The sequence below is a fragment of the Muscardinus avellanarius genome (genome assembly GCF_963383645.1).
Source record: "Muscardinus avellanarius genome assembly, chromosome: 16".
Classification (NCBI taxonomy): Eukaryota; Metazoa; Chordata; class Mammalia; order Rodentia; family Gliridae; genus Muscardinus; species Muscardinus avellanarius.
This window is the reverse complement of record NC_137802.1, coordinates 24,802,689-24,939,688: the sequence shown is the minus strand read 5'-3', so window position 1 is coordinate 24,939,688 and position 137,000 is coordinate 24,802,689. Positions and strand designations below refer to the sequence as shown.

Here is a 137,000-nt window from a genome sequence, read left to right as displayed (position 1 = left end):
CAACCCAGGACGCAGCTTGTGAGGCTCTGAAGGACTGTGCTTCCAGCCCCTTCCCAATTCTTTAGTGGAATTAATAACGAACCCAAAAGATACTTGTTGAAGAAGCCAGGTGTTGTGGTGCATGTTTGTAATCAAAGTACTTGGGAGGTTGAGACAAGAAGATCACAGGTTCGTGGTCAGCCTTAGCAGCCTTGTGAGGCCCTCCAAGGTTGAGGGTGGGTGAGACCCTGTTTCAAAACATAAATATAGGGCTGGGGGTGTAGCTCAGAGGTAAAATCCCCTGAGAAATCTCCGGTAGCACACACACACCCCCCAAAGTAAGATGCCTATTGAAGAGTAAAGTCTGATACAAAAGGAGATTCCACTTGATAGCAGAGGTCTTTGAGCTCTGGTTGAAATACTAAGTAGCACTGGAGAATAGTATCTGCATACTTTTGCTACCTCATGGTCTGGCATACTTTGTAAATCAAGACTTATATGCACTTTTTTTATGGTTGTGTGTGTGTGTGTTACCAGGGATTGAACCCAAGGGCATTCTGCCCCAGAGCTACATCCTCAGCCCTATTTTAAAAAAAAAATTATATATCTTGCTAAATTGCTAAGGATGGCCGCAAACCTGCAATCCTCATGTCTTAGTCTCTCAAGTACTAGGAATACAGGAGTGTACCACCACACCGCGCTATTACATGGAATAACTAATAAATAACTTTTTTTTTTTTTTTTTTGTGGTACTGGGGTTTCTGGAAACCCTTCTACCTCCGGGTTACACTCCCAGACCTATTTTTATACTTTTTTATTTGGAAACAATCTCTTAAACCAGACCGGCTGGCTTCAAACCTGCACTATCCTCCTGTCTCAGCCTCCCAAGCGTGGGGATTACAAGCGAGCGCGACCATGCCCAGATATTAATAACTTTAACAAGGTCATCTAAGTCATAGATGGAGTAGAAACTAGAACTCCTATCCCCAGATTACTTCTGTACTCTTATTCTACACACAAACACAAATCACCTGCTGAAAAAGATCTGCGTAGGTACCATTGATCAGAGAATTTTAAGCCTGCTGAGAAATTATTAGCCCAGAGCAGGAGGCCTGGTTGTTGATTAAACAGGCGCCTCTGGCTGGTGTCAGGTACCTGGGCCGCAGCCAGTGAGTGTACCGCGCAGGGGAGCTCCATTAAACCCCAGTCGGGGAGCCTGGCTCAGTACACACAGGACTTAGAAGACAAATAGCTCATGTTTGCTTATGGAGATTTAAGGAATAATAACATTCTAGTGTTGCAGGGAGACTTCGATTTATTTACTATTCAGAGGCAAGTTGGAAAGAATTATTTGTTCAATCCCACTGCTGATAAACACTAGGGCATGGTGTGACAGGCTGAACAGACAAGAGATTTTTTTCTTTGTGGTAGTACTGGGAATTGAACTCAGAAGCCTTCTACCTCTGAGCTATACCACCAGTCCTGTTTTGTTTTGTTTTTAATTTTGAAATGGTCTTGCAATCTTGGCATGGTGTCACACACCTGTAATCCCAGTACTTGGGAGTCTGAAGCAGGCGGAGTGTAGGTTTGGGGACAGCCTTAGCAAGTAGTGAGATGCATCAAGTGAGAGCCTGTTTTAATAAGTTTTATTAAAAATAAGTTGGGTGTGGTGGCACATGTTTGTAATCCCAGCATTTGGGAGGCTAAGACCAGAGATCGCCTCAGCTACTCAGTGAGGCCCTTTGCAACTCAGTGAGACCCTGTTTCAAAATAAAGAATAAGCTGGGCTGGTGGTGCACGCTTGTAATCCCAGTACTTGGGAGGCTGAGACAGGACGATCTTACAGGTTCAAAGCCAGCCCCAGCTACTTAGTGAGGCTCTCAGCAACTTTAGTTTCCAAATAAAACAGAAAATAGGTCTGGGAGTACAGCCCAGAGTTAGAAAGTCCCTGGGTTTCACTCCCAATACCACAAAAAATAAAGAAGAAAGAAAGAAAAAAATAAAAAGAAAGAAATAGAAAAAAAAATAGGGCTGGGGGTATAGCTTATAGATAGAGTGCCCCTGGGTTCCATCCCCAGTACCGCAAAAAAAAAAAAAAAAAAAAAAAAAATTAAAGCTGGGCATGGTGGCACACGCTTGTAATGCCAGCATTTGGGAGACCAAGACAGGAGGTTTGTAGTTCTCGGACAACCTTAGCTGCTACTTAGGCCCTCTGCCCACTCAGTGAGACCCTGTATCAAAATAAAGAATAAAAAGCCGGGTGTGGTGGCACATGCTTGTAATCCCAGTATTTGGGAGGCAGAGTCCTGAGGATTGCAGTTCATGTGGACAGCCTCAGCTATTTAGCGAGGCCCTTCACAACAGTGAGACCGAGTTTCAAAAACTAAAATGACTTTAAAATAGGGCTGAGGCCGGGCGTGGTGGCGCACGCTTGTAATCCCCGCGCTTGGGAGGCAGAGACAGGAGGATCGCGCAGGTTCGAAGCCAGCCCCGCGCGCTGGCTTAGGAGACCCTGTTTCCAAGTAAAAAAAATGTAAAAATAGGTATGGGAGTGTAGCCCGGAGGTAGAAGGGCTTCCAGGAACCCCAGTACCACCAAAAAAAATAATAATAAATAAATAAATAAATAAAAAATAAAAAAAATAGGGCTGGGAGTGTAGTGCAGAGATGCAATGCTCCTGGGTTACATCCATAGACCAGAAAATAAATAAATTAAATAAATAAATAAATAAATAAATAAATAAATAAATAAGGCTGGAACTGGGCATAGTGGCACATGCTTGTAATCCAAGTACTTGGAAGGCTGAGACAGGAGGATCGCACAGGTTCAAAGCCAGCCTCAGCTACTTAGTGAGGCTCTCAGCAACTTAGACCCTCTTTCCAAATAAAATATAAAATAGGTCTAAGAGTATAGCCTGAAGTTGAAAGCCATTGGGTTCCATTCCAGTACCACAAAAAGAAAAGAAGAGAAGGCTGGAGGTGTAGCTCAGAGGTGGAATGCCCCTGAGTTTTATTTCCAGTACCTCAAAAGAATAAATAAATAATGCTGGGCGTGGTGGCGCACGCTTGTAATCCCCGCGCTTGGGAGGCGGAGACAGGAGGATCGTGCAGGTTCGAAGCCAGCCGCGCTGGCGTAAGAGACCCTGTTTCAAAAATATAAAATAGGTCTGGGAGTGTAGCCCGGAGGTAGAAGGGCTTCCAGGAACCCCAGTACCACCGGAAAAAAAAAAAAAAAGAATAAATAAATAAATAAAAATTAAAGCCGGGTGTGGTGGCACACGCTTGTAATCCCAGCATTTGGGAGGCTAAGATAGGAGGATCTTGGTTCAAGGACAGCCTCAGCTACTTAGTGAGGACCTTTACAACTCAGTGAGACCCTGTTTCAGAATAAAGAATAAAAAATAGGGGTGGGAAGCCAGGCCTGGTGGTGCACGCTTGTAATCCCAGGATTTGAGAGGCTGAGACAGGAGGATCGTGGTTTGCGGACAGCCTCAGCTACTTAGTGAGGCCCTCTGCAACTCAGTGAGACCCGGTTTCAAAATAAAAAATAAAAAATAGAGCTGGGTGTGGTGGCGCATGCTTGTAATCCCCTCGCTTGGGAGGCGGAGACAGGAGGATCGCGCTGGTTCGGAGCCAGCCACACTGGTTTAAGTAGAGACCCTGTTTCAAAAATAAAGTATAAAATAGGGCTGGGAGTATAGCCCGGAGGTAGAAGGGTTTCCAGGAACCCCAGTACCACCAAAAAAATAAAAAATAAAAATAAAAAATAGGGCAAGGGGTGTAGCTAGGAGGTCTGAATGCCCCTGGGTTCAATCCCCAGACCCGCAACAACAACCACAACAAAAATAGGGTTGCGGGTGTAGATCAAAGGTAGAACATCCCTGGATTCCATTGCCAGGACCATGAAAAATAAAATAAAATAAATTATAAATAAATAAAAATAAGCCGGGCGTGATGGCACATGCTTGTAATCCCAGCACTTAAGAGGCTGAGACAGGAGGATCACACAGGTTTGAAGCCAGCCTCAGCTACTAAGTGAGGCTCTCAGCAACTTAGTGAGACCCTGTTTCCAAATAAAGTACGAGCCAGGCGTGGTGGCGCACGCTTGTAATCCCAGCATTTGGGAGGCTGAGAACGAAGGATCATGGTTCATGGACAGCCTCAGCTACTTAGTGAAGCCCTCTGCAACTCAGTGAGACCTGGTTTCAAACTAAAGAATAAAAAATAGGGCAGGGGGTGTAGCTCAGAAGTCAAATGCCCCTGGGTTCCATCCCCAGACCTGCAAAAAAAAAAAACAAAAACCAAACAAACAAAGTATAACATAGGTCTGGGAATATAGCCTGGAGGTCTAAGCCCCTGGGTTCCACCCCCAGTACCATAAATACATACATACATACATACATACATACATACATACATAAAAGATAGGTATGGTAGCACACACTTGTAGTTCCAGTACTAGAGAGGCTGACACGGGAGTACTGCAGCGCCAGACTCAGCTACTTAGTGAGGTCCTCTGCAACTCATTGAGACCCTGTTTCAAAATAAAGAATAAAAAAATGAGACTGGGGATGTAGCTTGGTGGTAGAATGCCCCTAGGTTCAATCCTCAGTACAACAAAAAAATAAAATAAACTAGGCGTGTTGGCGCAGGCTTGTAATTTTATTTTATTTTATTTTATTATTTATTTATTTATGTGTGTGTGTGTGTGTGTGTGTGTGTGTGTGTGTGTGTGTGTGTGGTACTTCCGTGCTACACTCCCAGACCTAATTTATACTTTTTTTTTTTTTAAACAGGGTCTCTTAAACTAGCACAGCTGGCTTCGAACCTGCACGATCCTCCTGTCTCTGCCTCCCAAGTGCAGGGATTACAAGCGTGCGCCACCACGCCTGGCTTGCAGGCTTGTAATTTTAATATTTGGGAGGCTGTGATTAGAGGCATACAACACAACATTTAGCTTTTGTTTGTTTGTTTTTGTTTTTGCTGTACTGAGGATGGAACCCAGGGACGTTCTACCTCTGAGCTACACCCCCAGCCCTATTTTAATCTTTATTTGAAATAAGGTCTCACTGAACTGCAGAGGACCACACTTAAGTAACTGAGGCTGTCCGCAAACCGTGATCCTCAATCCTCCAGTCTCAGCCTCCCGAATGCTGGGATTACAAGTGTGCGCCACCACCCCAGCCCCAGTCCTATTTTTTTTCTTTATTTTGAAACAGGGTTATTAAGTAGCTGAGGCTGCCCTTGAACATGTGATCCTCCTGTTTTATCCTCCCAAGTACTGTGATTACAAGCCTGAGCCTAGGGGTGTTAAACTTCTGAGCTGTGCCCCCAACCCTTTTTATTTTATTTATTTATTTATTTATTTATTTATTTATTTATTTATTTGCTTGCTTGCAGTACTTGGGGTGGAACCCAGGACATTCTCTGAGCCACAACCCTAGCCCTATACTTTGTTTTGAAACAGGTTCTCACTGAGTTACAGAGGGCCCCACTAAGTAACTGATTGAGGCTGTCTGCAAATTGTGATTCCCCCGTCTCAGCCTTCCAATGCTGGGATTACAAGTGTGTGCCCTATGCCCAGCTCTTTTTTTTTTTTTTTGCAGGTCTGAGGATGGAACCCAGGGGCATTCTACCTCTGAGCTACACTCTCAGCCCAATTTTTTATTCTTTATTTTGAAACAGGGTCTCACTGAGTTGCAGAGGGCCTCACTAAGTAGCTGAGGCTGTCCACGAACCGCGATCCTCCGGTCTCAGCCTTCCAAATGCTGGGATTACAAGTGTGCACCACATCTGGCTTTTTTTTTTTTTTTTTTTTTTTTTTTTTTTTTTTTTTTTTTTTGCGGGCCTGGGGATGGAACCCAGGGGCATTTGACCTCCAAGCCACACCCCCTGCCCTATTTTTATTCTTAATTTTGAAACTGGTCTCACTAAGTTGCGGAGGGCCTCACTAAGTGAGGAGGTAGAAAGGAAATAGGCAGATAGGGAAAAGGTCTCAGTAGAAAAAAGTTAATTTCCTGAGTTTCCTGAGGGGTGACAAATACCTGAAATTCCAAAGGCTCAGAGATAAGAAGGCCAGAGCTTCACAAAGCCATCTGTTTACTAATCAACAAACCTACCCAGCAAGTCTGGCATTCCTGAAAGGAGACCCTTCAAAGGACTTGCAAATGCCCTATGCAAATCCTGAGAGCTGCTTCCCAGAATTCCCAAAGTCACCCTAACCAAAAGAGGACTTACAAGCGGTGGGCAATGGTCCTTGGGGATTGGCAAATGGGGGGGATCAGCAAAAGAGGGAAAATCCCTCTTGGGACCCCCTCCCCTTTTGGGGAGCTGTTCTCTCTCTCGCAGGTCGTGTTGGCCCTGAGAGAAGGCAGAGTGCATCTAAGGGCACGTGGCTCGGGCGACTCTCGAGTAGTGACCTGAAGGCCTCTGTTGGACATCAAGGCTGACCAGGCCCCTAGGGGTGACCTGTACCTCTTTTCTGGCAGATCGCGTGGACTCTGGGAGAAAGTAGTTTGTAATTGATGGTACTTGGCTCGGGTGACACTGGGGTAGTGACCTGAAGACAACTACTGGACAACAGAGACCCGACAGCCCCTTTGGGGTGTTCGGCCACTTTTCTCTATTCCCTTCTGGCAGATCGTGCAGACTCTGGAAGAAAGCAGCCTGCACCTGAAGGCAATTCGGCTTGGGCTACTCTCAAGTATTGTCCTGAAGGCAGCTGCTGGACCCCGAGTTCCAGTCCCTTTGGGGTGTTCAGCCACCCTTTCCCCCATTCCCTGCTGCTTCCAATAAACCTTTTACTCCCCTTCCTGAGGTCTGCAGGTGTCATTCTTCGCTCACTGTAGACAAGAACCCGGTAAGGAAACGTCGAGTTCCTTCTTAGGAAACTCCGTTTCATCTTGAGGAAACGCCGGGTTTCCTCTCAAGAAACCCCCGTTTCATAAGTAACTGAGGCTGTCCGCAAACCGCGATCCTCTGGTCTCAGCCTCCCAAATGCTGGGATTTCAAGCGTGTCCACCACGTCCGGCCCTGGCTTTTATTTTTTATTTTGAAACAGTCTCAGGGGCTCACTTAAGTTGTGAGGCTGGCCTTGAACCTATGATTCTCCTGTCTCACCCTCCCAAATATTGAGATTACAGGTCTCACCACCACCCCTGGCTGAGAGAATTATTTTCTATATGCTTATGTCTTTCATTGTTTGTTTATTTTTTTATTTTTTATTTTTATTTTTGGGTGGTACTGGGAATGGAACCCTTCTGCCTCCAGGCTATACTCCCAGACCTATTTTTATATATTTTTTTAATTTGGAAACAGGGTCTCTTAAGCCAGTGATGCTGACTTTGAACCTGTTTAATCCTCCTGTCTCCACCTCCCAAGCGTGGGGATTACAAGCGTGTGCCATCATGCCCAGCAGTCTTTCATTGTTTAAATGAAATGACATTTTACCTTCAAATTTTTGTTTATTTATTTATATCAGTACTGGGGTTGGAACTGAAAGGCATTCTACCTCCAAGCTTCACTCCCAGCCCTTTTTTTTTTTTTTAACGGTACTGGAAGTGGAATCCAGGATCCAGGGGTATTCTACCTCTGAGCTACACCCTCAGCCCTATTTTATTCTTTATTTGAAATAAGGTCTCACTGAGCTGCAGAGGGCCTCACTAAGTAGCTGAGGCTGTCCATGAACTATGATCCTCCTGTCTTAGCCTCCCAAATGCTGGGTTTACAAGTATGCGCCACCATACCTGGCTTCCCAGCTCTATTTTTAATTTTTTTTTTTTTTTTTTTTTTTTTTTGGTGGTACTGGGGATGGAACCCTTCTCTGGGCTACACTCCCAAACCTATTTTATATTTTTATTTGGAAACAGGGTCTCTTAAGCCAGCACAGCTGGCTTCGAACTGGCGCGATCCTCCTGTCTTCACCTCCCAAGCGCAGGGATTACAAGTGTGCGCCACCACGCCCGGCCCTCGTGTCCATCTTAAGTGCGATGAGTAGTCCAGCCTGAGATCCTTGTGTGTGGAATTGCCACTCATCTGAGACATTCATTTTGTTTCTGTGCGCCGAGGACAGCCTCCCTGCCCCACTCTGTTCCAGGGTCGAACCTCAAGCCTTCTGAACTGCAGTCATTGCAAACTGTGTTAACTAGTGAAAACTATTTATTTTTTCTTTTTTTTCTCTCTCTCTCTCTTTTTTTTTTTTTTTTTGGCGGTATTGGGGTTCCTGGAAGCCCTTCTATCTCCGGGCGACACTCCCAGACCTATTTTATATTTTTTATTTGGAAACAGGGTCTCTTAAGCCAGAGAGACTGGCTCCGAACCAGCGCGATCCTCCTGTCTCCGCCTCCCAAGCGCGGGGATTACAAGTGTGCACCACCACACCTGGCTTAGTGAAAACTATTTCTGATGTCATCCTTTGTGGCTTGACTGTAGATTCACAAATCCTCCATGTTGTCATTGTTTCAAAGTTCACCCAAGTGGCCAGATATATCATCTGCTTATTTAAGCAGGAGGAGGAATCCATGGTAAAGTTTATTTCTTTTTCTTTTTCTTTTTCTTTTTTTGCAGTACTGGGGAAGGAACCCAGGGGCATTCAACCTCCAAGCTACAACCCTGCCCTATTTTTTATTCTTTATTTTGAAACTGGGTCTCACTGAGTTGCAGAAGGCCTAAGTAGCTGAGGCTGTCCATGAACCGTGATCCTCCAGTGTCAGCCTCCGCTGGGATTACAAGTGTGCGCCACCATGCCCAGCTCCTATTTTTTAATTTTAGTATTTATTTATTTATTTATGCGGGTCTGGGGTTGGAACCAAGGGACATTCGACCTCTGAGCTACACCCCCTACCCTATTTTTTATTCTTTGTTTTATTTTTATTTTTGGTGGTATTGGGGTTCCTGGAAGCCCTTCTACCTCTGGGATACACTCCCACGGGCTACACTCCCAGACCTATTTTTTTTTTTTTACTTTTTTTTATGTGGAAACAGGGTCTCTTAAGCCAGTGAGGCCGGCTCCGAACCAGTGCGATCCTCCTGTCTCCACCTCCCAAGCACGGGATTACAAGCGTGCGCCACCATGCCCGGCCATTATTCTTTGTTTTAAAACAAGGTCTCACTGAGTTGCGGAGTGCCTCACTAAGTAGCTGAGGCTGTCCGCGAACCGCAATCCTCATGTCTCAGCCTCCTGAATGCTGGGATTACAAGCGTGCGCCACCAAACTTGGCTTTTATTTTTTTATTTTGAGACAGCATCTCACTGAGTTACAAAGGGCCTCACTAAGTAGCTGAGGCTGTCCACAAACCTGAATCCTCCTGTCTCAGCCTCCCAAATGCTGGGATTACAAGTGTGTGCCACCATACCCAGCTTATGGTGAAGTTCCATTTCTTTGTTTTTGTTTTTTGTTTTGGTAGTGCTGGGGGTGGATCCCAGAGGCTTTCTACTTCTGGGCTATACTCCCAGACCCATTTTCTATTTTATTTGGAAACAGGGTCTCACTAAGTTGCTGAGAGCCTCACTAAGTAGCTGAGGCTGGCTTCAAACCTCCATGTTTCTCCTGTCTCAGCCTCCCAAACGCAGGGATTACAAGCGTGCGCCACCATGCCCGGCTTGAAGTTCCATTTTTAAGGGAAAACACCTTGGCATTTCTAAGTGTGTCCGATTGACGAGGGATCTTGTGGTTTGAGAGGGGACCAGAGGAGCGGGGTGGTTTTAAGGGCACATATGAAGCACAGAAGACGTTTCCTGTTGAGACCTCTTTCCTGACAACACTGAAGCTTTAGAAAGAAGATCTTCATTTAAAACATATGAAGTCGCCGGGCGTGGTGGCGCACGCTTGTAATCCCAGCATTTGGGAGGCCGAGACAGGAGGATATGGGTTCGCAGCCAGCCTCAGGTACTTAGGCCCTTTGCAACTCAGTGAGACCCTGTTTCGAAATTAAAAAAAAAAAAAAAAAAATAGGGCTGGGAGTGTAGCTCAGAGGTAGAATGTCCCCGAGTTCTATCCCCACTACTGCAAAGTAAAAAATAAAAATATGTAAAAAAGATGAAGTCTGGTGCTTTGTTTTCCATACCATTGTCTCCAGCCAAGCCACTCTGGAAACCTATATGCAGGTATATGAATACTATTCATGAGAACTGAGTTGAGGCTTAGCACAGTCTTATCAGAGACGAGAACTTAGAACTGAAAGAGACCCTCACAAGCAGCTGTCTGCTTCTTCTATTCTGACCCCCATTACTACAAAAAAAATATAAAGGATGCCGGGCGTGGTGGCACACGCTTGTAATCCCCATGCTTGGGAGGCAGAGACAGGAGGATGGCGCAGGTTCGAAGCCAGCCTCGCTGGCTTAAGAGACCTTGTTTCCAAATAAAAATATAAAATATAGGTGTCTGGGAGTGTACCCCGGAGGTAGAAGGGTTTCCAGGAACCCCAATACCACACACACAAAAAAAGTTCAGCCAGACGTGGTGGACCATGCCTGTAATCCCAGAACTTGGGAGGCTAAAGCAGGAGAATCAGAGTCAAGAACAGTCTCATCAAGTAGTGATCCTCATCAACATAGTGGGACCCTGGTTTTGTTTGTTTGTTTTGGTGGTACTGGGGGTGGGGCCCAGGCTTTCTACCTTTGGCTCCCAGCCCTATTTTTTAATTTTATTTGGAAACAGGTTCTCACTAAGTTGCTGAGAGCCTCACTCAGTAGCTGAGGCTGGCTTTTTTTTTGGTGGTACTGGGGGTGGAACCCAGAGGCTTTCTACTTCTGGGCTATACTCCCAGACCCATTTTATATTTGGAAACAGGGTCTCACTAAGTTGCTGGGAGCCTCACTAAGTAGCTGAGGCTGGCTTCGAACCTGTGCGATCCTCCTGTCTCAGCTTCCCAAGCGTGGAGATTACAAGGGTGCGCCATAATGCCCAGCTGTTTCTTTTCTTTCTTTCTTTTTTTTTTTTTTTTTTTTTTTGTGGGTCTGGGGATGGAACCCAGGGGCATTCGACCTCCGAGCTACATCCCTTGCCCTATTTTTATCTATCCTTTTTTCCTTCCTTCCTTCCTTCCTTCCTTCCTTTTTTTGTAGTTATGGGAGTGGAAACCAGGGGCTTTTCTACCTCCGGGCTATACTCCCAGACCTAATTTATATTTTGTTCGGAAACAGGGTCTAAGTTGTGGAGAGCCTCACCAAATAGCTGAGGCTGGCTTCGAACCTGCGGGACCCTCCTGTCTCAGCCTCTGAAATGCTGGGATTACAAGTGTGTGCGACACCATACCTGAACTTCTGCCATTAGTCTTCCAGCAGTGATGGCCAGGTAAGAGAGAACAGCTTCCTGGAATACTCAATGAGCCTATTTAGTGTGGAGGAGATATGTTTTAGGATGCAGGTCATTGGGACTCAGGGTCCAAGGGAATTAATGAACCTGACCTAGAGTTGTTCTGTTGTCCCTCTAAGAACTTTAAGACTAACTACAAGCCGGTCATGATGGCCTACTCCAGTATTTGAGAGGCTGAGAACAGAAAATCACAGGTTCCAGGCCACCAGCCTCATAACAAGGCTCTCAGGTAATGGGTTTAATCCCTAGTACCACGCACAAAAAAGAATTCTATGAGTCTAGAGAAACTCAGATTTTTTACTTTAAGGAATCGTGTGTGTGTGTGTGTGTGTGTGTGTGTGTGTGTGCGCACACGCATGCACTACTGGAGATTGAATCCAAGGGCATTCTACCTGAGCCACACCTCCAGCTCTATTGTTTGTTTTTTTTTTTGTGGGGGTACTGGGGATGGAATCTAGGGGCTTTTCTACCTCCTGGCTACACTCCCCGACTTATTTTTTATTTGGAAACAGAGTATCACTAAGTTGCTGAAAGCCTGACTAACTAGCTGAGGCTGACTTCCAACCTGTGTGATCCTCCTGTCTCAGCCTCCCAAGTGCTGGGATTACAAGCATGCGCCACCACACCTGGCTCTATTTTATTCTTTTAATTTTGAAACAGGGCTTTACTAAAAGGCTGCAATCCTCCCTTCTCAGCCTCCCAAGTACTGGGATTACAAGCATGTGCCACCACTCCTGACTGACTCAGTCCTATTTTTATTTCATTTTTAAAAGGGCATCACTTAGTTGGGCATGGTGGCACACACTTGTAATCCCAGCATTCGGGAGGCTGGGACAGGAGGATTGCGGTTTGAGGACAGCCTCACCTACTCAGTGAGGCCCTTTGCAACTCAGCGAGACCCTGTTTCAAAATGAAGAATAAAAAATAGGGCTGGGGGTGTAGCTCAGAGGTAGAATGCCCCTGGGTTCCATCCCCAGTACCGCAAAACGAAACAATTAAAAGGTATCACTAAATGCTGAGGACCTGAATAAATCACTGAGGCTGACCTGAAAGATGTGATCTTCCTGTCTCAGTCTTCCAAGTGCTGGGATTATAGGTATGGGCTAAACATAGCTCTTCTATTTTTATTTATTTTGGGCTGTACTGGGGATTGAACCTGGAGCTTTCTGTGTGCTAGGCAAATGCTGTAAGTCAGTGGTCAAAAACCCCTGGATTCAATCCCCAGCAACACACACACGAGCACACACACCGCTGGGCAGCCTCCCATTCAGCAGTCAATTCTGAGTGATCCAGGGGCATATAGGACGTCAGGACCCGAATTAACTGACACGCCCACTGCACAGGGAGGAGGGGTGGCAGCCAGATGTCAGGAGTTCTCCATTCCTAGCACTGACACCGAAGCGTGGCTCACCAGCAATAGAATGGCTTCTTGAGATTTCAGTTCCTTTTTATTTCTCCTGCTCAGAAATGGTGAACTGATGTGAGAGGAGGGGGAGGGAGGAAAGAAGGAGAGGAGGAAGGAGATGATGTTTTCACAACTGGATAATGTGCCATGGACAATCAGGTATTGTATTTCAGTTTAAATTCTTCGAGTTAGTTTCTTCTGATTTAATATAAAAGAATATGAATGGAGCAAGATTATCCAAACCTGAAATCAGGACCCCAGGTGTATCTCATACACCTTGGAACGTGGCTTTCCATAGAAACGTCTCTGTTGTTATTGATTTTGCAGTAGTGGAGACTGAACCCAGGGTCACTCTACCTGAACTACATCCCCAGCCCTTTTTATTTTTGCTTATTTTTATTTATGTATTTAATTTTTTGATACTGGAAATCAAACCCAGGGGCATTTTACCTCCGAGCCCCACACCCAGCCCTATTTTTTTTTTTTTTTTTTTTTGCAGGTCTGGGATGAAACCCAGGGGCATTTGACCTCTAAGCTACACCCCCAGCCCTATTTTTTATTCTTCATTTTTGAAACAGGGTCTAAGTTGCAAAGGGCCTCACTAAGTAGCTGCGGCTGTCCGTGAACTGCGATCCTCTGGTCTCAGCCTCCCAAATGCTGGGATTACAAGCTTGTGCCACCATGCCCGGCTCCTATTATTTTGAAACAGGGTCTCACTGAGTTGTGGAGGGCCTGAGTGAGTGAGGCTGCCTGCAAATCTATGGTCCTCCTGTTTCAGCCTCCTAAGTGCTGGGATTACAAGCGTGAGCCACCAGCCAGGCTTATTTTTTGTTTTGAAACAAGGTCTTGCTGGGTTGCTGAAAGTCTTGCTAAATTGCTGAGGTTAGTCTCAAAAGTGCTATTCTCAGAAGCCGGCTAGGTGGGTGGCACATGCATTTGGGAGGCTGAAACAGGAGTGTTGCAGTTTGCAGACAGCCTCAACTACTTAGTGAAGCCCTCTGCAACTCCGTGAGGCCCTGTTTCAAAATAAAGAATAAAAAATAGGGCTGGGCGTGTAGCTCAGAGGTAGAATGCCCTTGGGTTCCACTCCCAGTACTACAAAAATAAAATAAAATAAAATAAAAACTAGGGCTGGGCGGGGCATGGTGGCGCACATTTGTAATCCCAGCACTTGGGAGGCTGAGACAGGAGGATCGCACAAGTTTGAAGCCAGCCTCAGCTACTTAGTGAGGCTCTCAGCAATTTAGTGAGACCCTGTTTCCAAATAAAGTATAAAATAGGTCTGGGAGTGTAGCCTGGAGGTAAAAAAGCCTCCAGGTTCCACAGAGAGGAAGAAAGGAAGAAAGGAAAGAAAGGAAAGAAAGGAAAGAAAGGAAAGAAAGGAAGAAAGAAAGGGCGGTATAGCTCAGAGGTAAATGCCCCTGGGTTCCATCCCCAGTACCACACATAAAAAAGGGTACTGTCTTTCTCATTTACAAATTAAAATAGAACTTGTGGGCTAGGGTCTCTGGCTCAGTGATAGAGCATTTGCCTAGCATGTGTGAAGTCCTAGATTCAATCTCCAGCACTGCAAAAAAAAATTAACATAAAATAAAACTTCAGGGCAAAGCTTTTGAATCTTGACAATACATGGAGTCAGATTTCCTATAGTCGAAAATAAAGTTTAATGGCCTAATCCAAACCAGGATGTGCAGCTCAATCCATGTGCTACCCCTTATTTTACTCCTCATAAAACCAAGGACCCATGTGGTCACCCAGTGGCTACATCAGCGAGCTTCCCTGCCTCTTCATGGATGGCCTCTGAACCACTGAGCAGACAAAGCGCACGCATGTGAAAGGTTCCTAAATCTCGGCTCGAGTGGGCCTCCTCTGGTCCCAGATGTCTCCTGCTTCTGGAAAAGGAACAGCTACTAGCATCTAGAAAGGGAGTAACCAACTAGAAATCCTCAGCTCTGAGGTCTGTGCTTTTCACTGGCTTACAGAAAGCCCGCATCTCAGAACAATGGTTGCTTTGGAGGAATCCCTGGAAAAAGGGCGGGGGAGCAGCAAGGGTGCCCGGGGGTCTGGCTACTTTTTTTTCTTTTTCTGTTATTGGGGCTTGAAGCCAGAGGCATTCTACCTCTGAGCTATACCCCCAGCCCTATTTTATTATTTTATTTTGCAATAGGGTCTCACTAAGTAGCTGAGGCTAGCTGCAAACTTGGCAGTCCTCCTGCCTCAGCCTCCCAAGTACTGGGATTACGAGTGTGAGCCACCATGCCCAGTGAGTCTGGGTTCTTAAACCCTGATCTAGCAGAGCCCTTCGGCCAGAGGGGGCCGAGCACTTCCTACTGCTCCAAGGGTATTTTGGGCCTGGGGTCCTAGGCTGGATCCCAATGCACCCCTATTCCCAGCAGAGACTGGCCGAGTAGCCAGGGACGACACCCTAGTTCTGCCCTCACCAAGCCCGTCTGGACACAGCACTTCCTGCCTCTGCCGCCTTCTCAGACACAGGCCAACCAACAAAGCGGCGGTCTGGTAGCTACTTCCACTGCTGCTTATGCAAAAAGACAGAGCAGAGCCACAACCACACAGCACAGGAGGGAAAGGGGACAAGACACAACATCCTGTCCTTGCGACACCAAGTGGCTCCAGCTCAAGTACCAGAGTCAGGGAACTGATTATTCATGTGAGACGGAGCCTCCCGGCGACACATACCAACCCATCTTCCCAGGCGTCATGGCCAGGAAGAGAGCAGAGTCCATGGACTTTAAGAGGTGCTACTCTTTAGCGGGTGACAGGAGGGCCACGAAGAGCAGGAATGTCTCACAGGGCCTGGGCAGGAACTCTACTCAGGGTGCGATCGCAGGCTGGCTGCAAGGTCCACCCCTGTCCACAGACCAGTTCAGAGAAGAAAGGCAGAATCCCGTGCAGAGCTGGTGCTCCCACCCCGCCGGAGTCCTCACTGTCCTCCGCCATACCCAACTCTGTTCTTCTTGCAGGACCCGGGCTTCTTCGTCAGGTCTCACCTGGTGTACGATCGCTTCCAGCTGAAGGTCCCCTCAAGACTGGAGGAGGAAGAGCCCTCCCGCCTCTGCAGGGCCCCCCCGCGACGCCGGCCCCCCAGGAACGAAGCCCGGCGCCTGCTTAGGCCCTTCATCCTCTCTTCCGTTCGGAAGAACTCAGTCAAGGCCCGGAAGGACTCCAAGATGACCTCGTGGCTCCAGGCCGGCAAGGGGTCCTGGCGCAGGAAGCCGCAGTGGCCTCCGTGGCGGCTGAGCAGCAGGAAGAAGTAAGGGTTGCTGTGGAAGAGCTCGGCGGGCAGGGTGTGCTCAGGGGGCCCGCACACAGGGTCGTCGGCGCTGCAGATGCACAGCACGGGCACGGCCGCCTCGTCCACGTCCCGGAGCGGGTCGTTGCGGTCCCAGTAGGTGTCCCAGCTGATGGGGAGACTCTTGGTGTGGCAGAAGAGGGTCTCCTCAAACTCTCGCAGGGAACGGCTCCCGAACAGCTTGCTGGTGTCCACGGTGTCTTCCAGGGCCGTGGCATACCTGGCAGCAGAAATGAAATGAAATGGGGATGGTGGAGCCAGGCGTGGTGGCGCACGCTTGTAATCCCAGCATTCCGGAGGCTGAGACCAGAGGATGGCGGTTCATGGACAGCCTCAGCTACTCAGTGAGGCCCTCTGCAACTAAGTGAGACCCTGTTTCAAAAAATAAAAAAGACTGAATAGGACTGGGGGTGTACCTTGGAGGTACAATGCCCCTGGGCTCCATCCCCAATACCACAAAAAATAAAAGAAAGAATATACATCACACAAAATGGATGTATCAAAAATGAATGTCGGGCATGGTGGCGCACGCTTGTAATCCCAGCATTCAGGAGGCTGAGACCAGAGGATCTAGTTCACAGCCAGCCTCAGTTACTTAGTGAGGCCCTCTGCAACTCAGTGAGACCCTGTTTCAAAATAAAGAATAAAAAATAGGGCAGGAGGTGTAGCTCGGAGGTCGAATGCCCTGGGTTCTATTCCCAGACCCGAAAAAGAAAGAAAGAAAGAAAGGAAGGAAGAAAGAAAAAGAAAAACAAGGATGGTGGGAGAGAAGAATGGGACACCAATTGAAAGCGAAATCTGCAAAGGCTGGGCATGGTCTTGCAATCCCAGCATTCGGAGGTGGAGACTGGAGGATAGCAGTTAGAGGACAGCCTCAGATAGTGAGGCCCCTTGCAACTCAGTGAGACCCTGTTTCAAAAAATAAATAATAAACTCAGAGGTAGAATGCCCTGGGTTCCATCCCCACTACTACAAAAAAGTCATATAAAAAAAAAAAAAAGCGGAAGCCGGGCGTGGTGGCGCACGCTTGTAATCCCTGCGCTTGGGAGGCTGAGACAGGAGGATCGCGCAGGTTCAAAGCCAGCCTCAGCTACTTAGTAAGATCCTGTTTCCAAATAAAATATAAAATAGGTCTGGGAGTGTAGCCCGGAGGTAGAAGGCCTCTGTGTTCCATCCCCAGTACCACCAAAAAAAAAAAAAAGCGGAATTTGCAGAGGAGCAGCCTGCAGCTCTGGGCTGCATTGTGCTTGCTTACTTATTTATTGTATGTTTGCTTGTTTTGTGGTACTGGGGATTGAACCCAGACGCATTCTACCTTTGCATCATACCTCCAGCCCTATTTTATTTATTTATTTGCAGTACTGGGGGTTGAACCCAAGGGCATTCTATCTCCAAACTACACTCTCAGCCCTACTTTTTATTTTTTATTTGGTACTAGGGATAGAACTCAGGGGCATTGTACCCCCGAGCTATACTCCAGCCCTATTATTTAATTATGTATTTATTTATGAGGGTCTGGAGATGGAACCCTGGGGCATTAAACCTCTGAACTACACTCCCTGCCCTATTTTTTATTCTTTATTTTGAAACAGGGTCTCGCTAAGTTGCGGAGGGCCTCACTAAGTAGCTGAGGCTGTCCGCAAACCATGGTCCTCCTGTCTCAGACTCCCAAATGCTGGGATTACAAGCGTGCACCACCACACCCGGCTAAATTTTAGCAGACAGCCTCCGGTATTTAGTGAGGCCCTTTGCAACTCAGTGAGCCCCGGTTTCAAAATAAAGAATAAAAAAAAAAAAAAGAAATAGGGCTGTGGGTGTAGCTTGCAGGTAGAATGCCCTTGGGTTCCACCACTCCCAGTACCACACACACACAAAAAAATCCATTTTGGTGGTACATGCCTATAATCCCAGTTACAAATATTCAAAGCAGTACTTTGAGCTCCATTCTAACCCTATTTTATTTTTTTATTTGTAAACAGTGTCTCAGAAAGTTACTAAGAGCCTCACTAAGTAGCTGAGGCTGGCTTTGAACCTGTGATCCACCTGTCTCAGCCTCCCAAGTGCTGGGATTACAAGCGAGTGCCACCACGCCCAGCTCGGGGCAGCATTTGACTTTGCCACTGCTGATTTATAAAGACAGCTTTTCTCCTAACTTTAACTTCTGGCCCTCTCCAGGGAACCTCCTGTACCACTCCTGGAAGCTCTCTCCAGCTTAGACTGTCCAAATCAGCATGTGACATCCCTCCCCCAGCTCATCCCAGTTTTACACATTAGTTGTTTTTATATTTTCATGCTAACATGCCATCATGATGATGACCTGGTTCATCTGGAACAGGTATTCCTAGAGATGGCTGAGTGGCAAAGAAAGTAGGAATGTATTTACTGGGTCAAACTGAGGCCTGAGAGCAACCACTTTGGGCAACAGGGATACTATTGCCTTTTTTTTTTTTTTTTTTGGTGGTACTGGGGATGGAACCCAGGGGCCTTCTACCTCCAGGCTACACTCCCATACCTATTTTATATTTTATTTGGAATTTGGAGACAGGGTCTCTTAAACCAGCCGAGGCTGGCTTCGAACCTGCTCGATCCTCCTGTCTCAGCCTCCCAAGCAAGGGGATTACAAGCGTGCGCCACCACGCCCGGCATACTATTGCTTTTTCCAGCTCCTGGAGGGAGGGAGGGATTTCCTAACAAGGAGGCAGGATAGGCAGTGAAGTCCTCTGAGTGAATTAATCTACCCTCACCAGTTGAATTTAGACATGTGTCTGACGCAAACATTGAAAGACACTTGCCTCATGTTTTTGTTTGTTTGTTTTGTGGTACTGGGGATGGAACCCAGGGGCATTCGACCTCCAAGCTACACCCCAACCTTATTCTTTTGTTCTTTATTTTGAAACAGGTTCTGAGTTGCAGAGGGCCTCACTAAGCAGCTGAGGCTAGCTGCAAACCTGGATCCTCCTGTCTCAGCTTCCCAAGTACAGGGATTACAAGCATGCACCACCACCCCCAGCTATGTGTTTTCAATCTAAAAAATCAAGCTGGCCAAGCAAATAAAGTATAAAATAGGTCTGGGAGTATAGCCTGGAGGTAGAAAAGCCCCTGGGTTCCACCCCAGTACCACAAAATAAAATAAAATAAGATAAAATAATAAAGCTAGGTGTGGTGGCGCATACTGTTATCCCAGCATTTGGGAGGCTGAGACCGGAGGACTGCAGTTTACGGACAGCCTCAGCTACTTAGTGAGGCCCTCTGCAACTCAGTGAGACCCTGTTTCAAAATAAAGAATAAAAAATTGAGCCGGGCATGGTGGTGCACGCTTGTAATCCCAGTATTTGGGAGACTGAGACCTGGAGGATCGAAGTTCACGGACAGCCTCAGCTACTTAGTGGGCCCTCTACAACTCAGTGAGACCCGGTTTCTTTTATTTATTTATTTTTTGTGTGGGCCTGGGGATGGAACCCAGTGGCATTTGACCTCCAAGCTACACCCCCTGCCTAATTTTTTATTCTTTATTTTGAAACCGGGTCTCACTGAGTTGCGGATGGCCTCACTAAGTAGCTGACGCTGTCCATGAACTGTGATCCTCCATTCTCAGCCTCCCAAATGCTGGGATTGCAAACGTGCGCCACCATGCCCGGCGACCCGGTTTCAAAATAAAGAATAAAAAATAGGGCAGGGAGTGTAGCTCAGAGGTCGAATGCCCCTGGGGGTTCAAAAAAAAAAGAATAAGCCAGGCATAGTGGCGCACGCTTGTAATCCTCATGCTTGGGAAGCAGAGACAGGAGGATCGTGCAGGTTTGAAGCCAGCCTCGCTGGCTTAAGAGACCCTGTTTCCAAATAAAAAATATAAAAATAGGACTGGGAGTGTAGCCTGTAGGTAGAAGGGTTTCCAGGAACCCCAGTACCACCAAAAAAAAAAAAAAAAAACCCACAAAAGAATAAGCCCGGCGTGGTGGTGCACACGTGTACACTTGTAATCCCAGCGCTTGGGAGGCTGAGACAGGAGGATCGTGCAGGTTCAAAGCCAGCCTCAGCTACTTAGTGAGGCTCTCAGCAATTTAGTGAGACCCTATTTCCAAATAAAATATAAAATAGGTCTGGGAGTATAGCCCGGAGGTAGAAAAGCCCCTGGGTTCCACCCCCAAGTGCCACAAAAACAAACAAAAAAAAGGAATAAAAAATGGGGCTGGGAGTGTAGCTTGGAGGTTAAATGTCCCTGGGTTCAATCCCCAGTGTTGCAAAAATAAGTAAGTAAGTAAGTAAGTAAGTAAGTAAGGAAAGAAAGAAAGAAAAGCAGTTCCTAAAAGCAGAGCCTTCCTCTGCACCTCCCTTACCCTGCCCTCCAAGTGGTGCCCAGGGCTGGCCGTGGGGATGGTAATTTTGGAGTAGATACTGTGGCAATTAAGCTGGATGAGAGCACATCGCCCCTGCACTGCGCCAGCCCTCTGGGTTGCCATGGCAGCCTTTCAGCTGCTGTTTAGCTCAGGGTTTGACCTTCTCAAAATAGGAGGCAAAATGGGGAGAGGAAGACTAGCAATTGCCACCACCACTCGCTGGACACCTACTCAGTGCCAGCCCTTCAGTCTTCTTTTTTTAATTTAATTATTGTAATCACCTTGGGGAGGTGATTATTTAACTCCATTCAACTGAAGGGAGAAATGAGTCTCAAAGGGGTAAGCTAAGCTTATGAAAATTCAGGATTTGAACCTAAACAAATCTGACCCCATATTATAGGTCTTTAAAAAAAATTTTTTTTTTTTTGCAGTACTGGGGATGGAACCCAGGGGTATTCTATCTCTGAGCTAAACCCCTAGTCCTCTTTTTTACTCTTTATTTTGAAACAGGGTCTCATAGGGAGGGCCTTACTTAGTAGCTGAGGTTGTCTGTGAACCCAGATCTTCCTGTCTCAGCCTCCCAAATGCTGGGATTACAAGTGTGCGCCACCATGCCGGCTAACAGGTCTTTTTGTTACACTACCCTGTTACCATAATGCCTTTTTTTTTTTTCTTTCTTTGGTACTGGAGATGGAACTCAGGGGCATTCTATCTTTGAGCTATACCCTCAGCCCCATTTTACTATCTTTATTATTTTTAATTTTGAAACAGGGTCTTGCTAAATTGCTGAGGACCTGAGATCCTCTTGTCTCAGCTTCCCAGGTACTGAGATTACAGGGATGTGCCAACATGACTGGCTGCTGTAATGCCTTTGACCTCATTCTGCCATCTTTTGGGAAAGGCTGAGAATGTCACTCAGAACTCAGTGTGAAAGTCTCATCTGTCACCTTGCTGATAAATCGTTCTCCTTTTGGAAAACATTTTTAAATCTGTCTAAGTGGGGTTTTTTTCAATTTAAATTTTTTTTTAGGGCCTGGGGGTGGAACCCAGGGGCATTCCACCTCTGAGCTACACCTCCGGCCCTGTATTTTATTATTATTTATTATTTGAAATAGGGTCTCACTAAATTGCAGAGGGCCTCACTTAGTAGCTGAGGCTGTCCGCAAACCTCAATCCTCTGGTCTCAGCCTCATGAATGCTCACATTTCAAGGGTTCACCATCACGCCCAGCTTCAATTTTACTTTCATTTTTATTTATTTTTCGTAGGTCTGGGGATGAAACCCAGGGGCATTCGACCTCCAAGCTACACCCCCTGCCCTGTTTTGTATTTTTATTTTGAAACAGGGTCTCACTAAATTGCTAAGGCTGTCTGCGAACCGCGATCCTCGTCTCGGCCCGGCTCCAGCTTCAATTTTAAACGAAACGTTGAGTATATAGCTGGGACATTTGTCAAGGCTAAAGAATCTTAAAAAATCAAATGCTGCCATATATATATTTTTTTTACCTCTGTCGCCTCCTGGTTCAGAGACTGTAAGTAAACATCCTGGTCATAAGTCACAGCTGGCTCCAGAGCCCCCTTTGCTGACCTGTGGATCTCTGCACTAATGGTAGGTGTGAGGTGCGCCTTTGCTGCAGGCAGGTGCTTAGTTGCTAGGACACCTGGGGCCCGGGAGAGGCGATGGGGCCCAGAGCAGAAGCCGGCTCTGTCAGCGATGCTGAGGCCGTCCGTGGCCTTGAAATCTGCTTTCCTGGGTCGGTCTGGCCTACGGGGTTTGGGTGGCTTTGGAAAATGTGAGAACCGAGTCCGAACCGGGCCACGCCTGTTCGTTTCCCCGCCGGCTCCTGCCCCGTCCCCTCCCGCTGCGCCCCGGGCCCCCACTGCACACCCACCTGCTGAGGGCGATCTTCTGCTGCAGCAGGAAGCCGCGCTCGTAGGGCCAGGGCAGGCCGGCCTCGAACCACTCGCGGCAGCGCAGCACCGGCGAGATGCAGGCGGCGCCCGTCACGTAGCTGGAGGAGCCGCACTCCCCCAGGTAGGACAGCAGCAGCGCGGAGCCCGAGCCCTCGCTCACGGCGAACAGCGGCGCCGCGGGGTGTCGGAAGCGGATGTAGGTGACGGCCTCCTTGAGATCCGACGGGTCCCCGAAAGGCTGGAGCCGGGGGCTGGCCAGCGGGCAGCCGTGGTGGCCGCGGCGGTGGAAGATGACCGGGTAGTAGCCGCGCTCCAGGGCGAGCAGGCAGAGCCCCAGCACGTTGCGCGTGAGGCGCCCCCACGCATTGGGGACCACCAGCAGCACCGCGGGCGGCCCCGCGCTGGCGGCCCGGCGGCCCCGCGGGCCCGGGCCCACCACCCAGTCCAGGGCCACCAGCCCGTCGTCCGCCAGCTGCAGGTACTCGCGAGCCAGCTCGTGCCCGGGCCCGGCGGGCAGGACGAAGTGGCGCAGGGTCTGCAGGTGGGGCCCCGACAGCCAGGGCCGCGGGCCGGGCTGCAGCGCCGCCGAGCGGCGCAGGGCGCGCAGCAGGCACTGGGCCAGCGCCGACGGCTTGCACACCAGGCTGCAGCCGCCGGGCAGCGCCTCGCGCCGGCCGCCCAGCGCGCCCGCCGGGCCCCCGGCCGCCGCCTCCCGCCCCGCTCCGACGGCCCGGGCGCGCCGCAGGCGGGGGGCGAGCAGCCCGAGCAGGGCGAGCGCGGCCAGGAGCAGCGCGAGGGCGGCGCCCCAGGGCGGCATGGCGAGCGGGCCGCGCCGAGCACCCCGGGTCCCGCCGCCGCCGCCCGCCCCGCCCCCGCCCTTTGTACCGCGCTGGCCGCGGCGCCCTCGCCCCGCCGCCCCGCCCAGTCCGCGGCGGGCAGGGGCCGGGGTCCCGGGGCCGTCGCAGAGAAGCCGCAGCTGGAAGCGCCGCCGCGGGCGCGGTGTAGACTGCCGGCCGCCCCCGCGGCGTCTGGCACCGCCGCCCCCGCCGTCGCCGCGCCCCCTGACCTCGGTGTTGTCCCTGCCCCGAGGGCTCCCGCGCTGCGCAATACACCGAGGGCCAGGGCCCGGGCGGCCGCGATCCCGGCCAGGGGTCGGCGGCGGGGACTGCTCCTCCCCCGCCGCCTCCTGCGCGCTGCCCCGCGACCCCGGGGAGGGCTCAACTCCGCGCCCCTGGAAGAGCCCCCGCCCAGGGCAAACAGCTCGAGGCCCCCAGAATAAGTTGAGGAGGGAGGGCGCCTGCACCCTGCCCGGGGCGGGGGCAGGGGAGACCGGATTTCTTCACCGACTCAACATTTGGCAATTCCTGGAGGGGCGCGGCCCTCGGAAGGCCCTGGGGGGGCCGCTCGCGAGCGCGCCCGCTCTGGTGCGAAGTTCAGGCTCCACATCTCACCCCCGCGCTCCGCCCGGCCCCCGGAACCCCGAAGCGCCCCGGGCGGGGAGGCCGGCCAGGACGCCCCCACCTCGGGGGCCGGAGTCCCTCAGGCCACCTTTGGCCCGCGCCGGGGGAGGCGCACGGTGGACAGCGAGCCCGCTGAGCCCGGGAGAGGGGTCTGAGACCCCGGGGCTCCTGGGGCTCGGGCTGGAAATGGAGCTCTGGAGCCCAGGCCCTGCCCCTCGCAGCTCGGACTTCGCGACTCCGGCCCTTTTCTAGTTGCGAATCACAGTGTTTGGCGGGTTTTCCAGTAAGGCGTGCGAGTCGCTCCGCCTGGGCCACCCGAGTCACGGGGATCCTAGCTCCCGCCTCTCCCCGCTCCAGGATCCCACCCGGACATGGCTGCGCTCGCTGCGCGGCTCTGCAGGCGGCGCGGACGCGGGCCGAGCTGCGGGCCAGGACGCGAGGCTCGGCCGCCGCTCGCGCTCAACTTTTCCGGCCTCGGGCGCAGTGCGCGTGCGCAGAGCGGGCTGCCGGGCGGGGCGGGGCGGGGCGGGGCGGGGGCGGCGGCCGGGGGCGACGTGGGCGCGCGGGGGCGCGGGCAGGCTGGCGGCGCGCGGTCGCTGCCCCCGCTGGGATGGCGCCTCCTCCGCCTTTGCCCCAGTTGCTGCTCCTGGCCGCCCCGGCGGGGCTCCTGGGGCTCAGCGAGGTAAGGCGCCGCTGCGGCCCGGGATCTCAGAGCGTTTTGCCAGAAGTTCGTCCTGGCCGGGGTGGCGCCGGGAGAGGACTAGGCGGCCCCCACGCCGCGCCGGGCGAGGACAGGCCCTGCTGAGGCCAACGCCCGGCCCTGCCTTGGCCCCACAGGTGGTGACCGAGCCGGAGGAGGCGGCGGGGGCCCGCTGTCCCGAGGGCGTCTGGCCTCTGCCCCCACCGGTAGGCGCCCTGGCGGGCCGAGGGAGAGGCGCGTGTGCCGGGGTGGCCCCCTCCACGATCACTCTAGGGGGACCTCTGCCGGTTCCTGTCTTCAGTCACCAACTTCTCCATCCCAGCCGGGGCCTGCTTTCCTCCCTCCCTCCCCCACCCGCGGAGTCCCAGCCGCTCCACGCTCTTCCATTTCCCCACGTGTAGGTGTTACCAAGAGTGACCCACACCCCGGTGAGGCCGGAGCAGGTAAGTACATGCAGGGCCTGCCCTTGGTGTCTGCTGCTGAGGGCCTCGCAGGCTTCACACTCCTGCTCCGATTCCTTACCACTTCCTGCAGAAAGAGGCCGGGCTTCCAGCTCCCCATCCCAGGACATGCGGAGAGTGAGCCACGGCCTCGGGCCTCTGAAAACTACCCTCCCCCAGGTCCCCTGTGTCTGCGGCCGGGAGGTCTCCTGACGTTCTGAGCGCCTTTTCCGTGGGAGAAGGCAGCAGTGCTGTTGCTACCTGTGAGCAGCAGTGGATAGCGTGACAGCGCTTTCACCGTTCAGAACCCATCAGCAGCTCCCTCTTTCTCCTTTGTCTTGGTCACGCTGCCCTGCTTGACTTCTCAGGCCTTAGTTAAATTAGCTTCATTGATCTCTCCATAGCTAGGCTCTCTCCCATCACCTTGCCTTTGTTCTTTATTCCCCATACCTGGCCTGGCCTTTTGGTACTGGATTAAACCCAGGGATTGAACCTCTGAGTTATAGTCTCAGCCTATTTTTTAATTTTAATTGGAAACGGTCTCATTAAGTTGTGGAGGGCTTCACTAAGTAACTGAGGCTGGCCATAAACCTGTGATCCTCCCATCTCAGGCTCCCAAGTTACTGGGATTACAGGCATGTGCCACTGCGCCCGCTGAGTCAGCTTTTCCTCCTCCCCTGAATTCCCGCTGTGTTCATGACCTGTCTCTTAAAATTTAACGACCATTTTGAATTTTATTAGTTTGCGTTTTCATTTGCATCCATTGTTTCCCTGAGGTGCATATACATTCCCTGCAAGCAGAGTCTAGGGGTTCATTTGGCATCTCCTATAGCACCTAGCAGTGCCGAGCACCAGTTAACTCAATAATGACTGATGAAGTCCTTCCCTCCTGAGATTGTTCACCAGCTGTCTGCCTGTCTTTGTATATTGTGTTTGGACACTCTTGTGAGTTTTACTATAAATTGGATCAATATACAAAAGATTTGGTCTTCATTTGGAGAATGCTCACAGTCTAGATTGGGGATCTGTAGAGTCATCATTGCAGATGTAGAGAAATATAGCCAAAGAGTGTGGTCTAAAGCTGGGCGTGGTGATGCATCCCTGTAATCCCAGTACTTGGGAGGCTGAGACAGGAAGATTGCAGGTCTGCAGCCGGCCTCAGCTACTTTGTAAGGGCTGGGGGTGTAGCTCAGAGGTAGAATACCCCTGAGATCAATCCCTAGTACAAAACAAACAAAAACCAGACAGTGTGCTCTGAGTCTAACAGGGTCACCCAGGCATGCTGTCTTAGGAACGCAGAGGCTCGGCTTTGAGTGGTGGCACCGGATGGAGAGGAATGGTAAAAGAAACACTCAGACGAGAGGGAGTTAAAATCGGGACCCTTTGCCCTTTCCTGGGCACTGAAAGTGGAAGGGCCATCTGACGGTCATGGGCCTCCCTTGGTAGTGGTCCCCATGACAGGAGAACTTGTGGTTCTCTGGGGGTTCTGGGCCTGGCTTAACTTGTCTGTGCCTTTCCTCCAGGCTGAGGCTGTGGCCTTCCTCTACCACCCCTGTGTCCACCCCTGGCTGAAGCTCCAGCTTGCCCTCTTGGCCCACCTGTGTGTGCCTACTCCCACACTCGCCCCCGATGCCAGCCTCACTCAGGACCGGGTACGTGGTTGAGGAAAGGAGGCTGGTGCTGGCAGAAGGGTGCAGCCTCACGTGCAGGGAGAGGGAACTCCAGGGGCATGTCCTCTTGTTTGCTCCCACTTCTGTCTTAGCACTGACAGTTTCCTTTTTCATAGCCGCTGGTGCTGACAGCATGGGGGATGGCCCTGGAGATGGCATGGGTGGAGCCAGCCTGGGCTGCCCACTGGCTAAAGAAGAGAGGACGGAGGAAGCAGAGGAAGAAAGTATGGTTCTACTCAAACACTCTTTCTGGGCCCATTCCCTCAGTGCCAACCCCCAGCAGGCGGCTGAAAAGGAGAGGATGTGTGCAGGGTGCTAGGCCCAGGACTGGTTTGTGGTGGTCTGAGCAGGGCAGGCCTGACCACTGTCTCTTCTCCCTTTAGGCACTGGCATTGGCCTTTGCTCTGCGGAGCTGGAGGCCTCCCGGGGCAGAGGCGACATCTAGAGGGCCGAGGCAGCCCATCCCCAGTGGTGCCAAGAGGAGGGGGCTGCGGGCTGCCCTTGGTCTTCAGTCCACTCCCTCAGGTCCGAGGGTTCCCTCTGCTTCCCCATGGAGTTTAATGGCTGGGCAGCCCATTTTGGGAATGCAGGACAAATGGGGTAATGTCCCATCTGTACCCGCTGGCCCCTTGCTGTCTGGGCAACCTGGAGGCAATGCCAGCTCCAAGACTGAGGTTCAGATATCCAAAGGGCAGGGCAGCCCAGGGGGGTGTGCCTGCCCTAGCGCGGCGGCTCCCCCAGCCCCTCGCGCCGCCGCGCCTCCCGGGGCCGCCCGGGGCCCCACCCCGCGCACAGAGGAGGCCGCCTGGGCCGCCATGGCCCTGACCTTCCTGCTAGTGCTGCTCACTCTAGCCACGCTCTGCACGCGACTACACCGAAACTTCCGTCGGGGCGAGAGCATCTACTGGGGGCCCACGGCGGACAGCCAGGACACCGTGGCTGGTGAGAAGTTGCCTCCCAGCCCACCGCTCATCCCACCTGGCGCGCCTGCCCCAATGGCTTCCCTGCCCCTGACCCGGAACCCCTGCCCGTAGCTGTGTTGAAGCGCAGGCTGCTGATGCCCCCGCGCCGATTCCAGCGCTCCCGCCGGAGACCCCTACTCCCGCCCGCGCCGGACAGTGGCCCAGATGGGGACAGTTCCGATTGACCGGCCCCAGCGCTGCGGCTGTGGCCGTCGGGCTCCTCCTCCCGCTGGGCGGCCGCGACCTCTGCCACGTGGCCGAGCGCAGGGGCGCCCCCTGGCGGCAGACGGAGTGGCTTTGCCCGCGCGCTGCGGAGACTCCCCCCACCCAGGTGTTGGTGGGAGGGGGCGGCCAAGGAGAAATTTTTTTTCTCTCCCTTGCCCAAACTCCCAATTACTAATTAAATTATTTTACTAGAGCCCTGAGGTGAATCTGCATCTGTCACAGACACAACTGGCCCTAGGCCATCTTGGCTGTTTCTAAAATAGGGTGGGAAGCCGGGTGTGGTGGCACACTCTTACAGTCCCGGCATTCAAGGGGCCGAGACAGGAGGATCGCGGTTCACGGACAGCCTCAGCTGCTTAGTGTGGCCCTTTGCAACTCAGTGGGACCTTGTTTCAAAATAAGGAATAAAAAATAGGGCTGGGGTTAGCTCAGAGGTAGAATGCCCCTGGGTACCATCCCCAGTACCGCAGGAAAAAAAAGAAAGAAAGAAAAAGAGGCCACCTGGCCTTTTAGAAGTGTATGAGATGGTAGTGTCGGCTACACATCATTCTGAGCTCCTTTCCCAAAGTATATTTCCCACACAGTAGCTTCCTAGTAGGGAGGCCTCCATCTACTCCACGTGCCTCCAGGTTGGCCTCTCCCTCTGGTCTGCCCAATTCCAGCTCCAACCCCAAGCATCAGACAAGGTACATGGTCACTTATTTATTCTTGATACAAATGTACATGACACACATCTTGACAGTCAGCCTACCCATTACTGCATGGGTAGGCCTGGCCCCTGGGAGAGGCTGTGGGGAAGTCACCTCTCCAGTCTTCCTGGGCTGCAGCCAGGTCTCCGCCTCCAGGAAGCAGGACACCAGGGTGCAGGAGTGAGGGTGGGCACTGGCCTCGCAGAGGTTACAGGGAGGGGCTCTCAGCTCCACAGCCACCAGCTGAGTCCGGGACCCCGGGGAGCCAGCCCCAGGCTCAGGTGCTCAGTCCTCTGGCCTGCCAGCACTTTCCCCTCCCCACAGGGAGGGGAAGAGATGGAGGGGTGTGGTTTTCCTTTTAAGTCTGTAGAGTGTGATTGGAGGCAGCAATGAGAGGAGGTGGTGGCTGGACCACAGTTGGAGACCTGGGGCAACTCTGGTCCCGCCATCCCTCAAAGCTCCAGACAGGCCAGGCCTCAGGAACGGCACTGCCGCCCACATGCTCACAGGCACGCAGGGGCACTCAGTCACCACAAAGTTAAAATTAAGAGGTGGGAGGAGAGAGAGAAAAAAAGATCTTCCAGTGTTTGCTGCTGGGGACCCCAGCACTCGGGTTGGGGCCGTTTGGCATTAAAGGAAAGCAGCAAGGGGGCTGGTGGCTACGGGGCAGAGACATCCACAGAGGTTACGTACAAAGGAGGGGTGCCCCCACTCAGCCCCCAGTAGGGCTCAGCTGGCTCATGGGGTGGGGTGCAAGTAGGGGAGCTGCCCCACGTGGAGTGTCCCCGTCCAACCCTTTGCTGAGGGTGCCCTGGAGGGCAAGGGCTGGGAGTGATGCCTGTAGACCCCTGTGTGAAAGGAGGAAGGGATGCTATGTACAGGGGAGGTGCATGGAATGTGGGGGACAGAAGCTCCTGCCACCCACCTCCCCATGGTGGGGCTCCGGGGCACCAGGGTGCCTGGCTGCCAGGGGAGGTTGGCAGCACTAAGGGCACTTTGCCAGTGGCTCTGTTGGGGTGGGTTAGTGTCTAGAGTGGCCCAGCTCCCATGAGGTCCCAGGGTGTGGTGAGGGCGGGAGAGTGGTCACTGTTTCTTCTCTCGGGTGGTAATAGTGACCAGTTGCTTGGCGGCCTTGGCGATGTCATAGGCGCACTGGATCACCTGCTGAGTCAGCAACTGGAAGTCCACAGGGGCGCCAGGCTCTGGGGGCACTGTCTTCCGGCACTCACTCTGTAGCCGGTAGGCGCTGGCGTTGAGCAGCCGCAGCGAGCTGCGCACGGGCTCCAGGGCTGGCCTCTGAGAGGGAGGGAGGCGGGCCTTGGACTTCTAGGCCATGGGTCTCAACAGTGGCCCAGAGTATGTATGTTTCCACCAAGCAACGGTAGGGTTTTCTACACCTGCCCCCACCAAAGCCCTCCCACTCTGCTTCTCCCTGGCCCCTATACCTTGGGGAAGAGAGAGGCCATCTCGGTCACAGCCAAATGGATCTTCTCTGAGCAGGGCACGAAGCTGCCAACGGAAAGGAGAGGGCTCTCAAGGAAGGGTCCCAGGGACAAAGGAACTGGGCCCCTCCCCTGCTCCTAGGTGCCTGTGCCCACCCCTTACCTGTCATGCTTGAACTCCTGGGCAGCTCGCAACAGCTCCTGGATGTTCTTGGTGACCTGCTCCGTCTTCAGGATGACATCCTCGGTGCTGGGGAGCCCAGGGTCAAGGTCTCCGTCCAAGCTTTCAAGCTCGGGGTGGAGATCATCCTCCTTGCCCAGTTCTAGGAACCGCTTCCCTTCCAGCCTGAGCCCAGGTTTGGAGAGGAGAGGCCGTTCAGCCACAGGCCGCTGGCCTGTGCCCCCAGCACACACCTGGGCCCTCCCTGCTGGGCTCCACGTACGGGCAGGGCTGGGTGCAGACCCAAGGGCGACTCACCCAAGTAGCGGGTCCCCACTCTGTGTGTTCTCATAGTCACTGTCGGCGCCGCTGCCATGGCGGGAAAGCTTGCTCTGGAGGTTGCAGGGAAGGGTGATGGTGAGTGTGTATACCTGAACCCCCAGAGCCGAATCCCCCGTCTCCCACTGTCCCCAGGCATGGGTGATGACGTTACCGCGTGGCGGCCTCCTTCCTGGGAGCAGGACAGCAGTGGGGAAGAGGGAGTGAAGGGCACGGCAGAGGCAGACACCCCCTTCCGGATCTGAAACCGAGAGCAGGGCTGGACTCAGTCTCTTCCCAGCTCCAGCTCACCCACGCTGCATCGCCCGACACCCACCGGAGCTCAGAACGTGGCCACAGCGGACCTCGCCACCTTTCCCAGGTCCTGCTTACCCGGTAGAGACCAGCAGGGACATGCACTGAATAGATGGCATCATCCTCTAGCTCCTGGGGGTGGGAGTACAGTGGGTATCACCATGGGTCTGCGGCACCCTGTCCCTGTCTCCCCAACCCGTGGCCCACAGGCAACTCACAGTGCTGTGGAAAGGCTGAAGCCGCGTGGTGAGCTCGTCCCCAGGAGCACTCCCGAAGGGCTTCAGGGCAGAGCCTGGCTCGTACATGGAGAAGGCCTGGCGGTCCCTCCGGTGGGCGCTCCCACCAGGCGCCATGGCAGTGTGCTCTGCCCGTTCGCTGGGGAGTGGGGGTGTGGGCGCAGGCCCTGGCGGCTGCCGGAGCTGCAGGTTCTCTGCCTGTAGCTTGTGGATCTAGGAGTGAATGCAGTGGTATCCAACTCTGGGCAGGTGACCCTGCACCTTTAGGAGAGACCCCCTTCTGGAGGGCCCAGAGCCCTCCCACAGAGGCCACAGCCTCACCTCCCTCTGCAGCCTCCGGAGCTCATCACTCAAGCTGCTGTTGACCTTCATGAGCTGCTGCACTTTAGCCTCAGAGGTGGCCAGGGCCTTCTTGAGCTCCAGGTACTCCTGCAGGGTCACTGCCCCATCCGACAGGTCTGAGGAGTCCATACTCTGCAGAGACAGAAGCTGGTCAGCACAGAGGTGGCGCGTGCTCGAGAAGTGTTTGTAAGGCCCTGGACTCTAAGTCAGAGCTGGCCTGAAAGGAGCAGGCAGGATGGGACGAGGGGCAGACCCGGGCGCGGTTGTTCCGAGGGGCTCCGGCGTTGCGCAGAGGCTCCTGGTCCGCGTCCTCGTCGGAGGCCACACTGTCGTAGTCGTGCTGGTCGTCGAGGTCACTCTGGCTCCGTGCGGACAGATCGAGGTTGTCTGAGGACAGAGCACCTGTCACCAGGCTTGCTCATCATGCCCCAATGCAAAAAGAAAGGAAGCCACTGGGGACGGAGGAGACTGGCAGGCACCCACTGCCCGTGGCCTGCGCGTGCCCTTTCACCTGTAGGGCTGCTCAGGCTCTTTCCTTGCTGCCTCCGCTTGGCCTCGCTGAGGATGTCGATGATCAAGGTGGCAAATTCTCGGGCATTAAAGCGGGCCAACTTCTGCCGCCCCTGCGAGGCAGAAAGAGCCAGGCCAGCATGAGGATGAGGGGAGCCCTGATGGTTGACCCACGGGTGGGGACAAAGCAGCAAGGCGACATCCTACCTTCCGACCTAGTCACAGCTAAAAACTTGCCAGTGTCTAGCTTGACTTCACCTGCCAGTCAGCAGCACAGCTGCCCCTGAGGCCCGAACACCAAGGACTCAAAAGAATAGCCTTGTCCCTGCTCCCAAATCCCAGGGCCAGCCAAACCCGGAGGAAGGCCTTGGTAAGGGTGGACAGCGGAGCTGGGCCCCAGTCCATAGCAGGCCGAGGAAGGATGGGGTGTCCAGGAAGGGAGAGGACCGCCCAGCCCCTCGGGGCTGCTCACCTGGTTCCGTGTAGCTGAGTATTCAGGGTTGACTGGCAGGAAGGGCACAGCACTGCGCTCTGTCACCAGGGTGCTGTGGTTCTGGGTGGCCAGCCACACTGTGCAGGAGGGACAGGAGCGGAGAAGTGCTGAGCACTGAGCCCCTCCCCACACCCTCAAATGGTGTCCAACCCAGAGTCTTCACGCACAGAAAGGCAGGGTGAGTCAGGGTGGTTGGCGAGCAGAACAAGGCCCATCCCACCAGGCAGATCCAGGGTTTGGGCTGGAATCTGGCTGAGGCCAGGAAGGAGTGATGCAGGGGGAGGAACAGGGCTGGGGAGACAGCCAGAAAGAAGATGAGCCCCATTTCGAGGATGGGGATGGGAAGAGGCTGGATGCCTCCAAATCAGCACATCTGGGGCCAGCTGGGGTCTGGGGGACTACCAGGAGGCTTACCACTGGCAGGAGTTCACCACCAGGCCTCTGAGCTGCTCAAACTCCAGCCCCCCATGCATCCCTCAGTCCCACCTAAAGGGCCAGAGCCCCAGACCAGATCCTGCCCCTTCCCAGCAGGCCTCAGCCCAAGGCCCCTGGTGCCCGCTCCCTACTCACCAGCATCATTTTCTCTTCGATCCACCTCATCATACACGTCCATGGCAAGTTCCTCAAAAAGCCGGTTGCTGAGCTGGAGGCAGAGAGGGGACCCGGGTTTGTCAAACCAGACGGCCTCAGTGCCAGCAAGGCCCGCTCACCAGGATACTGTGACAGGAATGGTCAAGCCTCTGTGCAGCCCAAATCAACATCCTCAGAGTTAGAAAATGGGGAGGAGGCTCTCTTTGCAAGCTCCAAAATAAATAAATAAATAAATAAATAAATAAATAAATAAATAGGACAGAGGAAGGCCAGGCCAGTTTATTCCTCATATGTCAGAGGCAGAAATAAGGCCCTGGGAGCCCTAACACTTTGGAGGGCAGAGCCAGGGTCAAAGACAAGAGCACAGGGATGTGGCGGAGAGGAGACTGGTAAGGCTGGTGAGGGCAGGTCAGAGGAAGGGGGGGCAACAGCACGGGGTGGGGGCAGACTGGGGACAGCCCTAAGTATTACAGGCCTGTCTCAGCAGACTCACCGCTTGCAGCTTCTTCTTGGCAGCTTTGGCCAGCTCTGACAGATCAAGGCTGCAGATGAAGGAGGAAGAAGCGCAGAGGCCACACTTGAGAAGAAGCCAGGCTCTGCAGTGACCTCCCAACATGCAGGGATCCCCAGAAGACAAGACCCTCACATCACACTCCCGCCCGACCCAGCCTCCAAGCCTGTGGCCCTGCAGGCACGGTATACCTCTGAGACATGCACTTTTGCCGAGATCTACATCCAGAGGAAGGCAGCGGAGGGAAGAACAGGACAGAGGCAGCAATTACCCAGGAGCAGGGCAGAGCACGCCTCTTTGCATCAGGCTCAGACCCGTTTCCACACACACCAGACCCAGAGTATGATAGGGAACCCGTCTGTCCCCGATTTGCTCTTTCCGTGACCCGTTCATTCACTGTTAGGTACTGGGAGCCACTGAAGTCACCCTCAAGCTTTTCAGTTCTGTCATCATTTCCTCTTGCCTGGGCCTCCGCAACACTCTCTCAATCCATCTCCTGCTTCAAGTCTTGCCCCCAGAATCCTTTCTCTACCCAGCAGCCGTGGTGGGTTTTGTTTTGTGGTCCTGGAGTGTTCTACATCCTGGCTGTACCTCCAAACATTTTTTTCCTTTTTATTTTTTGTGGTACTGGGGTTTTGCCCAAGTGGCATTCTACCTCTGAGCTATACTCCTACCCTTTTTTTAAAAAAAGTTTTTGAAACAAGGTCTTGCTAAATTGCGGAGGCTGGTCTTGAATCTGTGATCCTCCCATCTCAGCCTCTCAAATATTGGGATTACAGGCAGGCACCACCACATCTAGCCCCCCAGCCACTTTATTATTTAGTTATTTATTTTGGTGGTATTGGGGTTCCTGGAAACCCTTCTATCTCCAGGCTACACTCCCAGACATATTTTTATGTTTTTTTTAAATTTGGAAACAGGGTCTCTGAAGCCAGCGTGGCTGGCTTTGAACCTGCGCGATCCTCCTGTCTTGCCTCCTGAGTGCGGGGATTACAAGCGTGCACCACCACGCCCAGCCAGCCATTTTATTTTGAGACAGGGCTTGGTAAATTACTGAGGCTGGCCTCAAAGTTGTGATCCTCTCTCAGACTCCAGAGTAGCTGGGATTACAGAAGTGTACCACTATACTCGACTAGGGTAATCTTTTTGCCACATCTGGCTACATTACCTCTCCCCATCCTGCCTTAAAACATTTCAGTAGTAACAGGTACATATGGCACATTTCAACCATACTTCATTAAAAACCTCACTTAAAAAAAATTTGCTGAGTCGGCATAGTGGTGGATGCTTGTAATCCCAGTACTTGGGAGGCTGAGACAGGAGGATCATGGTTCACAGACGGCCACAGCTACTTAGTGAGGCCTTTTATAACTTAATGAGACCTTGTTTCAAAATAAAGAATAAAGCTGGTCATGGGGATGCATACTTGTAATCCCAGTATTTGGGAGGTGGAGACAGGAGGATCTCGGAGGTTTAAAGCCAAACTAAACTACTTAGGCTCTCAGCAACTTAGTGAGACCCTGTTTCAAAATATAGACTAAAAAATAGGTCTGGGAGTATGGCTAGGAGGTAGAATGCCCCTGAGTTCCATTCCTAGTATGGCAAAAAAACAAAAACAAAAACAAACAAAAAAAATCCTAAACACTTTATATGTATTACCTTATTTAATTCTCTCAACAGTCCTGAAAAGGGCAGATCACCCCATTTGCAGGTGAGATGACCAAGACTCAGAGGTTAGACAGTTCGTCTCAAGCTATAGTCAGTAAGCAACAGAGCCGACTCCACACACCCTTGCCTGCCACACTGCCCCTGGGGTGGCCACAGCTCTTCCTGAGGTTCACAGGGCTGGTCGCTCCTAACTCTTTCTAGTCTTTTCCTACCTCTCACAGTATGCTCTAGTCACAAGAGCTGCCTGCTGTACCCCTGTCCTGCTCCCTGTTTAGTCTCAGCTCCAGCTCTGCAAGGACAGGGCTGAGTTACCCCTGTGCCCCAGTGCAGCAGCTGGCTCTGAGGAAGGGCTCGGTCAACAGTTCACTGGGTGTACATTCACATGTAGGTATGCTTACTACACACACACACACACACACACACACACACACACACACCCCAGACAGAATCAGACTGGAGAAGCAGGGTGAAGTCTCAGAGTCTTAGAACAGAGGTTGGGTTTAGGGATTTGAGCTGCCAGGCCTGGCTATCCCGCCTGTCCACACAGGCCCTTGGGGAGCCTCATCCCCCAGATCCAGGCCAGGCAGCCTGGTATGAAGATGTGGTTATCTGAGAGCCACCAGGTGGCGCCAGCACCCATCTTGTGGGCTGGGTGAATGGCTCTGGTGTCTTCCACTGCTTGGATTTTGGGGGCCTCTCAAGCAGAAATGTCCCATTCACATCCTGCCTAGGCCTGTGCCCAGTATGGGAGCATAGCAGAGGCCTGGCCAACAGTCCCGCAGTCAGCCAGCTGCCGGGAGCATACCTTTTTACTAGAGCGCTGGCTTTGTCTAAGGCTATAAGGCACGTCAGAGCCCTTTACCTGCCCAGCTAGGGCTTTTCCTAGCTCCCACCCCCGTGCGTGACAGTCCTGGGCTCAGCTGCACTACCGTGCGCTAACATTTCTTACCTCCTTGGGGAGTAAGGACTGGGATGTATCTGTGCTTCCAGCCCCTGGGGGTGGGGTCCCTGGCCCCTGGGGCCTAGGGAAGGAGAGAGGTGAGACTCTGGGTTTGGGTACCCATGTGGCATCCAACAGTCTCTGGGAAGGGGCATCAGGTGGGCACTCACCTGTCAGCCATCTGTGGGATGATGTAATGCCCATTCTTGTGATCTGAACAAAAATAAAAATGCCAAGTCACTGATGCTGGGTGGCCACAGCATCTGTGAGCCCACCTCACTGCCATGAGTAGGGCTTAGCACTCAGAAAGTGTCAGGGGAAAGAGAGGAGGGCAGGCCACCCCAAGAGAACTGGGAGCTGACTGGAAGTTAGACCCACCCCCACCCCCTGGCCCCAACGTGCAGCAGCCCAGAGCCTGCGGCAATTTTGCAGGAGCCAGTTGCCTAGCAACACTGTTCCCTAGTTGGCTTTGTCACTATGGCACCTGCTGCTGGGGTGTGTCCCAGTCCCACCTGCCTGGCCCAGCCAGACCCGCTCTGTGCTCTGCTCACCCGGCTTGCGTCCACAGAGGTAGAAGGCCAACCGGTCAGTGAGCTCATACTGGCACTCCACTAGCCTTTCCGCCAGTTCATGGTGCCCCGCCTGCCTGTGGGGAGGGGCGTGGCTCAGCCCTGAGGCACCAGCCCAACCTCCACCCCCAAGTCTCCCTTCAGGCGATCCTCACCTGGCGTAGTCAATGGGTGTTCGGCCATTGACATCAGGGGAGCCAGGGTCGGCCCCATACACCACCAGGAGCTCAGCCTGCAGTGTCTGCCCTGCCTTGGCAGCCACATGCAGAGGTGTGGTGCCCTTCTCTGGATGGAAGAAGTTGGCTTGGGCACCCAGGGACAGCAGGCGCAGACATGTCTCTAAGTTGCCTGTCCGCACACTTGAGTGCAGTTGCTGTAAGGAGCAGAGTCTGCAATAAATACTTGTGCAGAAGGAGCAACTCCTATCCCAAGCTCTACCTGGGATGTCTACCAGCTCCAAGAGGCCCAGCCAAAACAGAGACAGAGGGCTTCCCACTAGGAGTTAATACCAATCAATCATAGCTGCTGCCCATGTGCTATGGGCTCTGCTTGAAACAGATATTGCCGATGAGGTAGATGTTATCACTTTTGTCTTTGTCACCCAGAGCCTGTCAGAGCAATCTCACCCCCTCACCATAGCCACTGTTCTCCTCTGACTTGCTGCCTTAGGGGCCTAGGGCTCAGTGGTGATGGAGGGGCCTCCAGGTCTGGGAAAAGGAGAGAGGTCTACCCATCCATTGTGGGGCCCCTCAAACCTTGCTGAGGTCTTTGGCGGTGACCCCATCATCGTCCCGGCAGGGAAGCTTGTGCACAAATGCCAGCATCTGGTACTTGGCCCTGATAAACTCTGACTTGATGGGGCTGCAAAGGGCACACAGGAGGCAAGGGGTCAGGGCTGGAGAAGCTGGTGCCCCCGTCACCTTTCGGGCCCCTGTTCCGGTATGCACAGTCCTGCCCCCTGCAGCCCCACTCACTGGACTTTGTCTTGGGGGCTGGCTTTGCGCCGGCCGCTCTGCACTTGCGCGGGGTCCAGCAGGGAATGCTCCCAGATGGAGTTGGCCCCGTTGCTGGCAAGTGTGTGCACCATCTGCAGGGAAGAGATGCCAAGCGAGAGTGCCTACTGAGTGCCAGGCACTGGGGAAACATGTCCCGAGAGCCTGTCGTAGCTGGAAACAGTGCCGAGGGGCCCACTGTGTGCCTGGCATTGCATGTCCACCCAGTCAGCTACCCGAAGGTGTGGGTCCTGTTTAGGTGGGTATGCCCAGGTTCAGAGAGGTCAAGTGGCTTGCTCAGTGCCACTTGCCCAAGCTAGTAAGTAGCAGCTGGACTGAGAGCTTCCTTCCTTTCTGCATAAGGTGAGCGGATGGGTGGACAGGGTCAGGATCAGGTGCTGCCCCTGAAAACTTTAGATTCTGGAAGGTGTGCTTGTGAGTATGGGGGAAATACTCCCAAGCCAGACTCAGCACCCTGTCTGTGGGAAGAACCACCCAGCCCAGCCCCATACCTGCAGCAGCGTGGGTGGCCAGGCGCTATGGCGGAGGTGCTTGACAATGGAGATGTGGCGCCCCAGGCTCCGGTGCACACTGCAACACTCGTCACACACCAGCACGCCCCTGCTGATGGATGCCCAGCCGGGGTCTGGGGGAGGGCAAGGGTCAGCGGGAGGCGGGCCAAAGGCAAGACCGCAGCAGAGCATCTACTCTGTCCTCAAAAGCCCAGACAGCAGGCCCAGGTTACCCATGAAGGATTTCCCTCAGGGCTCACAAGCGGGGGGGGGGGGGGGGGGGGGGGCTGACAGAGCCACGCCCTGTCCCTCCTCCTCTGGGGACATGTGGTCCCCAAGGCCCATTCAGTGGGCACAGTTTCCTGTTCTGCAGCCATCGCTACACGTCTCACCGCCTTTCCCTAGGGAGCAAGGCTGTTGTCCCAGCTTTCCCACAGGGAGGCTATAGGAATACCCTTGCCATGTGGCCCTGACCTCACGTGCCAGACAGTCCAGGACAGCCCTGCTGCTCCAGGGCCGTGCCATCTCTCTCCCACACCCAGGCTTCAGAGGGAACCTGCCTGACAGAGTGCACCCTCCACGGGCTCCTGCCCACCCTCGTGCTGGCTGGCAGGTGAGAGGCCCTTTCAGGCCTGAGTCTCCTGCCACCGTCACTGTGAACTGGAGCCCCTCCTAGAGAGGACGGACAGTGCAAAGGCACCAATCTTGTCTGCGCACCCACACACAGGTATAGGTGTAGATGATACCTTTTAAACTGCCATGAAAGGAAGGAAATGAGATGCTGCTTTACAAATGAGGATACAGGGCCTCAGAGAGGTCTGGGGCTTGCTCAAGGTCACACAGCTAATGAGAAGAATTTCTGGGATGTAGACCCATGCACTTGGATGCTATGGACCAGGACAGGGCTACACACTTAGTGCTGCCCTCTGTCCCTGCAGCCCCAGATGGGCATGAGCCCTGGGAGCCACTCTCTACTCCTTGGGAGAAGTGGACTTTGAAAACACAACGGGGGGCCCCACCAGGACTGGGTAGGAGGTGCCAGGGTCCTTCTGAAGGGCAAGGGAGATGCCACCCATCACAGGCCCCTTGGGAGAGGGGGAGGAGACAACTGCATATAATCTGGCTGTGGAAAGGTCATGGGGGAGAAAGCAGCCATTGTGTGCTGCCCAAGAGGGGGCAGGGAGCCATTCTCCCAGGATACTCTGTTCTGCTCAGGCCCCTGTCCTCCCTCAGGGAGCCCTGTCCTGAGCCGGAGGCAGGGGGAATGGGGGTCCAGCTCTCTGCTTGCCCCATGGTGTTCAGGGTGCCCAGCTGTGCCCCCCACAAGAGTGATAGGCTTGGGACGATGGGAGCAATTGACAAGGCGATTGTCAGGCTCTTCCTCCACCCACGGGCTCCCATAGAAGTTCCCAGGAGAATTTTGAGCAGACTGAGTCAGGGGCATGAGCTCTGCCCACAGCCAGTGTCCCCTAATAAAAAATGGAAAGAGCAAGTGAAAAAGAGGCCAGTCTTTGGGTCTAGGCTTCCCTAGGGACCCCAAAAAGGAGGGCAATGAGAGGATACACAATGTGGGTGCCATGTGCCTTCCTAGGGGGCTGATTCCAGGGGTTCCTGAGGATGGGCCCAGCCATCATCTACACCAAGAGGGGGAGCCCCAGGGTTTACCCACACAGCGAGGCATCCTAGGCATGGAAAGTTCCCTCCCCCCACTCCAAAACAACACTGGGTCAGGGGTCTGCCCGCTGGTCACCTCCCGCAGCCAGGCAGGAAGCGGGAAATGATGCAGCCTAGATTCCTCCTGTTGAAATGGTGGGGTTTCCTGTAAGTGGGGAACCGCCCAGGCCAGGATCATAAATGGGCTGCCAGGAGGCCTCCACCCCAGCCTTGCTGCCTTACTGGAGATCTAGGAGTGGAAAGGTTGGCTAGTTATCCAGGGCCAGTGGCTGTAGAGCCCTGAGTTGTGGAAAGACCCGAGAGCAAGCCCCTAAATATGTCAGTGTTCAGGAGACTGGGACCTGAGGAATGTGGTCCCCAGCTTTGCTTGGCATTCTCTACCAGTCTGAGGGGTCTTCCCTCTCCTCTGTGGTGACCTGAAACTGGAGGGGCAGGCAGGGGACACTGTCCTGTGTGGACCACAATGGTGTCAGCTCAGTTTCTGCATGATGCATATGCAAAGTCGGCCCTATTTTTTTTTTTTTTTGTGGTACTAGAGATGGAACCCAGGGGCATTGTACCTCCGAGCTACACTCCCCACCCTATTTTTTAGTCTTTATTTTTTGAAACAGGGTCTCACTGAGTTGTGAAGGGCCTCGCTAAGTAGCTGAGGCTGTTGGCGAACAATGATCTTCCAGTCTCTGCCTCCGGAATGCTGGAATTACAAGTGTGCGCCACCACGCCCAGCCTTTATTCTTTTTTTTTTTTTGGTGGGTCTGGGGACGAAACCCAGGGGCATTTGACTTCCGAGCTACATCCCCTGCCCTATTTTTTATTCTTTATTTTGAAACCAGGTCTCGTTGAGTTGCAGAGCGCCTCACTAAGTAGCTGAGGCTGTCCGCGAACTGTGATCCTTCAGTCTCAGCCTCCCAAATGCTGGGATTACAAGTGTGCACCACCACTCTTGGCTCAAGTCTGCCCTGACTATTCCACCTACTCCATCTGCCCAAGTGGCCTTGGGTTTACCCAAGCAGGATCCCTAAACCCCACCTAGGCCAGTTCCTAAGTAAAAGGGCCAGGAAGAGTATCTAAAGTCAAACGGTTAAGCCAGGGGTGGTGGCGCACGCTTGTAATCCCAGCATTCGGGAGGCTGAGACCTGGAGAAACACGGTTTGTGGACAGCCTCAGCTACTTAGTGAGTGAGACCCAGTTTCAAAATAAAGAATTAAAACTAGGGCAGGGGGTGTAGCTCAGAGGTCAAATGCCCCTGGGTTCCATCCCCAGACCCACACACACAAAAAAAAAGTCAAATGGTTACTATAATTTAAGGAATCTTTGTTCCTAAGAAGCTCCTTGGAGAAAAAAAAAAAAAAAAAAAAACTTGGAGCAGAAGGACAAAGAATGTCAAGATTAGGTGAGTGGCAGCTTCCTTCTGGCTCCAGAGTGAGTCTGGTGTGGATAGACAACAGAAGAGGTTGTTTCCCCACCCCTGTGGTACTGGAGATTGAACCCAGTGGCATTCTATCTCCAAACTACACCCTTAGCCCCTATTTTTATTTTTTGTTTTGAAACAAGGTCTCACTAGATTGCTGAGAGTCTTGCTACATTGCTCAGGCTGTTCCTGAAACTGCAATCTTCCTGTCTTAGCTTCCCAGGTACTGGGATTACAGGCATGTGCCACCGTGCCCAATCAGGAGAGACCCTTAAGAAAATGGTAACTAAACCGGCTGTGGTGGCGCACGCTTGTAATCCCAGCATTTGGGAGGCTGAGATAGGAGGATCCGGGTTTGTGGCCAGGTGAGACCCTGTTTCCAAATAAAATATAAAAAGTAGGCTAGGGGTGGAGTTCGTAGGTAGAATGCCCCTGGGTTCCACCCCCAGTACCACAAAAAAAAAAAAAAAAAAAAAAAAAAGAAAGAAAGAAAGAAAGAAAAGAAAGAAGAAAGAAAGAGAGGGGTAACTAGTGCTAACCTTTTGGGGGAGGGGCCTCTTCTAAGGTGAATCAATGCCACCACCCAAAGACACTGACCAGTGGCCTCTAGAGCCATTAGATCTGCATAGAAAGACAAGCCTCAGTCTCCCTCTCCTGAGCTAAAGGACAGATCCTCAGGTACCTCATCAAGGTGCCATCTGTGTCCCATGCATCCTCAGACAGAGAGAAGTCAGAATGGTGGTTACCTTTGGGGGTATGGATTGTGGGTTCACAAGGAAACCCATTAGAGTGATGAAAAATGTTCTACACTCAAGCACAGTGCTGGTTTCACACACAGGTGAAAATCCACAGAATGAACACTAAGGCACAGGCACATGGCTGTATGTAAGTTAAACCTCGATAATCCAAAGAAGACGGCACAGTGGCACATGTCTATAGTCCCAGTATTTGGGGGGCTAGGACAGCTGGATCTCAGGTTTGAAGCTGGCCCTGGCAATTTAAGGAGGCTCTCAGCAACTTATTGAGGCCTTGTTTCCAAATAAAAATTTAAAAATAGGGCTGGGGGTGTAGCTCAGAGATAGAATGCCCCTGGGATCAATCCCCAGCATCACTGAAGAACAAGAGAAACCCACCATTTGCCCTACCTCAAGGGCAAAGACATGACTGAGCGTGCAGGTTGCCCTGTCACACGTTTCCAGCTAGTGGCACGCTCACCCACAGAACAGGCATCTTGAAGTCTTTGCTCTTGTGCCTGGGGCTGCCAAAGTAGAAAGGTTGATGTGGAGGTCCATGGGGTGAGAAGTAAGTGCTTGAGAGTCCGGACAGGGAGCTCAGGACCGAGGTCATGTGGCAGGAAGGGTAGAAGGGGAAACAATATTCTCCAGGGCACCCTGACTCCTGCTCCTCTCCTCTCAAGGCAGGCAAGGGCATAGATGGCACCTGATGAAGTAGCACAACTGCCACAGCAGCCATGCCATCCAGCTCCCTTGCAACATACACTTGCCCCCGAGTGCATGGGGCCCTTTGAGCATAAACTGCATCTCACCGCTCACCTCCATCATCCTCCAAATTAACAAACTACAAAAAGTCCACAATGCCACCCCAGGGCTGAGAATGCAGGGTTCCTACCCCAGAGAGAAACCTGTGACTCTGGGTTGGAGGCATGCACCAAGGGGGTTGGCACTGGGTCTGAACTCCAGACTGCTGTGTATTCTTACGCCTCTTTTGCCCAAATGCTATAGGCTCAGGTTGGGAATGCCACTTCTGCCAGGGCCAGTGTGGTAGGGTGGGGGTATGGGGTATTCTTGACAAGCATCAAAACACTGGCAAGAGAAGTGCCTGCCATGTGGCAGACACCACACAAGGTGCTAGGGTGGGATGATGAGTAAGACTCTGTCAACACCCTGCCCACCTCACCATCTTCCTGACTTGCATTCTGGATCTGAGGAAAGGGAGGTACCCAGGGCATGAATGCCTGGTCAGGCGGAGAACGGGTACAGGAGGTGGACTGTCCAACACACCTGACACACATCATTCTTCCTTGAGCCCGTTGGGCAGCCAGAGGCACCAGCGAGATATTCACAGGGACTGCAGAAAGGACCATTGCTTTGCTAATGCTACCCTACAAGCCACTGCCCCAGAATCAGGAGCACAGATTCAGAGATGGGAAATCCTCAAAATCCATTTCTATTCCAACTTCTTTGCCTCACAGTTAAGGACACTGAGGCCCAGAGTGAGGAAAGAGCAAATTGGAGATAAAGGCAACATTAAAACGCAGGCTTCCCTGATGCGGTACCTGCTTAGCACCCCCCTCCAAGAGGTGCAGCACAGCTTGGGACACCAAGGGAAGGCAGGGTCTCCTATCCATCCCAGACTAGATCAGGGTTGGGGATATGGAGTCAAAATTTGCAGATAACTAAGCCTGAGGACACCCACCCCAGGGTAGTTCCTCCAGGGCCCTCCAAACCATTGAGAGGAGGCCTCAGGGTCAATAACTACTCATGATGAAATATCTTGTGCTCATACTTTTGCCAGAAATCTACAGCTCCCAAATACTCTACCTTGGAGCGCAAGAACTACCAGGCTGAGGGCCTCAACCTGTTAGGGCCTGGAGCTTTCCAAGAAGTGGCTGGAAGTTATGGACACACAAACAAGCACCCCAAAGTCTCGCATGTAAATATGCCACAGCCCTCTCTGGAGTTCACAGGCTCCCGAAGCCTGTCCAGGGAGACAGCTCCTTTTCTAAACAGAGGATGCTCAAGAGCCAGAGCTTCCTTTTCCAGCCCCACCACTGTGTCTTCCCACATCAGAAGGGAGCAGTCTCTTGGGTCATTGCCCCTCACTTCCTTAGCAAATCAGAGGGAGGGGGTTCACATCAGCCAAGATCTAATTCTGCTGGGAAGGAGAGGGAAAATATCCCATAAGTACTGCCAGGTAGTGACTCCTTGCTACTGCTCTCTACCCTATGTTGGCCAAACTGGACTAAGGGGCTAGGAACAGTCCGTGCCCAGGCTGGGGGCAATGCCAAGCCCACCTTCCCAAGGAGGCCTTACTGGGAACAGGAAAAGCCAATCTCAGCTGTTCTCAGTTACCGGCAGGTGGGGATTCTTCCGGGGAGGATGCCCAGGCTCGGACTGGCACTGAACACCAGGCCCTACAAGGAGCTCCAATCTTGGGAACCAGGAACGGGGGTCCTAGGAGCAGCCGCCCCTCAGCGCTCCTGAGGAAACGACATCGAGCCCCGGGGTCATCTGCCCCTTGCATGCAGACCAGGCGAGCAGCAGGTGCAAGACGCGGGGGTGGCACCGAGATGACACAAAACCAGACTCGCGCCCACCTCCCCAGCCCTGCCGGCCTCGCCGCGGCCCTCCGGCCTCCCGGGCTGACGCTTCCGTTCGGATACCGCGATGGAGGTGGGGAGGCAGCTCTGCCCGCCTCCCTCGGGCGGAGGGGTGGGAGGCGGCCGGGGACGTCCTTCCTCGCCCGTCCCCGGGCTCCACAGAGCCGGGCGGCAGGCCCGCCAAGGACGCGGCCCGCAGCGGCCCTCGGCCGCGCCCGCCCCCCGCCGCCCCCGCGGCCCGCTTACCCGGGGCGCTGCAGTCCGCACACACCTCCGCTCGCGGCCCCTTCCGGGACATCCTCAGCGGCGACGCGGCCGCAGCCCTCTGGGCCAGCGTGGGGCCGGGCGGCGGCCCGGGCGGCGGGGCCCTGCGGCCCGCTCGGCTCCGGCTCGGCTCCGCGCCCAACCGCCCGCCGCTGGCCCGCGCCCCCCGCCGCCGCGCGCCCTCCGCGCCCTCCGCCCGCCGCCCGCTCTCCCCGCCCCCTGCGCGGCGCGGCCGCTCCTGCAGGAAGCGGCGCAGGCCCCGCCCACAGGGGGAGGGGCCCGCCGGCCGCGCCGCCGCCGGCCGCGCCCCCGAGGAAGGAAGCCGCGCGCGGGCGGCGGGGGGCGGGGCGCTTAAAGGGGCCGCGCGGCCGCGGCCCGGCCCGACGCTGGGCCTCCCGCCCCGGCCCCGGCTCCGGCGCTCCCGGGCCTGCAGGCCAAGTGAGTTACCCTCCCGGCCCGCTCCCCTTCACTCTCGGCCTGGGGGTTGGTCCTGGGGATCGGTGGCCCAGGGACGGTGAGCCGGGTGGGGTGGGAATCAGGGAGGAGAGGAAGGAGCTGGAGGCCCAGGGCCCTCCCGCTAAATGGGGGTGTCCTTTGGGGCACCCATCTATCTTGAGCTGGGGTAAAGTGTACGTCCTGGTCCCCTGGTGTCTGCAGCTGTGCTCAGGTGGATGTGTGATCACACCCTTACCGAGCATGCACACCACGAATATGGACGCCCAGGTGCCTGAGAGGTCAAGTGGTGTGTCCCTCTGCCTCTGGACTAAAAATACTTCTAGCCGTCCAGCCTTACTAACGTACAGAAAGCGAAGAATCTCGACGGTTTTTAAGATCTCCCCAGGAGTGACCACTAATGTGCCGCTGTGTGCACTAATATCCACTTATTTGTCTTGAATACATCCAGGGTGTTTCTGGGCCACGAAAGGGGTGTGTGTTCAAGAGTGTGCATGTAACATACAGGGGCCACATCTCTTGAGAGCCTTTCTTCTGTACTTCACAAGGGGAGGCAGGAGAGTTACCAGATGTGTATGTGCGGGAGTGGAGGGGGGCAGGGATCTGAAGTACAGGCCGTAAGTCGGTATGCCCTAGCCCTAACCCTGCACCCTCTAAGCCCCCATCCCTGCAGCAGCAAAAGGCTACTGCACTCTGCTTGGGAGGGGGGGGGGAGGCAGAGGTGCCCAGTACCAGGACAGTGGTGACACAGTTAAGGGAGGGCTCCCCAAGCGTCAGGGACTTCTGCTCAGTAATGGACCGGGTGTTGGGGGAGTCCTTGGGTAGGGTGCCGAGTGGATCGATATCCCAGCGTGCCAGAGCAGCAGTGACTTGTGGGTGGGCAGACTCCTTCCCTAGGGGAGACAAGTAATGCTCATGAGTCACAGCACCCGAAATACATGCAAAGCTGCCTCCAGCGCCTTTTGCTGCAGCCCAGATTGACAAGTTTGTTTTAAATCGCGATCCACGGGATATATTTATAATCGCACCTTTAAAAAATCTTCTTGTAGGCCTCTCCTCCCCCCACAGCTCAGCTGGTGGGGCTTCTGTAAGCAGAGATACCTCGCGGGTGCGTGTGGGGAGCACCACCTACCGCCCCGTGGTGCACTCATACCAAGGAGTTCAAGGGTGGCCCCACCCGGAGGGGCCGGAGGAGGGGCCTGGCAGCCCTTACCGGGCGCTCGGTGGCCGCCCGTTCACCCCCTATCGACCCCCAGCTGTGGAATTTCATTTATTAATTGTCGAGGCGGCTTGGCAGCCCTGCTGCTTGGCTGTCTTTGTTTCTCCACTGTGTGGGCGCGTCTCGAGCACGTGGCAGCCGGAGCGCTCCGATCCAAGGGACTGACTGAGTCCTGGGGTTACTGTCTGACTGCCTAGTAAAGACAGAACCCGGCTGTCCAGGTTCCCCTCGAATCCAGGCTAAGCTCCCCTTTCCTTGGGCTCCTGGGTCGGGCACAGGAAGAGAGATGACTCACCGCGCTCCCCCCACCCATCTCCAGGTTGGCCCGGGGACTACCTGGGAGTGGCCCTGGCGCGGACACACTGTCTAAACTTTGTTCCCGAACCCCTAAGCTTGACACAGCCCAACCTTCAGGGCTTGAAAGCGTTTCTGGATTTCCTGGTGGAGATGTCACCGCCCCTGGAAGCAGGACGGCTAAACTGGAATCACACACACTCGGTTCTAAAAACAATTTAATAAGGATATACAGGCATTCTTCCGGCCCCTCCTAGGCACGCACCCCTCCCTCGCCTTCGCCCCCTCCCCAGCTCCCGCTGCAGCCACGACCCTCTGCTGACCCCTAGTGGTGGAGGTAAGCAGCGGTCCTGGGCTGGTGAGATGCCCACCGGCTCCTCCCAGGCTGGAGAAAGGGGCGAGGCAGCCCGCTCCTCCCTCATCCCTTCCCCGCCCGGGCCTGGCACCGCCGGCTGTGGAGGAGGCGAGAGAGCGAGGACTACACAAAGAAACCTGAGAGGAGCGGGGAGTTTGCAAGCTTTTTCTGGCACCTCCCACACAAACACTTCTTGGATTGTTATCCTAAAGTAGGGCTGGTGTGGAATCCCTTATTCCTGCCTTGTCTTAAGGTGGGCTTAAGAAGGCATCGTGTCTGGTTGTGCCACCTGTCTCAGTCCGTCTGATTGGGGGAGGGAGGCGCCGTTTCCAGGGCAGTTATTATCCTTAGCTCACCCCAGGAGGTAGTATCCAGTCTCTTTTTAGAGGTGATGGGACACAGAAACCCAGACAAATGAAAACGATTCACTTAAGGTCAGGCAGTTAGTAAGGAGGCATTCGAACTCAGGCCTGTCATCACTGCGCCTCCTCCCTCCAGGAACCAGACCAAGCCCTTCCAGCCCTAGCAATTGGCGGCCCCAGAGGCCAATTCCACTCTTACCACACCCTTCGCAGGGACCTTTCTGGAAGCCTGGCTATTCAGGAAGGAGGTAGTCTGGAATCAGTCACTTCTCTGACTGCGGGGCCCGCCTGCGGGGACGGGGGAATGCCACCTGCCTGCCGCTTTCTGTGTCCAGCCTCACTCTGGTTCTTGCTGAGCACAGTATATGGGGGCAGGGGCTGTCCTCATGCCTTACTGGACGCCTCTCCAACGTCATTGGTGGAAGATGGAGTTTATTTCTAAGAGGTAAGCTTGAGAAATATTTCAGGTGCCAGACTCCTAGTGTCTCCAATGACTTAGTACTGATGCCCTGCATCTTTCCGAGGGGTCCTTCCTCAGTCATTTCTCGGGGAATCCAGATCCCTTCCCAAGGCCCCTGGGACCTAAGCTCCACTCCAAAGGCCACACCTCCCCCGCCCCCAAACGTCCAGCGAGGCCGGTAGCCCCCTCCCTCCCCCTCCTGCAAACAGCAGAATGCCAGCGGGGCGGCGCGCCCCAGCCCACCTGGGGTCTGGGCACTTCCTCCCTGGGCCAGGCGCGACTCCCCGCCTACCCCCCGGGCCTCAGGGGACCGAGACCCTCTCTGGACACCCGCCGCCCTCGGGGGCGCGAGGCGGACTACAAGCCCCAGCATGCCGCGGGCCGAGCTCCGCCGCGGGGCCGGCGCCCTCTCGCTCGGGCCGCCCGGGCTGCGGGCCGGGCTACGCGGCTGCGGGGAGGCGGCGGCGGCGCGCTCGGCCCGGCCCCGTGCGCCCCGGCCCCCGCCGCCCGCGTCTTTGTGCGCGGGGGTGTGGGAGGCGCCGCTCCTGCCGGCGGGTGGGGGCCCCGCCGCGCCGCCGCACATGCCGGAGCCGCAGCCCCGCGAGCAGGCAGCGCCCGCCGCCCGCCCCGCGCCCCCGCTGCTCCGGGCCGGCGCCGCGCCCCCGGCATGAGGAGGGGGCGATGATCCCCGCCAGCGCCTCCGCCTCGGCCAGGAAGGGGCCGGAGGGCAGGTACCCGCTGCACTACCTCGTGTGGCACAACCGGCCCCGCGAGCTGGAGCGAGCCGTGCGGGCCGGCCAGGTAGGCGCCCCCCCGGGCTGCGCGGGCGGCTTTGTCTGCAGCCGCGGACCCCGAGAGGCGGCGGGCAGCGGCCCCGGCCCGCGCCCCCTCCTGCGGGACGGGGCCCCCCCCGGAGCTCGGGCCTGGCGGCGGGGGGTGGGGGGACGCGGCCCCTCCGCGAGGCCGAGGGCGGAGCGGAGGCTGCCCGGCAGGTCCGGGTTCCCAGCGAGTCCGCCCCACCCCGCCCGCCGCGCCGCCCCCGCGTGAGTGGGCGGAAGCGGGAACGGCCCGAGTGGGGAGGGGGCCACCGGGTGGCACCCCAGCCTCCCAGCCCCACCCAGCGCCCCTTCCTTCCCGGGCGGGCCGGGCTCTCGCCTTTGGCTCAGGCTGGGCAGAGTCCCCGGATCTCAGACCCCCCGCCGCGGCTCGGGCGTGGGAGGGGAGAAAGACCCTCCCGGCGGCGGCCCGGGCCTTGTCCAGGTGCTGAAAGGCGCTCTCCTGCCCTCTGGTGCTGGGCCTGGTTTCCAGGCGCTGAGGAAGCTAGGGCACCAACCACGGAAAAGACCTGGGGTTCTGCACAGAGGAGGGGCTCCCTGTGCCTGCTGCTCAGTGAGGTCCGCCAGCTCTGAGCTGGCTAGTGGCCTCCAAGAAGACGGGGAAGGGTGGGGTCAACTGGCCATTCTTCAGGACAAAGGCAGGCACAGGTCACAGATAGCCCCCAATTCTGCCCTTCGCACACAGACCACAGGTTGGCGCTCAAGGCCCAGAAGACCACCCCCAGGGTGAGAAGCTGTGGTGGGAACTGGGTCCCTCCTGCTTTGGGTGCTGCGGGGTGAGATTCCAGACTGGGTCGTGGTGTAAGACCCGGGCCTGGCTGTGGGAGTTGTCAGTTCAGGAGTCGCCCCCGGTGAGGATACCCCTCCTGAAGGCCACTTCCCAAGTCGCTGAAGTTCAGTGTAAGAAACTGTCCGATTCCCCAGGGAGGAGTTTAAGATAGGACTTCAGACTGTGAGCCAGGGGAGGGGCAGGCTGTGTCTCCAGAGCTCACCACTGAGCTCCCAGCCTGCATGCCTCAGGCTCTGCATAGTATTTCCAGCCAGGGGTAGAAAGAGCCTGGCCTACCAAGGGCGTATACTGCCTTTTTTGTTTTATTTTGTTTTTTTTTTTTTTTGAGGGTCTGGGGATGGAACCCAGGGGCATTCAACCTCGGAGCTACACCCCCGCCCTATTTTTTATTCTTTATTTTGAGACAGGGTCTCATTAAGTTGTGGAGGGCCTCACTAAGTAGCTGAGGCTGTCTGCAAACCTCCAGTCTCAGCCTCCCGAATGCTGGGATTACAAGCGTGTGCCACCACACCCGGCTTCTACTGCCTTTCTACCTCTGCTTACACAAGGAGTCTCCAAGTTATCCCTCAGCCTGGGTAGTTTATCCATCAGAAAGGAAGTGAAGTTGGGCGTGGTGGCGCAGGTTTGTAATCCCAAGCATTTGAGAGGCTGAGACAGGAGGATCTCTGTTAGAGGACAGCCTGAGCTACTTAGTGAGGCCCTCTGCAACTCAGTGAGACCCTGTCTCAAAATTTAAAAAAAGAATAAAAAATGGGGCTGGGGGTGTAGCTCTGAGGTAGAATTCCCCTGGGTTCCACACCAAGCACCGCAAAGAAAGAGCATCTCTGAGGGGCCTGGTAAAGAGAGAGGTCAGTGCCCTGGGGCAGCGGCGAGCAACAGATAACAAACAAGGCCCAATGCCTGCCCTCGAGGTGCCAGGTCCTAAAGCATAGACAGTCCAGTCTGCCCTGGCTCTTCACTCTCCTCCCCTAAATGAAGACAGGCCTCTGAGAGGTCTGTAGGATTTAAGTGTGAACTTCCCCAAGTCCCAGGGTTTATTAGATTGAAGACTACAGAGATGTAATCTCTAGAATCAGTCCCACTTCCTTGCCTTAGGGGTGTGGGTGGTCCTTTTCCTTCTGACTGGAGAGAGGCAGGATGCCCTGGAAGAAAGGGCTTTGTCTCCTTAGTCCTCTCTGTTAACGTTCCCAAATGTTAACATCTGGCTGGGGCTGCTGGGAAGGCCGGGGTGGGGATCCAGAGCTGCCATGGGTGGAGGTGGCATGGGGCTGCTGAAGAGATTCCTCTTCCTCCCTCCCAAGCTGCCACAGAAGCCAGGCACCAGGTTCAACCCTTTCCCTGCCCTGGGGAGTTAATGTCTCCTGGAAACGGACAGCACCTGCCCTGCCCTCTATTCAGGCCAGGAGAATATAGGGCATGGGTTGAAGTTAACCCATGTTCAACTGCAAAGGATCCAAGCCAGTCCTTACCTTTCCTGAGGGTGCCAAGCAGGAACAAGCCTGTCAGCCTGGGTGGGAGAGCCCCTGGATATACCTTAACTCCAGGACTGGCCCAGAATGACTTGACCACCCAAATGTGCACTGCCTCGCTTTTGGGGCACTGGGCTGTTTTCTACAAGGAACACACCCGAGGGCAAGCCACCTAACATCACAATGAGCTTCCTGTAGACCCAAGGCATACCAGCCAGGGGTGTCTGATCTCTGGTCCTCCTGGCACCAGCCTCCACAGAAAACAGCCAGGCTTTCCTCAAGCACTTGGCAGCTGGAGTTCCCTGGGCTTCGCCTGGCATAGCTGCCTCTGCCTCACTCCAAGAAAGCCCTGCAGAGGCTCCCCCGTGGGTAGGCTTGGCAGTGTGGGCTGGCTGAGGAGGGGGATCGCCTGGCAGCTTTCAGAGCAAGCTCGTGGGCTGGGCTCACACTTTTCGCAGCTCTTCTGGGAGTGGCCAACAGGTAGGAGGTACTGGGGTAAATGGATGGGGCCAGACTGGCACCTGGCAGCACTGTGGTTGCTGGGTACCCTGGTGAAGAGGGACAGCCAGTCGAAGCCAGTGGATATGCCTAACAGGGCCCTGAGGTTGGGCATGGTCCTGGCTCTGGAGTCACGAGTCCCTGGTGTTCCCTGGGGGCTAGATGGCACAGCCCCCTGTGGGAGGGTACATGTGCTGGGAGGGCTGGGGGAGCAGGATTCTTCTCCTGGCAACGGGCTCTCTGAAGGGAGCTGGGCTGTGGTCCTGGGGAAGCCTTTCTTCTTCCTGAGGCTGCTTCTGCTTGGTCCTTCTTCCTGCTTTCTCTGTTATGTTCTCACTGAGATGCAGCCACATGGGGTGGGTAGGGCTGGGATGTTCAGATAGATGTTGCCCTCCTAGAGGGACTGGTTGTGTTCAGGACCTTGGGGAGTACCTGCGACCCGTCTTCGCCCTACAGTGGGCAGTCCTGGGTGTGGGCCACTTCAGCTGGTGAGCTAGGGTGCTCCAGAGAGGGAGCCACAAACCCCAGAAACCAAATATCAATGTGTTCTGGGATGAGGGAGGGGCTGCACCGGGATGGAAGAGGTGGAGAATCAGTGGGCGCTGTCCCCAGCCGCCTGAGGAGGCAGCCGCTGCCCCTGAGGGAGCACAGCTAGCCTGCCCTACACCGTGTCAGGTGAGCTGAGCGAGCTCCCTTCAGGCTGGGGAGGGAAGGCTGGGAGGAGGAGCCAAAGGCTGAGCCCTCGCTGGGCCCCGCACCCTTCCCCAGCGTCCAGGCTTTGTCTATATGTTATACGTTTGACATGCTTTTTTTTTCTTTCTTTGTACCCGGGGGCATTCTACCGCCAAGACACACCACCACTCATTTTTATTTATTTATTTATTTATTTATTTATTTATTTATTTATTTTTTTGTGGTACAGAGGATTGAACCCAGAGGCATTCTGCCTCTGAGCTACACCCCCAGCCCTATATCTTTTTTCTTTTCTTTCTTTCTTTCTTTCTTTCTTTCTTTCTTTTTTTTTTTTGTGGCACTGGGGCTGGAACACAGGGGCATTCTACCTCCATGCTACACCCCCAGCCCTATTTTTTACTTTTTATTTTGAAACAGGGTCTCATACAGTTGCAGAGGACCTAAATAGTAGCCGAGGCTGTTCTCGAACCTCCCAAATGCTGGGATTACAAGGGTACGCCACCATGTCCGACTATTTTTTTCTCTTTATTTGAAACAGATCTCAGCGTCACTAAGTAGCTGAAACTGGCCACAAACCTGCGATCTTCCCATCTCAGTCTCCTAAGTGCTGGAATTACAAGTATGTGCCACGATGCTCGGCTATTTTTTTATCTTTTGAAACAGGGTCTTGCTAAATTGCTAAGGCTGGCCTCAAACCTTCAATCCTCCTGCCACAGCCTCCCAAGTACTGGGATTACAGGTGTGTGCCACCATACATGGCTTTGTCAAGTAAATTCTTAAACATACACCAGGCAGGGCATGGTGGTGTACACCTAATCCCAGTACTTGGGAGGCTGAGTCAGGAGGATCACAGGTTTAAGGTGAGTTCAACAACTTAGTGAAATCCCCCAACAACTCAGTAAGACCCAGTTCCTTTTTTTTTTCCTCTCTTTTTTTTTTTTTTTTTTTTTTGTGGTGCTGGGGATTGGACCCAGGGGCTTTCTGCCTCCAAGATAACCCCCAGCCTGATTTTTTATTCTTTTTTGGGGTGGTTACTGGAGATGGAACTCAGAGGCATTCTACCTCCGAGCTACACCCCCAGCCCTATTTTTTTATTCTTTATTTTGAAACAGGGTCTCACTGAATTACAAAGGGCCTCACTAAGTAGCTGAGGCTGGCCGCGAACCATGATCTTCCTGTCTCAGCCTCCCGAATGCTGGAATTACAAGCGTGCACCACCACACCCGGTTCCTCTGATTTTTTATTCCTTATTTATTTTATTTGTTTATTTTTTTGTGGTGCTGGGCAATGGACTCAGGGGCATTTTACCTCTCAGCTATACCCCCAGTCTGATTTTTTTATTCTTTATTTTGAAACAGGGTCTCACTAAATTGTGGAGGACCTTATTAAGTAGCTGAGGCTAGCTGCGAACCTGCAATCCTCCTGTCTCAGTCTCCTGAGACAGTTTCAAAATAAAAAATAAGCCAGGCGTGGTGGCGCACGCTTGTAATCCCAGCATTTGGGAGGCTGAGACAGGAGGATCACGGTTGAACCTAAGTACCAAAAAGATAAAAATAAAAATTGAAGCCAGGCCTGATGGCGCACGTTTATAATCCCAGTACTTAGGAGGCTTGTGACTGGAGGATCGCAGGTTTAAGGACAGCCTCAGCAATTTAGTGAGGCTCTCAGCAATGTTAGTAAGCCCCTATTTCCAAATGAGAAAATCATTCTGGGGATGTATCTCAGAGGTAGAATGCCTCTGGGTTCAATACCCAGTACCACAAAGATTGTACTTGAAAAAAGGATTTTGTCAATGCTAAAGGAATTTGAAAACTACCCTGCTAGTGCATGTGGGTGTAAGGGAAGCTTAGTGCAAATCTAACGAATAATGAGTGGCAGTGCATACATGTGTTGCTCTTCCAGAGCCAGAGGGCAGCTAGCCTCTTTTTTTTTTTTTTTTTTTTTTTCCGGTATTGGGGATGGAACCCAGGGGCATTCTATCTCCAAGCTACACCCCCTGCCCTATTTTTTATTCATTATTTTGAAACAGGGTCTCACTAAGTTGCGGAGGGCCCCACTAAGTAGCTGAGGCTGTCCGCAAACCACGATCCTCCGGTCTCAGCCTCCCAAATACTGGGATTACAAGCGTGCGCCACCACGCCCGGCTGGCGGCTAGCCTCTTATGTGCTTATAATGTTTGGGGGTGTGTGGGTACCATGTGAGGAGGCAGAAGTATGAAAGAGAAGCCGGGCATGGTGGCACGTGCCTGTAATCCTAGTGCTTGAGAAGCTGTAACAGGAGGATCACAGGCTTACGGCCAGCCTCAGCAACTTAGTGAATCCTTCTGCAAGTTAGCAAGATCCTTTTCAAAATAAAAATTAAATAGGGCTGAGTTGTAGCTCAAGGGTAGAATGCCCCTGGGGGGTTTAATCTCCAGTACCACACACAAATAAAACAAGTACTCATGAGCCTGGTGAGCACTATGGTGCCAGTGTAATGCCAGCATAGGAGGATTGCAGGTTCACGGCCGGCCTTCGCAAGTAGTGAGACTCAGCAACATACTGAGACCCTGTTTCAAAATAAAAAGAAAGAGCCAGGCGTGGTGGCGCATGCTTGTAATCCCAGCATTTGGGAGGCTGAGTAGATGAGTAAATAAAGAAAAGAAAAAGAAAATAGGGCTGGAGGTGTAGCTCAAGGCAGAATGCCCTGGGTCTAATCCCCAGTATCACTCTCACACACACACACACGCACGCACGGGAGTGTGTTTTCTCATAGTACCTGTGCACACTTGTGTGCCTGCGTATGTCTCTGTGTGTGCACATGTGTGTTCCTGAGTGGAGGCTGAGCTCTGGCTCCAGCTGAGGTTTCCATTCTTGTGGTGGGGAGGGCCAGTGTCAGGTTTCATGGCAAGCCTTTTCATTCCAGCAGTTGAACAGCTGTAGACCTTCACTGAGGTTAATGAATTTTCCCACCTGGGCCCAGGGCACCCCTTGCACTGCAGGCCCAGCATGGAGCCAGTGGGGAGAGCTGCTCTGGGATCTGGCTGGGTGTATGGAGTTCCTATTGGCCCTCGAATCAGTTGTGCCATAGGATTAGACCCTAGGGAGCATTCCTCCACCATGGCAGGCAGCACCAGCCTCTCTCTGGAGCTGGGAGCTGAGGCACACAGCACCTGGGGCTGGGCAGGGTGCCCTGCCAGCTCCCTGGGGCCTTGTTAGCAGCAGGAGCAGCAGCACCTGAGCCCTGTGGCGCAGCCATAGCCACACAGGAAGGCCACCCCCTGACTTCTCTGGACAGTTTGGGGGTCTCTGGGTCCTCCATCATCCCCACCCTCGGGCTCAGATCCCACGTAGGTTGAGACCCCGGCACCCTATGACAGGTAAGGGTAAAGAGCGCCCACCCTTCCTTTGGGGAGCTGGTCTAGAGGAGCTACAGGGGCCCCTCACATCGCCAAGCTATAGCACACAGGTGAGAGAGGCCAGGCACACATGTTGTCAGGGCTCCCAGTATACTTAAAAGTGAAGAAAGAGCCGGGCGTGGTGGTGCACACTTGTAATCCCAGTACTTGGGAGGCTGAGACAGGAGGGTCGTGCAGGTTCGAAGCCAGCCTCAGCTACTTAGTGAGGCTCTCAGCAACTTAGTGAGACCCTGTTTCCAAATAAAGAAGAAAAAAAAAATAGGGCAGGAGTTGTAGCTCAGGGGTCGAATGACCCCCCTGGGTTTCATCCCCAGGCCCCCCCACCACACACACACAAAATCACAATAAAACACACATATATACACACACAGTGAAGAAATGCCAACACAAGGTTATGAAAAAGATATAGATGATTTAAATTATTTAAAATGTCTTTTGTGTGTGTGTGTGTGTGTGTGTGTGTGTGTGGTACTGGGGTTCCTGGAAGCCCTTCTATCTCCGGGCTACACTCCCAGACCTTTTATTTTTTGGAAACAGGGTCTCTTAAGCCAGTGCGGCTGGCTTCAAACCTGTGCGATCCTCCTGTCTCCGCCTCCCAAGCGCGGGGATTACAAGCGTGCGCCACCACGCCTGGCAAAATGTCTTATTTTTGACAAACGAGTTCATGCGTGTTTTAAAATATTTAGCTATTGCTGGAAGGCGTCTAAGGAGAAGCCGCCTTCCCCACGGGCCCTCCCAGCCTCTGTCTTATCCTCAGAGGCTGCCACTGTGAACTCTGGGCTCTTGCTTCTGTTACTTCCCTCCGTAATTATAACCAGCGTCCTCCTACGACTATCTCTTGGCTTATCACTTTTACACCTTACTACCTCCTCGTGCCCCCTCAGAATGGTCATTTATAACTCTTGCAGTGTGTCTTAAGCACCAGTTGTGAGTCGGGTGTTGTCTAGGGCCTGGGGAGCCAGCAGTGGCCAAAGCAGGCAGGGCCCTGGCCTGCGGGGGCTCCTTTTCCAGGTGAGGGAGACAATGAGATGGTAAGCAAGCATTGATGTTTGCAGAGAACTAAAGCAGGCTAAGCCTGAGTGAAGGAGAAAGCGCTGTGCCTCACTAGCTCCATCTGCCTGTCGGGCTGGGTGCGCTCAGGACTAGAGCCCTGGCCCCGCAGGCACCAGGCCTCACGTTCAATCCCCATTCCAATGGATTAATTCAGAATACTGAGACTGGGTACATTATAAGGAAAGAGATTTATTTGCTGACAGTGCCGGTGGCTGTAAAGTTTAAACTGCACGGTGCCAGCATCTGGCTGTAGCACAGCGTGGAGAGAGCCTGGCGCAGGTCCCCGTGGGGAAGCAGAGGCGAGCGCCTGGAAGCCAGACACACCAGGGCATCATTTTTCCCTTTCTTTCTGGTACCAGGAATTGAACCCACAGGCATTCTGCCTCTGAGCTACATCTCCAGCCTTTTTAATTTTTTAACCCCAGTCTCTTGCTAAGTTCCAGGCTGGTCTCTCCGTCCTGCCATCTTCTGGTCCCAGCCTCCCATAGGATTATACACAGTGTACCACTGCACCCGGCTACTTTATATCATGTTATGACAACCCTTTATTGCGGGAACTAATCCAGTCCCCAAAGACTTCATCTACTCTACGAGAGGCATTAACCCTTCAGGGTGGGGCACTTTGATCTAGTCTCCTCCTACTATGTCCACCTCTGTCCACCTCGTAAAGATCCATCACTCCAAACATCACCACATTGAGCTTGGTCGTGTACACCTGAGCTCCTAGTATTTGGGAGGCTGAGACTGAAGGATTGCAGGTTTGAAGCCAGCCTTGGCAGTTTATACATATATATATATATATATATATATATATATATATATATATATAATGTCTGGAAGTGTAGGCCAGAGGTAGAAAGCCTCTGGGTTCCACCCCCAGTACCACTAAATAAATAAATAAATAAAAATAAATAAATAAATAAATAAAATAAAGCCAGGCATGGTGGCACACACTTGTAATCCTGTTTGGAAATAAAAAAAAAAAAGGTTGGGCTTATATCTCTGAGGTAGAATGCCTCTGGGTTCAATCCCCAGCACCACATTAAAAAAAAAAAAAAAAAAAAGGCCAGGTGTGGTGGCACACACCTGTAAATCCCAATACTTAGGAGGCTGAGATGGAAGGGTTTCAAGGCCAGCCTTAGCAACTTATTGAGACCTTGTGCAATTTAGTAAAACCCTGTTTTAAAATAAAAAGGGTTAGCCGGGCGTGGTGGTGCATGCTTGTAATCCCAGCATTTGGGAGGCTGAGACCTGGAGGATCACGGTTTGCGGACAGCCTCAGCTACTTAGTGAGGCCCTCTGCAACTCAGTGAGACCTGGTTTCAAAATAAAGAATAAGCTGGGCGTGGTGGCGCACACTTATAATCCCCACACTTGGGAGGCGGAGACAGGCGGATCGCACAGGTTTGAAGCCAGCCGCGCGCGCTGGCTTAGGAGACCCTGTTTCCAAATATAAAATGTAAAAATAAGTCTGGGAGTGTAGCCCGGAGGTAGAAGGGCTCCCAGGAACCCCAGTACCACCAAAAAAATTAAAAATAAAAAAAGAATTAAAAAAAAATAGGGCAGGGGGTGTAGCTCGGAGGTCAAATGCTTCTGGGTTCCTACCCCAGACCCACAAAAAAATTAAAAAATAAACAAATAAAAAGGGCTGAGGGTGTATCCTGGAGGTAGACTACCTGTGGGTTCAATCCCCTGTACCTAAATAACCAAACCAAACAATAACAACAGCAAAAATCATCGCCATGCCAGGGACCAAGCTTCAGGCCTCCAGCATGGGAGCATTTGGGGACAAGTCACATCCAGCAGAGCAGAGAGGTGTCCAGGAGAAGGCTGTTCAGCAGAGGCTGTGGCAGGAAAGGAACATCAGCAGAAGAGCTGGGCTCCCCAAGCCAAGCCTGGGCCGCTGGGTTTTATGCTAAACACAATGGGAGCCGCTGGGAAGATCCAGGCTGAAGGGCATCAGGTCCTGAGTGACACTGCACTGAATGCCTTCAGCTCACATGGTGTGGAGCCAAGAGCAGAGTGGAGACCAGTAAGGGGACCCACGATGCCACGCGACAGCCAGGTAGAGCTAGCGTTTAGCTCCTTGCTAAAGGTATAGCTTGGAAGTAAAATGCCTCTGGGTTCAACCCCAGGACGTGTGTGTGTGTGTGTGTGTGTGTGTGTGTGTGTGTGTGTGTGTTACTGGGGATGGAACACAGGGGCATTCTACCGCTGAGCTACACTCCCAGCCCTATTTTTTTTTTATTCTTTCTTTTTGTGTGTGTGGTACTGGGGGTGGGGGGTGGGACCTAGGGGCTTTACTACCTCCGGGCTATACTCCCAGACCTATTTTATACTTTATTTGGAAACGGACTCACTAAGTAGCAGAGGCTGGCTTTGAACCTGTGTGATCCTCCTGTTTCAGCCTCCCAAGCTCTGGGATTATAAGCCTGCACCACCACGCCCAGCTTTATTTTTTATTTTGAAACAGGGTCTCACTGAGTTGCAAAGAGCCTCACTAAGTAGTAGGTGAGGCTGTCCGAGGACTACGATCCTCCTGCCTCAGCCTCCCAAATGCTGGGATTACAAGCGTGCTCCCCCCATGCCTGGCTTTATTCTTTATTTTGATGGGGTCTCACTGAATTGCAAAGGGCCTCACTAAGTAGCTGAGGCTGTCTGCGAACCCTGATCTTTTTGTCTCAGCCTCCCAAATACTGGGTTTATAAGTATGCGCCACCACGCCTGGCTAATTTTTTTTTTTCTTTCTTCCTTTTTTTTTTTTGCGGGTCTGGGGATGGAACCCAGAGGCATTCGACCTCTGAGCTACACCCCCCGCCCAATTTTTAATTCTTTATTTTGAAACTGGGTCTCACTGAGTTGCGGAGGGCCTCACTAAGTAGCTGAGGCTGTCAGCGAACCATGATCCTCTGGTCTCAGCCTCCTGAATGCTGGGATTACAAGCGTGTGCCACCATGCCTGGCTCTGTGTGTGTGTGTGTGTGTGTGTGTGTCTGTTTGTGTGATAGTGGGGATTGAATCCAGGGGCATTCTACCTCTGAGCTACATCTCCAGTCTCATTTTATTTATTTTTTTAAGTACTGGGGATGGAACCCAGGGGCATTCTACCTCTGAGCTACACCCCCTGCCCAATTTTTTATTCTTTATTTTGAAACAGGGTCTCACTGAGTTGCAAAGGGCCTCACTTAGTATCTGAGGCTGTCCGTGAACCACGATCCTCCAGTCTCAGCCTCCCAAATGCTGGGATTACAAGCGTGCGCCGCCACGCCCGGCTATTTATTTTTTGAACAGGGTTTCACTGAGCTGCAAAGAGCCTTGCTAAGTAGCTGAGGATGTCTGCAAACTATGATCCTTCAGTTTCCACCTCCTGAATGCTGCAATTACAAGCATGCGCCACCACGCCCAGCAACTTGCATAGTTTCTGATGAGAACTGTGTATTGTTTCCTGTATTTCTTCTTCTCTACCAAAAAGGTCTCATTCTTTTTTTTCTATTTTCTTTCTTTCTTTTTTTTTTTTTTTTTGGTGGTACTGGGGTTCCTGAAAGCCCTTCTATCTCCGGGCTACACTCCCAGACCTATTATATTTTTATTTGGAAACAGGGTCTCCTAAACCAGAACGATCCTCCAGTCTCCACCTCCCAAGAGCGGGGATTACAAGCCTGCGGCACCACGCCTGTCACCACGCCCGGCAAAGGTCTCATTCTTTTCTTTGTGTGTGTAGTACTAGGGATTGAACACAGAGGCATTCTACCTCTGAGCTATACCCCTAGCTCTTTTTTTATATTTTGTTTTCAAAACGAGGTTTTGCTAGGTTGCTGGAATTCTCATTATCCTGCTGAGGCTGCCCTTGAGTCTGCAATCTACTTGCCCCAGTCTTTTTTTTTTTTTTTGGCAGTACTGGGGATGGAAACCAGGGGCATTCTACCTCCGAGCTATACCCCCAGCCCTATTTTTTATTTTGAAACAGGGGCTCACTGAGGTTGCAAAGGGCCTCACTAAGTAGTAGCTGAGCCTGTCCTCAAACTGCGGATCCTCCTGTCTCAGCCTCTCAAATGCTGGGATTATAAGCATGCACCACCACGCCTGGCTAGTCTTTTTTTTTTTTTTTTTTTTTTTTTTTTTTTTTTTGGTAGGTCTGGGGATGAAACCCAGGGGCATTTGACCTCTGAGCTACATCCCCTGCCCTATTTTTTTTTTTCTTTATTTTGAAACCAGGTCGCACTGAGTTGCAGAGGGCCTCACTAAGTAGCTGAGGCTGTCCGCAAACCACAATCCTCCGGTCTCAGCCTCCCAAATGCTGGGATTACAAGCATGTGCCACCACGCCCGGCTTTTTTTATTTTTTTAATTTCTTATTTGAAACAGGGTCTTGCTAAGTGCTATGGTTATTCTGGAGCCTATGATCCTTCTGTCTTAGACTCCCAAGTACTGGGATTATAGGCGTTTGACACCATGCCTGGCTTTGAATGCTTTTAAGATTTTCTTTTGCCAGGCATGATAGCACACACCTGAAATTCCAGTACTTGGGAGGCTGAGACAGGAGGCTTGCAGGTTAGTGAACAGCCTCAACAACTTAGCAAGACCCTATTTTTTTTTTTTTTTTTGGTGGTGCTGGGGATGGAACCCAGGGGCCTTCTACCTCCGGGTAGAAGATCTATTTTATTGTTCATTTAGAAACAGAGAGGTTAGTGAACAGCCTCAACAACTTAGCAAGACCCTATTTTTTTTTTTTTTTTGGTGGTGCTGGGGATGGAACCCAGGGGCCTTCTACCTCCGGGTAGAAGATCTATTTTATTGTTCATTTAGAAACAGAGTCTCATTAAGTTGTTGAGAGCCCAAGCTGCTGAGGCCATCCTGGACTTGCAACCCTCTTACTTCAGCCTCCCAAGCACAAGGATTACAAGCGTGCGCCACCACACCCAGCTAAAGAAGGTGGAATAAAAAAACACATATGCCTGGCTTGGTGGCACAGGCCTGTAATTCCAGTACTTGGGAGGTTGAGACAGGAGAACCACAGATTCAAGATCAGCCTCCACATTAGCAACATCAGGATGATCACAGGTTTGCAGCCAGCCTTAGCAACTTAGTGAGGTTCTCAGCAATTTAGGGAGACCATGTTTCCAAATAACAAATAAAGTAGGGGGTGTAGTTTGGAGGTAGAATGCCCCTGAATACAATTCCCATTCCCCTCCCCTCACAAAAACCCACAAATATTCTCTCACAGTTCTGGAGGCCAGAAGTCCAACCAAGGGTTGGCAAGGTGGCACTCCCTCAGGGCTCTAAGGAGCCTCCTTTCTGGGCCCCTGCAGCCTCTGGTAGCCCTGGTATTCCTTGGCTTGTCCCTGCATAACTCTAACCTTTACCTCTGTCTGCACATAGCATACTCCTCTCCCCTTGTATCTTTTTTGTTTGTTTGTTTGTTTTGCATGTCTGGGATGGAACTCAGGGGCGTTCTACCTCTGAGCTACACCCCCAGCCCTATTTTTATTCTTTATTTTGAAACCGGTTCTCACTGAGTTGCAAAGAGCCTCACTAAGTAGCTGAGGCTGTCCAGGAAACGCGATCCTCCAGTCTCAGCCTCCCAAGTGCTGGGATTACAAGCGTGCACCACCACGTCTGGCTTTTATTCTTTATTTTGAAACAGGGTCTCACTAAGTTGCTGAGAGCCTCACTAAGTGCTTTGCCAGCTTTGAACCTGTGTGATCCTCCTGTCTCAGCCTCCCACGCGTTGGCATTACAAGGGTCTCACTAAGTTGCAGAAGGCCTCACTAAGTATCTGAGGATGGACGTGAACCTGTATTTCTCCTGTATCAGCCTCACAAGTACTGGGATTACAAGCATGTGCTACTATGCCTGGCTTTTTTTTTTTTTTTTAAAACAGGGTCTCAGCCGGCGTGGTGGTACAAGCTTGTAATCCCCGTGCTTGGGAGGCTGAGACAGGAGGATCGCACAGGTTCAAAGCCAGCCTCAACTACTTAGTGAGGCTCTCAGCAACTTAGTGAAACCCTGTTTCCAAATAAAATATAAAAAAATAGGTCTGAGAGTATAGCCCAGAGGTAGAAATCCCCTGGGTTTCATCCCCAGTACCACACACAAAAAAATAAAAATAAAAATAAATAAACAGGATCTCACTATGTTATAGAAACATTTTGTTAATTTGGGGAGGCTGGCTGTGAACTTGCAATCCTCCTGTCTCAGCTTTCCAAGTACTGGGATTATAAGTATGTGCCATCATACCCAGCTTACTTCATCTATTATGAAGCAATAATTACCTCATTGTTGGTTCATAATTTTAGTTATGTAGTCATGGTTGGAATAAAACTTTTGCTGGCTTCTTTTTTTTTTTTTTTTTTTTGGTATTGGGGATTGAACCTAGGGGCATTCTACCTCTGAGCTACTATTAATTATTTAATTAATTATTTATACTGGGGGTTGAACCCAGGGGCCCTGTACCTCTGACCTACACTCACCAGCCCTATTTTTTATTCTTTATTTTGAAACAGGGTGTCACTAAGTTGCAGAGCCCTCACTAAGTAGCTGAGGCTGCCCGCAAACCTGCTATCCTCCTGTCTCTGCCCTCCAAGTACTGGGATTTCAAGCATGTGCCACTGTGCCTGGCTTGTACTGGCATTTTAATCAAGTTTTGGGAAGGAAAGGAGGAGTTACGTGCATGCATATATGGTCAGCCTACTGTACTGAGATGTCTTAGACACCTAAGATACATATGTTTTTATCACACAACAAAAAGTTCATGCAAGCCAGGCATGGTGGTGCTTGCTTGTAATCCCAGTACTTGGGAGGCTGAGTCAGGAGGATCGCAGGTTTGCAGCCAGCCTCAGCTACTTAGTGGGGCCCTCTGCAACTTAGTGAGATACTCTTTCAAAATAAAGAATAAAGCTAGCCAGGCGTGGTGGTGCACGCTTGTAATCCCAGCATTTGGGAGGCTGAGACCAGAGGATTGCAGTTCATGGACAGCCTCAGCTACTTAGTGAGGCCCTTTGCAACTGAGTGAGACCCGGTTTCAAAATAAAGAATAAAAAATAGGGCAGCGGGTATAGCTTAGAGGTCAAATGCCCCTGGGTTCCATCCCCAGACCCACACACACAAAAAAAGAATAAAGCTGGACACTGTGGCTCGTGCTTGTAATGCCAGCATTTGGGAGGCTAAGACAGTAGGATCACAGTTTGTGGCCAGTAGGATCACAGTTTGTGGCCAGCCTCAGCTACTTAGTGAGGCCCTCTGCAACTTAGTGAGACCCTATTTCGAAATAAAGAATAAAAAAATAGGCTGGGGGTATAGCTTGGAGGTAGAATGCCCCTGAGTCCCCCCCCCCCGCCCCAGTACCGCCAGGGGGGAAAAAAAATCTCATGCAGACATAACCATGCTATTCACAAAATAATAGGAATTATGCAGAGTGTTAATGCATGGTGTCCCACAAGCACAACAGATGGCTTTGAACGTGTACCATGAACATGTTCTTTCATTACTATGCATGTATGATTGCACCTGTTTGCAAACCTCCACTCATTTTAATGTCAGTGATGTGAATTGGTGGCCTTTCCTGAAGGTGTGGTGTGGGACCCACAGAGGCCCTCCTTGGCCTGCACCTCTCTGGACTGCCCTTCATTCTCTGGCTTACTGGTCACAGGTGGCCCCTGGGCCTAGGAAGAGGAACCTAGCCAGGGGCCTCAGTGGACAGGAAGGGAGGAAGGCCTCCCTCCTCCTTCCCAGAGTTACTTTCTGCCATGCCTCTGAGGCGTGCTCTTTGACCTGGCGCCAGCTCATCACATTGGCCTTCTCCACGGCCTCGTGAGGTGGGCAAGCGGCACAGGTAGATGGTTGCTACATGCTTCAGGGCTGTTGGGCTCAGATCTGCTTCTTCAGAAATGACCAGGGCTACGTCTTCATTCCCATCTCCAGGTGGACCTTGAGCAGCTGGATCCCCGTGGCCGGACTCCCCTGCACCTGGCCACCACCCTGGGGCACCTGGAGTGTGCCCGCGTGCTCCTGGCGCACGGTGCAGACGTGGGCAGGGAGAATCGCAGTGGCTGGACAGGTGGGCACCCCGCTCACTCACAGCCGTGGAACAGTGCAGGGGTCAGCATGGCTTGGGGCCAGGGTCCTCCAGCATCAAGTACTCACTTCAGTGTGGCTGAGGTGTCCTGCTTGGTGACACTGTCTCCCTCCTTCCAGTGCTCCAGGAGGCTGTGAGCACCCGGGACCTGGAGCTGGTGCAGCTGGTGCTGCGGTACCGGGACTACCAGCGGGTGGTGAAGCGGCTGGCGGGCATCCCTGTGCTCCTGGAGAAGCTGCGCAAGGTGAGGGCCGGCGCTCCGCTCCGTGGGAGCCTGGCGCTGTGTCTAGTCCAGCTACCCACCCTCGTCTCGCCCTGCAGGCTCAGGACTTCTACGTGGAGATGAAGTGGGAGTTCACGAGCTGGGGTAAGACGACTCCCACCAGGAGCACTTGCACTTTCCGTCCCTGTGCCGGGAGTGTCCCCAGCCCATCAGGGCCCCTTGTCACTTCACTGGGTTCGATGCCACCTCCTCAGCTAGGTCTTTCTTGACAGCCCAGGTGCTGTCTGTGTCCACTGCTGTTTATTTCACTTTGTAACAATGTGCCTATTTGTTTATCACCTGTCACTCTGCCTGGAAGTTAAGCTCCCAGGGCGCAGGAGGTCTGTCTAGTCCAAGTGCTGTATTTCCCATGAGTGAACAGCACCTGGCACGTAGATTTTCAATAAATACTCGTTGAAAGAATGGATGAGGGGCTGAGCGAGTAAGTTAACACACAGTGGATACTAGAGACTCAGCAGGGACCGAGACACGCCTGCCCCTCAGGCTGCTCACACGTGCTCACACGTGGTCCACACGTGCTGAGAGTTGGCTAGAGGAGGGGTCGCTCTCCTACCGGCCCCCTCGCCCTTTCCCGGCCACAGCACTGACCCAACTCCTGTGCCTGAGCTGGCCTGGGCTGCATGGGCCAGGCAGGTTGAAGCCGCCTCTGACCTCCACTTCCACACCCAGTGCCCCTGGTGTCCAAGATCTGTCCCAGTGACACCTACAAAGTATGGAAGAGCGGGCAGAACCTGAGGGTAGACACCACGCTCCTGGGCTTTGACCACATGACATGGCAGCGAGGAAACCGCAGCTTCATCTTCAGGGGCCAAGGTCAGGCAGGCGGTGGGCAGGCGGGAGGACGGGAGATGGCCCCATACCATCCTAACCCTGTGCTGGTCCACGGCTGCAGACACGAGTGCAGTGGTCATGGAGATTGACCACGACCGCCGGGTGGTATATACAGAGACCCTGGCGCTGGCTGGGCAGGACCGGGAGCTGCTGCTGGCGGCCGCCCAGCCCACCGAGGAGCAGGTGCTGAGCCGGCTCACTGCGCCCGTCGTCACCACGCAGCTGGACACCAAGAACATATCCTTTGAGAGGTGCGTGGGCACGGCCTCAGCCAGCCTGGAGCCAGCCTGGAGGGTGCCCCAGCCTCACCTGCACCGTTCTACTTCCCAGGAATAAGACTGGCATCCTGGGCTGGCGCAGTGAGAAGACAGAGATGGTGAATGGGTATGAAGCCAAGGTAAGGCTGCCACTCCCAGTGCCAGCGCCGGCTGTGCGGGGTCGCTGGCCACCCTGCCCAGCCCTGGCGGTGCAGAGGCCACATGGCACCAGCAGTGACCGGTGACAATGGCACTTACTGTCTCTGTGCTCAGAGCCCTATTCTGACGTTTCATGTGATGGGTGCATGAGGGCACGCACTTATACAGTTACTAATTCTCACAACAACCCTTTCAGGCAGCTGTTTTGTTTTGTTTTTGTGGGTCTGGGGATGGAACCCAGTGGCATTTGACCTCCGAGCTACACCCCCTGCCCTGTTTTTTTTTTGTTTTTTTTTTTGGTGGTGGTACTGGGGTTCCTGGAAACCCTTCAACCTCTGGGCTACACTCTACACTCCCAGACCTATTTTAAACTTTTTTATTTAGAAACGGTCTCTTAAGCCAGCACAGCTGGCTTCGAACCTGCGCGATCCTCCTGTCTCCACCTCCCAAGTGCGGGGATTGCAAGTGTACGTCACCACACCCCGGCTCCCTGCCCTGTTTTTTATTCTTTATTTTGAAACAGGGTCTCACTAAGTTGCAGAGAGCCTCACTAAGTAGCTGAGGCTGTCCGCGAACCGCGATCCTCTGGTCTCAGCCTCCCAAATGCTGGGATCACAAGCGTGCGCCACCACGCCCGGCAGGCAGCTGTTATTATTTACAGATGCTTCTGAGCCCTCTCTGTGGTATCCTATCTAATATACATATATTTATTTATTTTTATTTTTTATGTTTTGTACTGGAGATTAAACCCAGGGCACTTTACCTTTACCTTTAAGCTATACTCCCAGCCCTATTTTATTTTTTATTTTGAAACAGGATCTCACTAAAATTGCTGGGGCTGCTGCAAACCTGTGATCCGCCTGTCTCAGCTTCCCAAATACGGGGATTACAAGAGTGCACCACCATGGCTGGCTTTCTTTAAAATTTCGAAATAGGGAGCCGGGCGTGGTGGCGCACTCTTGTAATCCCCGTGATTGGGAGGCTGAGACAGGAGGATCGCACGGGTTCAAAGCCAGCCTCAGCTGCTTAGTGAGGCTCTCAGCAACTTAGTGAGACCCTGTTTCAAAATAAAGGATAAAGGCCAGCCAGGCGTGGTGGCGCACACTTGTAATCCCAGCGCTTGGGAGGCTGAGACAGGAGGATCGCACAGGTTCAAAGCCAGCCTCAGCTACTGAGTGAGGCTCTCAGCAACTTAGTGAGATCCTGTTTCCAAATAAAGTAGAAAATAGGTCTGGGAGTATAGCCTGGAGGTAGAAAAGCCCCTGGGTTTCATCCTCAGTAACACACACACACACACACACACACACACACACACACACACACATTTAGCTGGGTGTGGTGGTGCGTGCTTGTAATCCCTGCGCTTGGGAGGCGGAGACAGGAGGATCGCCAGGTTCCAGCCGCGCCTACTTAAGAGACACTGTTTCAAAATATAAAATAGGTCTGGGGCCAGGCGTGGTGGTGCACGCTTGTAATATCCATGCTTGGGAGGTGGAGACAGGAGGATCGCGCAGGTTTGAAGCCAGCCGCGCTGACTTAAGAGACCCTGTTTCCAAATAAAAAAAATATAAAATAGGTCTGGGAGTGTAGCCCCAAGGTAGAAGGGCTTCACCCCAGTACCACCAAAAAAAAAAAAAAAAAAAAGGATAAAGGCCAGGGATGGTGGCACATGCTTGTAATCCCAGCATTTGGGAGGCTGAAACAGGAGGATTGCAATTCAAGGAGAGTCTCAGCTACTACTACTTAGTGAGGCCCTTTGCAACTCAGTGAGACCCTGTTTCAAAATAAAGAATAAAAAAATAAAAAATAGGGCTGGTATGTAGCTCAGAGGTAGAATGTTCCTGGGTTTCATCCCCAGTATCGCAAAAAATAAGAAATAAGAAAGCAAGCAAGCAAGCCGGGCTTGGTGGTGCACACTTGTAATACCAGCATTCGGGAGCCTGAGACAGAAGGATCGTAGTTCTCAGACAGCCTCAGCTACTTAGTGAGGCTCTTTGTAACTCAGTGAGACCCTGTTTCAAAATAAAGAATAAAAAATAGGGTTGGGGGTGTAGCTTGGAGGTAGAATGCTCCTGGGTTCCATCCCCAGTACTGCCCCTCCAAAAAAAAAAAAAAAGAATAAAGAGCTAGGTGTGGTGGCCCACACTTGTAGTCCCAGTACTTGGGAGGCTGAGACAGGAGGATCTGGGTTCAGCTACTTAGTGAGGCCCTTCACAACTTAGTGAGACATTGTTTCAAAATAAAGAATAAAAGCCCAGTGTGGTGGTGAAAGCTTATAATTCCCAGCTTGGGAGGCTGAGACAGGAGGATCGCACAGGTTGGAAGCCAGCCTCAGCTGGCTTAAGAGACCCTGTCTCCAAATAAAATATAAAAATAGGTCTGGGAGTGTAGCCCAGAGGTAGAGGGCCCCTGGGTTCCATCCCCAGTACCACCCCCCAAAAACAAAACAAAACAAAACAAAATAAAGAATAAAAAATAGGGCTGGGGTGTAGCTTGGAGGTAGAATGCCCCTGGGTTCAATCCCTAGTACTGCAAAATAAAATAAAAATAAATAAATAAACATAATAAAAAATAAGCCTGGGAGTTGGGCGTGGTGGTGTGCTTATAATCTTAGTACTTGGGAGGCTGAGACAGGAGGACCCGGGTTTGTGGCCAGCCTCAGCTACTTAAAAAAGTCCTCTGCAATTTATTAAGACCCTGTTTCAAAAGAAAGAACAAAAAAAAAAATTGGGCTGGGGATGTAGCTCGGAGGTAGAATGCCCTTAGCTTCCATCCCTAGTATCACCAAAAAAGAAACAAAAAAAGACTGTGCCCCTCTGGGTCCTGTACATGTGCAGATGCTGCTGCTGATGAATGAAGGAACTGACAGACATTGCAACATTCTCTGTGTTTTGTCTTCTTGAAGCCCTCCCTGGTTCTGTAGGCACGAAAAAACCCTTTGCTCCCCTCCACCAGTGAATGTATCATCCTGCGTTATTACAGTCCATTTCCTTGTTTCTCAAACTAGAACATGACTCTCATCTCTCTACCTCGTTCACCACTACATCCCAATGCCCACCTCAGTGGCTGGCTTGTAAAGGCTCTGCAGAAAACGTTTACTGAATGAATGATTGAATGATTTTTTTTCTGTACCGAGGATTGAACGTAGGGGCATTCTACCTCCATAGCCCCAGCTCTTTTTATTTTTATTTTCAAACAGGGTCTCACTAGGTTGATGAGGGTCTGATTATTTGTTGAGTCTGGCCTTGAACCTGTGCTCTTTCCGTCTCAGCCTCCCACGTGTACTGGGATTACAAGCATGGGCCACCGCACCTGGCTGAATGAATGCTGTATTTACTTGCTCAAAGGCTTGGGGATTGGAGCAGAGAGCCCCTCCAGGATGCTCTATTGCACTGAATGCTTAGAATTTCCTTGAGTTGGGGGTATTAAAGCTGTCTCTGAGTCCTTTCCTTTCTGTCCCCAGGTATATGGGGCATCCAACGTGGAACTCATCACCCGTACCCGGACAGAGCATCTTTCAGAACAGCACAAGGGCAAGGTCAAAGGTAATGGGGCCAAGACAGACAGGGAGGTCTAAGGCTTGGAAGAGCCACCTCCCACTCCTGCGACTCCATTGGTATTCCCTCTGGCAACCTAGCAAGAGTCGGGATTGTTTGCTCAGGCAAATAGATCTCAATTCAAATGCCAAGCCCTATTGATTGGTAGCAGCTGCCTAGAGCTCTGCTAAGAAGATTCTAAAGGCTCATTTGGCTCAGTGAAAGGCATGCTGTAATTGATTAGTAATGTCTGCGTTGCCTTTAGGAGGGGAAGGAAGTGTCCTGCACGCCACATGCTAGCCATTCTCATCTAGTGGGACCTAACCTGGGTAAAGTCAAGGGGACTGTAGCTGATTGTGTGCCTGCTGATGATCATGCCTGCTTCTTTGGGCAATAGCTGACTGGTCTCAGGTGGAAGCACAATTCCTACCTCATGGGGGAACAAAGTAAGATCATTACTGTGGAAGCGCCCCAAGGGAAACACAGGTGCAAATCTCCAAACTGCTCACAACGCAGGTATTTGCCTGTCCGGTATCACCAGCCTGGACAGTGGCACTTTTGGAATGTTTCCCGGACCCTGAGCCTACTTCTGTCCCAGCTCTGCTTAGGGTGGCCCTGGCAGTCCTCAGTCACTTGTAGATGAAGGTGCTGTGGGTGACAGCCCCCAACAGGAACCCGCATCTCCCCTAGGTCTGAGGTGTACTCACTTCTGACAAGGGGCCCATGTGTGTGGGCGGGCTGCAGTGTCCCCTGAGATACCTAATTTCTTGTAGGCTGTAAGACACCTCTTCAGTCTTTCCTGGGAATTGCTGAGCAGCATGGGGGTCCCCAAAATGGGGTGAGTGTATGCCAGGGGTGTCACTATGTGGAGGGGTATGGATATGGCTCAGGAAAAGGCTTGGGAGGTGTCCTGCTTAGCTTGGCCGGTGTGGACCTTTTATCCACAATGCCCAAGGCCATGTCAGCACCACACTGGCGGGGGTGGGGGGGCTGGGGCCTGTGGTACCAGCTGGCAGGCCCAGCATCAGCACCTGAGGTGGGCTCATGGCGCCTCCCCGTGTGGTACAGACCTTGATCACTCAGACCCTGAGCCCAGCCAACCCCACTGCCATCACTGCAGAAGAATACTTCAACCCCAACTTTGAGCTTGGCAGCCGAGACATGGGCCGCCCCATGGAACTGACCACCAAGACGCAGAGGTGAGGCCCCGCTCCTTCCTGCTAGGGAGACAGCCAGGGCCAGGGTCCAGGAGGTGCTGGGAGGCATGGCTTCCTGCAGCCTCCCTCACCCCTTGGGATCTGGGGGGCAGGTTCAAGGCCAAGCTGTGGCTGTGTGAGGAGCATCCCCTGTCCCTGTGTGAGCAGGTGGCCCCCATCATTGACCTCATGGCTGTCAGCAATGCACTTTTTGCCAAACTCCGGGACTTCATCACCCTGCGCCTGCCTCCTGGTTTCCCAGTGAAGATTGGTGAGATCCCAGCACCCTCAGCCCTTCCGGGGCACCGGGTACATTTAGATGAGGTCGGGGGAGCTGGCCTGAGGAGCAAGGAGATGGGTGTTGGTGCCTGATAGTTTCTTCATCCTCAGAAATCCCAATCTTCCACATCCTCAATGCCCGCATCACCTTCGGGAACCTGAATGGCTGCGATGAGCCGGTGCCCTCCGTGCGAGGCAGCCCGGGCAGCGAGACTCCTTCCCCAGGCAGCGACTCCTCGAGCGTCAGCAGCTCCAGTTCCACGAGTAAGGCCCTCTGCTCCTCCCTGGCTCTGCCTCGCCCCAGCCTGCCTCTCTGCCCCTGCGGGTGGAGGGTGGGTCCTGCCCAGGCCTGACCCCAGCCTGCGCCCACAGCCTCGTGCCGTGGCTGCGAGATCTCCCCCGCATTGTTCGAGGCCCCACGAGGCTACAGTGTGCTGGGTGGCCAGCGGGAGCCAGCGACCCGCGACGACGAGGACAACCTGCTGCAGTTTGCCATCCAGCAGAGCCTGCTTGAGGCAGGCAGTGAGTATGACCAGGTGCGTCCCAGCCGCTGCTCCCGGCCACGTGCGTGTGGGGCTGCACAGCTAACAGGCCCCTCTTTCCAGGTCACCATCTGGGAGGCGCTAACCAACAGCAAGCCAGGCACCCACCCCATGTCCTACGAGGGTCGCCGACAGGACAGGTCAGTGCCCGCCAGGCCGACCAGGACTTGGAGATGCCTGACCTCTTCCCCCCACCCCAACACGCACGCAGAGAGTACCCTCCTACCCCATCACACTGGCGGTGACAATGGCGCCCTGCTAGGCCAAGAGAGCTCGTGATGCCCCAGCAAGCCTTTACCTGAAATCAAGATGGCCCTTACCACCACCCTTTCCTGGTGCTGGGTCGGTGGGTGCCCCGGTGGCAGGCAGGATCCAGGCCTCCTGGAGTACAGACCCTCACCAGCCAGGATGTCGGGGCTGGGATCTGCTTCCACAGGGCGGGGCCAGGGCGGCAACGACAGACAGAGACTCATCACCACTTGCGCCTGGGGCCTCTGCAGTTCTCCTGCCCCACGTAAAGGCAGGCACCCCGCCCAGCACTCCACAAACCCTCCCGCCCCCAGGAGCGCCCCGCCCACGCCGCAGCGCCAGCCCGTGCCCCCAGGCCAGGTGCCCAGCCCCGGGGGCTCTGGCAGCCACGTGTTCCGGAGCTATGACGAGCAGTTGCGGCTGGCAATGGAGTTGTCCGCGCAAGAGCAGGAGGAGCGGCGGCAGCGCGCACGCCGGGAGGAGGAGGAACTGGAGCGCATTCTGAGGCTCTCGCTGACCGAGCAGTAACAGCCCTGGCCAGGCCCCTCTCCTACCCCACCAGTGAACCGACCGGGACCTGAGCAAGGCGTGCCCTGGCCAGCGCCTGCCGGGTGCGGCTGGCATCCGGCGCCACACGAGCAGAGGGTGATGGCGCACTCGGCGCTCGATGGGGAGGGGTTTGACCGGGCCAGGGAGACGCTCCAGGCCAGGGCCCCGAGGCCTCTGGCGCGGCTGGGCCCGGCTTTGCTGTATCCTTGCCCCTAATCCGCCCCTCTGGGCGCAGGTCTGTCCAAGGGCGGGGCAGGGTAATCGTGAAGGGGAATTGAATCTATGGAGGAGCATTTCCCAGACCCTCGCTCCTTCTGGCGGGCCCCCCTTTCTGCCCTCTGACCCCAGTCCAGGACACTGCCCCTGAAGCCTTTGCAGCTCTGCTCTTTGCCCCTGGGAGGCAGCTGAACTCCCCACGTGCCGTGTCGCTGCTTTGTCCCAGACACAAGCCAGGGCGTCCAGGGCCCAGTCCCTTCCCCACCCCAGCATTTCAGCATCAAGTGCACTTAGCGGGGTGCCCGGCTCCCCAGCCCCCACACCCCTCCTGGGTCTCAGGGTGGTCCCAGCTTCGCTTTGGGCAGCCAGAAGTTGGAGCTCCCAACCTCAAGGCACGCTTTTGTGATCGGGGGTACAGTGCGTCCACGGTGGCCCCCTGGCCTCTGGCAAGGCCCAACTCCCTCATGGTGCCTTGGAGAGTGGGGCGGGGGCACACTGGGCTGGGGCAAGCACTAGACCCAACACAAAACTGGGATACAAGGTGGTCGCCCAGGGCCCTGGCACCACAACCCACCCTTCCCACCAGCTGCTGCTAGCCCTCTGTGGTTGTGCACCCCTCGGCCCCACTCCGGGCCTGACTCAAACCCCTCATCTGATGGTGCTAACCCCCGGCTCTCCCTGCCCACCTCCCCACCCAGAGAAGCACAGGCCCCGCCAGGGGCAGGGGCCCTCCACACCCTTGTCTCCTGTCCATCAGATTGGCCTCTGCTCAGCCACGGAGGCTCAGAAGTGACGCAAAGGGGAGAAGAAAAGCAACAAAGAGAAACTGTTCCTCCCACGCCCTTCCCGAGCCAGGGGCACCAGACTGATTCTGAGGCACAAATAAAAGAGGCTTCAAACTGGAGGCTTTTCCTACCTGACTTTACTGGGGTGGCCACCGGGGCTGGGGTCCTGAGGACAGCTCTAGGGTGAGAGGCTGCCTGAGGAGTACTGAGCCCCTCGGATTCTGGGGGTCGCATTTGCAGGGGTTGGAGATTCTTTCTTCACCCCCACCCATGCAAGTGACCCAGACTTGCTTTAGTAAAATATCTCATTTTCTTGTTTTCCTCAAAGTCAAAGCCACAGCAGAGGACTGGGGGTGGAAAGAGAGAGAGTGTGTGTGTGTCTGTGTGTGTGCACGCGCGCACGCACACGCGAACGCACATTGTACTTGATTTCTCATGCAAGATCTCCTGAGATTTCTCTTGGAGGGACCTGTCTAGAGGAAGTTCCCAGTCCTCTCCATCTGGCGGTGGAAAGAGGGGAGAGCGCCCTCTGCTGGGTGTAGCCAGTGGGTAGGTTGTGTTTCTGTCTGCAGAACTGGGGCTGTCTGGCTTACCACGCAGAATGGTGGAATCAAGTGAGCTGATGGGGAGGGAAGCCACAAATTTTCCCCAGTGTGGGGGAACCATGGAATCGTCTCCCCAGGCTCCCCTCATATCATGAAGCGTCGTGCTAGTGCTAAACATTTTCCATGCCCTGGTGAGTAACAGCGGGGCACTGCCTCGCCTCGCAGCACCATGGCTGAGGAACCCGTCACCCTGGGCCCCCCTAGGCCCGCTCCTGCCGAGTCCTGGACCAAGTGCGCAGCATCGTCCCTGCCAGACAAACATCGCCCCTCCGCTCCATTGGCCCAGGTCTGTCGAGGGGCGGAGTTTCCTTATCAGAGCCATCCCTGGCCCCAGCTCCCAAATAAAAAGCCACGGGGGAGTGGAGTCCACGTGCGGAACCTGTGGCCTCCCAGCGCGCTAGTCAGTGCCGTCCACCAGCTCGCACAGCATGTTCTCTAAAGCCCTGATGCGCTGCTCCTGGGCCTGCACCTGCTCTCGGAGCGCCTTGATCTCCTCCAGCAGCGACTCCAGGGTGCGCTGCTGCAAAGGACAGGAGAGGCGGTGGAGAGTGGGCGGTGGGGGAGTATGCGGGGGCGGGGGGGGGGAGCGGGGCGGGCCTTACCGCTAAGGGGGCGTCGCTGGCCGAGGGGCCGCGCCCGGGGCCAGCGGGCCGGCGCTCATCCAGGATGTTGCGCTTGGTGACCCGAAGCTCGCGGTGCTTGGGGGGCACGTAGCCATCCCTCAGCGAAATGAGCACAGGTTCAGCGTCCTGGCCCGAGAGCCATTCGTCGGCTTCCAGGGCCGGCTCCGGGCCGGGTGTATCCGGGTACAGATCGTCCTGGAACAGGTCTGACTGCGGGGATGGGTGGAAATGGGGCCCACGTGAGTGGGCTGCTGTGCTCCCCTCCACCTCCGAGCCCCGCCGCGCCCTCCCGGCCCTCACCTTGCGGGGCACAGTCATGACGATGGGCTCACACTTTCTTTCGTGCAACTTGTAGAACCTGTAAGAGAACGAGTTCAGCCTCTCCGCCACAGACTGCCCCACTCCCAAGCCCTTAGCTTGTCTGGGGTCAGTGCGTTGGAGGCCAGCCCTTGCGGATCGCCCACCGTGTGCACTGTACTTTACACACAATTCCAGTTGTGCGTTAAGACACTTCTGATGGGTGCTCGTAATCATTTTACAGAAAAATGGAGTTCAGAGTATGTCAGGCTGGTGAGCAGCTGGGGCTTGTATGAAGCAAGCGTGTTTGGTACCCCATCAACCTCTTTCCCAAAGCACGAATATTCCGGGAGTTACGGGGCAGGGGAGGCTGCAGAAGGAGCCAAGGCTGCTGACCGGGCGATCTCGCACTTGCTGACGTCCAGCCCGCGCTTGGGCATGAAGCCCATGCCGCGCTGTGGCTCTTTGCTGCTGAAAGTGTTGAGGTAGTGCACGAAGGGCGGCTCCTCCGTAACTTCAAAGTACCGGATGCTGCTGTCACCCTGCGGGACCGGGCGGGTCAGCCGTGGGGGGGGCACCCCACCCCCGCCCGCCCTCCCCGCCCCGCCTCGCGCACCTTGCCGCACAGGTAGACGATGCTGGAGTCCGGGTCGTAGAAGGGCAGCAGGACCCCGTTGCTGGTGTCCATCTCCTGCAGTGCTACCGGCTCCTCAAAGTTGTTCTGCGGAGCACGGAGGAGTGACCCCCCCGCCTCTCCTCGGGCTGCTTGAGCCCCCGTTAGGCTTCCTGCCCGCCCCAAATCCCATGCGTTGCCAAGTCAGTGCACTTCCAGCCCCTCCCCGGGACACGGCACTCCCCTTCCCCGCACTGTACCCCCTCGCCTCGCATGCAGTCACCGCAAACCACCCCCAGGGACTCGGCATCACCGGGTGGGAGCGCCAGCGCCAGCTCCTTCAGGCGACGCCGCAGAACTGGGTAGAGGGGTGGGTGTGGGATGGCAGGCGCTGCACAGGCGGCAGCAGCCCCCAGCCCTGTCCAGGTGAGAATGCCCTGCGGGTGGGGGGCCTGCCCCTCTCCCGTGATGCCAGTCCCCGGGGCACACACCCAGTCTCCAGCGTTACCGGGTCCCACAGGCCCAGCTCTCGCTGGCTCATGCGGGTGAATCCCGTGGTGAAGATGTGACCCTGGCGCGTGAAGACTGCCCGCATGGGCCTCATCCCCTCATGGGCTGCAAACCTCTCCTGGGGGCGGGGAGAAGGAAGGGGCATCACCAGCTGCAGGCCCTGGGAGTGGAGGTGGAGGTGGCATGTGTGTGTGCGTGCGTGTGTGTGTGTGTGTGTGTGTGTTTAGGGGCCCTAGGAACTCAGTTTCCAGGGGACCGACGCTGGCTCCTGGCATGGAGAACGTCTGGGCCCAGAGCGGGCGGGAGGGGCGCAGCTCCCAGCAGCTCCCTTAGCGCCCTCAAAGGCCGATCACTACGCGGGTGATGTCTGCGGGCTCCCCGGGTGCACGGCGAGGCTCTCCCCACAGGAGCCCCGGCGCGGCGCTCCCGGCCGACCCGCGCGGCCTGGCCTACCGGGTCCCAGAGCGCGAGCTGCCGCTCACTCATCCTGCTGAAGCCGGTGCTGAGCAGCTTCCCGTCTGCGGTGAAGACGGCCCGCAGCGGGCGGGCGCCCTCGTGAGGCCGGGCTCGCTCCTGCTCGCGGGGTTAGTGGGTTAGAGCGCCCGCCGCACTAGACGCGCGTGCTCCTCGCACACATGCACGCGCCCCTGGTACCCCGCACCCCGCGGGTCAACACAGGCAGGACGGGGCAGCTCTCCAGCCAGGGTCAGGCCCCAGACCCTGGAGGACTCCGGCGGCCGGAGGAGAGGAGCGGGCCCTGGAGCTCAGGTTGCATGCAGGTTCTGGTGGGAGGGTGGAGTCTCAGCTTCTCCCCTCCTCGGTCTTCTGAGATGCAGCGGAAGGGAGGAACAGGAGCAGGGCAGAGAACTGCCGGCCTGGGCTGTGGTTGCAGGGACAACTAGCCTCCGGAGTATGCGTGGGGCAGGTAAAAGCTGGGCCCGGGGGCTCTGATGATTGTGGGCAAATAGGGTGCTGGTCACTGGGCAAGGCTGCCAGAGCGCGTCCAGGCCAGGCACTCACCGCTACCACTTGGCCCTTCCGGGGGTCGATGATGCGCAGGGTCTTGTCCTTGCAGGTGGTAGCTAGCAGGCTGCCATTGTTATTCCAGCACACGCTGTGAATGACGTCTGGGTGCAGGTCGTCCAGGCTCAGCAGAGCCTCCCCAGTGCCCACGTTCCAGATGATGATCACATTGTCACCACCTGCCCAGAGCAGACAGGCGGGGTGACACGGGACTGACCCTGTCGCCCTGGCTCTCACCCACAATCAGGACCCTCCCTAGGTCCCCAGACCTGCACTGAGCAGGACGTTCCTGGCAGTGGGGTGCCAGGACAGGATGCCCACACGCTTCGAGTGGCCCTCGAGAGTGATGATAGGTTCTGTGATGTTGCGCACAGGGGTGTAGTCTGGAATCTGCCACACCTGGTGGAAGGAAAAGGCAAAGGGTAGATGTGGCGTGGGCCGGCTCTGCCCCTTCCCCCTCACCCCCCTGCCCTTAACCCTACTGGCTGTCTTGAGTGGTAAGGGCAGGATATGGTGGTGCCTGCCTGGAGGGAGGGGGGGCAGAAACAGCTGGGAACCAGGAAGGGGCACTGCAAAATCTCCAGAGACCTCGGGTTCCCTCCTGCAGGGAGACTTCAGAGCTTGTCCCCTGCTCTTTGGGCCCCAAGTTATCCGTGGCTATAATTAGTGCTGAGCAGTGCATCCTGGGAGGGAGTGGGCAGGTAGCTAAAAATAGCCTGGGAGCTGGGCAGGGCTGGGCCCTGGCCTCACACCCCATCACCTTCCCCAGCACAGGTGAGCCGGCCCTCCCGGCGCCCCTCCCTGCGCCCCGCCCAGCTGCCTAGCGGCACCTGCTCCTACCATGATGGTGGTGTCGTCTGAGGCACTGGCGATGACATTGTCATTATGTGGGCACCAGTCGATGTCCAGCACGGGGGCAGTATGTCCAGTGACCAGTGGGTAGTTCTTATCCACTCGTCCTGTCTGGAGTGGTCAGAGATGTGCTCACCAGTGTGTTTTTGTTCCTTTTTTCTGGTGCTGGGGATGGAACCCAGGGCCTCCTGCATGCCAGACAAGCGCTGTACCTCTGAGCTATACCCCCAGACCATCCTGTGTGTTCTTTCTGGAGTGGGCACAGAATCTGTTTACATCTCCATTCTTTTTCATGTGTTTTCTCTTTGCAGACCACTCTCTGTACTTCTAACCTGGTCCAGTCCACTTCCTGCACTTTGCTGAAGGCAGAGTTGAAATCATTTAATATTAGGAAATCTGACACAGAGAGTTAAGATGACGGAACCAGGGACCCACAAGAGTAGAGCCCAGCACTAAGTCCGGTGCTCTCCCAAGACACCTACTTGGAAGAGGCTGTTCTCGAGCCTATTTCCCCATTGGGAAGTCTGTGGGAAGTCCCGGAGTGGGAGGCTGAGGGGAGCCAAGACTCAGTGCAGTGCCCTAGCCCCACCTGGCCAGTCTCTCCCTACACACCTCACTTGGCATTGGAGGCCCACTCATTTTGGGTCATCATGGGCTGCTTGGGGGGGCCCTGAGGCCTACACCAGGCAGTAGGGACGAGGGGTTGGCTATGTGTCATTGAAATGGCAGTGATGGGGGGGGGTGTTAGCTCTATTGGAAATATGAGTCCTGGGGACAGTGTCTCTGGATGGTGTCCGGGTGAGTCATTGGCTATTGTCAGGCCTGACCCTGCCACTGTGGGGCCCTGTAACAAGAGTAAAGGAGCCAGAGTCCAGGCCAAGGTCATGTGGCGTGTTCACGCCAGGGGTGGCAGTGCCCAGGGGTCTTGAGGTTACTCAACAGAGATAGCAGTCATTACCTGACTCCCTTTCCTAGGGGCCTGGGCTCTGCCCTCACGTGTTATGTCTCCCTGCCCTTCATGCTGTTTACCTCAGTGCAAGACCCAGGGTGGAGAGGGCGCCAGGGATGACTGAGATAGCACCTGGCCCTGTTCTCAGAGTACTGCTCTGAGAGGTATTTTTTCTTTTTTTCCATACTGGGGATGGAACCTAGGGGCATTCGACCTCCGAGCTACACCCCAGCCCTGTTTTTTATTCTTTATTTTGAAACGGAGTCTCACTGAGTTGCAAAGGGCCTAAGTAGCTGAGGCTGGCCATGAACTGCTATCTTCCTGTCTCAGCCTCTCGAATGCTGGGATTATAAGTGTGCGTCACCACGCCCAGCTTCTGAGAGGTGATTTAATCAAATGGTCGCTCTGAGCTGGGGAGGAGGATCTCCAGGGCCAGCGTGAGGGGTGTGGCATCAGAAGGGCCAGGGCCAGAATCTGCCACCCAATGCCTTCCTGGTCCTTGCTGGACACAGGGTGCTACGTAGAGAGGTGGATGGGCTTGGGGGAGGGTGTCAGCCCCGGGGCATTGTTGCTCAGGTGGGGCGCGGGAGCCTCCTCACTGGTTCTCGAGGGCTTGGGGAACAGGGAGCAGCCAATCCACACCAAGTGCCGTCCTGCCTAAGGGATGATGCCAGGAGCTTCCTCCCACTTTCCTCCCTCCCCTCAGCCCTCACCTTGGCCAGAGGCAGGACGATGAAGGCACCCCCGCCGCCGGCCTCCACAATAATGGCCAGAAATTTGGGGTTGACAGCACAGAAGGAGCTGTCCCATGTGACCTTGGACACGCGGATGTCCTCGTAGGCCTGGTCGGCCTTTGCTGCCTGCCCGAACACATGGCGGAACTTGCTCTGCCGAACCACGCGCCGGCTCATGGCTGGTGCAGAGATGGGGAAGCTCAGTGTCCAGAGATGCTTTTGGTCCTTAGTCCTGGGAACTGTGGGAGGGAGGAGTGGAGAGGGAGGCAGGTAAGGAGGGCATCCGGCCAGGAGTTGGCTTCTAAAAGCAGAGCCTTTTCTTCAAAGTGATCAGCGTGGGGGACAGTTCTTTGCCATCTGCCAAGCACTGACTTTTCCTTAGGGAGCCGAGCTGGGGTCCAGTGGAGTCTGGCAGGGGCTGAAAGCTTCCTGAACACAGCGTGGTTGGGAGGGGCCTCGGTGCCAGGCTGCCCTGCTGCTGCTGGCCTTGGAGGGGCAGCTCTTCACCAAGAGTCTGTCTCTCCTCAGAAGCAGCTCCCGGGGCCCTATCCCACACGCTCGTCTCTGGCATGGTTCAGGCATATGGGTTTTGTTTTATTCAAAAAATGTTCAAAGAGAAGTTCCTCTGGTAAGCTAACCCGAGTCCTTCCTGCTACCGTTTCCATCGGGTTCTTCCCTCGGGGAGGAGGCCCAGTGCAAGGTGGGTCCCTCCTCCGTTCCCGGCAGTCCTGGCCCTGCGTGGTCTCTGGCTTTCAGTCCCGCACTTTGGCCTAGCTGACCTCTGGCTTCCCAGTCCTGGCTGGGCCTCCTGGTAAAGGCCGCTCGGCGGGTCCGGCGGCCCAGGTGTGCGGGGTGCGAGGGTGAGAAGCCCCCCCCACTGGAGCCGGTGCTGCTACTGTTCCCGAGGAGACGCACCCAGCCTCCCCAAGGGGTCAGCCCCCGCCGCTCCCGGTCCGGGGTGTCCCGTGCGCGCCCTTCAAGGTGCCCCGCGGCCCTCCCCGCACCCTCCTCCGGCCTCCTGCCCGGGCGCCGGCTCTCCAGAGTCGGGGTCCGCGCGCCGGCCGCGGTCCGGCCAAACAGAGGCGCCCCCCCGCCCGCGGGGCCCGCGCTACCTGTGCTGGCCGGCGGCTGCTCGGCGGGGCGGCCCGGGTCAGGGCGCGCCGGCCTCCTGCGTGTCCGCGGCGCTCTGCCCGCCGCCGCCCGGCCGCCCCGCCGCCGTCCAGCTGCCGCTGCCATCAACCCGAGGGCGGGCTCGGGGCGGGGCCTCGGCCGGGGCTCCCCCCTCGGAAGCCGGGCGCCCGCGCCCCTCCGCGCCCCGCGCCGTCCCGGGAAACTGCAGAAGTGGGTGCGGGGGGCACGCCGCCCGCAGCTCGGAGCACCGGGGGAGGCCGCGGGACGCGCCGGGAGTCGTCTCAGTCACTGGGTGAGGGTCTCCACAGGGGCTTAGAGAATGTTACTGTCATTGTTAAGAGCGATCCCGACCCTTTGAGAAACGAAAACGCTGCCACAAGCTAGGTTGTTTCACCCGCTTAGAGAAACAGAAACAGCTTAGAGACCCGGGAAGGGAGAAGAAACCCCGCGCTGGCTCCCCCTGCCCCCAGCCCAGGTTCAGGGCTGGCCCAGGTCTCTGGCCACACGTTAGCCTGACATTCTTTCTCTTACCAAGAGCATTCTACCTCTGAACTACACCCCAGCCCTATTTTATATATCTTCCAAACGTGGTCTCCCTGGTTCCACCCCAGTACCACAAAACAAACAAACAAACAAACAAACAAACAAACAAACAAACAAACAAACAACAACAAAAACCAGCCCTGGGGGAAAGAGAGAAGGTGGTGAACTCAGGATAGTCCCCAAAGGCTCGCCATTTCTCAGGCAGTCCATGTCTTCAGTGGCTTACAGAACACAATCAGACATGGTCACAGGTGCTCCAGAAAGAGTTCATAGCATGGGGGGCCATGAGGATGGACAAGGAGTCTCCCTTCACCTGCAGATTCCAGGTACATGATTAGGAGATAAAAGTCCTGAGTGACTCATTTATTTCTTGATAGTAACGATAGGTTCATATTAATAACATTTTTTTTTTTTTTTTGCGGGCTTGGGGATGGAATCCAGGGGCATTTGACCTCTGAGCTATATCCCCTGCCCTATTTTTTATTCTTTAATTTGAAACGGGGTCTCACTAAGTTGCGGAGGCCCTCACTAAGTAGCTGAGTATGTCCGCGAACCACGATCCTTTGGTCTCAGCTTCCCAGATGCTGGGATAACAAGCGTGCACCACCACACCCAGCTTCATATTAATAACATTCTGATGAAAGCTTTGGAGATGGCTGGTTATTTTCCGTATTTTACAGATGAGTATGAGAGGATTAAGTAGCTCGCCTACCGACAGCTGGTGGCTGGTGGTGTTGAGATTCTTGCTCCAGGATCTGGCATCTGGGTCCATGCTTTTCTTATTTTTAATTTTTTTTTTTTTTGTGGTACTGGGGGTGGAACCCAGGGGCTTTTCTACCTCCAGGCTATACTCCCAGGCCTAACAGAGTTTCACTAAGTTGCTGAGAATCTCACTCAGTAGCTCCGGCTGGCTTCGAACGCTGGCTTCGAACCTGTGTGATCCTCCTGTCTCAGCCTCTCAAGCGCTGGAATTACAAGCGTGCAACACCACACAAGCGTGCAACACCACACCCGGCTTCACTGTCCATTTTTTTTTTTTTTTTGGTCTGGGGATGGAACCCAGGGGCATTTGACCTCTGAGCCACACCCCTGCCCTATTTTTATTCTTTATTTTGAAACAAAGTCTCACTAAATTGCCTAGGCCTTACTAAGTAGCTGAGACTGTCTGCCAACCATGATCCTCTGGTTTCAGCCTCCTGAATGCTGGGATTACAGGAGTGCGCACCACACCCGGCTTTTTCACTGTCCATTTTAAAGAAAATTGGAGATGGAGTTCAGAGGTAGAATGCCCCCAGGGGTTCAATCCTAGCACCAAAAAAAAAAAAAAAAAAAAAAAAGAAAAGAAAAAAAAAAAGAAAAAAAAGAGCTGGGCGTGTTGGCGCGTGGTGGCGCACGCTTGTAATCCCCGCGCTTGGGAGGCAGAGACAGAAGGATTGCGCAGGTTCAAAGCCAGCCGCACGCTGTCTTAGGAGACCGTTTCCAAATAAAAAGTATAAAATAGGTCTGGGAGTGTAGCCTGGAGGTAGAAGGGCTTCCAGAAACCCCAGTACCACCAAAAAAAAAAAAAAAAAAAAAAAAAAAAAGAGCGAGCGAGCTGGGGACTCCCTTCCAGGGGGAAGAGGGAAGGCTGTGGGATTAGAAAGCACTCCATCGCTGGGCGTGGTGGCGCACGCTAGTAATCCTCGTGCTCACACAGCAGCCTCGCTGGTTTAGGAGACCCTGTTTCCAAATAAAAAATATAAAATAGGTCTGGGAGTGTAGCCTGGAGGCAGAAGGGTTTCCAGGAACCCCAGTACCATCAAAAAAAAAAAAAAAAAAAAAAAAAAAAAAAAAAGAAAAAAAAAAAGAAAAGAAAAAAGCAAGCCAGCAAGCAGTCCATCCAGCCTTCCATTCCCCTGAGAGAGGGTGGGCAGGGGGAGGGGTGCTCTCTGGGTCTAGGAGCAGAGATTTACAGCTGTTTGCTCTCTTTGCTTGGTACTGGCTGGCGCAGCCCAGCCCTCCAGTCTTGTCTGAGAGCCTGGTGGAAGGGGTGGGCAGAGCCAAGATGAAGAACCCACCAGGGGAAGAAACCACTGCACTTGGTGCTTCTGCTCCCAGGGGGGTCTGAAACTGCAGTCCTTTGAAGCCAGGCAGATTTCATCTTATTAGGCCATTTTCTGGAGGAAGTAGCCTAGCAATTTAGCCATGATTTGCCGCGAGTGGCCCTCCTTCAGCACCATGCACTCAGCCTGGAGACCAGTGGTATTCACTCCCGCTGGATGTGCACTATTCAGAACTAAGCAGGCTGGCTTTACTTCCAGACAGCGTTCTCTCTGGAAGTTTCAGCAATTTTGGTTGGCAACTGGGAAACTGAACTCTGGATAGCATGCTCTTGCAAATGACTCATGACTGAGGAAAGGTGGGGGTGACGTAGGGACCCCATCCTGAGCTCATTTGTCAGAACCGCCCTTTGGCTTCATCTTCCTCCTGCACTACTGGTGTTAAATGTTTTGCGTGTGTGTGCACACGCACACACATATGCATGTAATTTTGTGGTACTGGGAATTGAACCCTGGGACATTCTACTTGAGCTAGACTCTCCAGCCCTATTTTTTTTACTTTGAAACAGGATCTTACCAAGTTGCCGAGCCTGGCCTCAAACCTTCAATGCTCCTGTCCTAGTCCCCCAAGTACTGGGATTACAGGCCTGGCCACTGCACCCAGCTATATCATGAGACAGGGTCTCAATAGGTTGCCCAGACTGGACTTTAGCTTGCGGGATGCTGCATTACAGGTGTGCACCACTGAATCTAGCCAGATGTTTCACATCTAATGATGGGAGAGGGTTAAAGCTCTTACTTTTTTTTTTTTTTTTGGTGGTACTGGGGTTCCTGGAAGCCCTTCTAACTCCGGGCTGCATTCCCAGACCTATTTTTTATATTTTTTTAAATTTGGAAACAGGGTCTCCTAAGCCAGCATCGCTGGCTTCGAACCTGCGCGATCCTCCTGTCTCCGCCTCCCAAGCGCGGGGATTACAAGCGTGCGCCACCACGCCTGGCTAAAGCTTACTTTGGAAACTCATGTCCCCTTGCTTTCAGTGAGCTGAGGAGGCTTGTGCTGAAAGCTTAACTCCATCTCACTAATGTCCAGAGAGGTCACTCACCCAATAAATCTAGGCCACTGCAGCTGTCCCAGACCAGTCACTCAGCACCACAGATGGTGGAAGAATTTTGGTCGTTTTTGCTTATTCATCCTCCTAACATTCAGGTGGCAGCTCTGGAAATCTTTGACTGGGCATGTTGTTTCCAGCTTCGTCACTTGACTGGAGCCACACTGTATGAAATGATTTTTAGTGATCCTAGCTCCTAGCCAGTCTTTTATTCTGTGAAGGTAGGATAGACCTTTTTCTGTGGAGCTCTCTGGGGTGTGCTTGCTTGGGATCAGTGAGTACCTGCTGTGTTTGCTATCAGTGCTATCCTCCTCCAACCATTCCATTGGCCCCAGCACCCCCCTGGCTGTACTTAATGAAGTACACATGTCATCTTCAAAATAAAATTTATTCAATTTGTAACAAGAACATTGAATCTGCACATTTGCGCACAAGTTCACATTTAAAAACAGCGGAGCACATCAGTAATAAAAAAAATCTATGATACAAGTGGAACATCCCGACCACCAGGAAGATTAAGGAAGGAGATGAGACCACTCTTTACAGTCTGCTTCAAACGCCTCAAAAAGGTCCCAGAGATTCCAGGGAGCACCTGCTTTATTTAATAAATCGTGAGCATAAAAGTTTGGGGTAGCCTGGGGCAAAGGTAACAGTCAGTAGGAGAGTTTCTGGACTTGTTTTCTGTGTTTAGAACAAGTTCTTTCAAAATAAAGTAGGAAAAAAGAAAGAAAAGGCACGTTGAGTTATGCCAAGCAAACCAAAATCCGACAAAACATAAAAACCAGTTTCTGGTGGCTTATGGAGAAGGAGCGTTTCAGGCTGGTTCTCGTGTTTGTCTCCTCAGCTTGAGTTGAGCCCTGGGTGTCAGCTCTGCACGTGCACAAGGACGCTGCCACCAGCATGGCTGTGAGGACGTGACGGCAGCACCAGTCGTACGCTTCCTGGGTGTCTTCACGCTGATGAGGGGTGGATCCAGTTTAGAAATCCTGTCCTAGATCTCTGGGGCATTGAGATGAGGCTGGTTCTCTGTTCAGAGCAGAAGCCAGGCCCAGTCACCCTCCGCTTCCAGGAAGCACCTTGCAATGGCTCTGCATGCGTCACGGGCCGAACCCTGGAGGTTAGGAGTGTGCAGCTTCCTGCTTCGGTGGCAGGCCTTCACGTAATGAGGGTATCAGATGAACTGAGGGAACTCATATGCTATGTCTAATACATGCCTTGATCTTTTAGTCTGGGAGGCAAAACAAAGTCCACGATGCTTTTAAGTTGGATTGGTGCTAAAACAACTAAAATCTCTTGTCTACCATTAAAAACCAAAGCAAAATTAAAAACCATAGTAGCCATTCACCATCACGACCATCACTATTAAGACACACCAGTACTGAAGAAATGACGACTATTTCACAGACCTGTTGGGTGGGGTGCAGCACAGAGGAAGTCAGCTCTGGGTTTGACCCACTTATCCACAAGGCTGACACTATGGCATTGCTGTGTGAGGACTCACAGGTCAGCCAGGAGCTGGGTGCCCGGACAAGGTGACACATATTTTAATACTCACAATGTAAACAAGGTATCCACAAAGAGTTGTCACAAAAAGCCCAAATGGGCTTTACTTAGAAATGCCCTTTTAAAAGTGACTCTTTTTGCATAATTTTTTTCTTAGGAAAACAAAAAAACTCCTACAAGGGATCTTTCCCAAACATCTAGATCACTTCAGAACTGAACTCCTCAGAGGAAGTAGGTAAAGACTTCTGCAAGCTCCCATGTCTCAGAAACTTCTCCTAGGAAGCTTTGGGTCTACCTGACAGCAGCTGTCTGGAGCCCATGAGAAAGCAAGAGAGGACCTCCTTAGGCTAGTCCTAGCTTTTGGGAGTTCTCAAAATGAGAAAGAGGAAGTACCAGCTGGAACAAAGGTACAGAACCAGGAGAACACTAAGGAGCCTGCGGAGGCTGAGATGCTAGGAATGACCCCACACAAATGTCCTAAACAGAATCTGAAAGGCAACCAAGACAAGGAGAGACGGGCACTACCACACCACGGCACTACGTCTACTGAGGTGTACATTACTCCAGTGTGCTTCTAAGAAGCAACCGTCGGAATTTCCTGTTCACCAGGTAACCACCCAGATTACAGCCATGTGTTCCTGGGGCTTTTACCCCATGCATCAAAATGTCAACTCTGTGCATGTGCACACAAACGATCCGCCAGAGTTACTGAGGAACTATGATGGTCTTCAGAGAAGAGAAAAAGAGTGAGGCATTGGACAGGATTATTAGGGTTTTCTTGCTCATCTGTTACTCTACTGAACCTGATGTTCCAGGTCTGGGAACACAAAAGGTAAACAGGCTGCCTGAAATTGTATCAAAGTTTGAAGAGAAGAATGTCTGAAAAGTCCTCAATAGTTCCTCATGCATCTCCCCTGAACATTGCTCAACCATGTACATAACTCTAGAACACCCAAGGGTGAGGTTGGAGAGGCTGGCAAGACGGCTTGGCGTGGTTAGATTACAAACCCTGTACAGAAGATATTTAGGCAGGTAAATGAACAGATTAAAAATGTAATTAAAAAAGGAAGGCAGAGCAAGACTGCTTTCACTCTTTGTTTTCCTGGCATTAAGAGGGCTCTCTCTCCACCTTTACTGGATGTCACGCAGCAGAGTGATCACTGGACACCACGGCAGGAGAGAAGAGTGCCGTGCTGTGGAGCCCGCTTGTGTGAACTTAATGCCACTCCTAACCTCCTGCAAATCCTCTCCCATGCTGGCTGCGGCCTCCCGTCCTCCTCCCCACAGTGGCGGTGGAGCCGTCTCTACAAGACCGGGAGGTTTAGCCCTAGTCCACATCACCTGCCTCACAAGCGTCTTGTCCTGGCACAGCACTTTACACACCAAAACAGTCAGGAATCACAAGGCTGTGTGGACGACACACTTGAATGTTTAAGGAAACCACTGAAGGACAGCACAGGTACACGCAACGCCTACACCAGGATACTTTCAGCAGGTGACTTTCTGCCCAACCTGCCTCTTGGCAGTGATGCCAGACCCATCCTTGGCAACTGGATGCACGGCTCCTCTGCGGATGGCCTCGGTTGCCCTACTACCTGCCCCTTCAAACTGGTGACATTACCTTGACAGCTGTACACCTGTCTCTTCCTCTCAGTGTCAGGAGTGAATCAAAAACCTAAGTTTCAAATCCGTGCTCTGCCCATCCTCAGCACTGTGGCCATCAACGAGAGCCAACAGGAAGCAAATCTGCAAACCTCTCCAGTTCTGATGAGCTGTGTGGGTGTTTCACTCCAGGCTAAATACATTTTCTGTAGGAAGCCCAAAGAGGCTTGTTTATGGCAGGTGCTCCACGTTAAGGATCTCCACAACATCAGCAAAGTGATGGCGTTTTAGCAGAGTGATCATGGGTGCCTGCCTGCCCTTGGCAGAGGCTGCGCCCGCGGCCTCTCAGCCTCCATTAGGAGCTTCCACTCTGGGCAACGCATCCACACTCCCTGGCAAAGAACGTTCTGAGATTTTAGTCTGAAACAAATTGGCCTTCAGTCAGTCGCACTGAGATCTAATGGGAGCCTTAGGGGTTTCTCTGAGGAGGAAGTTACTAATGCATGATTTGGCAGGAGCTGTCGATTCAAAGTCTCCATTTAAACAATTAAAACCACCATCAATGTACTGTGTATATTCCTATCAACAACTATCACTTTTATTTCTGGTATCTCTGTGTTTTCCAGTTGCAACTTTACTCCTTCCTAAACCGAGTAAGTAAAAAAGACCCCACAACACCAACAACAAAACATTGTAAGAAAGAGACATTATGTACATGAATACTGTGCATAAACTGTAGAGAAATGATAAACCTTCCAGGAAAAAAGGGAAAAACTATGTCAAGTGTTAACAGTGATAATGTAGAAAGTTCTGCATTCAATGGAGGTTATACATATGTAACAATTCAAATATGGTCTATGAAATTAAAAAAATAGGATGAGAGAAATAGCAAGGGGATAAAAATAAATTGGAAAAAATACGGCCATTAAACTCAAGAGGCCCACAGAATCATTCAAGTAATGGAAGGGTTAAAACCCTACATATGGATTCATTTTACAAGAACACATTGACTTTTGATTGCTGTTTTTCAAACTTGCTGACACTGTTTCAGCTGGGAGGTGCTGCCTAGCACACTTTCTGCCAGGTGGAGCCAGAATGACCTAGTGTGGATCCAACCTGAAGTTCTTGGGCAGTTCCTCCCCACCCTCCACTTTATGACCTTCTCCTCTTATTATACTTTCCTCTACGAAAGACCTCTCAAGTTCAATTTGGGGTTCCCTTTAATTTCAAAAATTATTTTCTTGAGGAAAAACCTGTTTGCTTGGTAAGTTTCCATGCCTTTCTGGAATGACACGCTGTGGAATACCAGAAGAAAGAGATTCCAGAGGATCCTTGTAAAGCAAAGCAGGGCCTGCCCACTTGGAGCTCCAAGGCCTGGGGCTGCAGATGAAGGCTGCGGGTGCTGTGATGGCCGAGCTGCCTGCAGCCCATCCAGGGCCTCTGGCCTGGGAGCCATCATCGCAGAGGCCTAGGGGAACAATTTTAATTCCCAGCTTCAGCACCACTCTCCTATCTGTTCCCGTCTCTCAGTCAAGAAAGCATGTCTTTCCTCAGAGGGCAAAAGGAGGAGCAGGTGGTAAATGACTGAAAAACAGCAATTTGTCTTTGATAAAGGTGTTCTTTGAAAATGAGGTGGGTTTTTTTTGAGGTTTGAGAATTTCTTAAAAATAAAAAAATGATAAAATGGTCTTGCCATCAGAATCTCTTTCTCTCTCTCTCTCTCTACACACACACACACACACACACACACACACACACACACACACACACGAAAAACCCAAACCCTGCATGCGTCAAAACAGTAAAATGACCAAAACATTATAAAATTAACTGATAAAGTGCATGTTCCTTACATATTACACCTGCCCCTTTTACAAACATTTCTTTTAGAAAATCACATGTATAGGCTCAGAATTACATGGTGTTATAGAAGGGGTTGGTTGTCCGTTTTTTCTCATTTGCCCTTTTCAGTCTCCTAAGGGGGTGAGTTCTGCCGTGCTGCTGACGGGGTGTCACGGCCAGCCCTGGAGCTGGGCCTGCACGAGACAGTCCCTGGGTCTGTAGCAAAGGAAGGCCTCCTTCAGAACTAGTCAATTCTGGTCCTGCCCTGGGGAGCAAATACTGCTGACCATAACCAAATTCTTTGGCATACTGCACGAGGGGCCTCTCCACCGGCTTGCTCTGCGCAATACACTCTGTTGTTTTGAGTTGCTCTACTAGATACTTGGTTGGCTCTAGGTTCTGGGGGGCACCTGGGTTTTCTGGGGGCTCCCGGGCCTCCATGGCATGCATGCCTGAGTCTGTTCTGATGAAGGGCTGGAGCAGCTTGAGATGACGGGATTCAGAAGAGACAGGCTCTCTCTCTGGTAGATAGTCTTTACAGAGGTCCAGGTAACCTAACTTGGCGAGGGAGGCTGAGCGCCTCATCTGGGGTGGTTTGGTGAGCCCTGCCTGGAAAGCCACTTGAGACTCGATCTCTTTAGCACGCTCCTTCACCATGCTGGGGCTGAGACTCTTTATGTTTTCACTACTAGAGCTATGTGGGAGTCGACAGGCTACAGGTGGTGGGTCCACATTTTTCGGTGATAACTCAGTGTTGTCACTGAGTCTGCCAATTAAACTGCGGTCTTCACTACTTAGCTGAGAGCCCCTATGTGCTACTTCGTGGCCACTGGGGAGGAGGCCCTCCTGTCTTCTGTCCCGGCTGACCTGCTCTGCTGAGGGCTCGCCATCTGTGGTGCTGCTCTGCCTTGTGAAGCCTTCCAGGCACACCATGGTCTGGGGGTGCAGGTAATCCAAGGGGGCGGGTGGTATGTGGGATGTGCCACTGACAAAAGGTGCCGCTGTCTCCAGGGCTGTGGACGGGCCGCTGCCCCTGTCCTCAGGGCTACTCAGCAAGGAAGTCAGATCCGTGGGCCGGTCATGCTCAGTAGAGGAAGGATGAGGCGGAGGTAGCACTTGGGGGTGCAGAGAAACCTGGCTGGGGTCTAGAGTCCTGTTCAGATTTTCATCCAGGGCGCCGAGCATGGCGACAGGCTTCTCCACTCTTGCCTTCCTTGGCCCTCGGTCCCTGCGCTCTTTGCTGACGGTGGTCTCACTGCCTGGCCCTGTGTGACCGAGTGTAACCGTGTGGGTGTACTCAATGATTTCTACCTTCTTGGGGAAGGGGAGTGGGATGGCCTGTGTCTCAGCGCCTTGGTGTGAAGCCACAGTCCTCTGTTCCTGTGGGACTCCTTCCTGCTTTGTTCTGGCATCTGGCCCTGGGTGCTCCTCGGGAGCTGGCCAGGCTTGGCGCTCTGGGTGCTCGGGGGCCGGAGCGGCGACGTGCTGCTCGCCCTGGGACGGGGCGCCGGCCTCCCACCCACTGCATTTCCCTTTGCTCTTGCTTATCTCTGGCTCCCTGGGGACGAAACAATGTTCTGAGGCAGCTTCATCGCTTTTCCCTTTGGGTGTTAGGTCTGCCACGGAAGAATCATTCTTGGAATTCTTCCGAGTGGACAGTGAGGTACACGTAGGGGCAGTACCATGGTGTTCCTGCTCCTGCCGTAAGCGCTCTTCAAACTCCAGGGTGGCTCGCCTCACGGACCCAGGGCACCACTTGGCTCCCGGGGGCACCCCTGGGCCCCGGAGCTCATGCTCCCCCTGGGCAGGTTCCTCCTCTTCCAGGTCTGCTATGTGTGGGTGTGTGGCTGGACAGCCCTCTGGGCTGGTCTTTCCCGAGGCTTTGGCTGGCTCAGGCTGGGCTGCACAGAAGCCCTCGTCTTGCTCCAGGTGGCCAGGCTTGCCATCTGGGGCCTGGAGCCTCTCCAGGGGCAGATCATGGGTGATGCTCTTCTTTGGTGTATGGCATGGGTTGGACAGAATGTCCCCTTTCAGTGGAGTCTGCCCAACTCCTTGACTGATGGACTCAATTTCAGTGATGATTTCTTTGACTGAAATTGCATTCTCTGAGTGAGACTGCATGGAGATGTCTGGACTGACCAGCTCTGAGATTGCCTAAGAAGAAAAAGTAGTGAGATGATTAGGGCAAGAGTGCAGCCTAATTGAAGATGCTGGTGTCCGTCCGTCCGTCTGTCTGTCCTTCCTTCCTTCCCCTCCCTCCATCCCTCCCTTCCTTCTTGTACTAAGGATTGAACCCAGGGGCATTGTGCCTCTAAGCTCTATCCAAGCTCTTATTATTTTTTAATCTTGAAATAGGGTCTCCTTAAGTTGCTGAAGCTGGCCTCAAACCTGAAACCGCACTGCCTCACCTCCTAAGTACTGGGATCACAGGGATGTGTCACGGTGCCTAGCTATGCTCTGTTTATTAATTCTCTGGTCTAGGAGAACCTATCTGGCTATGAGAACATAAATCATGGAGCAGCTGGGACCTATTCTGTCTTGTCATACTACAAGGAAAAAAACCCCACAAAACTGGGAGTCATCAAGGCCAGAGATAGATTATTAATTACAGACTGTGTCACTGTCTACTAAACTTTCTTTTTTTTTTTTTTTTTTTTGCAGGTCTGGGGATGGAACCCAGAGGCATTTGACCTCCGAGCCATACCCCCGGCCCATTTTTTATTCTTTATTTTGAAACAGGGTCTCACTGAGTTGCAGAGGCCTCACTAAGTAGCTGAGGCTGTCTGTTAACCGCGATCCTCCAGTCTCGGCCTCCCAAATGCTGGGATTACAAGCATGCGCCACCACGCCCGGCCTAAACTTTCTGTCTTGTTTGCTCAAGCAAAATTCTAGTCTAGTATCTTACTCTAAAATAAATAGCAAGTAGCTTTGGGAACTCCTGTAATCCATAACCTTCTAGAACCACAAGTCTCCAGGAATCAGGACATACCTTTTCCCTTTGGCCTATCAACTTCCAGTCTGAGCCTAACTTGTGTGGGGGGAAGATCTCTATTCCAAGGCGTGGTGGCCACCTTAGAGATGCCCAGTAGGAGGCAGAGAGTGGCTGTGGCTGTCATCTGAGGTCTCATCTGGAGACTCACTGCTGTCTGCTGTCTTCTCTCCTTTCTTACTAGCTTTCACTCGTGAATTTACTGCTCCTCCTAGCAGTAACATCCTAGCACACACAGGTAGAAAGAATATGGCTCCTTCTGGGAAAAATTTGTCAGCACTACTGCACTCCAGAGACACAGCTTTGGGGATGGGAGATGATGGAACAGAAGCAGAGGCAAGAGTTGCCCTGGGTTAAGGAAGAGAACAGATGAGGTATGGACAGAGTGGGGATAAATTTAAGTTGAAATCAAGAAATGTCAAGAATCTAAGTCCATCCTTTAAATTCATTACTTGAGCCGGGCGTGGTGGCGCACGCTTGTAATCCCAGTACTTGGGAGGCTAAGACAGGAGGATTGTACAGATTTGAAGCCAGCCTCAGCTACTTAGTGAGGCTCTCAGCAATTTAGTGAGACCCTGTTTCCAAATAAAGTATAAAAAATAGGTCTGGGAGTGTAGCCCGGAGGGAGAAAAGCTCCTCAGTTCCACCCCCAGCACCACCCCCCCCCACACACAAAAATTAAATTTATTAAATGAAGTTTTGTATGTTAGAGAAAATATATCACCATTTATTTGCCATTGACTGCATGGCATTTGATCTAAGACGTCACTGTTTACTAGATGCATCCTAATTTCAGACATGTCAAAATGATAAGTCTTAGAATGGATGATTATACAGTATTCTACCTCCATCTCCTGGTCTAAGATAGCTTGCAATACCTCATATGCCACTAAGAAGAATCTTAGGTTCTGTCTGCTTTTCAAATTCATTTCCCTAGCCAGGCATTGTGGAATAAGCCTTTAATCCCAGTACTTGGGAGACTGAAACAGTAAGATTGTAGGTTTGAGGCTAGCCTCAGAAACTTATCAAAGTTCTCAGCAACCTGGTGAGACTGTTTTAAAATAAAAATAAAGCCGGGCGTGGTGGTGCATGCTTGTAATCCCCGCGCTTGGGAGGCAGAGACAGGAGGATCGCGCAGGTTCGAAGCCAGCCGCGCCGCGCTGGCTTAGGAGACCCTGTTTCCAAATTAAAAAAAAAATGTAAAAATAGGTCTGGGAGTGTAGCCCGGAGGTAGAAGGGCTTCCAGGAACCCCAGTACCACCAAAAAAAAAAAAAAAAAAAAAAAGATAAAAAAATAGGGCTGGAGGTTTAGCTCCGAGGTAGAATGCCCTTGAGTTTTACCCCCCAGTACCGCACACACACAAAAAGAATGTCTTTCCCTTACTACTTCCTAAATCTTTACTAACAATAAAAATACAGTGAATACAACAGAATCTCAAATACTGTGTCTTGGAGAGAACTTTATTAGGTAGCTGATTATAAAGATGGTTTTTACCTTTGACTGTTCCTCATCCACTGAAGATTCTTCAGACACATGGGGAGTGTTACTCAAAGAGCTGCTTCTCTGGTCATCAGTGGTCATTTCAGAAGTGGCTACTTCTACCATTGACAGTCGACAGCTCTCACTCCGCCCTCCACCCAGCTCTTCCATCCTTGAGTGGGAAAAAGAGCGAGACCGGGTTTCTTGAGAGAGTTCTACAAACTTCTCCAGGGCACTAAAAAAATCGATTCGATCTGTGCTGAAGTCTGAGATTTCGGCCTGGCAGCTGGGCTGGGGGCTTGGCGATTCAGGATCCGGGGACATGGGGAGGTCTTTCAGCTGGGGTGTCAACTCTTCCAGAGGCAGCAAGTGGACGCTCATGTCTGCTTTCAGTGCATCTGTCTCCAGATCTTCCACAGTTAAGTCTGGGAACTTGTTGGCCATTTCTGGGACCTGTCCAGGTTGGATTAAGGCTTTGGATGCATGGCAGTTGTCAAGAGGGAACTTTGAGCCACTGAGACAACACCCCGATGAGCATCCATTGATGTCATTTAAGTTTAATTCATCTTCGATTTGTCCAGCATGAAATTCTCTAGAAGTAAACTCCAAACAAATCATTCTTTCTTTGGTACACAGGCCTTTCTGATTTGCATCTTGTGGAACCACATGTTCCACAAAGACAGGAGGGATGGGCGGGTGGCTTTCCATGGTCTTCACCTCAGCAATCTGGTCTGCCGAAGTAGTGATCTCCTTCTTGTTGAGTTCCAGCCCAGGTTTGCAGATGGGTTCGTGGTGGTCAGAGAGGTCACTATCTGAATGCGATCTCCAGAGTTTGTTATGCCGCTGTTTGCTGTGGGCACACAGGAGAAACACCTTAGTTTGTGAAAACAATCAGCACCCTCCCAGGAAACCATGCCCACACCGACCTTCACCTGCAAAATGCTCTGCTAGTGCTTAAATTGAGAACAAGCAATAAACATTTCAAGAGATACTCAATTTAACTAATATTGAAAAACAACGAGAAGTCAATATGAGATGTGATATTTTTAAACCTGTCAGACTGATGGGAGCTAAAATGGCTGGTGAAAGCCACTGTTGATAATGGTTTAGCCAAACAAGTCTTCTCATATACTAGGAGGAGAGTACCTGTGCATTTTTTTAGGAGTCAAATATGAAAATAGCTCTCCAAATTTAACCTTTCAACCAGTAATCTTCCTTTAAGATTTTTTTCTTGATGAAATACTACAAGAGCACAGATATATACACATAAGGATATTTACTAGTAACACTGTGATACTAAAAAATTAGACACCAAAAAGGATTTATTTAAATTAAGGCCATATATCCACATATTATGAGGCTGTTAAAAATTTCAGGTATTTCAGTGGAATGATGTTCAAGGGACACTATTTTAAAAATATTTTTTAGTGGTACTGGGGAATGAATCCAGGGGTGCTCTACCACTGAACTACACTTTTAACCCTATTTTTATTTATTTCTTTAATGGTACTGGGGATTAAACCAGGAGCATTCTACCTCCAAGCTCTAACCCCAGCCCCATTTAATTTTTTTTTTTTTTGAAACGGGGTCTCACTAAGTTGCCATGAGTCTCACTAAATTGCCGAGGCTGGTTTCCAGCCTGCAATCCTCCAGTTTCAGTCTCTTAAGTACTGGGATTATAGGTGTGTGCTACCATAATCATAATCTTGACTTTTTTTTTGAAGTACTGGGGATGGAACCCAGGGACATTCTATCTCTGAGCTATACCCCCAGCCCTATTTTTTATTCTTAACTTTGAAACAAAGTCTCACTAAGTTGCAGAGGGTCTCACTAAGTAGCTAAGGCTGGACATAAACCTATGTTCCTCCTGTTTCAGCCTCCCAAGTACTGGGATTATAAACATGTGCCACTATGTCCAGCTAATTTTGAATTTTAAAAAGAGCATGTTTAGTGGGGTGTGGTGACACATGCTTGTAATCCCAGATTTTGGGAGATTGAGACAGGAGGATTGCAGTTTGAGAACAGCCTCAGCTACTACTTAGACCCTCTGTAACTCAGTGAGGTCCTGTTTCAAAATAAAGAATAAATAATAGGGATGGGGGTGAGGCTCAGAGGTAGAATGCCCCTGAGTTCCATCCCCAGCACCCCCACCCACACACAATGTTTAACAAATCCAGGAAAAATCTAAAGCCAAAACAACATACACAAAGGGAAGCACTCTATTGAAGCCCATTATCAAGTTCTCATGATTGGGATGAAAAGCTTATATAGGATTCATGGCTGACTTGGAGGTAAGGAATTTTTAGTTTTCGTACTGTGTATTGAACCCAAAGGGGTTCTTTCTACATCCAAGCTCTAGCCCTGTTTTATTTATTTTATTTTTTCAGGACTGATGATTGAACCCAGGGGCATTCTACCACTGAGCTATACCTCCGGCTCTATTTTTTATTCTTTATTTTGAAACAGGGTCTCACTAAGATGCAGAGGGCCTTGCCAAGTGGCTGAAGCTGACTACAAACTGGCAATCCTCCTGTCTCAGCCCCCCAAGTACTGGGATCTAAGCACAGCACCACGTCCGACCTATTTTATTTTGAAACAAGGTCCTGCTAAGCTGCTGAGAGTCTTGTTCCGTTGCTGAGGCTAGCCTTAAACTTGTGATCCTCCGGTCTCAGCCTGCCAAGCACTGGGATTATGGGCTTGTGCCACAATGCCCATCAGATGGTGATCGTTCTTGAATTTGAAAAAAAAAAGGTAGGGCTAGTAAGTCTGCATAAATGCTCCAATAGAACAAAGGGCATGAGTATGAAGGACAGGCTATTTTTGTAAAGACGTCAGGGTAAGCCGGGCGTGGTGGCGCACGCTTGTAATCCCCGCGCTTGGGAGGCAGAGACAGGAGGATCGCGCAGGTTCGAAGCCAGCCGCATGCGCTGGCTTAGGAGACCCTGTTTCCAAATAAAAATGTAAAAATAGGTCTGGGAGTGTAGCCCGGAGGTAGAAGGGCTTCCAGGAACCCCAGTACCACCAAAAAAAAAAAAAAAAAAAAAAAAAAAAAGACGTCAGGGTAAGAAATCATCAAACTAAGGTGGCAGTTGGAAAAGCAGGTGGGTCAAAGGAGGACTGCATTTTCAAGCTGAATGCCTGGAAATCAGTAAGACCCTTAGCAGCTAATTGAGACCCTGTTTCAAAACCTAAAATAGGGTGGGGGAATAAGCTGGAGGTAGAAGGCCTGAGTTGAACCACTAGTACCTTCCCCTCACAAAAAGGGCATTACCCTCATGTCCATGCTTTGGTTATTTCATAGAAAGAAGGTCTGAAGTAGATAGAGATAAGATCCATTTCAAATCCTACCAGGGAAGCACAATTCCCAAAGCCCCAGCCAAAAAGAGAAAGCTGGCTATGTGGTGGGTCAGGGTCACCTGCCCAGAGAGCAGGGCACTAAGTGTGGTCTTCACTACTCACAGGCTGATGAAGAGTTACGTAACTGCTGGGTGGAGTGGGAAACTTGACCCCAAACAACCTGCCCCGGTGGAAAGGCCACACCCGTTCTCCCAAGTCATGTGCCTGCATTAATGTGACCCCGTTTATTCTCATTCTGCACCTGCTCTCAGCTCCCCCTGTCTGTCTGCTGCTCGGGTGGGGCTCTCTGACTCAGGCCTGCACAGCAGAGGGGTGCTTTCCCAGGTAGGGAGCAGGTCAGCTGTTCAGGAAGACAACCTGTTATCCATTAGCTAGGTGTACAGTGGGGTTTTCACTCTTTCCAAGCTGCATCAACTCAAGCCACCCCTAGGAGGAGACAACATCACACATCTCAAGCAAGTGAGAGGTTATGGGAAGGGGCAAGCTGACAGTAAGGATAAGTGGGACCTGTACTGTACCAAGGCCAGAGAGCTTCCCTTTAAAATTTCTCATATATATGCCAGGCGTGGTGGCACACTCTTGTAATCCCAGCATTTGGGAGGCTGAGACCGGAGGATTGCAGTTCGTGGACAGCCTCAGCTACTTAGTGAGGCCCTCTGCAACTCAGTGAGACCTGGTTTCAAAGTAAAGAATAAAAAAATAGGGCAGGGGCTATAGCTCAGAGGTCGAATGCCCCTGGGTTCCATCCCCAGACCCGAAAAAAAAAAAATTTCTCATATATACATATCCAGATACCTTTGATTCCTGGCCTAAATATGTATTTTCCTTCCTTTCCCTCATCTTCTTCTTTTTTTTTTTTTTTGTACTAGAAATTGACCCCAAAGGATAGTCTACCTGTGTTATACACCCAGCCCTATTTATTTATTTATTTATTTATTGGTACTAGGGATGGAACCCAGGGGCATTCTACCTCTAAGATATACCACCAGCCCTATTTTTTTTTTCTTTATTTTGAAACAGAGTCTCACTGAATTGCAAAGAGCCTCACTAAGTAGCTGAGGCTGTCCACAAAGCGCGATCCTCTGGTCTCTTTTATTCCTGGCACTGGGGATGGAACCCAGGGGCATTCTGCCTCTGAGCAACACCTCCAGCCCTATTTTTATTCTTTATTTTGAAACAGGGTCTCACTGAATTGCAAAGGGCCTCACTACGTAATAGCTGAGGCTGTCTGCGAACCGCGACCCTCCTCTCTCAGCCTCCCAAATGCTGGGATTACAAGTGTGCACCACCATGCCTGGCCACGGTTGTGTTTTCTAATATCTATCACCTATCATGAGGATGTTCGAACCTGCACCAGGTCCTCTCACTCACCATACCCGTGATGCACGTGACTGGGAAGACAGCCCAGAAGTTAGCTATTCTCACCATTTTATAATATAAGAGAACAGCTAATTTTATCAGTCAACAGGCAAATAAGAAGTTTCCATGATTCCACAAATTCTTCAAGTATAGTTTTTAAGATGCCTACAATCATTAGTCAGTCAGGAAGAACTTCTGATAAAAATTATGTTAATGGACACAAATAGTACAAGTTTCAGAGGAAGTGGCTGACATCACAGCTGGGCTGCCTAGCCGACTTCCTTCTCTTGGGGATGGGGGAGATAGTCATCAGAAAATATTGGATCGGGGCCTGAAGTTAAACTAGCACTAACTTATAAAGGACAAAGAGAAATCCCAGTCCAAAGACTGGCCTGATGCAGCTTGCGTTTTCATTTTTGCAGTAGGACCTGCAGGGAGTGGAGGTAGCGCTCCGTGGTGCAGCAGTCGCACTGTCACCTCATAAGCATTGCGCCTCTTCCTGACCCTCCCTCCAGCACCTAAGCCTAAGGGGTGGCTTCCCTCCTCAACTCTGTGCTCAGCGTTCCTTTCTTTAAGTTATCACCACATATTTTATTCTTTGCTTTATTTTAATTTAAGGTACTAGAAGTTGAACCCAGGAACATTCTACCTCTGAGCTATACCCCTAGCCCAATTTTCTTTCCTTTCCTTTCTTTCTTTCCTTCCTTTCTTCTTTCTTTCTTTCTTTTTTTTGTGTGTGGTAATAGGGATTGAACCAAGGGGCATTCTACCTTCTAGCTACACCCCTAGCCCTTTTTATTTATTTTTATTTTTATTTTTTACCAGGATTGAAACCAGAGGCATGACTCTGAGCTACATTCCCAGCACTATTTTTTATTCTTTATTTTCAAACAGGGCCTAAATAGTTGAGGCTGGCTGTTCCCTCCTGTCTCAGCCTTCCAAGTAATGAGATCACAGCATGGACCAGTACGCCCAGCCTTTTAATTTTTTTTGAAATAGGGTCTTGCTAGGTTGCTAAGGGTCTCGCTAAGTTGTTGAGGCTGCAATCCTCTTGTCTTAGTCTCCCAGTCTCCCAATTATTAGATTACAGGAGTGGGCCATCATGCTGACTTATTTTTTATTTTGAAACAGGATTTCACTAAGTTGTAGAGGGCCTTGCTAAGTTGCTGAGGCTAGCTTTGAGCCTGAGGTCCTCCTGTCTCAGCCTCCCAAGTACTGAGATTTATAGGCATGTGCCACCATGACTGGCTGGTTTTATGTTTTGAACTTTATATAAATGAAATTATATTATACATATTCTACAACTGATTTTGCCTATTTAAAACTCATCATTGTGTATAAACATAACTCAAGAGTATAATGAGTATGTCACAATATATTTATCATCTCATTAATTAACAGCTTTGGCTATTACACACAACAGTTCCATGGGCATCCTAAGTTTCTCACAGATCATATGTATAAGAGTGGAAACATGGGTCATGGGATATATGTGCATCATGGGTTTTATTTGGTAACATCAGATTGTTTTCCAGTGAAACTTTGTCTGGAGCCAGTGTATTCTAATGTTCTATCTCTGGTGGGGTAGATGTAAGACATGAGATCATATCTATTATTTTAAACTGTTAACTTCTTAATCCAGCTGACCGCCCCCATTCCAGGCAGGCAGCAAGTAAACAAGTTGCCAAAAGAGAACTTCAGAGTTGGTCTGTGGCTTGGATGATGCAACCAAGTCTCAGATCTTTTCTCACTTGAGTGGCCTCTGACCTGAATTTGGATTCATGTAAACACAGAGACACAGAGGAGATGACTGGGCCATACTAGGTAAGAACTTGGCTTTTTACTTAGCAAACAAGGGAGAAGGAAATTGAAATGACAAGATGCATAAGATATTCCATCCCCTCCCTTCCTTCCTCTTTCTTTCTTGTTTGGTAAAACATCAATTATGACTGAGAAGTTATACAGAAGAAAATACTGCTGGAAATGTAGGACCAGTTTACAGGAAAATCAGACGCTGTGGTTACTTTTTGGGGTACTAAAAATTGCTAATTTGCAATTAGCAAAAAGGAAGGGGAAAACATTGATTGAGCACATTCTGTGCTGTGAATGTCCCTAAATGCTTTATTTAATTGAGCTGGGTGCAGTGGTACATGCCAGTAATCCCAATACTTTGTAAGCTGAGATAGGAGGAACCATCTTCAAAACAAGTGCCAGCAATTTAGAGAGACCCTCAGCTTGGAGGTCTGGGTTCAATCCCTGGTACCAAACAAACAAACAAAAACAACAAAACAAAAAACCCTGAAAAGCTTTAAACTTCAACTGGGGTTGGCGGTTAGACAAGCAGGAATCCATGTTCTTTCATTCTGAGGTTCCCTGCTGCTAGTTGACCAGTGTGTACCAGCTGACCAGACATCTATGTCTCCACTAACAAAGCTAGGGTAACATACAATCTTGCCTCCTCAGGCCCTCAGGCCAGGGCCTTCAAAGAATCAAAACTGACATTTCTGAGGGCATGTGGCACAAATTCTCTCTGGCTACCACCCAGTTTTTTCCCTTGCTTCATATACACTGGAATCTAATACCAGAGACACACAGTCCAGCTTGCAAATGGTCTGCCTGAAATTTGAACCTGTCTAATGGAACATAAATCTGCCTGGTACCTGAATGATCATAGTGCAGAATAACACACAGGAAAGGCTCAACACACTATAAAAACAGAAAAAACAAGCACGACTGGTAGCTCTATGATATTCTCTCATTTAGGTCTAAAGGGGGATTAAGAGCTGGGCGTGATGGTGCACGCTTATAATCCCAGCATTCAGAAGGCTGAGACTGGAGGATCATGGTTAGTGGACAGCCCCAGCTACTTAGTGAGGCCTTCTGCAACTTAGTGAGACACTGTTTCAAAATAAAGAATAAAAGCCAGGCATGATGGCGCGCACACGCATGCTTGTAATCCCCGCGCTTGGGAGAAAGAGACAGGAGGATCGCACAGGTTCGAAGCCAGCCGGGCGCGCTGGTTTAGGAGACCCTGTTTCCAAATAAAAATGTAAAAATAGGTCTGGGAGTGTAGCCCGGAGGTAGAAGGGCTTCCAGGAACCCCAGTACCACCAAAAAACAAAACAAAACAAAAAAAAAACAACAACAACAAAAAAAACAGGCTAGGAGGTATAGCTTGGAGGGCGAATGCCCCTGGGTTCCATCCCCAGACCCACAAAAAAAGGGGGGCTTAAATAATATTTCTTTATGCTCTTAATAATATTTTGAAAGATGCAAAAAGTCCCTTGTATTTCAGAAAGCTGTCATTGCTTGGCCTATACCCTCTTATACTCTTAAGACTGTAATCAATTAAAAAATCACTTCAAGAACTTAGTATCACTTTGGTAAATTTCTCTTCTACTGGGATCTCTAGTGCTAAGGCAACATTTTCAAACAACTGCTGCCTCCAGTTCAGCACCCACTGTTACCCTGAATAACCACAGAGCTAGAAAGTGCCAGGTTCAGGGCTCTACTTTCCTGCAAAAATCACCACATGCAAACACCTGGACAGAAAGTAAAATTTCTTTGCAAACAGATATAATGGGATTTTTCTAATGACTTTCTTCTCCTGATTACCTAAACATCAAGGCTTGACAGAGCTTCAGAGAGCCACAGTAGACTGGAGACTTTTTCCCCCGAAACTCTTTTCTAAATAGGCAGATCCTCGGAGCCTGCCGCAGGCAAGGCCAGTGCTGAGGCCTCTGAGGCCAGGATCGGAGCCTGCCGAGGGGTGAGGTCAGTGCCGGGGCCAGCGAGGCCGGGATCGGAGCCTGTCGTGAGGCTAGGCTGGTGCTGGAGCCAGCGAGGTCGGGATCAGAGTCCTCCTGGTGGCCAGGCCACTACTGGGGCTGTCAAGAGTGGGATCGGAACTTGCAATGCGGCATGCACAGAGAAATAGCACAGAAAGTAAAATCCAGATGCTTCCTCTAGCAAGAACTAGGAGGAAAGGGGTAACAGCAGGAGGTCGAGTAGTAGAAAGAGCCCTATTGAGAAGCAATTAAGGTGACCAATCAGAGGGGAGGGGATGGGGGAGGATGGAATCTCTTTAAAACTCATGAGGTGCGTAAACAATTATATCAAAGATAATCACCAATTAAGCATGGGATCGAGGGGGGGGAGGGAAGGGAATGAGGATTGGATGAGGGCTTATTGGATGATATGTGCTTATATATCCTCTCAAGTCTTGTATTCCAAAGTGATGTATGATTACAAAAAATATTAATTAAAATAAATAAATAAATAAATAGGCAGATCCTGGTGAAAGACTTAGGAGATAGGCAAGAGTCTGCTGGGGCCAATTCACCTGCCAGGTAACCTACATGTCCTGGTCAACACATCACAGACTGTAGACCCAAAAAGGCTGTTACACCAAACAGCCCTTTTGTTATTGTCTGAGGTCTAATTCAGTGGTGGTTGTTCACTGTCCCATGGATTCAGAAAATGTGACACTTCCCTAGTTCCAGAGGATAACATATGTTTTAGCCAACTCTGAAAATTCTATTTCTTTGACCAGTAACTGGCTTTAGGCATATAACTCAGTCCTAGCCTCGGAGGGGAAATCTATGGGAGTTTCTGGGAAAGGTCATCCTTAGGGAATTCTTACCACTGAGATATACCCCCAATCCTTTTTGTTTTTGAAACAGGATCTTGCTAAGTTATTGCATGCTGGCCTTAAACATGGGATGCAAGTACTGGGATTACAAGTGTGTGCTACCATGTCTGGCAATGGTCCAACCTTTAAAACAATCTGTAGTGGGATGTTGGATTGGATATCTTCTATTTGTCCCTGAGGTCTGCTCTGCATCTTCTGTACTCTGCTCTCACTGGAGGCTGATCAATGGACCACATCAACAGGCCCCCTTCTCTTCTGACTTGTACAGGGTTTGGCTAATGGGGAGTTTCAGAAGGAGACTGGAGGGAGACTGAGGCCAAGGAATTTATTCCACTAGCTCCCTCCTTGGAGGGCACTTCAGGCTAGCCCTGTCCCTTTGACTGGCAGTTATTGCTCATCACTAGATGTGGTGGTGCATGCTTGTAATCCTAGTTCTTAGGAGGCTGAAACAGAAGGACTACAGATTCTAAGCCAGCCTCAGCAACTTAGTGGGACTCTATTTCAAAATAAATAAAAAATAGGGCTAAGGGTATAGCTCAGAGGCAGACTGCCCCTAGGTTACATCCCCACTATTACAAAAACAAAACAAAACAAAAATCCGGGTGTGGTGGTACACGTCCTTAATTCTAGTACATGGAGGCTGAGACAGGAGGATTGCAGGTTCAAGGCCAGCCTCATCAACTTGTGAGGCCCTCCACAACTTTATGAGATCCTGTCTCAAAATAAAGAATAAAATAGGGCTGGAGTATAGCTCAGAGATAATATGTCCTCAGGATCAATCCCCAGCAACACACACACACCCTAAAATAGTCCCTCTATGAAACCCTGTTCCAATAACCCTATTCTGAGTGGGCTGTTTCCTGCTAAGATCCTGATTGGTAAGGGTATTCTTTAGTTTGTGGGTTTTTTTTTTGTTTTTTTTTTTGTGGTACTGGGGTTCCTGGAAGCCCTTCTACCTCCGGGCTACACTCTCAGACCTATTTTATACTTTTTTAAAGTTTGGAAACAGGGTCTCTTAAGCCAGCGTGGCTGGCTTCGAACCTTCATGATCCTCCTGTCTCCGCCTCCCAAGCGTGGGGATTACAAGCGTGCGCCACCACGCCCGGCTTGTGTGTGTGTGTGTGTGTGTGTGTGTGTGTGTGTGTGTGTGTGTTTACTGGGGATTGAACCCAGGGGCATTCTACATCCTCAGACCTTTTTTATTTTTTATTCTGAAACAGGTCTAAGTTGCAGAGGGCTCCATTAAGTTGCTGACGCTGGCCTCAAACCTGTGATCTTTCTTGTCTTAGCCTCTCAAGTACTTGAATTACACGTTTGTGTGGTAGATGTATTCTAATACTGTAGCCCAAATAAGCCTAAGTGATATTCTTACACTGGACTGTAATACTTAAAATCTAGAAAATATCACAATACAGGAACACTTCTTCCAGTTTCTAGTGGAATTAGTTTGCTGTTGGTGGTGGGAGGCAGTGGTTGATGTCAAGGAGGAAGAAGTAAGTGCCATGTACATATGTGTGCTTTCTGGGAAGCCTGGAGAAAGGAGATGAGAAATAGCTCTCAACAAAAATGTCGCAAACATTTATACATATTTTAATTCACTTTAACCCTGTGAGGTAGATCTCTTGACTTTCATTTCATTTATTATTTCTGTGTAGTATTGGGGATTGAACTCAGGAGTATACTACCTCTGAATTACATCTCCAACCCTATTTTATTTGAAAGAGGGTGTCTCACTAACTTACCGAGGGCCTTGCTATATTGCTAAGGCTGGCCTTGAAACTGCTCTCTCTGTCTCGGCCTCCCAATATAATATAATACTGGGATTATAGGCATGCATCATCCAGCTTGATTTTCATTTTACAGATGGGGTCAGGTGAGGATCAGAAATGTGAAGTAACTCTCAAGGTTGCAGCAATGGGGCCAGGAATGAAAACCAGATTTACTGACTCAAATTCTGTGGATTTCTCTCCCTAGGGTTTGCCATCTCTCTGTGAACCAAGCCAGAAAATTTGGATACAACAATAACAACAAAAAGAAAAAAGAAAAAAAAAAAAGGGAAAGGGAAGAGGAAGGGTGATTTTTTTTTTTATTTATTTGGCTCTTCTTAGGCTCATCTAAGATTTTCTGAGATTTCTTTAACATCTAAGAAAAACCACATATGCTAAAAAACTCAGCCCAGCAAGCAGCCTGCAGTAGCCTGGGATTCCAGAATAAATACTGAAACTGGCAGGACACACAGTATCCTTCCTCTCAGTAGGTCACGTGAGGACATTGCCTAATATCTGTCATGTGTGTATCTGGGAATACATACTGCTTATGCCTCATCAAACCCTTAGAGACCGCTTTCTTGTGTTAAAAAAGACTTGCTGTGTCCTGCACCTTCTGATTCAATCTAAAAATGTCATCAAAATTCTGGCCCCAAAGACCTAAAAATCTCTTCAACAGAGGAGGCTTGAATATTTTCCCAGCCTCCTAAGGAAACAGCTCAGATGAAATTATGCCAAATGCTGAGTAAATGGGAGGGGTTCCTACTTAGTGGAAACCATAATGCTGTGCTGTGGCCACATTTTCACAACACTTCAGAGTAGGAGGGTGGTCCCTATGCCTGGACAGGCTGGAAAGCTACTTCACATTTTGTTCAGGGGAAACACAGCCCAGATTCAAGAGTCAAAACCAAGTCATGAGACTTGCTGGAGTCAAACCCTGGCACCAACCCTAACTGCTTCTAGACAGCTGTGCCTTCACCCTCACAAAACCACCTAGAATGTGCCTACATAGAAGAAAAATAAAGCAAAATCTAGCAACCCATAGAATTATAGCATAGGGAATCTCAAGAAACCAATACCCAAGTCGTTTAATATCTGATACTTCTTTCCTGAGAGTAGGTGAAGGTGTTTTTCACACCCAAAAGTGTAATGATGTAGTGAAATAATTACTAATTTTAATAGTCAACTTCCAAATTATTATTATTATTCTGAGTCAGGTGTGGTGGCACACACTTGTAATCTCAGTACTTAGGAGGCTGAGACATGAGGATCCAGGTTTGCAGCCAGACTCAGCTACTTAGTGAGGCACTTCGCAACTTAGTGAGACCCTGTTTCAGAATAAAGATTAAAAAACTGAGATGGAGATAATGGAACAGAGGCCCGGCTAACAGCAGATCCACGCACAACCATTTAAACTTGTTTGTATGGAAATAAAGGACGAATCTTTGAAAAAAAAAAAAAAAAAAAAAAACTGAGATGGAGCTGGGCGTGGTGGCTCACGCTTTGGAATTCCAGTACTTGGGAGGCCGAGACAGGAGGATCTGGGCTCTCGGCCAACCTCAGCTATTTAGTGAGGTCCTCTACAACTTAGTGAGACCCTGTTTCAAAATAAAGAATAAAAAATAGGGTTGTGGGTGTAGCTCAGAGGTAGAATGCTCCTGGGTTCAATCCCTAGCACCACAAAAGAAAAAAATTGAGCTGGGGGTATAGCTTGGAGGTAGAATGCCCCTAGGTTCAATCCCCAGCACCCCCCAAATAAATTATTCTGTGGTACTGAGGATTGAACCCAGGGATGCTCTACTACTGAGATATATCCCCAGCCCCTTTATTTATTTATTTATTTAATTTATTTATTTTTGTGTGTGGGTTACTGAGGATTAAATCCAGGGGCATTCTATCTTTGAGCTATACCTCTAGCCCTATTTCTATTCCTTTTTTTGTGTGGTACTGGGGGTGGAACCCAGAGGATTTCTACCTCTGGGCTATACTCCCAGACCTATTTTATATTTTATTTGGAAACAGGGTCTCACTAAGTTGCTGATAGCCTCACTAAGTAGCTGAGGCTGGCTTCGAACCTGCGCGATCCTCCTGTCTCAGCCTCCCAAGCGTAGGGATTACAAGCGTGCGCCACCACGCCCGGCTGTATTCCTTATTTTGAAACAGGCTCTTACAACATTGTAGAGGCCTCACTAAATAGTTGAGGCTAGAAGCAAACCTGAAAAGAATGGGCCAAAAATTTTCCAAGAACTCCAGCTAAGCTTAAGCCTAGCATTATTTTAGAAGTAAATGAGATACATTTTGATAAGGCAGCTATATCCAGCTGTATAAAATGTTGAGAAGTGTTTATTAAAATCTATACCTGCTGGGCGTGGTGGCATATGCTTGTAAGCCCAGCATTCGGGAGGTGGAGACTGGAGGATTGTGGTTCTCAGACAGCCTCAGTTACTTAGCAATGCCCTTCGCAACTCAGTGAGACCATGTTTCAAAAACAAAAAGGCTAAAAACTAGGGCTGGGAGTGTAGTTTGGAAGTGCAATGCCCCTGGGTTCTATCCCTGGTACTGCAAAAAAAAAAAAAAAAAAAAAAAAAAAAAAAAAAAAATCTATACCTATGGGGCTGTGAATGTGGCTCAGTGGTAGAGTACTTGCTGGCATACTTGAGGCCCTGAGTTTATCCCCCAGCATTGCAAAAAATAAAAATAAAAATAAAATCTATAACTGAGAAATGAAATATGGGGCACCCAGCTTCAATTCTTTAGTTTATATAAACGTAACATTAACCTGAAAGATTAAATGCCTCATTGTCAGCTGGGCATGGTGGCACATGCTTGTAATCCCAGTACTTGGGAGGCAGACAGGAGGATTACAGGTTTGAGGACAGCCTCAGCAAGTAGTGACCTAGCTAGACCCTGTTTCAAAATAAAAATGAAATAGGTCTGGGGCCTTATAGAGTCTAAGCAGGCAATCCTAAGCCACATCCTCAGCCCTTATATTTTTGAAATTAGATTAATAGAGAAAGAAATCCAAATTTAAAACTAATCACATCCAAATTAGGCTGAGAATAATTTGTAGAGAAGGACACTTCACCTTGCCTATGGAGCCTAGCAGAGCGAGAACTTGATAAAGTTAGTACAGGACTCACCTTGCCAGCAAGATCCCCTGGTACTCTTCCAGCTGCCTCATAAAACTGGGGTTGGGCTTGGTTACTGTTCGTCTTCCTTTCACATAGTCGTAGGCTCGGTCCAGGTTCCAGCCATATTCCTTCATTGCGTAAGCGATCACGGTGGAGGCCGAGCGACTCACCCCCATCTTGCAATGCACGAGGCATTTGGAGCCGTGTTTCCTAGTTTGTGGATTAAGGTAAGAAATAGAGGAAAATAAAAGCAAGTGCTTTTTTTTTTTTTTTTTTTTTTGGGTATTGAGGATTGAAGCCAGGAACATCTACCTCTGAGCTCCATCCCTAACTCTTTTTATTTGGCAACAGGGTTTCTGTGGAAGAAAGCACACGCCAAATGGAATCAACCTTCCTACTTATTCAGACATAGTCCTGAATGTTATTTTCAACAACCTGTGTCTGGTCTAGAGACCGGCTGTACAGCCCAGGGAGTTAGATGGTAGTATGTGATATGCCACATGGCTTTCTCAGTGATGAGAGTGGAGTCAGTGAAGGCTATTTTCCGTGGATACTGGACATTGAACCCAGGGCCTTAAGCACGCTAAGCTGCTGAGCTACATCCCAGCCCCTGTTGTTCTTTTAACGGGGTAGAAAGAAAACACTACCACAAAGCTAAAAAAACAAACCAACAAATAAACCAACAGTCTTATCTTACCATGCCAGAGCTAATTATCTTCCACTATTTTTTGCTAAGTGTACAAATGTATAGACCTGCTGATAAATTTGCCAGATGCTTAAGTAGAAATAACATTTTAAAATCTGACCCCTCCCCTCCGACCGTGCTACTCTTATCACTAGTGTATATGGGTTCTAGAATCCTCCAAGTAGCTATTCCAACAAATCAAAGTAGGTACATGTTAGCATATGGGGAAGTCTATTCACTCACCCCCTGTGTGATGGTACACAGATAACAATCTTGCTTCTGGAGACAGAGACATATGCAAGAATTAAGTTATCAATGTAAGGAAGTATGTGAGCCAGATAATCTATAGGAAACACAGAGAATGGTCTGGAATAATTGAAACAGTCTCAGAGAAAAAATAAGATTGGCCTCCTATCCTTCAACTGTGGCATAATATGGTATCTTCAGGTTGGTGCAGGGTGTCACTCTGTGTGCTGAGATGATCCCAAACAACTAAAAAATATTTGTTTATTTATTCACAACAGGGTTTTCATTTAAGCTACAGTTAGGGAGCCAACGAACAGTAACTCAGATGAAAACTTAAAGACATGTGCTCTGTATTTTCCCATCAAGCCCTGATGTTAAAGTATCAAATATCAGGCCTACGCCTGCAGGCATGGACTATGCTCTAACCTGGATAACCCTAGTAAAATACAATTATGAAATCCACTCCCTGGAAAACATCTATTTGGCATATTTATAGCTGGGTTTTTTCGGTGGATAGTATCTAACATGTAATGAAGGATCTAAGTCAATTCTCACTTAGCCCAATTCCACCCTCAGCCTGCAACACCCCAGGATGGTCCAGATTAAACATGGTATCATGTTAAAAATCAGGGTCCTGCTTAGGGTGACAGAGGGGAGACACCGAGGGCACAGCACTTAAGGAGGCACTCCCTCAGATGCTGACCTACACTGGCAGCAGTCTGCAAGGGAGGGCCTCCAAGAGCCTCTGTAAGCCCAGCTGGAACCAGCCTTTCTTTTCGTTGCCATGGGGCTTTGCCTTCAACTCTCGTCTCTTCAGCTGAGACCCTGACAACTTGCCTAGTCTCTCTAGCACTCTCTCCTTATGGAACTAGACTAGAAATAGACACAAACTTGGTTCAAGTCCATCTCCACCACTGTAATTTTCCCTCTCTGAATCTCATCTCTATGGTCTGTCCTCATTTGTATAGAATGACAAGAACATCTGTTGCTCGGGATTTTATAAAATATTACATGATGGAATTCATATTAAGTAACTGGCACAAAGTAACATCATAAATGGCAATATTACTGTGAACAATTTATTAAGAGTTTTCAAGAATATAAACATTTTCAGGTGCTGGCTAGAGGTTAAAGGTATACATTCAAAGCCAGAATAGCCAGAATATGAGGATTTAGGGTAACTAAGAGAAACAATGGCCCAACCATAGAGGTCCTTTTTTTTTTTTTTTAAATTGTTTTTGTGGCACTGGGGGTGGAACCCAGGGGCTTTCTACCTCCGAGCTACACTCCCAGATCTAGTTTATACTTTATTTGGGAACAGGGTCTCACTAAGTTGCTGAGAGCCTCACTCAGTAGCTGAGGCTGGCTTTGAACCTGTGTGATCCTCCTGTATCAGCCTCCCAAGCACTGGGATTACAAGCGTGCGCCACCATGCCCGGCGATAGAGGTCCTTAAGAGAAGTGTAGAGCCCAGTACCTACTCTCTCTCCATATACACAAAAGAGAAGTATGGAATCAGTGTGTGTGTGTGTGTGTGTGTGTGTGTGTGTGTGTGTGTGTGTGTGTGAGAGAGAGACTAGGGTTGAACCCAGAGGCAGTATACTGCTGAGCTATACCTATAGCCCTAGTTTTTGAAAAAGAGTCTCACTAAAATTTGCAGAAGGCCTTGCTAAATTGTTGGGTCTGGTGGCAGATCTGTGATCTTTCTGTCTCAGCCTCCCAAGTACTGGGATTACAGGTGTATGCCACCATACCTAGCTGTGGAATCATTCCTGAAGGAGGACTTTGAGAAGCATTTCAGCCGGGTGTGGCAGCGCATGCTTATAATCCCAGTACTTGGGAGGCTGAGACAGGAGGATCATGCAGGTCCAAAGCCAGCCTCAGTAGCTTAGTAAGGCTCTTAGTAACTTAGTGATACTCTGTTTCTAAATAAAATATAAAATAGGTCTGGGAGTGTAGCTTGGAGGTAGAAGGCCACTGGGTTCCATCTGCAGTAACACACACACACACACCAAAAAAAAAAAAAAAAAAAAAAAAGAGAGAGAGAGAGAGAGAGAGAGAGAGAGAGAAGCATACCTCATCTGCTAGGGTTGGTGTGAACCCTGGAGGAGGATGTGGCCAACAGTCATTTACAGTTCCTCCCAGTGAAGGAATGAATAGAATTGGCAAGGAAGTCCTCAGGGACTTACACAGTATTTAAGTACTGACATTAATAGTAATTAATACTAAATACCAAATAATTCCATCAAAAGAGCCAGTTCATATAAGGAAGACATTCACAAAAGATCAGAGAAAAATTCTATCTTTTTTTTTTTTGTGTGGTACTAGGGATGGAACCCAGGGGCTTTCTACCTCCAGACTATACTTCTAGACTTATTTTTTATATTTTATTTTGAAACAGGGTCTCACTAAGTTGCTGAGAGCCTTGCTAAGTAGCTGAGGCTGGCTTCGAACTGCTTGCATGATCCTCCTGTCTCAGTCTCCCAAGTACTGGGATTACAAGCGTGCGCTACCACGCCGGGCAAATTCTATCATTTAAAGCATCATAAAAATCGAGTAAGCTGGGCATGATGGCATATGCCTACAATCCCAGTACTTGGAAGGCTGAGACAGGAGGATCATAGGTTGGAGGACAGCCTCGGCAAGTAGTGAGATTCTCACCAACTTACCAAGACCCTGTTCCAAAATAAAAATAGGCCGGGCATGGTGGCGCACGCTTGTAATCCCTGCGCTTGGGAGGCTGAGACAGGAGGATCACACAAGTTTGAAGCCAGCCTCAGCTACTTAGTGAGGCTCTCAGCAACTTAGTGAGACCCTGTTTCCAAATAAAATATAAAATAGGTCTGGGAGTATAGTCTGGAGGTAGAAAAGCCCCTAGGTCCTATCCCCAGTACCACAAACAAACAAACAAACAAACAAACAAACAAACAAACAAACAAACAAGGGCTGGTAGTATAGCTTGGAGGTAGAATGCCCCTGGGTTCAATCTCAGTACCATAAGAAAATAAAAAAGTAAAATATGGGAAATGATTTCCAAAGCTCACTGTTTCAGTCTTGTCTTCGGAGAATGTGACCCCAGTATTCCACCTATCCAGGATAATTTCTGTTCTATAACTCACAAGTCTCCCACTTGACATTTAAGAATTTCATCCATCATTTCTTTTTTTTGGTGGTACTGGGGGTGGAACCCAGAGACTTTCTACCTCCAGGCTATACTCCCAGACCTTTTTTTTTTTTTTTTATACATTTCATTTGGAAACAGGGTCTCACTAAGTTGCTGAGAGCCTCACTAAGCAGCGAAGGCTGGCTTCGAACACGTGCGATCCTCCTGTCTCAGCCTCCCAAGCGCGGGGATTACAAGCGTGCGCCACCACGCCCGGCTCATCCATCATTTCTAATTTTCAGCTGCAGCATAATACTATTTAATTTTATGCTCAATGGAAATACGAGATTACCTTCTTCTAGGGATTTTATTTAAAGAAAAAGTATTAGGTCACTAGTCTTTGACCTAGGATTACAAAACCTCAGTGCCTATTTTCCTTTATATCCTTTCTTCTGAGGACCATCAGTAAGTTATCTATAGCCCTTAGCCCCAGCCACGTGTGGTGTGCAAGGAAAAAGGGTCAGAATACGTGTGCAGATCTATTACTCACTTTGCTTTAGAGATGAATTTGTAAGTGTCATTCCAGTAAGCCAGGAGATCTGTGGCCTCTTCATCATATACCCGAATGTTATGATACTCAAAGACTCCTGGGAAAAAGTTATCGATCTCTCGAGTGACATTCAAGATATACCGCACCCTGCAAGGAAGCCAAAAGAGAGTATGTGTTGTAATACTCAGGTTAAATCCAGTGCCAGCGCTGCTTTTCTTTTCTCTATGGTGCTGGGGATGAACTTTAGGGTTTCCCTCTTGCTCTATAACTAGAGAGCTTGCCCAGACTTTGCACCATTTTTTTTTACTTAAAATCTGTTTATTCCATAGGCTGAAATTAAATACAAAAATAATGAAAAAAGGCTAACAAGCGAAGAGGCTATATTTATTTAGTAAAGAAGTTGTTTGACAGGGTCCTGAGCATATCTGGGCATGAAAGAATTACTGAGCAAAAAGCTATTCACCATGTTCAAGATCTAAATTCCATTTACAGTCTACGCATAGTTATACAATCTTGTTTTTTTGTGTGTGGTACTGGGGATGGAGCCCAGGGGCATTCTACCTCTGAGCTCCAGTCCTATTTTTATTCTTTATTGTGAAACGGGGTCAACTGAGTTGCAGAGGGTCTCACTAAGCAGCTGAGGCTGGCCATGAATCTGTGATCTTCCTATCCCAGATGCTCAGCTTACAATATTGTCTTTGGCAGTCTCTTAAAACATAGACTTCATGTTTTACTCCAAAAATGAATCTAAGGCCCATTACCTAACAATTTTATTTTCTGACATTAAAATTCCCCCAAATACTATTTTTCCCTTGAAAGTTATTTGTATACTATGAATGTACCCCAAGACTTGGGAGTCTGAGACAGGAGGATTATAGTTTGCGGCCAGCCTCGGCTACTTAGTGAGGCCTTCCACAACTTAGTGAGACCCTGTTTCAAAATAAAGAATAAAAAATTGGGCTGAAGGTATAGCTCAGAGGTAGAATGCTCCTGGGTTCAATTCCTAGCACCACAAAAAAGAAATGTACCCAATGTACCCCAAGAAAAAAATGAGAAAAGAGGAAATTTCATCCTATTTTTCTACATGCCAAATGGTTAGGTTTTATTCTACGACCCTCTCTAAACTACATAACAAGCAAATGAGGCCAGGGCTGGACAAGTCAGAGGAAATGGACTTGAAACTCCTTTAACTCTCTGGCGACATTCCTGGCTGTATGACAAGAGATGTGCATGATGGTTTTCCCATACTGACATGCTTACAGACAAGTATTTGTCTATCAAGAATTTCTTCTGTGATCTCACTGTACCATCTCAATAAATAATTGAATCAAGCCGGGTGTGGTGGCACACACTTGTAATCCCAGCATTCGGGAGGCTGAGACTGGAGGATCACGGTTCACGGACAGCCTCAGATACTTGGTGAGGCCCTCTGCAACTTAGGTGAGACCCTGTTTCAAAATAAAAATACAAAGCCGGGCGTGGTGGTGCACGCTTGTCATCCCAGCGCTTGGAAGGCTGAGATAGAAGGATTGCACAGGTTCAAAGCCAGCCTCAGCTACTTAGTGAGGCTTTCAGCAACTTAGTGAGACCCTGTTTCCAAAATATAAAAAATATGACCGAGAGTATAGCCCAGAGGTAGAAAATCCCCTGGTTTCTGCCCCCAGTACCACACACACACACACACACACACACACACACACACACACACAGGGCAGGAGGTGTAGCTCAACAGCCAAATGGCCCTGGGTTCCATCCCCAGACCACCCCCCCCACAAAAAAAATAGTAATTGGGTTGAATTTACAAAGATTATCTATTTTTTCTCCATGCCATGTAGCCTCGGATATCACCAGAGTTTATTCCAAGAATAGAGCACCGATCTACTCACTTCTCTCTGCAAAGGCTGTTTCCTATTCTGAACCATATGTGAGGTTCTACAAACCCAGTCTCTAAAGTCAGAGAAATAAACTACAGAGAAAGCCATAGCCAATCAATTCTGTGTTTAAGACCATGTAGCTAAAATATTCCTGGGACATGAATTTAATCTGTCTTAATTTAGCATCAAAGCCTATTACTAGAAAGGCTATTTTTTTTCTTTTTTCTTTTTTTGTAGCACCTGGGATTGAACCCAGGGCACTATAACTCCAAGCTACACCCCAGCCCTATTTTTCTACTTTTTCTTCTTTATTTTGAAACAGAATCTCACCAAGTTGTGGAGGGCCCCATTAAGTTGCTGAGGCTGGCGGTGAACTTCTGTTTCCCAAGTACTGAGATTAAAAGCATGTACCACCATGCCTAGTTCACATTCTGTCTTTTAAGGCAGCTAGATACAGTTGCATTTTATAATTTAATAAATGATCATGTGCTATTGCATAATAGCATGGATACAGATAATAATATTGTAGGGTACATTTCTGTTCTTTTCTTTTTGTAGTACTGACTGTTGAACACAAGGTCATTCTACCTCTGAGCACACTCCCAGCCCTATTTTTTATTTTAAATTTTTGTGGTACTGGGGGTGGAACCCAGGGTATTTTCTACCTTTGGGCTTACTCCCAGACCTATTTTATATTTTATTTGGAAACAGGGTCTCACTAAGTTGCTGAGAGCCTCACTAAGTAGCTGAGGCTGGCTTTGAAACTGTAATTCTTTTGTCTCAGCCTCCCAAGCACTTGGATTACAAGCCTGTGCCACCACACCTGGCTTTTATCTTTGTTGTGAAACAAGGTCTCACTAAGTTGCAGAGGGTTTTACTAAGCAGCTGAGGCTGGCCGCAAACCTGCGACCCTCCTGTCTCAGCCTCCCAAGTATTGGGATTATAAGCATGCGCCACCATGCCGGCTATAGGGTACATTTCTAAAAGAAAAAATGTTTTTGGAAGTTTTCACCATAAAGAAATGTTAAGAGTCAGGCGTGGTGGCACACGCCTGTAATCCCCGCGCTTGGGAGGCTGAGACAGGAGGATCACGCAGGTTCGAAGCCAGCCTCAGCTACTTAGTGAGACCCTGTTTCCAAATAAAATATTAAAAAAGGGCTGGGAGTATAGCCCAGAGGTGAAAGCTCCTGGGTTCCACCCCCAGTACTACCAAAAAAAAAAAAAAAAAAAAAAGATAAATATTTGAGGAAATAAATTTAACTGTTTTGTGTGCATGTATGTGTGTGGGGGTACTGGGGATTGAAACCAGAGGCACTCTATCTTTGAGGTACACCACCAGCCCAATTTTATTTCTTATTTGGAAACAGGATCTCACTACTTGCTGAAACTGCCCTCAAGTTTTCTTTTTCTTTTTTTTCTTTTCCGGGCTACACTCCCAGACCTATTTTATATATTTTTTTTAAATCTGGAAACAGGGTCTCTTAAGCCAGCAAGGCTGGCTCCGAACCAGCGGGATCCTCCTGTCTCCGCCTCCCAAGCGCGGGGATTACAAGCGTGCGCCACCACACCTGGCTCAAATTTTCTTAATACAAGTTTTCTTGTTCAGTTTCAGAAGCCTGCACATTTTACATTCATAACCTACATAGTCTCCAAAAATATAGAAAAGGACAAAAACAGGTATTAAAGTTGTGAGTCTGAATTCCTAGCATCAAGCATTGTGCTTGACCCACAGAAGATACTCAATAAATATTGAATTAACAGCTCTGTGAACCAGAAATATTCAGTTCTATGAACTCTTATATAAAAACAAGAACCAAGGCCGGATGTGGTGGCACACGCTTGTAATCCCAGCATTTGGGAGGCTTAGACAGGAGGATCATGGTTTGTGGACAGCCTCAGCTACTACATAGTGAGGCCCTTTGCAACTTAGTGAGATCCTGTTTCAAAATAAAGAATAAGAACCGGGCGTGGTGGCACACACTTGAAATCCCAGCGCTTGGAGGCTGAGACAGGAGGATCGCACAGGTTCAAAGCCAAGTCTCAGCGACTTAGTGAGGCTCTCAGCAACTAGTGAGACCCTGTTTTCAAATAAAGTATATAAAATATGTCTGGGAGTATAGTCCCCAGTACCATACACACAAAAAAAGAATAAAAAATAGGGATGGGGAGGTGTATCTTGGAGGTAGAATGTCCTGGGTTCCATCCCCAGTACCGAAAAACCAACCAACTAACCAAACCAACAAAATACACAAATGCTACATTTGATTTTTTTGTTTGTTTTGGTAGCATGCTACCACTGAACAACCCCTTATCTCTCCCCCCCCTTCTTGCGGTACTGGGGATAGAACCCAGGGGCATTCTACCTCTGAGCTATACCCTCAGCCCTATTTTTTATTCTTTATTTTGAAACAGGATCTCTTAGCTGGGCATGGTGGTGCACGTTTGTAATCCCTGTGCTTGGTAGGCTGAGATAGGAGGATCGACAGGTTCAAAGCCAGCCTCAGCTACTTAGTGAGGCTCTCAGCAACTTAGTGAGACCCTGTTTCCAAATAAAGTATAACATAGGTCTGGGAGTATAGCCAGGAGGTAGAAAGCCCCTGGGTTCTGCCCCCAATACCACCAAAAAAAAAAAAAAAAAAAAAGAAGAAAAAAGAAAAAAGAAAGAAACAAGGTATCACTGAGTTGCAAAGGGCCTAAGTAGTGATCCAAAAACCGTGATCCTCCTGTCTTAGCCTCCCAAAATTCTGAAATTACAAGCATAAGCCACCATGCCAACACTTCATCCTTTTCTAAATTTTGAAACAGGGTCCCACTAAGTTGCTGAGGCTGGCCTCAAACCTTCAATCCTCCTGTTTCAGGCTTCCAAATACTGGGATTACAGGTATACTTCTTCTGGCTACATTTTATTTTAAAGAGCACCAAAGAATTGCACATTACACTTTTAAAGTCCTTCCATTAAAACAGTTGATTTTTCTTGGGAGGTAGGAGAATAGCTCTTGGAGAAGAGCTGTTTTAATCTTTATTAGATTATACTTGATTAGAACAAACAATGCTCAACTCTTAAGATTAAAGTTACTCATTGGTACCTCTTTGGTGGGAAAATATAAGACTGACCAGGGAATTGTCACATGGGAGTGTCAGCGACTGCTTTCTGCACTTACCCTCGGTTCTGCAGGTCCTCTAAATTGGAGGCATTCCATTCTGAGCCCTATGGAGCCAAAAAGACAAGGTTATGGACTAGCAGCAAATCAACAACAACAACAACAACAGCAACAGCAACAGCAACAGCAACAACAACAACAACAACAAAAAAAGACACTTGAAAAGAACTGTGGAGGAAGAAGCAGAGTTTCTAAGAAGGCCAATAACATCTACTCAGTGTCCTCTAAATGCCAAGCACTTTATATGTTGTCATATTTAGTGTTTGCAAATGATAGAGTAAGGTTATATTATTATTTTTATTATTTTGTGTGTGGTACTGGGGATGGGAGCCAGGGGCTTTCTACCTCTGGGCTACACTCCCAGACTTGTTTTATATTTTATTTGAAAACAGGGTCTCACTAAGTAGCTGAAGCTGGCTTCGAACCCGTGTGATCCTCCTGTCTCAGCCTCCCAAGAACTGGGATTACAACAAGTGTGCACCACCACACCCGGCTAAGGTTATTTTATTTTTGCAGATAAGAAAACTGAACTTCATAAAATTCAAATCATTTTCCCTCAAGAGCACGAAGACCACAATTCAATCTAAATTAGATGTCTTATGTTACTATCACTCATAATCTGAGCGAGAACAATCTTTTTCCTCAGCAGCATGTATCACCATGTGCACTTCTATACTTATTTATAGTATTACCTCTTCTTCTGTGATGTGAGCTCCTTGAGGGCAGGAGCCAGGTCTCCTGTTCCCTATAGAAACCTGTGTTTCTCACTCAGTGCCTGGCAACCGGCTAGTGCTCAATGGACATTGTGGAATGAACAAAGCAGAATTATCATCAATTAAGCCTGGATTAGATTTTCCGGCTTACATTTTCTAGTGTATTATATTCCATTTAAGGAGTTGGGAGCCAGGTGTGAGTGTGTGGCAGTGGAAAATGAAATAAGAGCTTCTGTCAAATGAATTTGGGAAATGTGCAAAATTTTAGGACTTAAATGGCAAACTGGAGGAAAAAGGATTTAACAGATTATTTGGAAAATATATCAATTGTTAATATTTAACCATATTTACTTCTCTTCGTCTTTCCCTTTTCTTTCTATATCACTCATTTTTTCCTCTGATGCATATAAAAGCATTTGATACTTAATACTTGAACATGTATCATCTCAAAACATTTCCTTACATAACATCACATTCAAGAAATATAATACTACTACTAATAACAACTTAATACACTATCCATATTACAATGTCCTTTTATTGAGGGTTGCTGCAGTTAAACCCAGGGGCATTCTACCTCTGAGCTACACTCTAGCCCCATTTTTTCTTTTTTTAAATCAATCTTTCTTTCTTTCTTTCCTTCCTTCCTTCCTTCCTTCTTTTTTGTGGTACTGGGGATGGAACCCAGGGGCCTTCTACCTCCGGGCTACACTCTCAGACCTATTTTATATTTTATTGGGAAACAGGGTCTCTTAAGCCAACTGAGGCTGGCTTTAAACTTGCGCGATCCTCCTGTCTCAGCCTCCCAAGCGTGGGGATTACAAGCGTGCACCACCACGCCTGGCTTTATTCTTTATTTTGAAACAGGGTCTCACTAAGTTGTGGAGGGCCTCACTAAGTAGCTGAGACTGTCCACGAACAGCGATCCTCTGGTCTCAGCCTCCCAAATGCTGGGATTAAAAGAGTGTGCCACCGTGCCTGGCTTTATTCTTTACTTTGAAACAGGGTCTCACTGGGTTGCAAAGAGCCTCACTAAGTAGCTGAGGCTGTCCTCGAACTGCATTCCTCGTACCTCAGCCTCCTGAATGCTGGGATCACAAGCATGTGCCACCTTGCCCAGCTTTAGTCATTATTTTGAAACAGAGTCCCACTGAGTTGTGGAGGGCCTAATAAAGCATATGAAGCAGCTGTGAACCTGTGTTCCTCCTGTCTCAGCCTCCGAAGTACGGGGATTACAAATGTGTTCCACCATGCCTGGCTTAGGCAGATATTTTAAAATAGAAGTTTACTTCAAAGTTTGATGAACTACATAGAATTTAGCATCAGCAGCATGAGCTTGCAAGTCCTGACTCTGCTGCTTCAGGCCTTCTTCCTGATCTGAGGAATGGAATACTCGTCCTACTCCAGTCCTTGTATTTAATGGGCCCCTTCATCTCACATTCAAGTTTATCCCAAGTTAAAACGGAAAAACTCCCCATCCAGAATCTTCCTTGAGATTAGTTATTTCTCCCTTCCCTTCATAGCTAAGATTCATAGACTATATATTTATATATAGTCTAACTCATCTTCTCTACTTCCTTATTCTAGTGTGTCTCACCCACAGCGCTCTGGCCTCTGCTCTCATTACTAATGTTACTAGGGATCTCTCCCAACTGTCTAGTCTGAGGCCACTTCTGTATTCGTACTCCACTGGCCTTCTCTGAGTATCTGATATAGTTCATTACCACCTCCTTCTGGAATTAGACCAGACCGTCCTGATACCTAGTCTCACATCTAGCACCACAGAGAGGATCAACAGATGTTTGTTGAATGAGTGATCAAACAAGTAAATGAAGTAGTTTGATAGCTGTCAACTGTTATATAAATGCTATCATCATATTACAAGAGACCTAAAAGCAGACTGTTGAACAAGGAGATCTCAAGGACACCATGCTGAAGTTCTATTTAGAGGAATATCAGTAAGTGATGTCTAGCATAAAAGCTCAACAGACTTGTTTTCAAAAACCATGGAAGGTTCAGGAGGGTATGCTCAACTTTAGAAAACTAGCCTCCATACCAGAGAATTATAGAGAATTTTTAAGGCAACAAGTACCAAATAATAAGGGTTAAGCAGTTACCTAGAGCCAGGGAAATATGACTGTTTCATTTCTTAATTTAGAGATCTAAATCCACTGCAGAACTCTGTCTAGTTAGATGAAAATAACCCTGACGTGATGAGGAAAGCCCACCGTTTTTATCTACCTATCCAGAGAGAATTCAATCTGATAATCTAAAGTGACAACTATCCAGAGGTAAAATAAAGGCACCGGTTGCTGACTCAATGAGACACACATACGTGCCTTGGGCTGTGGTGAGGGCTGCTTCAGGTTTATTCTGAAGAACTGGAGTCAACTTGTAATTACTTTTCTGTCCTCAATATAAATGCCAGGAATATTACCCACCATAGCTCCTGGGGCCCTCCACAGATCTAATTTTTCCTCCCCCAACACCCTGGGCTTTTAAGGCTTACAATGACATAATTCATAGGGCTTTCTACTATATTCTATATAATTATGAAAAACATTGTACTATATATGCTTTTATGTAATTTTACACACACACACACACACACACACACACACACACACACACACACACACAATTTTTTCCCCCATACTAGGGACTGAACCCAGGAGCAGTCTACCTCTGAGCTATACCCCTGGCCCTGTTTTTTTTTTTTTTTCTTTTTTTTTTTTGTGGGTCTGGGATGGAACCCAGGGGCATTCAACCTCCGAGCTATACCCCCTGCCCTATTTTTTTTAATTCTTTATTTTGAAACCAGGTCTCACTGAGTTGCAGAGGGCCTCACTAAGTAGCTGAGGCTGGCCGCGAACCATGATCCTTTGGTCTCAGCCTCCCGAATGCTGGGATTACAAGTGTGCGCCACCATGATCGGCTCTAAGACCTGTTTTTTATTCTTTATTTTGAAATAGAGTCTCATTAAGTTGTGGAGAGCCGCACTAAGGAGCTGAGATGGCTGTGAGCCTGTACTCCTCCTGTCTCAGCCTCCCAAGTACTGGGATTACAAACATACACCACCACATTGCTGAGGGTGGCTTTGAACCTGTGACAAATGTATCCACCATACCCAGCTTGTCTATATCTTCTTCATTTATGATACCTAGAGCCTTCATATTATAAGTCATATTACTGTGGCAATCAGGCATAAACAATCTTTTAACTGTCTTTCAAGAGAAATTTATGCTACACATCTCTAGTTCAGGGACAAAAATCATGAATATAATAACCTACTTGATTACATCTCATCTATTCACATACTCTTCATTTTTCTGCACCTGCAGTAAAAAGTAACCAGTTTGAGGTTTGTTTGTTTGTTTATTTATTTATTTTTTGAGGTACTAGGGATGAAACTCAGGGGCATTCTACCTCCAAACTACACCCTCAGCCCTATTTTTTATTCTTTATTTTGAAACAGGGGCTCACTGAGTTGCAGAGGGCCTCACTAGTAGCTGAGGCTGGCTGCAAACTTGCGATCCTCCTGTCTCAGCATCTCAAGTACTGGGATTACGAGGCATGTGCAACCACACCCGGCTTTGAGGCTGATTTTTTTTTTTTTTTTTTTTGTGTGTGTGTGGTACTGGGGATGGGACATAGGGGCATTCTACCTCCAAGCTACACTTCTTTATTTTATCTTATTTTATTATTATAATTATTTTTGGTGGTACTGGGGTTCCTGGAAACCCTTCTACCTCCGGCCTACACTCACAGACCTGTTTTATATTTTTATTTGGAAACAGGGTCTCTTAAGCCAGTGAGGCTGGCTTCGAACCAGCGAGATCCTCCTGTCTCCGCCTCCCAAGAGCGGGGATTACACGTGTGCACCACCACGCCCGGCTTTTATTATTTATTTTGAAACAGGGTCTGAGTTGTAAAGGGCCTCACTATGTAGCTGAGCCTATCTGCGAACCCGGATCTTCCTGTTTCAGTCTCCCAAATGTCAGGATTACAAGCGTGCACCAGCATGCCCAGTTTGAGGCTGATTTTTTAAAAAGGGAAGCTGGGCGCCCAGCATTTAGGAGGTCGAGGCAGGAGGATCGTGGTTCTCAGGCAGCCTCAGCTACTACTTAGTGAGGCCCTTTGCAAGTCAGTGAGACCCTGTTTCAAAATAAAGAATAAAAAATAGGGTTGGAGGTGTAGCTTGGAGGTAGAATGCCCCTGGGTTCCGTCCCCAGTACCACACACACACACACAAATAAATAAAAATAAATAAAAAATTAATTAATTAAAAGGAAACTCTTCTAAAAAGGATTTGTAAAGCAGGGCATGGTGGCACACACCCATAATATCAGTACTTTGGAGGCTGAGATCAACCCTGGGGATTGAAACCAGGGGCATTCTACCTCTGAGCTACACCTCCAGCCCTATTTTATTCTTTACTTTGAAACAAGGTCTCACTAAGTTGCAGATGAATCACAGGCTGTGAACCTGTGGTCCTCAGGTCTCAGTTTCACAAGTATTGGGATTACAAGTATACCTGCAACCATACCGGTTTAAGGCTCCCTTGTTTAACTGAGAAAATCATCTGCTTTTCCGCAAAGGGTCTCTCTGTTGACATCTAGCTTTTTTCTCAGCCAAATAGGACAGCCTCCAGGAGAGCTATTGATATTGAAATTGGTTGGGCAAAGGCTTCCAGCTCAGAGAAGGGTGTGGAAGAACTTTTTCAAAATACCCTTGGCTTCCCATGAATCAATATTCTCTTCTCACTGCAGATTTTCTTTAAACTATGTTCTACATGTACCCTTTCCAATACCAACTGTATACCTTTTCCAATAAATAAATCTCTGTGCAGTTTACTGCAAAGCTGAGCATCTTCCAAAGGGAGAGATCCTGCTGTTTATTTTCACACAATCTGACTGAGCTCCAGACATGGCAGCTAAGCATAAGATGAGATGATGCTGCAGAAAATTAACATGGCCACTTGCAGTGGAGGATAAAAACTCTTTTTCCTTGTCAACTGCTGGGAAAGACAGCAGTGTAGAGATTCATGGGAGCAGAAATAGGGGTTTGGACATGGGATATGATGGTGCAAAGGAAGATAGGAAGCCAGCAAGAAACAGGTATAGAAAGATGTTTAGACAACCTATTCATGCACTTATTTTTTGGATAGGAGTTTCATTCTCTGGAAAACAGAATTATATTTGAAGTTGAAGAGATCATACAACATATAACACCAAGAGCGAACTCCGATGAAAACAATGAACTTTGGTTGATAATGATATACCCAAGAAGGTTCATCAATTTTTATAAATCCACCACTCTGGAGAGGCTATACATATGTGGGGCAGGGTCATATGGAAAATCTTTATCTTCTGTTCAAAATTCTTTTTTGGGTACTAGGCTTTAAACCTGCCAGGGGTGCTCTACCCCTTTTTACTCTGAGCTAGAATCTAAGTTGCCCAGGCTGGCCTTGATCCTCCTGCCTCAGCTCTTCAAGTCACTAGAATTACAGGTATGCACTAGTGCATCTGCTCAATTTTTATTGTGAACCTAAAACTGCTTTAAAATATAAAGACTACTTATCATATGTATGTGTATATATAAAAATGACAGGAAGCCAGGTGAAGTGGTAATTCTGGAGGTGGGGTGGCAGTAGAGATATAAGGAAGTATGCCTGGAATAAAACAGGCTGACCAGACAGAAATTGGCTGTATTTGACATTTGTCCTGTCTACATCCTTTTAAGATAATTAATATCCAACCACAGGGCTTAGGGTATTCAGGGGTAAAGCTTTTGCCTAGTATGCAACAAGGTCGTGGGTTCTATTCCCAGTGCTGCCAAAAATAAAAAATAAAAAAATCCAAGCCGGGCATGGTGGTGCACGCTTGTAGCATTTGGGAGGCTGAGACAGGAGGATCATGCAGGTTTGAAGCCAGCCTCAGATACTTAGTGAGGCCCTTCCTTTGCAACTCAGTAAGACCCTGTTTCAAAATAAGTAATAAAAAATAGGGCTGGGATGTAGCTCGGAGGCAGAATGCCCCTGGGTTCCATCCCCAGTACCACACACACACACACACACACACACACACACACACACACACACACCCATGTTCACTGGGAAAGGGACTTGCAAGTTTATAGTTTTGGTCACTTTCTAACATGAACTCTTTTTTTTTTTTGGTGGTACTGGGGTTCCTGGAAGCCCTTCTACCACTGGTCTACACTCCCAGGCCGATTTTATATTTTTTAAATTTGGAAACAGGGTCTCTTAAGCCAGTGAGGCTGGCTCCGAACCAGCGCGATCCTCCTGTCTGCTTCCCGAGCGCGGGGATTACAAGTGTGCGCCACCAGCCCGGCTTAACATGAACCCTTTGGATACAGGCATTTATTTGCCCTTCAGAAAGGCAGGGTTGAAGCCAGGTGTGGTGGCACACGCTTGTCATCCCAGGGCTTGGGAAGCTGAGACAAGAGGATCGCACAGGTTCAAAGCCAGCCTCAGCTACTTAGTGAGGCTTTCAGCAACTTAGTGAGACCCTGTTTCCAAATAAAGTATAAAATAGGGCTGGGAGTGTAGCTTGGAGGTAGAAAAGCCCCTGGGTTCCACTTCCAATGCTACAAAAAAAAAAAAAAAAAAAAAAAAAAGGCAGGGTTGATGGAAATAGTTTGGGTCAGGGCCCATTTGAATGAGTGACTCTCAAATTTTCTATAGATAGCACAAAGAGTCTTTCCAACAATATAGGAGCAGGATACTTTGAAACCTCATGGAAGTATATATAAGAGACAAAAAAGCCAAGTACCTTAAATGGAAAGTCCAATAAGATCCATACCCAGAAACGGCAACACATGCCAGCCAAATTAAAGTATTGGAGGAGGAGTTCCTCTTCCAGCTTGCAGCATTTCATGAGTAATTTCATAGTTAAAGTCTACCATGAGTCACTCCAGAAACACACATACTCTAGAATGTCAACAGATTAACTCAGGGTGCAAACCTTTAGTGGTACATAGTCTAACTACCTGGTGAAATAAACTCTTGAATATTCAGGGTGAGATGATTCTATTTAGTCAGTTCTGGTGCATTTATTCCTCATCTCTTCTTTTTCCAGCTTCTAATCTTTTCAAAATTCATAAATATCCTTCCCAGAGAAAAGAAGTAAAATTCAAACCAGTTGATGTATAGTTTTTTGCTAACATTTCTGATCAACGTATGTGGGAAATACAGAATAAACTGAGGTCTTAGCAGTCCTCATTGAGTGTAAGGATCCTTGTTAACCTTGTTCCCACTATTGTGTACAGATGAAAGCTAGAATTTGTTAACTTCTGAGAAAAAAATGGATCTCAGGATATTAGAAGCTTTCCCAATTCATTTGTCAAAGGGGTCTCCTTGGGCTAATTACAGGTCTTTGAGTGTGTAAGTACTATGAAGACTTTCTGGTAATCATGAAAAGTATCAGGGAGCTGGGCGTGGTGGCGCACGCTTGTAATCCCAGCATTCAGGAGGCTGAGACCAGAGGATCGCCATTCGCAGACAGCCTCAGCTACTTAGTGAGGCCCTCTGCAACTTAGTGAGACCCTGTTTCAAAATAAAGAATAAAAAATAGGGCAGGGGGTGTAGCTCAGAGGTTAAATGTCCAGGGTTCCATCCCCAGGCCCACAAAAGAAAGAAAAAAAAGTATCTGGAGGTCTCAAAATGTAGCTACAAGGTTTTATTTATTTTGGTGGTGCTGGGGATTGAACCCAGGGGCATTCTACCCCAGTCCTATTTTTATTCTTTAATTTTAAAACAGGATCTTACTAATTTGCAGAGGGCCTCACTAAGTTACTGAGACTGACTGTAAAGCTGCGATCCTCCTGTCTCTGTCTCCCAAGTACTGGGATTACAGCCATGCACCACCACTCCTGGCTAGCTACAAGTTTGTTTGTTTTTGCAGTACTAGGGGTGGAACCCCGGGGCATTCTACATGTGAACTACACCCCCCAGCCTTATGTTTTATTTTTTATTTTGAAACTGGATCTCAGTGAGTTGCAAAGGACCTAAGTAGCTGAGGCTGTCTGTGAATCTTGACCCTCCAGTCTCAGCCTCTTGAATTCTAGGATTACAAGCCTGTGCCACCATGGCCGGCTAGCTGCAAGGTTTTATATGTTCATATGTTCAGGGCTGGATGTAGATCAAAGGTAGGGTGCTTGCCTAGCATGCACAAGGTCCTGGGGTTAATCCCCAGAACAATAACACACACACACACACACACACACACACACACACACAGAGTTCAATAGACACTAAGTAGTTCCCCACTAGCTCTGTTCAAATACATTTGACTTTAGATACATTAAGCAGACCAGAAAGGACTTTAAAAATGATCCTATTTATATACACTGCATGAAACTATAGCTGACCAGTGTACTTGACTTTGAGTACTATGAAAAGCAGATTAAAATATATTTTACAATCTAGTAGAAGAAAAGCCTGCTTTGTAGCATATGCCAATTTCTTTGGTATAAATATTTTACCATAGTCAATTCTAATTCACCAGCTTACTGTTACTGAGTGAGGAATTAGAAGATGAGCAGTAGCTCACCATTATATGACATTTACACCAGAAATACATGTAAATGACCTTAAGAGCATAAATATTAAAATGTAGTAGAATGACTAGGAAGTGATGAGGTTTGAGTACTTTTTTTTTTTTTTTTTGGTGGTACTGGGGTTCCTGGAAGCCCTTCCACCTCGGGGCTACACTCCCAGACCTATTTTTACATTTTCATTTTGGAAACAGGGTCTCCTAAGCCAGCGCGCGGCTGGCTTCGAACCTGTGCGATCCTCCTGTCTTCGCCTCCCAAACGTGGGGATTACAAGCGTGTGCCACCACGCCCGGCTGAGTACTTTTTTAAATGTGCTACTGGGGATTGAACCCAGGGCCATAGTACCTCTGAGTTATACCCCCACCCCTATTTTATTCTTTTGTTTTGAAACAGGGTCTCACTAAGTTGCAGAGGGCCTAAGTTGCTGAGGCTGGCCATGAACCTGTGACCCTCCTGTCTCGGTCTCCCAAGTACTGGGATTATAGGATTATATGTGTTACTGTACCTGGCAAAGTCTGAGTACTTATTACTTTTGTTTTGAATATAAGTTACTTTTTTTTTTTTTTTTGCAGTACTGGGCGTTCTACCTCTGAGCTACACCCTAGCCGTTTTTTATTCTTTATTTTTAATCAGGGTCTCATTATGTTGCAGAGAGCCTCATTAAGTAGCTGAGGCTGGATGCAGACCTGCAATCTTCCTGTCTCAGCCTTCCAAGTATTGGGATTACAAACATTTGCCACACCTGGCTTGTAAATTCTTTTTTTTTTTTTGCGGGTCTGGGGATGGAACCCAGAGGCATTTGACCTCCGAGCTACACCCCCTGCCCAATTTTTTATTCTTTATTTTGAAACCGGGTCTCACTGAGTTGCAGAGGGCCTCACTAAGCTGAGGCTGTCTGCGAACCGCGATCCTCGTGAGCCTCCCAAATGCTGGGATTACAAGCGTGCACCACCACGCCCAGCTTGTAAATTACTTTTTATTTAAATACTAAGAAATTTCCCAATTCTTCTCTACCCCCAGAGGACAGCTTCAGCACATCACTTAAAGTAATCCTAACATTTAACTTACCAGAAACACATGCTCAAATATCTGTGTAGGACTATCCATCTGACCAAGAATCACTATCATTTCATTATCTATAAACTCCTTGAATTCCCGCAAGTTGCACACCATCTGCATTTCCAGCTCTGTTCGTATCTGAAACAAAGATGACACGTCCGATCTGTGTAAGTCCCCTTGGCTGTCGCCGTGCGCCATCCCCAGCCCGCGTCTGCTGAGCCTCCTGGCCGAGGTCAGCAGGCCCGAGGTCTCTCACCTCCTTGGATGTGATGTTCTCCAAATCCTTCTGCATCATAATCTCCCTTAATTTGGTTTTAATCAGTCTTTCTGTTCGCTCACGTTCAGTGGGTCTGAGAAGAGAGGAGTGATTTTTCTTAAGCAGGAATGTCACTACGTTGATAATTGTACATGTTTCCAAATTGGCAAGCTTTGATTCTATTATCCTCCAATTTATACTGTTGAAAGCATGGCACATTAAAATATTTTAAAGTTTCTTTTTGGAAAGTATAGCATGTCTATATGTAGAAATTATTACTTGAAGAGGTTATACATGTCCAAAGGCCTTTAAATACATATAGATCCATGAAGCAGCAAAGGCAAATTAGCTATACTGAGTGTAGTTTTTTTTTTTTTGTGTGTGTGTGTGGTACTAGGAAATGAACCCAGAGGTGTTCTACCTCCAAGTGATATTCCCCCAGTCCTCTTTTATTTTTTATTTTAAAACAGGGCCTCACTAAGTTCCTGAGGTTGGTCCTGAACTTTTGACCTTCCTGCCTCAGAAGCCCAAGTACTGAGATTACAAGTATGTACCACCATGCCCTTTTCTGAGTGTAGTTCTTTAATGGAAGACCACATCCATATTTTCCCATCAAGTACTCCTGGGTGTCACTCACTGAGCTAGACCATCAAGCTACTGGGTAGATAGTAGGACCCACTATAGCACTGGGTCTTCTGTAGCTTAAAATGGTACCCTACAGTGATCATTCTTTATTGTGTTCAGAGAAAACAGGAAAAAGGGAAGAATGATCTTGCTTTTTTTTTTTTTTTTTTTTTTTTTTGGTGGTACTGGGGTTCCTGGAAACCCTTCTACCTCCGGGCTACACTCCCAGACCTATTTTTATATGTTTTATTTGGAAACCGGGTCTCTTAAGCCAGCGCGGCTGGCTTTGAACCTGCACGATCCTCCTGTCTCTGCCTCCCAAGTGCGGGGATTACAAGTGTGCACCACCACGCCTGACCTAATCTTGCCTTTTTTAAAGTTTTTTTTTTTTTTTTTGTCTTTCTGGAACTAGGGATTGTATCTAGAATGCCACACCTGCAAAGCAGGTGTTTTACAACTGAGGTACATCCTGGTCCCAATCTTGCCTTTTTTTAATACGGCAAATTTTCTCACAAAATGGGTCGTAGGGATCAATTCCCTAGAGTACATCTATCCAAAATGCTTTCTTTTTTTGGGGGGGAGTGAGGGAGCTAATGGGGATTGAACCCAGAAGCAATCTAACCCCAGCTACACCCTTAGCCCTATTTTTCTCTCTCTCTCTCTCTCTTTTTTTTTTTTGTGACGCTGGGAATTGAACCCAAGGGGCATTCTACCTCTGAGCTACATCCCTAGCCCTAGTTTTATTCTTTATTTTAAAACAGGGTTTCACTAAGTTGTCATTCTTTGTTTTGAAACAGAGTCTCGCTAAATTGTAGAAGGCCTCACTAGCTGAGGCTGGCCTCCAATCCAAGATCCTCCAGGCTTAGCCTCCCAAGTACTGAGATTACAAGTGTGAGCCACCATGTCCATCTGTCTTTTTTTTTTTTTTTTTTTTGGTAGTAGAGGTTGAGCTCAGAGACATTCTACCTTTGTTCCAAACCCCTTGTCCTATTTTATTTGTTATTTTAAAATAGGGTCTCATTAAGTTGGTGAGGGACCTCAGTAAGTTGCTGAGGATGGCCTTGAACCTGTGATTCTTCTGTCCTAGCTTTCTAAGTACTGGGATTTACAGGTGGGCATCACCATGCCTAGCTCAAAGTGCTTTTTCCCCCCATGACAACTCTCACAATATATCTATGAAATTGTTATCATTTTACAGATAATGGAAACAAAAGACATGCTGATAATCATACTTATTGGCTGAAAAATCAGAATGCTTAGTCCAGACCAACAGTCTACCTGCAGGACCGTACTGTTTTCCTTAGTCTTCTGACTCTCTTAGAAATAAAGTTACCCTGGAATTGTTTTCCCCCCCCCCCCTTTCTTCTCTCTCTCTCTCTCTTTCTCCTTCCTTCCTTCCTTCCTTCCTTCCTTCCTTCCTTCCTTCCTTTCTCTCTCTCTTTCTTTCTCTTGTTGCCATACTGGGGATAGAACCCAGGCCTATTTTTTATTCTTTATTTTGAAATAGGGTTTCACTGAGTTGTAGTGGGCCTCACTAAGTAGCTGAGGCTGTCCATGTACCATGATCCTCCTACCTCAGTCACCCAAATGCTGGGATTACAAGAGTGTGCCACCACACCTGGCTACCCTGAAAAATTTAATATGAAATTAACTCTCCAATTAACAGAAATATATTGATTGGTTCACTGTAACTAGGTGCTTAAAGGCGGAATTTGACTGAGGCTGTCAGAGAGTAGGAAAGGTATGTACTCTGTACTTCCTTATTAGGAGATGGAGATGGTATGCCTTCAGGCATTCTGCCTGCCCTTGGGGCCTAGGTCTTATCACTGGCCACAAAAATAGTTTCAGTAATCTCCAAAGATGGAAGGTCTAACCCCACAACCTTGGAGTTAGCTTCTCATGAACTCTACATAATACAGCTACTACCTCTACCATTTCCCTGAAAACCAGCCAAGGCATCCATGCCTTGATTAGAAATAAAATTCTTATCTATACCTCATTAACCTGGATGCAGCTAATAGCACAAAGTAAATGTAAAATTTTAGTCTTCTGTTAAAAAGGCATATTAGTAAATGGGTACAGTGGAACACAACTGTAATCCCAGTACTTGGGAGGCTGAGACAGGAGGATCTCGGGTTCAAGGGCAGCCTCAGCAATTTAGTGAGACCTTGATTAAAACAAAACAAAAAACTGGTGTGGTGGTGCACACTTGTAATCCCAGTCTTTGAAAGGCTGAGACAGGAGGATCACAGGTTTGCAGCCAGCCACACTACTTAGTGAGGCCCTCTGCAACTTAGACCCTGTTTCAAAACAGGATGAAAAATAGGGGTAGGGAATAGCTCTTAGGTAGAAATGCCCCAGGGTTCAATCCCTAGTACTGCAAAAAAAAAAAAAAAAAAAAAAAAAAAAAAAAAAAGCTGGAGGGTGTAGCTTACAGGTAGACCACTCAGTTCAATCCCCAGTACCACAGACACAAACAAAAAAAGCTTATTGGCAAAAACAAATTTTAGTACCTGTATGCACAGGTTAGATTTCCAATCCCTTATACTTTTTTTCTTTTCGGTACTAGGGATAGAACTTAGGGGCATTTTACATTCAAGCTGCACACACAAACCTAGTTTTTATTCTTTATTTTGAAACAGGGTCTCACTGAGTTGCAAAGGGCCTCACTAAATAGTAGCTGAGGCTGTCCGCGAACTGGGATCCTCCCATCTCAGCCTTCCAAATGCTGGAATTACAAGTGTGCACCACCACGTCCAGCTTCCCTTATACCTCTTTGAGGCACAGTTGTTTGGGAAAAAACAGACCTAGATTTTAATCCTAAATCTGAAAATTGAGCAAGTTCCTTTTCTTCCCTGAACCTGTTTCTTTTCGTATAAAATAAGAATAGCAATAATACCTGTCTCCTGAGACTCTAAGGATTAAATGAGACACCATGTGTAAAGCGCCTGACAGCACTAGCTGTACAATGGAGGCACCATACATGTACAGTCCCTTCTTTGCCTACTTGCATGGACTTCAAATATACAACTATTTGCAGTAGAGTACTTAGTCCATTTGGCACACATTTTCTTTGTATTTGTAGCATTCTTTTATAGCCCTTTTTAGTCAATTTAGGAAAGGAGAAGGGATGAAAATTTTTTTAAAGAATTTCTAAAAATGCAAAAAAAGAGAAGGGTGTGGTGGTACAAGCTTGTAATCCCAGTTCTTGGGAGGATCACAGGTTCAGAGCCAACTTCAGCTACTTAGTGAAGCCTCTGCAATTTAGTGAGATCCTGTTTCAAAATAAAGAATAAAAAATAGGGCTGGGGATGTAGAATGCCTGTGGGTTTAATCCCCAGTAACGAATGAACACACACACACATACAAACACACACACACACACACACACACACACACACACACACACACACACAGAGAAAAAAGAAAAAAAACCTAAAAACTCTTTTATCCAGAGACAATCATTATTAAAACTCTGGCCTTTCCATGTCTTCTTTATTTTTTATGAACAGGCTTACATTTATTTGTTAAATATATCTTAAAATTCAGGTTACATTGTATAAACTAAGAACTAATATTTAAGTAGGGTGGAATATAATCCTAGTACTTGGGAGGCACAAGAGGATTGCAGATTTTTTTTTTTTTTTTTTTTTTTTTGCGGGTCTGGGGATGGAACTCAGAGGCATTTGACCTCCGAGCTACACCCCTTATCCTACTTTCTATTCTTTATATTGAAACCGGGTCTCACTGAGTTGCAGAGGGCCTCACTAAGTAGCTGAGGCTGTCCGCGAACTGCGATCCTCCAGGTCTCAGCCTCTCGAATGCTGGGATTATAAGTGAGCGCCACCAAGCCCGGCGTGAGGATTGCAGATTTGAGGCTAGCACATGGTAACTTACCCATTAAATAAAAAAAAATACAAAGAGCGCTGGAGTACAGCTCAGAGGTAAAATGCTCCAAGTTCAATCCCCAGTAGCACCAAAAAAATCCCCCAAAACAAAACAAAATCACCAAACCAACACACACACACACACACACACACACACACACACACACACACACACACATTTAGGGGTAGTACTAGGGGTGTAACTCAGGGGCATGTACCTCCGAGCTATACCCCCAGCCCTATTTTTTAGTTGTTTTTATTTTTTGAAACAGGGTCTCACTGAGTTGCAAAGGGCCTCGCTAAGTAGCTGAGGCTGTCCGTGAACCGATCCTCAGGTCTCTGCCTCCCAAATGCTGGAATTACAAGCATGCGCCGCCACACCCCGCCAAACTCTAATATTTAATGTGTCTCTAGCAGGTGTGGGGAACCACCTTTTATTTAGAGACATAAAGTTTCTGCTTGTGGATGTAAAGAGATTATGAACAATTCTTTTCTTTCTCCTCTCCCTTCCCCTCCCTGTTCTATTCTTCCCTCCATCTTCCCATCTCTTTTTATAGTATCTTTTTATAGTATCAAAATCTTCTTTAATAAAACCAGGAACCGTGGGAAGAAGGGTTTTCTTTTTCTCATGTAAATATGGTTTAGAATGTTCTTTTTCTTTTTTTGTGGTACTAGGGATTAAACCCAGGAACGTTCTACCTCCGAGCTACAACCCCAGGTGTATTTTATTCTTTATTTTGAAATAGGCTCTCACAGGGGGTGTGGTGGCACACACTTGTAATCCCAGCATTAGGGAGGCTGAGACAGGAGGATCATGGTTTGTGGCCAGGGTCAGCTACTTAATGAGGCCCTCTGCAACTCAGTGAGACCCTGTTTCAAAATAAAGAATAAAAAATAGGGCAGGGAGTGTAGCTCTGAGGTAGAATGCCCCTTGGGTTCCATCCCCAGATCCGAAAAAAAAAAAAAAAAAAAAAAAAAAAAAAGAAATAGGCTCTAATTAAGTTGCAGAGGTTCTCACTAAGTAGCTGACCCTGGCCGCAAACCTGCGATCGATCTTCTTGTCTCAGTCTTCAAAGTACTGGGATTACAAGTGTGTACCACCAAGCCCAGCTTAGAATGTTCTTTTTAGAGCTAGATAAGACATCCATTCCTCTGAAACCTATCCGCCATCTATGAAGCATAAAGCTACGAATAACATTTTCCACAAATCCTTATCTTTTTAGTTACTATGGGATCTTGAAATGACCAGGGCTACTGAAAGCAGGTCCTAATTACCAATAACACTCCATGCAAAAATGATCCCAGTGCTTTTATGACTATTTCTGGCAAGTCTTAGAAAGTTCACCTTTTCTAGTAAAAGGCATTTATTAGATTATTAGCATTATTAGATTATCTAAATTAAGCATTTAATTAATTAATTATTTTAGTGGGTCTGGGGATGGAACCCAGGGCCATTCAACCTCCAAGTTACAGTGCCTGCACTATTTTATTCTTTATTTTTTTGGAACAGGGTCTCACTAAGTTACGGAGGGCCTCACTAAGTAGCTGAGGATGTCCGCGAACCACGATCCTCCGGTCTCAGCCTCCCTAACACTGGGATTACAAGCGTGTACCACCACGTCCAGCTCTAAATTAAGCCTTTAAAAGTCATAAGCAGTTTTGGCATGATTTTAGGACTCTAAAGGCAAAATCCTATTTGTAATAAGTAACTACTTTTCTTTTCCAGTTGTAGAATACCTTGTGAGTGCAGAAAGATCAACTCAAAAAAATATAAACATCCTGATTAATTTCCAAAGCAGGAACTAAGTGTAAAAAAATTTCCAAAACAGTCACACAAGTTTCAGTACACAAACCTAAAAAGGAAATAAATATTATCTCTACCTCAGGTCTCTATCCAACTCACAGCACAACACAGAGGTTTAATAAAGTCTCCTGACAAGGACTTAATAAGGCAAATGTGGTCTAGAGTAAGACACTGAATGATAAGATGCTCTAAAAATTTTTTTCTTAACAAGCCAGGAGTGGTGGCAACATGCCTATTATCCCAGTACTTGGGAGGCTAAAACAGGAGGATTGCAGGTTCGAAGCCAGCTTCAGCAACTTAGTGAGGCTTTCAGCAATTTAGGGACCCTATTTCCAAATAAAAAATAAACTCAGCCTGAGCATGTAGTTTGGAGGTAGCATGAACCTTGAGTTCAATCCCCAGCACTACAAAAATTTTGGGGGGGGGAACAGAAATAAGTTTAGAATGAATAACCTAGGTGTTGAAAACATCTTTTTTTCTTAAGTATTAAAAACATTCCTCTAAAAAGCCTCTTGCCATTCATTTCCTTATCAAATGCTACTTTTACAGGTAATGTAAATATAAACTTAAGCCCATTCCTTTTTTTTTTTTTAGTGGTACAGGGAATTGAACCTGTACCTTCTACCTCTGATCGACACCCCCAGCCATATTTTTTATTCATTATTTTGAAATAGGGTCTCACTGAGTTGCAAAGGGCCTAAGTAGTAGCTGAGACTGTCCACGAACTGCGATCCTCCTGTCTTGGCCTCTCAAATGCTGGGATTACAAGCGTGTGTGCCACCATGCCCAGCTTTTCTTCTTTAATTTGAAACAGGCTTTCACTAAAGTCAGAGAGTCTCACTAAGCAGCTGAGGCCGGCTACAAACCTGTGGTTCTCCTATCTCAGCCTCCCAAGTACTAGGATTGAAGGGGGGCACCACCACACCCGGCTGTATTGCAATTCTTGACCATGGAGCCCCCGCCGTGCCTACGAGTGAAACTCCACATGCCTTTGCAGGCAGCAAAAAGAAAAGGGTCCTTCACATATGGCGGGAGTGTGCTGGAGGTGGCTAATAAAGCTGGGTGCGATTGATTCCCCAAAGGAAGAGGTTAGGGAGGAAGAGCTGTCAGGACAGAACAGGGAGAGCTTCCCCAATCCTCAACAAGCTACTTACATGTCAGTGAAGAGAGCTGGAGAGTCTGGCCGGTGGGACTGCACATCCTGCATAGCATTCCATTCATTCACTGAGGACTGATCAGAATTTATATGGCTCTCATAATAACTCACCCAGGTGAGAAAAAGGCTGCCTGGGTAGTAGTTATGCATTCTGGCTACTTCACAAGCCTTGTGTAAACTCTGTAGTGCAGACCTGAAAGGTAAGCTGGGAAATCAGCACTGTAGAACAACAGTGGGGTACCAAAAGGCCAACAACCCATGTGTACTCAGTCTTTCAAGTTTTAAATTCTATAGAATTTGGTCTCTGGAGAATGCACTCCCTTGAATCTAAGAGTCTCTGATCCTGATGATACCACATTATTATCCAACCATAATATATTTACTGAAATGGACTATGAATGATGAAATAGACTATGAATTATGAAATATACTATGTATATTTACTGAAAGATATAAAGCATCTTTAAGGTAGGGCTTGGGAGAAGGGAAGAAAGAGTACTGACAACTCACTGGTGAAAAGAAGGTCTAGGTAATTATAGAGCTCATGATCCCATAGTTGAAATCATGCTGTAGCTTTATTATTAGATAAACATCTCAACAATTCATTATACAAAGATTCGTTTCCCTTGACAAAGGATTGTATAGTAGCAAACATTCTATATAGTTCTTAGAAGTATCATTACTTTCAGTGTCTAGGAAGTACTGATCTAATGATGTTTATCATTCTTGGTGTCTTAGTCTGTCAAATTCTTTAAACCATTTATTCATATACATAAACTACTTATTCAGAACAGCACTGAGCTGGGTATGGTGGCACAGCCCTGTAATCCCAGTACTTGGGAGACTGAAGACAGGAGGATGAGGATTGCAGGTTCAAGGCTACTTTCAGCAATTTATTAAGACTCAGCAACTCAGCAAGAAACCATATTTCCAAAAAAAAAAAAAAATAGGGCTGGGGGCATGGGTTGGAGGTACAGTGTCCCTGAGCTCAATCGCCAGTACCACAGGGAAAGAAAAGAAAAGAAAAAGAACAGCCCTGGTTATTTGAGACTAATTAAATCTTCTGACTCTGAACTC

General features: G+C 49.9%; 6 protein-coding genes across 17 annotated transcripts in view; 2 read left to right on the top strand and 4 right to left on the bottom strand.

Moving 5' to 3' along the window:
* Positions 1-15,701: 15,701 nt before the first annotated feature.
* ABHD15 (abhydrolase domain containing 15) lies at positions 15,702-23,071 on the bottom strand (the record flags this gene model as incomplete). Its single annotated transcript, XM_080712753.1, has 2 exons — positions 15,702-16,227; positions 22,233-23,071. The coding sequence occupies 2 exons, from the start codon at positions 23,069-23,071 to the stop codon at positions 15,702-15,704; spliced, it is 1,365 nt and encodes a 454-aa protein (XP_080568879.1).
* A 1,253-nt stretch (positions 23,072-24,324) lies between these two features.
* TP53I13 (tumor protein p53 inducible protein 13) lies at positions 24,325-27,671 on the top strand (the record flags this gene model as incomplete). The annotated part of the gene is given in 8 exon segments (XM_080712761.1): positions 24,325-24,396; positions 24,552-24,620; positions 24,816-24,857; positions 26,378-26,506; positions 26,641-26,836; positions 26,908-26,912; positions 26,914-27,466; positions 27,559-27,671. Coding segments are annotated over 8 exon segments (1,179 nt in total).
* Positions 27,672-29,483: 1,812 nt separating this feature from the next.
* On the bottom strand, positions 29,484-44,722 carry GIT1 (GIT ArfGAP 1; the record flags this gene model as incomplete). Of its 3 annotated transcripts, XM_080712748.1 has the most annotated exons (21): positions 29,484-29,696; positions 29,846-29,909; positions 30,006-30,188; positions 30,321-30,394; positions 30,496-30,582; positions 30,714-30,767; positions 30,854-31,084; positions 31,193-31,345; positions 31,467-31,600; positions 31,725-31,836; positions 32,196-32,293; positions 32,787-32,859; positions 33,301-33,349; positions 33,510-33,536; positions 36,097-36,139; positions 36,478-36,572; positions 36,651-36,868; positions 37,251-37,356; positions 37,470-37,582; positions 38,000-38,133; positions 44,671-44,722. In XM_080712748.1, the coding sequence occupies 21 exons, from the start codon at positions 44,720-44,722 to the stop codon at positions 29,484-29,486; spliced, it is 2,313 nt and encodes a 770-aa protein (XP_080568874.1). The 3 variants fall into 3 exon arrangements, with proteins under 3 accessions (XP_080568874.1, XP_080568873.1, XP_080568875.1); XM_080712747.1 differs by lacking the exon at positions 33,510-33,536 and having other exon boundaries at positions 31,467-31,615; XM_080712749.1 differs by lacking the exon at positions 33,510-33,536.
* Positions 44,723-48,512: 3,790 nt separating this feature from the next.
* ANKRD13B (ankyrin repeat domain 13B) lies at positions 48,513-72,499 on the top strand (the record flags this gene model as incomplete). Of its 2 annotated transcripts, none has more annotated exons than XM_080712751.1 (15): positions 48,513-48,632; positions 64,486-64,621; positions 64,759-64,883; positions 64,961-65,006; positions 65,592-65,735; positions 65,815-66,004; positions 66,084-66,150; positions 69,633-69,714; positions 70,479-70,543; positions 70,774-70,904; positions 71,015-71,172; positions 71,292-71,444; positions 71,553-71,716; positions 71,786-71,862; positions 72,286-72,499. In XM_080712751.1, 15 exons carry the CDS (start codon positions 48,513-48,515, stop codon positions 72,497-72,499), a joined length of 1,872 nt encoding a protein of 623 aa, XP_080568877.1. The 2 variants fall into 2 exon arrangements, with proteins under 2 accessions (XP_080568877.1, XP_080568876.1); XM_080712750.1 differs by having other exon boundaries at positions 71,786-71,866; positions 72,260-72,499.
* Positions 72,500-74,523: 2,024 nt separating this feature from the next.
* CORO6 (coronin 6) lies at positions 74,524-79,904 on the bottom strand (the record flags this gene model as incomplete). Of its 7 annotated transcripts, none has more annotated exons than XM_080712754.1 (11): positions 74,524-74,646; positions 74,729-74,959; positions 75,050-75,107; positions 75,443-75,588; positions 75,663-75,767; positions 76,168-76,287; positions 76,623-76,742; positions 77,190-77,371; positions 77,462-77,591; positions 78,033-78,155; positions 79,707-79,904. In XM_080712754.1, the coding sequence occupies 11 exons, from the start codon at positions 79,902-79,904 to the stop codon at positions 74,524-74,526; spliced, it is 1,536 nt and encodes a 511-aa protein (XP_080568880.1). The 7 variants fall into 7 exon arrangements, with proteins under 7 accessions (XP_080568880.1, XP_080568881.1, XP_080568882.1 ...); XM_080712755.1 differs by lacking the exon at positions 76,168-76,287 and adding an exon at positions 75,920-76,017 and having other exon boundaries at positions 76,652-76,742; XM_080712756.1 differs by lacking the exon at positions 76,168-76,287.
* Positions 79,905-89,568: 9,664 nt separating this feature from the next.
* SSH2 (slingshot protein phosphatase 2) overlaps positions 89,569-137,000 on the bottom strand; it is a gene marked incomplete at both ends in the record, with an annotated part of 261,436 nt that continues 214,004 nt past the window's right edge. For all 3 annotated transcript variants that reach the window (XM_080712744.1, XM_080712746.1, XM_080712745.1), the window contains 8 exons: positions 89,569-91,650; positions 93,981-94,815; positions 108,239-108,439; positions 112,813-112,959; positions 117,848-117,894; positions 128,206-128,334; positions 128,453-128,546; positions 135,922-136,116. In XM_080712744.1, the coding sequence (XP_080568870.1) occupies positions 89,569-91,650; positions 93,981-94,815; positions 108,239-108,439; positions 112,813-112,959; positions 117,848-117,894; positions 128,206-128,334; positions 128,453-128,546; positions 135,922-136,116 (3,730 nt within the window). The remainder of the gene's footprint in view (positions 91,651-93,980; positions 94,816-108,238; positions 108,440-112,812; positions 112,960-117,847; positions 117,895-128,205; positions 128,335-128,452; positions 128,547-135,921; positions 136,117-137,000) is intronic.